Source organism: Cyprinus carpio, chromosome B3 (genome assembly GCF_018340385.1).
Source record: "Cyprinus carpio isolate SPL01 chromosome B3, ASM1834038v1, whole genome shotgun sequence".
Lineage (NCBI taxonomy): Eukaryota > Metazoa > Chordata > Actinopteri > Cypriniformes > Cyprinidae > Cyprinus > Cyprinus carpio.
The window spans coordinates 13900839-14045017 of NC_056599.1; the positions used below are offsets into that span (position 1 = coordinate 13900839).

General features: G+C 35.8%; 8 protein-coding genes across 12 annotated transcripts in view; all 8 read left to right on the forward strand.

Moving 5' to 3' along the window:
- The first annotated feature begins 3123 nt into the window (after positions 1-3123).
- Positions 3124-7213, forward strand: si:dkey-120c6.5 (GTPase IMAP family member 7). 2 transcript variants are annotated; one of them, XM_019113028.2, is made up of 4 exons: positions 3124-3256; positions 3954-4002; positions 4932-5036; positions 5121-7213. In XM_019113028.2, the coding sequence occupies exons 3-4, from the start codon at positions 4979-4981 to the stop codon at positions 6095-6097; spliced, it is 1035 nt and encodes a 344-aa protein (XP_018968573.1). In that variant the 5' UTR covers positions 3124-3256; positions 3954-4002; positions 4932-4978; the 3' UTR covers positions 6098-7213. The 2 variants fall into 2 exon arrangements, with proteins under 2 accessions (XP_018968573.1, XP_042575736.1); XM_042719802.1 differs by having other exon boundaries at positions 3954-3985.
- Positions 7214-7250: 37 nt separating this feature from the next.
- btr02 (bloodthirsty-related gene family, member 2) lies at positions 7251-14132 on the forward strand. The gene is made up of 7 exons (XM_042719803.1): positions 7251-8510; positions 9637-9931; positions 10408-10491; positions 10600-10824; positions 11474-11615; positions 12848-12874; positions 12968-14132. Exons 2-7 carry the CDS (start codon positions 9638-9640, stop codon positions 13510-13512), a joined length of 1317 nt encoding a protein of 438 aa, XP_042575737.1. The 5' UTR covers positions 7251-8510; position 9637; the 3' UTR covers positions 13513-14132.
- Positions 14133-14336: 204 nt separating this feature from the next.
- On the forward strand, positions 14337-18098 carry LOC109099517 (claudin-9-like). The gene is made up of 2 exons (XM_019113036.2): positions 14337-15243; positions 17067-18098. Exon 2 carries the CDS (start codon positions 17212-17214, stop codon positions 17860-17862), a length of 651 nt encoding a protein of 216 aa, XP_018968581.1. The 5' UTR covers positions 14337-15243; positions 17067-17211; the 3' UTR covers positions 17863-18098.
- Positions 18099-19826: 1728 nt separating this feature from the next.
- On the forward strand, positions 19827-34241 carry LOC109078172 (hepatocyte growth factor-regulated tyrosine kinase substrate-like). 4 transcript variants are annotated; one of them, XM_042719805.1, is made up of 21 exons: positions 19827-19980; positions 22378-22462; positions 22575-22650; positions 23148-23240; positions 23641-23764; positions 23996-24048; positions 24137-24205; positions 24306-24430; positions 25103-25205; positions 26336-26434; positions 26514-26609; positions 26696-26734; positions 27572-27769; positions 27852-28065; positions 28989-29161; positions 29232-29372; positions 29551-29737; positions 29834-29967; positions 30365-30460; positions 31181-31267; positions 32049-34241. In XM_042719805.1, exons 1-21 carry the CDS (start codon positions 19944-19946, stop codon positions 32142-32144), a joined length of 2325 nt encoding a protein of 774 aa, XP_042575739.1. In that variant the 5' UTR covers positions 19827-19943; the 3' UTR covers positions 32145-34241. The 4 variants fall into 4 exon arrangements, with proteins under 4 accessions (XP_042575739.1, XP_042575740.1, XP_042575741.1 ...); XM_042719806.1 differs by having other exon boundaries at positions 27855-28065; XM_042719807.1 differs by having other exon boundaries at positions 25103-25187.
- A 1560-nt stretch (positions 34242-35801) lies between these two features.
- Positions 35802-48277, forward strand: LOC109078174 (39S ribosomal protein L12, mitochondrial-like). The gene is made up of 5 exons (XM_042719809.1): positions 35802-36037; positions 39512-39704; positions 40203-40280; positions 47440-47577; positions 47826-48277. Exons 1-5 carry the CDS (start codon positions 35976-35978, stop codon positions 47940-47942), a joined length of 588 nt encoding a protein of 195 aa, XP_042575743.1. The 5' UTR covers positions 35802-35975; the 3' UTR covers positions 47943-48277.
- Positions 48278-49559: 1282 nt separating this feature from the next.
- Positions 49560-56505, forward strand: LOC109078175 (E3 ubiquitin/ISG15 ligase TRIM25-like). Its single transcript, XM_042719810.1, has 6 exons — positions 49560-50949; positions 54190-54285; positions 54380-54613; positions 55321-55480; positions 55605-55652; positions 55879-56505. The coding sequence occupies exons 1-6, from the start codon at positions 50380-50382 to the stop codon at positions 56397-56399; spliced, it is 1629 nt and encodes a 542-aa protein (XP_042575744.1). The 5' UTR covers positions 49560-50379; the 3' UTR covers positions 56400-56505.
- Positions 56506-57385: 880 nt separating this feature from the next.
- slc25a10a (solute carrier family 25 member 10a) lies at positions 57386-63631 on the forward strand. Its single transcript, XM_042719811.1, has 11 exons — positions 57386-57806; positions 58601-58720; positions 58844-58958; positions 59539-59587; positions 60748-60789; positions 60867-60910; positions 61264-61334; positions 61465-61557; positions 62588-62665; positions 63269-63325; positions 63430-63631. The coding sequence occupies exons 1-11, from the start codon at positions 57717-57719 to the stop codon at positions 63535-63537; spliced, it is 867 nt and encodes a 288-aa protein (XP_042575745.1). The 5' UTR covers positions 57386-57716; the 3' UTR covers positions 63538-63631.
- Positions 63632-94557: 30926 nt separating this feature from the next.
- LOC109113702 (glucagon receptor-like) overlaps positions 94558-144179 on the forward strand; it is a 53725-nt gene continuing 4103 nt past the window's right edge. Inside the window, exons 1-12 of the mRNA XM_042719812.1 lie at positions 94558-94814; positions 125289-125449; positions 129501-129597; positions 129840-129947; positions 132524-132627; positions 134211-134317; positions 134491-134659; positions 136138-136297; positions 136436-136496; positions 139398-139467; positions 141461-141549; positions 142419-142566. Coding sequence (XP_042575746.1) covers positions 125396-125449; positions 129501-129597; positions 129840-129947; positions 132524-132627; positions 134211-134317; positions 134491-134659; positions 136138-136297; positions 136436-136496; positions 139398-139467; positions 141461-141549; positions 142419-142566 — 1167 coding nt within the window. The 5' untranslated portion in view covers positions 94558-94814; positions 125289-125395. The remainder of the gene's footprint in view (positions 94815-125288; positions 125450-129500; positions 129598-129839; positions 129948-132523; positions 132628-134210; positions 134318-134490; positions 134660-136137; positions 136298-136435; positions 136497-139397; positions 139468-141460; positions 141550-142418; positions 142567-144179) is intronic.

Here is a 144179-nt window from a genome sequence, read left to right on the forward strand (position 1 = left end):
ATCAAAAAAAAAAAAAAAAATTGAAATAAAAAAGAGCAATACAAATGCATATACGGATCAAAATAAATGAACTGAACTAAAATAGCGTAGATACCCGCACGGTGGCGTGCTTTCACCACCATACTCTTAAACTGCACCACTTTGCTCGGCAGAAATTGTTTCAAGACACCATTTACAGACCGAATTAATTAATGCCTAAAACAGAATTTGTTAGTTTGTTTGTCTTTTATTTATTATTTGTATTATTTATTCAGGAGCTGACTTCCACTGCATGGACAGAAATAAATTTATCCAGGTTTTGAACGACATAAGGGTAAGTAAGTGATGAGGTAGTTTTCATTTGTGGGTGAATTATGCTTTTAAGGGGCCTACTATATGCAAGTATTACATAATTGTTAAAGGTACAAGCTTAAATAGCTGAGAAAGTGTCCCTAAAGGTTGAGGATTTACAGAAAAGAAACAAAAGACGCATTATTGTTTCTGACAGGCAGCTCCAAATACAAGATAACTCTATAATGGAGAGCTCATGTGAGACTAATATCAGTGCTTGATGTCAGTTCTTTCCCAAGCAGAGATATATTTTTAAGGCAAACTAAATTTACATTTATGTAATTTGTTGTAATTAATGTCCTGTATAATCTATTGTTTGTGTTCATGTTTATTAACAGATACTACGTCGTTTTGCACTGGTGTCATTTGAAACGTTTTTCCTAGCTCAAAAAAGGATTAAAAAGTGTGCTTGCTTTTCAAGGATTGTGACACAGAACTGTTATTGTTCAGGTTTATAAGAGACATGCATTTTCATACCACACTCAACCTTATCATAAAAACACACAAAACAATATTACTATTATCTTCTGTTGTTTGAGTATCGTAATACTGTAACCAATATCAATAATAAACAAAACACATTTTTTATCAATCAGAACTGAGATTCATATTCCATATTAATGCAGTCAAAATCAAAGTCATGTGTTCGAATAAATTCAGTCCCCCTTAATTGTCTCCAGGGCATATTCCATCCAGTATTAGAGCTTGTCCATTATCAGCAGGGATGAGGGTTGAGATGAGAAAACTAATGTAACTATTATGTTTAATACTGAGAAAGAAGCTCTTCACATTAAGGACAAAAAAAACCTACCAACAACAATAATAAAACAAAGCAGCCTTTGAAAACATGCCTAAAAGAGCAGGTATTTATTTTTATTGATTTATTTAATTAACTTTCTTAAGTTTTTTGTATGTTACTGTATTTGGTGGAAAAATATATGTGTCATGTTTCTGCAGAGAATTTCCACCAATCTAAATCAATATTTCATCATCATGTTTAATCTGATTATGTCATTCACAGTGCTTCATGATTCATTATAGTTCTTTCCTTCACTAAAGCCACTATGTTTTTTATTTGTTAACACTATCGGGTAGGTTTATGGTTGGGTTTGGTGTAGGGGATATTTCCAACACGACAAAGCATTAACTTTTAGCGACATCCCCGGATATTTTAACTATGAACCACCGCAATAAGTACCTGAAGCAATGTAATAAAAACAGCAATACGTACCTATATCAACGTAAACAAAAAAATAAATAAATAAATAAACGTGCCAGGGTCACATATTGAACCCACTTTTCAGCGCCACTCACTCATTTCACTTTGAAACTGCTTCAGAACATGCAGTAAGGTAATAACGGGGTTGCAGAAATGTATTTAGAGGCACATATTTTCAATAAGCCTGGGTTGCAAAAACCCCTAGAAGGAGTGGTTTTGATAGCCAATTATACCAAGGATAGCAATTGTGCTAGTTTTAAGCAAGATTAGGCTATAGTACCAATAGGGCTGTTTTTGTTACACAACCCTGGTAATCCCTGCAAAAACATATGCACGGATTAATTGTTCACAAATACCTATAACATGCATTTAGAAAACAAATAGGGTGCATTTTGATTACAGAGAAAACTCTTTTGCCACCTCTGAAAAAAAAATGTTTAGGTACAGTATTTCTTGCTTATGAGCATCTGCATTAATCAGTGAAAAAATAAATACATTTAAAAAAAAATGAAAAACACATATGGTTCTGTATTAATCGCTAGATGTAGTTTTTAGAGTACATTTCAAATATTGGGCTACTCTCCAGGGAATTTCAAAGAAGAGAAAAAGAACTTCTCTTGCAAAAAAGAAAAACACACCCCTGGACACACAGTAACTTTTATGACAGTATATAACTACTTTAGAGGTCATTTAACTTGTATTACATTATGTGATTTATATGGGGTCCAAAAGTCTCAGAGCACAAGACAACATTTAGAATTTTTCTAATTTTAAATTTTTTTAAATTACACATTATAACAGTTTACTGAAATGTCTGATTGCTTAATTGTATTGAATTGTACATGTATGTAGTATGGTTTGTCCTATATTTTTGCTTAATTATTATTATTTTTTTTCTGATGATGTTATCAGGCACCTTTCTGTTTTAAATAAAAATATATCTTGCATTTATAGCTGCCATGTCCCAGTGTTTTTCAAGTGTGACGGTAGCAGATATATATAAGGTAGTATTTTGAATTAATATTTTGAACCACATTAGGGCTGTGCACAGACATTTTGAGGAGCAGTGGTCCAAACCAAGAAAAAGGGAACCAAACCCCCACCCACCGCTGACCTATTGCAAATATACCCTCTCCAACTTAAAGCCATCATATTATCCCATACACTGCATACTAGTCCTCTAAAATTATTTGCTGATGGTGTCAAACAAGTAACTGGGTGCCCATCTTGAAAGTTCCCCTGTTAAAAATAGGTTATAGTAAAACAACATGCATAGTCTTTTTACAGTATACACTTTTTACTATATAACTGTGTTATGCTAGACAAATGGCACACATTTTGAAGACTATTGTGCTCAGTTTGAAGGAAATTTGTTATGTAACTGAATGTGAAAATCTTAAAAATGTCTGTATGTGTATTTGCAGAATTTTGTTTCTGATGTCACTGCGCTGCACTGATAGCCCCAAACACTAGTTTTAATCAAATAAAATGTCTCAAAACTATATTTAGAAGAGGTAGAAACAAATTGAGCTATTTTACTCAAAGTACAGTAAGTGATGCTACACTTTAAAGGCAGCAGGCGGCAGTCATGAGAAATACAAGAAGGTCTGTACTACTTTCATTTTCGCATTCTGCTACGTATTTTTTCCAGACAGCTTTTGTCGCACTTTCATAAACCTATACTTTGGTGAAAACCACATGAAATAGGTATGTACACATTCGAGCTTTGTTATGTGTTGAATATGTAAAATAAATTAGGCTATTTGAGAACGCGTCCGTCATGCAAGTGCACTCTGTGACAGTTGTTTAATACAAGAAGACATATTTTGGATCAGTAAATAGGCCTAATTGTTATGGATATTGGTTGCGAATGAATTAACGCACATGATGCACTTTTTAGTGCGCGTCGTGACAGATAGGCTGTGTCTTTGTCAAAAATGAAGCTTTTGAAAGTGCCTTTTACTGGAAAATACATATTTAAACTAATGCAGTCGAGAAAGACAAGCGGTCCAACCAATCATGCTAGAAAACAATCATGTCAGAAAGAGGGTGGAAGCCCTGCTTTAGGTAGTGACTTTTCTGTTGCTAGAATGTGTTGCTTGTTTCCAATTAAAAACCTCCAAATGTACTTTTATGAGAAACACGTAAGTGGCCTAAAAAAAACTACAACCACAACAACGCTCTTTTCAGTTTCTAGTAAATATATTGTAATGATTTCTTATTAATGCTCTCTTTTTTATAGACCAAAATGTGCACACAGTGTCTCATAATGATAGAGTGATTTATTTGTAAGATATTTAATTTGTGATTAATTACACAATATGTGTAAAGTAGGTAGTACAACATTACCATTAATAAATAAAACTGAATCAGTGTGCTTAACTGTTTGCTTCATTATTTTTAGTGGGATGCTGCTGGATTGGTGTGACCTCTGAAGTTCATGACCTTCAGAGGTAAGTTTCATTTTTGTTTTGTTTTGATTTGTTTTAAATAAAAGTACTATACTTAGTTAATTTTAATGGTTTTTATATTGCTACTTTTATGTCCTGTGTTGTTGTAATGGTACAGTAAAAATAAAACTGAAAATGAAAAATAAAAAGTCTAAAAAAATGCATAATGTTTCACTCCTGTGAAAGTGACGTGACATACAGCCAAGTATGGTGACCCATACTCGGAATTCGTGTTCTGCTTTAACCCATCCAAAGTGCACACACAGCAGTGAACACACACACACCCGGAGCAGTGGGCAGCCATTTATGCTGCGGCGCCCGGGGAGCAGTTGGGGGTTCGGTGCCTTGCTCAAGGGCACCTCAGTCGTGGTATTGATGGTGGAGAGAGCTCCCCCCACCTACAATTACTGCCGGCCCAAGACTCAAACTCACAACCCTTGGATTGTGAGTCTGACTCTCTAACCATTAGGCCAAGACTTCCCTGTTCTGTCTTCATTTACTCACATGTTTAAGTTCTGCAAAACCTAAATGAAGATACTATTTTTTTTTTCATGAATATTTTGAATTAGTTCTAATTTTTGTTTTTCTATTTTCATTATTAGTCTTTTTTTATTTATTTATTTTTTTACTTTTTTTGTCATTTTTACTAGTCTTAGTTCTTTTTTGAAGTCTGTGTAATTTTTATTAATAACTATTCCAGTTTTAGTTATTTTACTACATCAGTAACTGAAAATGAGAAATCCTGGCATTAGCTAAAATAAAATGTTTACTTTTTTAATATTTTATTTTATTTCAGTTAGTTAATTTATTTCAAGTAACAAAAATTTTTAATGGTAAAATATATGGTTATTTTTTATTATTTAATTATTTTTTAGTTATTTGATCTATATATAGATGTTACTTGTTTCTAAACATTTATTTGTCTTTAATAGGGTAGCATATCCTGAATCCTTCAACCCCTGTGAGTGTTATATTTAAGATGGCATCAGTCCAAGGGAAACCACGGAGAAGACTGAGCTTAGACAGTCCACCTCATAGTGAGCTGACAAACCATTCAGAACATTTAAGAAATTACGGTTAATTTGATGAACAATGAAAGATGTTCTAACTTCATCTCACAGTGAGCAGAGAAACACCACTGAGGATTCTGGTCTTTGGCGACTCAAGTCAGAGTCAGATCTCTCTGACACGGTCTGTGCTGGGACAAGACGTCTTTACCAGAGATGAAGTCAATATTTCAGCTACCAAGAAAAGTTCAAGGGTTGTTCAGGGGAGAAACACAACCCTAGTCAATGCACCAAATCTTCAGGATAATGACTTACCGGACAATATACTTCATAAGGAGCTCAGGAAGGCAGTTTGTTTCTCATGTCCAGGTCCTCATGCTGTGGTGTTCGTTGTAGACCCATTTAACTTGACCCCTGACACTATGAACATACTGAAGCCTATGGTGCACTTCTTTGGGGAATGTGTCTTGAAGCACACATTGATTGTTTTATACTATGAGCAAGGCATGAGAACGCTCTCCTTAGAAGACGAGGTAAAAAAGAATAAGAGCTTTAGAGAGCTTGCTGAGAAATGTAGCCAGAACTACCTCTTCTTCAATGGAGAAGTAAACTTGCTTGAGGGTAGCCAGACACAAGCATTGCTCAGCCAGGTGTATGAGATGGACTCAGAGCATAAAATGTTTTCAAACATGGAATTTATAGATGCCGAAAAAAGAATTCAGATAGAAGAGCGTTTCATCAAAAAATCAAAGGAGAAAGAGATCAGGGAGACATTGAAGGCGCTGGAGAACCAACATTCAGGAGAAGTGCTTGCCAGTGAGAAACTGAAGTATAAAGAAAAGATACAGTTAGAGTGCCGAGAGAAAGCAGAGCTGGTTGTTGCAGACAAGCTTGGCTTCACAGTTAGATTTGTTGATTATGCTGTTGCAGTAGGAAAAGGTGCGTTTGTTGGTGGACTCCTGGGATTTGCAGTGGGATATGAAGGAATGGCAGTGGGAGCTGCTGTTGGTGCTGGTCTAGGTGCTGTGCTTGGAGGTGCAGCTAATGCAGCATGGAGCTACATTTACAAATCCTTCACAGATGCCCACTAAGGGGTAGGGGTGCAACGATAAATCAGTTCCGTGGACTGATTCTGCGATTTTCTGAATGCATGGCGATTCTCTCTGGAATCGACTCTGAGCTTAGTTTTTAAAATAATAATTTTTCAGTTTCTTAAATAATCATTCATAAAGTTCTTAAAAGTTGAAGCGAATTACACGAATGTTCACAGTGGACTGTGTTTACATTAATCTTGCATCATAAAAACATAAAAGCCGAGGTGCAAGTAGATTTAACCACTACATTACTCAGCCGAACGCACGAGCACCCTTCTTCGTGAGCATTTGAGTGTGCGATGGCCTGGAGCACCATCTGCTGTTGAAAACTAAGCTCAGAATCGATTCCTGAGAATCGCGATGCATGTATCGATTTATCGTCCCACTCCTACTTAAGGACTACTTTGTGCATAGTGTCGGCTTCTGACATCCTTGGACCTCCCATAGATGTGTGCATTGGGTTACTGACAAGAAATTATATCTCAATATTTTTTGTGATTTGTCAATAACTATAATTAAGCAATATTATAATTAGTGTGATTTTGTGCTGGTAGCTTTGCTGGTTTGGGCCTGGTATGAATAAATATACATGACACTAAAACCGCCAGTAGGTGGTGATAAATCACTTAATGACTGATTCACTGAATCATTCATTCAAACAATTTGTTGAAAATGGCTGGTTTATTTAGAAATGAGCTGCCTGTCTTAAAGGAACACTCCACTTTTTTTGAAAATAGGCTAATTTTTCAACTCCCCTAGAGATTTACTGTTTTTGGATCCATTCAGTCAATCTCCGGGTCTGGCGGTAGCACTTTTAGCTTAGATTAGCATGGATCATTAAATCTGGTTAGACCATTAGCATCTCGCTCAAAAATGACCGAAGAGTTTCTATTTTTCCTATTTAAAACTTGACTCTTCTGTAGTTACATCGTGCACTTAGACCGATGAAAAATGAAAAGTTGTGATTTTCTAGGCTGATATGGCTAGGAACTATACTCTCATATTTTTACATTACATTCTCAACTTTGGATGAACTTTTTTCTCAACTTTTGGAATGGATTCGAAAACAGTAAAACTCAACTGTTTAACTCTAGGGGAGTTGGAAAATGAGATGAGTTTTTTTTAAAAGTGGGTTGTTTGTTTATTTAATTTTTTGTGTTGTTGCTATGAGAAACACAAATGTTCTGCTCCGGCTTTGTTTGGAAATAGTTGTGTTGGTGAAACAGTGGATAAAAATACAATATTGTGTCTAAAATTTCACTCAGTGGAAAGCTTCTTGTTTTTGTGAACTGTTGTATAAAGTTAATAGGAACTTTTGTGATCACACTCGAGCACTAATATTCATGAAAATGTCACTCTTGCTCATGTGATTTTTCATCATATCTTATAAATATAAATAACATAATATTATATATAAATAATATATAAATATTTTTTTGCTCTCATAACTTATAGGGGCATTTTTTACATTGTAATAGACTAGATCATGTAGTGAATGCTTTTGGCCTTTCAAACTTTCTTTAAACATTGTCTGGAAGTAAAGAAAGTAAGTTTTTTTTATTATTATTATTATCCACAATGATACAATGAGGATTTCTGAGGATGAAGTAGACTAGTCACTGCATTTGCCAGTGTTTGTCTTTGTGGGCAGCTACTGAGTTCCAGTCCTAACTCAAGGTCCTTTCCTTATTCTTTTCCAATTAAAAAAAAAAAAAAAGAAATCCCATTTTTTGCCATTCATTAGCAAAGCACAAACTATAAAAACATATTTTAACTTTATTTGAATTCAAAACATATAAAGATTGTAAAGCTGTTTATAAATCATGATGTGTAATCGCCAATCAATCTGTAATGCTATAAAAGTGTTCTGACTCAATAATCTTTACAGCTGCCACATCTGACTGTGACGTCTATATATAGCCATTATTTTGTAATCAAAACGGAAATCATTATTGCTGGTCTTGGACAATAACTGCAAGTAATTTTAATGCATCAACGTCAAAAAAAATAAGGATTTAGGGCATATCTAAACTTTTGAAAGGCACTGTGTGAATGTATTTTTAATACATTTTAAACTGTAAATATGTGTGTACAAGAGATTTTATATGAGATGTTATTTATATGTAAATAAATAAAATACGTAAACTATTTAGTTGTATGAAATTTGTTGTATAATGCTGTACATTTGATATTTTGTCTAAATTAGTAATTAAATCAACTTCAACACTTTAAAGCTATTTGATTCTATTTATGATCTGGTAAGGTGTGTGACACAGTGTAAAGTACAAGCTCGGCATTGTCTGGCCCCTCCCCTTGCTGAAAACACACCTATGTACTTTATGGTCTAGTTCACTTTCTGAAACTCACCATAGGAGAAGTGAATGACTCTCTTCATCTGCTGAAGTACAGGTAAGATCCAATGAGATTTCCATTAACTATTGTCCTGTAACTTTAACTGTTAGCTCACAGAGTAAAGGGTAACCGGCACAATACAGCTTTTTAAAAAGATGATACAAATAAGTGGTCAATTTGAATGATGTAATTGTATAATACCATTACATTTAGAAATAGACAGTTCATTTTTAAGTTAGACCTATTACTAAATGTTTATAGCTGCTATTTCAAAAACATGTCTGAAAATCAGTCCCGAAACCTGCTAGATAAATATTTAGATATGTCCTGATGACGACATGAGGTTTCTGGTTGAACCCGTTCTTCTCCATACCACACGCTCGGCAGAGGCCTCTGAAGATCCCCATTACACTCAGTGGAATTCTACACAAACTCATTATATAAAGCATTTGTAAATATTTACATAGACACAATAGCTCAAGCTTTCCTCTATAAATGGCAGTTGCTGCAGAAAGTCAAGTTAGCTTATAAAGAGCACAGCATAAGGTTTATTTTTTATTTATTTTTTTTAAACTCTGGAATGTTGTGTTAAATAAGTCTGACAAGAATTTTCCGGTCTCTTATCTTAGTTAATGTGTTTCTGTCCAACACCAGACCATCACTAGTAACTTATTCAAAGTTACTGGGAGAAAACAGGCTATGCAAATAGTCATATTATGTGCACCACATTTATTAAATTACTTGAAGTTATGAATTTAACTTATACACTGAACTTTTACAAGGTTTTTGCATGTTTTAAAAAGTCTTAATTTGCAGATGAAGGCCTTAAAAGGATATAAATTCATGGAGTCATGCTAAAAAAATAATATCTTCCACAGTATTTTTGTCTTGTTTTCTATTACAAATATCTAAACATTCTTAAAATTCTTAAAAAATAAGATGCATTTATACTTCAACTGCAAATATACTGTATCTTGTCATGTTTTCTCAGAAATTGAGTCAATTGACTGCAAATGAATAAAACAAGAACAAATTCTGTCAGGTGAGTATAAAACATTTTCTTTCTGAAATGTTGATCTTTTAACATAATTATATCTTCCCGTTTTTAAAATAAGATGCATTTATACTTCAACTGCAAATATACTGTATCTTGTCATGTTTTCTCAGAAATTTAATATATTTGTAATGGAATCTACAATGAGTCTCCTGTCTGAGAAGCACTTCCTGTGCTCTCTGTGTGAGGAGATCTTCAGCAACCCCGTGACAACGCCCTGTGGACACAGCTTTTGTAAAGCATGTCTCCGTGTTTACTGGAGCCGCAGCGGGTCAGACGAGTGTCCGCTCTGTAGGAGGGCCTTTGGCTCCAGACCCCATATCAGCGTGAACCGCATACTGGCGGACGTCACTGAAAACTACAGGAAGACACGTTTGGCTGCTAAATCCAAGTTCTTCAGTATGGATGAACTTCAGGATGAACCTGTGAGTACTTTCATTAAAAAACAACGAAACAACAAAAAACTCCCATTTATTATACTACATATTTTTTATGTTTTTGAAGGAACTTATGCTCACCAAGGCTATATTTATTAAATCAAATTAAGATTAAACATTTTCTATTTGAATATATTTTACATTTTTAATTTATTCCTGTGATGCAAACCTGAATTTTCAGCATCATTACTCCAGTTTTCAGTGTCACATGATCCTTCAGAAATCATTCTAAAATACTGATTTGCTGCTCAGTAAACATTTCTTGTTATTATCTATGTTGAAATCAGTTGTGCTGCTTAATATTTTTGTAAAAATAATAATATATGATACATTTATTTTTCTCAGGATTCACTACACAATGTAAATTAAGTAGATTTAATGATCAACCCAACATTTCCAAAAAGAAAATAAAAAAACACTTAACAGTTCTGTGGTTTTGTTCTTCACTCATGTACTGCAAACAGAAGAATGCAGGAGAGGTGCAGCAAATGATTCAGGAAAGATTTCAGAAGATTGAGAATCTTCAGAATTCCTTAAAGGTCCTAAAGGTATGTGACTGATTGCCACACGGTGAATAAAACCATGACCACAAATAATATTTCAATACATTTGATTTTTTTTTTTTTTCTTTTTAAACCTGTTCTTTCTCCAAACAGAGCACGTGTCTTCGGGAGGTTCAGGAAAGTCAAAGGGTGTTTTCTTTTCTGTTGAGCACCTTAGAGAAGAGCCATAAACTGGTAGTGGCTGCTGTTGAGCAGAAACAAAAAGAGGCGGAGAAAAGAGTTGAAAGACTTGTAAAAGACCTGGAGAAAGAAATGCTTGAACTGGAAAATGGACGCACCAACCCTGAGCACTTGGATGACAAGGAGCGTCTTAAAAAGGTAACCACGTTTAATTTCTCTTTTGAAAAGACATTATTTTTAATGTTTCTTTATGATGTTTGACATGCTGAATACAAAAATCACATTACTTTTTGTGTATCATTAACAGTTGTATTGATAGGAGATATGAAATGTTTTTTAATTTATTTTTTGTTTTTATTTATTTTTTGTTTTGTTATTAATTTTGAGCAACAACAGTTTAACATAAACAACATGAGTTTTTATTTATTATTAAGTATTGTAAAGTAGTATTCTTCTCAAAAGTAAAAATCTAGTAATCATTTACTCACCTTCATGTTGTTCCAAAGCTGTATGTTCCTTTTTTTTCCAGTACATGAAGAATGTTTGATGAATCTTTACACAGCTCACACAACTAGTGATGTCTGTTCCAAAAAGGCTCAGAAAGAACCAAAGAAAACATTAAAAGTAGTCAATATGACTTGTGTTTAATATTCAAAGTCTTCTGAAATCATGTAATAAGTGAAGAACATATTGAAATTGATGTTGTTCACAAAAAATAACAGCACAGTCATACAGATGTGCAATGACATGAGGGCAAGCAAATAATGACATAATATTACCTTTTGTGAAGTTTTCCTTTTAGCGAGTATTGCATAGTATATAATAATTGCTGTGTTTTCATGTACAGAGCTTCAGTGATATACCGCGAGCGATGAGAGACTGGTCTAAAGTCACGCTGGAGACTGATCCTTGTGTTGGCTTCACCAGGCAGGCTGTGGTGGACTTCATGGATACAGTCACGATGGAAGCTAGAAGACTTTCTAAAGCTGGTACGACTGCATGATTCAAATAATGCTACTGTATATGCTTCAGAATTCATACTGTCCTCATAGCTTGTCCTCCTGCTTTTGCCTGTTAGTACTTAACATACTTCTCACAGCTTCTTCTGTTAATCATGGTTTTGCTTTTTTAGCATTTAAAACATTAATGTTTCCATGTTCTGGGATTAAAAGCTGTACAATTTTAGTGTATGATCACATTTTGCTTCTTAAAAAGCTGATTACATAACTGTTGACAATACATCCACGCCAGTAGGTGGCAGAATAAGGTCCAAGACCGTTGTGGAATTGGACAGTGAAACTATCTAAATCTACAGTATAGAACAAATATGTTCATGTTTAAAAAATAAACAAATTTACTATATATATACAGTACTGGGTGTTAACTGAGCACATGTTAGCTGGATTACATAATCAGATTGAAAATGAAATAAAGTACTTGTAATTAGATTATATTACGTTTTAAAATCTTCATAATCAGATTATAGTTACTAGTCATTCCTCAGTTCTTTTTATTTCTTTTTTTGTCTTTGAAATTCTTTCTAAATGAACCTTATATATACACTTTAAAGTTACCAAACCGTGCTGATGCATAGCTGTGAAATAGTGTGTCTTATCCAGTGACCTCCACTAATTATTAATATTGGAAGCCTGGACAAAAAAATATTTCAAGCCTGAAAGACTTTGGCCATGTAATGTCATGTTTTCGTGTTTATTAATGGTTGTTCATGTAATGTAAGGATCCCCAAGGTTTTGACATTTTTATGATTTTATTAATTATTAGCTTGGTACATGATAATCGCATTCAAGTCTATGTGATAAACAAGTTTGGTAAAAAGTAATGTTATCTAAAAGTAATCAAAAAGAAGATTACATTACCTAACATGTGCAATTCAGATTATGTCACTGACTACAATTTTCGTCATGTAAATTTGTAATCAGTAATGGACTATAGTAATCAACCCAGCACGGTAGATATAGATACTGTATATATATATTTTCGTCATGTTACATTTTTAATCAATAATGGACTATTGTATTTATATATATATATATACTTTTAAATGCATGCCAACTGAGATAAGTGTGGGGTAATTAGCAGAAGATAACTGAATAGGTTAACTCACCAAACTCTCAATCCTTTGAGAGCAGTTTAAATGTGAATAGTAAAGAAAGTAATTTTTCTGCCATTTATGTTTCATCTGCAATTTGTTATTTTTCAGAACTGAAGAGACTGCAGAAGTACTCAGGTGTGTTTTCATTAACATTTATAAATGTTTTTATAGAATTAGTTTTCTGTCACTGTCTACTCTGCAAAGCTAATCGTCCGTCTTTCTTTTCAGTTGATGTAAATCTGAATCCTCGGACAGCTCACGCTTACCTCTACATCTCTGAGGACAGGAAGGAGGTCAGACATGCGAATAAGCGACAAGAAGTCCCAGAAAACCCCAAAAGGTTTGACCGGGTGGCTAACGTAATGTCCAAGGAAGCCTTCAGCCATGGAAAGCACCTTTGGGAAGTGGAGGTTGGAGACAAGACTGACTGGGATCTGGGAGTAGCCAAACAATCTGTCAACAGAAAGGGAAAGTTTACAATCTGTCCAGCCAATGGCTTCTGGATGCTTAGCTTAAAGAATGGCACCCAATACATCGCTAACACATTCCCTCCAACTTTCTTCAGCCTCAGTCACAAACCTAAAAGACTGTCTATTTACCTGGACTTTGGGGAGGGACGTGTGTCTTTCTATTGTTTGGATACCGGGACCCATATCTACACTTTCAAAGATACTTTCACAGATAAGCTCCACCCCATCTTCAGCCCGGGACGACCCCACGGGGAAAAGAACACTGCTCCCCTTATCATCAGCAGCAGCTGCTGCAGCATCTGAAACAATATGCTAGCTCTTACTGCCCCTGCCTCTCTTTCTTTACCATTGCCATCATAGGATGCACTTCATTTATTATTATTATTATTATTATTTCAAATATTACTTTTTATTTATTACTGGTGCTTGCTAAAACCTTATGTGTTATTTTTTTATTGCTACACTACAAACATGAATGATACCTCAAACTGTCCGATATTTTTCAGGAGAGGTAGACTGTTTTTTAAGCGATTAGACACTGAGCTGATAAATAATAATAATAATTAATCCTGTCAAAGCCCTGTGAAAAAGAAGTACACTTAGTCTTCTTCAAATCTTAAAAGTATATATTTTCTGAAAAACTTATCTTGCAAATAATATAATATTACTGAAAAAAGGCAACTTGTAGTATGTACTTACAGAGAGTACAGTTTCATGATTATATTTCTTAGAACACTTTTTTTAAAAGAAAGTTTTGTAATCATGTCAAATGAAATGCTTGACTTTAAAGTACATTTTAAATCATTATGTTTATCATTGTTTTATCTTTTCATAATCTTTTGTCAAGCTTTAAAGAAGTGCACTTGTTTTGATGTGTTGACTAAATACTAAAGCACTTAATTATAATTAAAATTTTTGTGTTATTTAATATTTTAAAGTTAATATATTTTAAATGTACTAAATTTAAGCTTGATGATTTCAAATGTTTACTTGTGTTAAATATTTTTTTATGCATGTTTTTAAATGCATGATTTTAATAGAAATGACATTAATGTTTACATTATAATCAATAGTTAAACTATGATCATTGATAGTCACTATGCTCAGCCAGTATAAAGCTGTGTCAGCTAAATGCATTTAATATTAATTTAAACTATAATAAACGGTCATTTAATTGTATAAGTAACAATAATTGTTAAAATCGTTTTAAGTATGCTAAAGTGTACTTCTTTCTAACAAGGGACCACAAAGCAACATGCTCAGAAATACTCAGATCATTTTAGCAACCCACAACATTGCAGCATCATGGTGGTGAAATTTTGTTATTATTACAATTTCTATAGGTTATGATAATCAAATTATTCCATTTGTAATTTAAATGAGCAAAATGGTCTTATCCAATCCAGTCTTATCCAAAAATTTTGAAGTTTCTAATACAAAATGTACATTATTTTACTTATTTATTCCTTAAATGTTATTTATAACTTTACACATATGCCATTGTCATGGGACATGAAAGTAAGACGTAACTCGTATTCGCCCCTTGAACTTTTATGAAAGCAAAGTGAATGAAAGGTAGTAAGAAACGACAGAATTCACTTCAAGGAACAAGAAGGCAAAGGATGAAAAAGAGGACTAGATGTATGGCTTGGGTTGGAGATGGAGGAACGCGAGGGCGAGAGAACAGCGAGTCATTGTGCTGGTACACCAGGCACTGGGAGACACACTCAAGACACATTAACGCATTCACACACTGACACGAACGCGCACAAAAGCGCGTGCTTCTGCCCACCGCTGCACAGACCCGAGCTGGCATCCCAGAGGGCAGCACTTCACTCCTGTCCTTGCCTCTGAAACTTACAACCAAAGTTGCATTCACTCAAGCTGAGCCTCTTCTAAATCTATAGGTTTCACCTCCATCACATTTTTATGGCATTTTGGGTCAAGCTCTGCATCCAGATCGAAGGTGGAGGATTAGCAGATGAGTGACTGTGGAAGGAGTTAAACTTCAGAGACCTCATTGACGTCCATCAGGTAAAAACAATTTCAGTAATTTATAATGGAAATCAGAAGTTTGGTTCAGTAAATAACTTACTAAAAGAACTAACAATTTTGTCAGGCTATTTTTAAATGTGTGTTTTTGAGGTTTATGAATGCTTATGAAGCACTGTCACAACAGCATTCAGAATCTACATAAACAGACTCAAGCCTGCTTGGCCCACTCTGAATGTTTCAAAGAAAGCTTCTTGTGTCCAGAGGCTCCTCATGTTTTTCTGAGATAATCCACTCACCCCACAGGCGTAGCTCTACACCCACCGCAGTGTGAAAAGAGCCCATTCTCTCGGATGTATAGTCAATCCAGTAATGCTCACTGTACATAACAGTGCCCAAATATTTATGTATAAAACCACATGAATATTTAAAGGAATGTTTTGGGTTACAAGTTAAACTGCATAAACAGCATTTTTTGGCATAATGTCAATTACCATATAAATGCATTGAAAACATCATGGTGGGATACAATAGAACCACATAGGACCAGGTAGTAAACAATAAAATAAAACGTTTTAGTAATATTGCCACAAGGCATACGGTGGGTTTATACTACAAGATTTAAGTCTTGATTTTCACAAGATAACAGAGATCAGTGGCAAAAGCCTGAAGTCGAAAGCAAATACATGCTTGTTCACATGACTATCTGAAAAATTTACATTGCAGACGCCCGAGAGATACATCTGTCTCCAAGTGAAATCATCTTTCTGTAATCTAATCTTTCATCTTCAACGTCATAACCACGTAACACCACTAAACCAGACAAACGACACATGTGTTCATACCAGAAAGTGGCTTTTTACCTGGACCAGAAAGATATTCAAATGGCAGGGATGATCTCCAAAACAAATAACCAGACGTTCATCCGCCTAAAAAGAAGTTCCACCACAAAGTCAACTTAGGCAACTGTCAGTTCAAATAAAAAACATGTTTACTGAGTAACACATAAGTATGTTAACAAAAACATGAGCTTCTCGTTAAACTCTTTTTAACACTGGTGGTTGTAACCACAGGTTTTGTCCATTTTAAAACAAACTGAATTATAAAATAGAATTTTACCTTTAGCTTGTCACTGGGATAGTACCCTGAAAGGGACATCTTAGTACCTTATCTACCCCTAAACAGTTCATAGTAGTAGGCTACCTTACAGGTACTCTAAATGCATCTTTTATGAGTAGATAAGAACCAAAGTTGTCCCTTTGAGGGTCCTATGTGATATGCAATTTTTGCAATTTTTCTTGCAGCGTATGCCACAAATGCTGTCAATAGAGCTAAACCAAGGGGTGTCCTGAGCTCCTGTAGGGCAACCTTCAAACAAACCTTACTTCCAACCCCAGTTAAACACACCTGTACCAACTACTCAAGGTCTTATATATTAATAGAAACTTCTCGGCTGGTGTGATTTAGCAGGTAGGAACTAAATTCTACAGGACATCAGCCCTCCAGGTGCAGGACTGGAAATACCTGGCTTAACTTGAGCCCAGAACTTCTCTTTAAGACAGGTTTGTCCAATCCTGCTCCTGATGGCCAATCTCTAACACACCTGCTTGGACGTTTACAGTGATCCTGAAGACCTTGATTAGCAGGTTCAAGTGTGTTTGATTAAGTATAGAGCTAAACTTTGCTTGGCAGTGGCCCTCCAGGAGCAAGATTCTACATGACTGCTTTAAAGCCATTAATAACTTAGGAACATTTTAAAGAGTCAAGAATGCAAGACCTGTCAGGATGTGTTTTAGGAGTGTATACTGTAACAACATGCAGTAACTTTATCTAACTTATACACATTCATTTGTTCCAATCTTTAGGTCCACTTGTCAGTCTACGCTCTTCCTTCATTGGAACTCACTTTGGAAGTTTCACATTTCTCGCCGACGTTGAAGCGTATCGAAGGTTTCTGTCTCTGCCATCCATCGGACGCTTCCAAGTGATCGTTCTTGGAAAAGATTCACCATGGCAACTACCGGCATGCAGCTGCTCGGCCTGGTCCTGTCCATCATAGGCTGGGTGGGCGGGTTCCTGGTGTGCACCCTGCCCATGTGGAGGGTCACGGCCTTCATCGGAAACAACATTGTAACGGCGCAGATCACATGGGAGGGCCTGTGGATGAATTGCATCTGGCAGAGCACAGGGGAGATTCAGTGCAAGGTCTATGACAGCCTGCTGGCTCTTCCTAGTGACATGAAGGCCGCCCGGGGTTTGACGGTTTTCGCTTTGCTCATCTGCACCCTGGCACTTACGCTGGGTGTTCTGGGTATCAAGTGCACCGAGTGCGTGGGCCTCCCAAGCCTCAAGGCGCGCTTGGCACGAGTGTCCGGCGTGCTCTTTGTCATTGCGGGGTTCCTCATTCTCATTCCTGTCTGCTGGACGGCCCATTCCATCATCAGGGATTTCTATGACCCCTATGTGGCGGCTCCTCACAAACGTGAGCTCGGCCCCGCGCTCTACCTGGGCTGGGGGGGTTCGGCTTTGTTGTTGATCGGTGGATCGCTCCTCTATGCAGGGTCCAATCCCCCTGGGATTCCCTCTTCTCCTACATTTAGCAGCGGCGAGAGCAGTCCACGTCGAGCGGGTGGAGCAGCCCAGGTCAAGGGTTATGTTTAATGACCATGAGCGACACGCCAGTCCCCGAAAGCCTTCTCTGCTAGAGTTTCCCATTGTGATAGATTCAAGTTAATTTTAATCTATTTTTTATCATTCAGAATATTTCTGTAGTCTGATGGAGGTAGTGAATAGAAATGTGAAATCAAGTTTCCTTGCCACCTCTAATGTCCACTTATAAGTCTGTCTTTCTCTGTATTTGTCTGTTATGTTATTCAATAATAAAACCTTAAATCCTTTATAGTGTCATTTCTGATTTTTATTTTTCTTTAGGTCTGTCAGTTTATGCAGATGACTGATGATGTCACTCATATTACTTAAAGGAATAGTTCACCAAAAATGAATATTCTGTCATTATTTTATGTTCATCTAAACCTTCTGTTTGTCTTTGAAACACAACTGAAGTTTATTTTTAAATAAAACCTTAGACATATCTATCCGTCCACTGAAGGGCATTACACAAAAATGTCGACACTTCTAAAAGTTTCTAAGACATTGAAGAAATTGCTGTTTTTGCAAAAGCTTTCACGTGTTTATGTGACACAAGAACAAACAAGTATGGTTTACCATATTTGGTGTGCTCTGTGTATCTGCATTGATCAATGTTTATATGTGTAAATAAAAGGCTTAATTAAATGTCTTCAAGTGATCTTTTTTTCCCCCCAGAAGATTGGATTTATTCATTCATATGGATTACTTTTAAAAAGTTTTTTATGATATTTTAAATTGTCAAAGTTTTGGTGGCATGGACGTTTTAATGGAAGGACAGAAATCTCTCATGTCTTTCATTTTTAAATATCTTCATTTGTTTTTAGAAAATAAATATGGTCTTATGGTATTGGAACGATGTGATGCTGATAAAAGTTATGACAGAATCTTTTTTAGGTGAACTATCCCTTTAAGATGCTAACATGAACATAAAATGTTTAAACTATCTGAAAGGTATAACTTAAAATAATTATTCACCCCAAAATCCAAACCGCTGATTACATTTCCTCACCCTCATGCCTCTCTACATCTGTATGACTTTCTTCACAAAACAGGTATCTGAGCAACAGTGACATTTCTCAAAATATCTGCTTTTGTATATATTCATATAGGATTGGAACGTCATGGACATAAATAGATAATACAAAATTATGGTCTAATGACATTATTATTATTATTATTATTATTATTTTGGCTGGTACCAATATCTAGGACCAGGGTAACCAATGACCAATACTTATGAAAATACAACAAATCAATCCTAATGTTTTAAAGGTCATTAAGGTAAAGGTCATTCACAAAGTTTGGATGTACAGAATATCTGATACACATATAATTTCAGAGAAACTCTACCCTCTATCTCATGCGAACAGTTCAGGCAGTTGAAGCCATTCTTGGCTCGTGTTGTCTTGACTCTCTGAGCATCGCTGGCTGTTGTTATGGGGGCTGCTTCTATAGACAGCAGTACAATACAACTGTATGCTCTACCACAGCACAGCATTTACAATAGCTGCATTGTCTACTGCGCCAGGTAGTGACTCATACATGACCTAATGCTACGAGTGAAAATCTGGGGTTGTAAATTATAGAAAAGTGGTTATTGTTGTCTTGACTGCTGGAGAATAAGGGATACAGGAACCTGAGGGGAGTGTGGTTGGCACCAAGGCTTATTTTTATATATGGGACAAGTGTTACATTCAGGTAGCTCTTTCACAGTACTTACTGTGGAGTAAAGAGAGTTGAAGATACAGCATTGTTTGCAACAAATACACAGCATAAATAATGCAATGACTGGTACACTCATTTTCTTCTTATTCTCAATAAACCACTATGATAGCATTCATTCACTGTGTTGTTTTCATAACACTTAAATGGCCAATAATGCAGGTAATAATAAAATAACCTGCACTGCCTACTTTGTATACATGAAAACAAATGAGAACATGTCTAAAGATGAGTAATGTTACTGTCACTTGGACTTTTATTTGTCACGTCGTCCGCGCATGCGCGTGTCACCCGGCAGTGAAACCCGTTTTTTTCACACAGGTGAACAACAGCAAAACAGACACCGAGAGTCCCGATAACAGAGAGCAGAAATGGGCAAAGGCGGCGGAACGTTTGATAGACTGTTGGGTATGTGTTATATTTCATGTTTTTAGTGTTTACTTCGACTGACACATAGATGAAGTGTGCTAATGCTAACGCTAGCACAGTTTGAACAGTCTCGGTAACGTTAGCATTTAACGTCCATTGTCTTTATTTTCCCACCGGAGCTTCAACACACCAGGGACATGAACTTAAACCTGATATTGCGAGCTTTTTTCCTCTCCAGTTAAACCGTGTGGTAGTTGACAAATCGATTATTTTGCATAAGCTAGTTAGTGGCACATCTGCGCTGAAGCTGTTCTCGGGCCTCTTTTCACAAGCTACAAAAAGCATAAGCAGCATTATTTTGTGTAACGTTACTTTGTTTTATGTGTCTGTTAGTCGTTTACAAGCACGTTATGTTTGTTTTTGCCGAATCTCGCGGTTAAGCAGGCGATTATACCGCACATTTAATGAGACACACGCTGTATAATCAGTTGTCGTGGCGCTTCACATGAATATTTAGGTTTACAGTTGCTCACACCTTTAAGAAAAATGTAATTTGAAGATTGGGAAAGTATTCCCATTAGTCACGGGTGGTTCTTCCTGTTTGCTGCTGTATACAGAGATAGGATGGTTTGGCACATTTGCATTAAGGCTTGCCACATAACAGTATCTTCCCGTTAAACACACCGACTCCATTTACAAGACTTCACTAAGTGAACTTTGTGTGTATATATATGTGTATGTATATATATACAGTACAGGTCAAAAGTTTGGAAACATTACTATTTTTAATGTTTTTAAAAGAAGTTTCTTCTGCTCATCAAGCCTGCATTTATTTGATCAAAAATACAGAAAAAACAGTAATATTGTGAAATATTGTTACAACTTAAAATAATAGTTTTTCTATTTGAACATACTTTAAAAAAAAATAATTTATTCCTGTGATGCAAAGCTGAATTTTCAGCATCATTACTCCAGCCTTCAGCGTCACATGTAACATCCAGTCTATCACATGATCATTTAGAAATAATTCTAATATTCTGATTTATTATGAGTGTTGGAAACAGTTCTGCTGTCTAATATATTTGATGAATAAAAGGTTAAAAAGAACTGCATTTATTCAAAAAAAAAAAAAAAAATTCTAATAATATGTATTCTAATAATATATTTCTTTACTATCACTTTTTTATCAATTTAACACATCCTGCTGAATAAAAGTATTGATTTTATTTAAAAAAAAGAAAGAAAAAAAAAATACTGACCCCAAATTACTGACCAGTAGTGTATATTGTTATTGCAAAATATTTATATTTTAAAAACATAGCTTTTTTTGTTGTTGTTGTTGTTTACTTTTTATTCATCAAAGTATCCTAAAAAAGTATCACATGTTCAGAAAAAATATTAAGCAGCAGAAATGTTTCCAACTTTGATAATGAATCATCATATTAGAATGATTTCTAAAGGATCATGTGATAATGATCCTAAAAAATTCAGCTTTGCATCACAGAAATAAATGATAATTTAAAGTATAATAAATTTAAAAACAATTATTTTAAATTGTAATAATATATCACAATATTATTTTTTTTCTCTGTATTTTTGATCAAATAAATGCAGGCTTGATGAGCAGAAGAAACTTCTTTCAAAAACATAAAAAATAGTAATGTTTCCAAACTTTTGACCTGTACTGTAATGTGTATTTTTGTTTATATATATGTAGGCTTGATGATGTATATATATATATAATTTCTATTCTTGATTTTTTGGGATTGTGTGGTTTACTGGACAATATGTAAAATATTCATTATTTATTCATTATTATAGTTTATTAAATTATGTAACATTGAGAATATTGTGTTAAATTTAGCATGAGTTATTGGACATTGGAATTAATTAATAATATGAGTTTTCTGCATTTTGTAATTTTTTTTTTTATGAATATTGTGTAAAGTGTATTGTAATATAGGTTGGTGCATGTTGTTTATTTATTGCTCTGTATTATATTGGTCCCTGTAAACATGTCCTGATTATTTTGATTGATTTTTATTTATTCATTTTTAAACCATGTTACTTTTTGAAGTAAAACATAAATATTAAGATATGAATTGTCAAATGCACAATTTATTTTGTGTTATTTACTTAATTTTTAATCTAATTCACCCAGTCCTAAACCAAACATTACTAAATGCTTAAATTACTTGGGAGACACTATACATATATAAATATAGTATATATATATATATATATATATATATATATATATTTTTTTTTGAATTTATCATGTTGTTTGGTGTGAGTGAGATTTTTTTATTATGTCATGTCTGACATGATGTTTTTTTTTTTTCACCTCATTTTCGAATGTTTTCAGGAAACGGACCTTTAGCAAACTGCTTCTGATAACACTTGATGATAAAAGTGTGCTCTTCCAATCCTTCACAGATAAGGCTACCAGTCAGCTGCTGCTGGAGACAGACTGGGAGTCCATTCTGCAGATATGTGACCTCATTCGGCAAGGCGATACGCAGTAAGATAAACCATTTTCTAATGTGACTGCATGTCAGTGCATCTCAATCATGTGTTGTGATAAAAATGGCCTTGACTTCCTTATATACTGTTTTATTATTTCCCGCCACCAGGGCAAAATATGCAGTTGGTGCCATCAAGAAAAAACTCAATGATAAAAATCCACATGTGGCGCTCTATGGTCTCGAGGTAAGTGTAGTTCATCTACATATATAGAGCACTGTAGACCAGGGGCTTTCAAGCAACAACAACAAAAAGTCAAAATAAGATTGTTTTATTATTAAAATAATGAAATAAATTATAAAAATGATAAAAATTTATTACAATTAATAAATAATACAAAATAGATTTAAATAATTAAAAATAATACAGATTAAAAAATGAAATAGTACTGTAAAAAACAAAGTAAAGACTTGAATTCTGACTGGCTGTCATTGTTTGTATCAGTTATCAGCTGGAAAAGTTTGTTCTTAAAGTGATTCCAGTGGTATTGTTCCTCTGTGTTGTTGTTGTTATAGTTGTGGTGTGGACTTCTTATATAATCATTATAGTTTCTGTCCTTCCTTGGTATGAACAGGCCTTAACTTGTATACCTAATTACTTAATGTTGAGTTTATACAAAGTTTTTGTATTATGCCTCAATCAGTCAAGGTCATGTGTGCTAGTTAGCATTTGCTTGTCACCAGGTCCTGGAGTCAGTGGTGAAGAACTGTGGCCAGACGGTTCATGATGAAGTGGCCAGTAAGCAGACAATGGAAGAGCTGAAGGAGCTGTTCAAGGTGACTCCTGCTAAACTCAATCTATAATCTGTGACTGTTGCTTTAAGGGTTGTCTTTGGCCCTGCCTTTATGGTCTTTCCAAGTGGGTCAGACCCAGTGACTCAGCTGCGCTGTACTTCCTGATTTTGTCATCGTCACATGTTTATTTGGCTGAGGGGAAGTTCAGAAACAACACGCTGTTCTTGGAGTTCTTTTGCTTTCTAACATTTAAAAATCTCGTGGAAGGTTTTGAGGTGGTTAAAGAGGGACTAGATATTTTTCAGTTCTCTCTCTCTCTCTCTCTTTTTTGTTTTTGTTTGTTTGTTTACTAACCGGTTAGGCGACTCCTGAGTTCTGACTTCACAGCTTAGATATTGTTTTTTAAGTCATCACTGAAAGAATGTGACTCTTTTGTGTTTAGAAACAACCCGAACCGAACGTGAAGAATAAGATCCTTTATCTGATCCAGGCCTGGTCCCACGCCTTCCGCAACGAGCCCAAGTACAAAGTCATCCAGGACACCTATCAGATCATGAAGGTGGAAGGTAAGGCTTTACGCAGATTCGTAAACATGAAATGCTTTTCTAAAGGGGGTTTACACATACAGTGATTTGCAGAAGCAGAATGGTATACATTATGCACTGCTGCAAGTTATATACAAATACTTTCCAATGTACAGTTTAATAGCAAAACTACTTCATTTTCAAATGTCAGTAAAAAGAAGATTTCAGTCTGTGACACTTTTAAAAGAAAAACAATCTCTTCTACTCGCTCAGGTCATGTCTTCCCAGAATTCAAGGAGAGTGATGCCATGTTTGCAGCAGAAAGGGTGAGAATAACGCTTGAGTAAATAAAGCACATGTTTGCACACTCTGAGATGTTTGGTTTGTCATAGGTTTGTCGTGTTTCCCTTCTAGGCTCCTGATTGGGTGGATGCAGAGGAGTGTCACAGATGTAGGGTTCAGTTTGGTGTTATGACCCGGAAGGTATATGCTTCTCTTTTATAATCTATCTATATCATGTTTGTGAAGTACCACATATAAGGTCATTTTTCTGATGCATAACTGCTGGTGGCTCTTCATTCAGCACCACTGCAGGGCATGTGGGCAGATTTTCTGTGGGAAGTGCTCTTCTAAGTACTCTACCATTCCCAAATTTGGCATTGAGAAGGAGGTGCGTGTGTGTGAGCCCTGCTTCGAAATTCTCAACAAGTGAGTATGTGTGAAAAAGAAAAATACCTACCATTGTGCTGCTTTTTTGTTCTTTGAGAAGGGTATTCATCTTACAAAGGAATAGTTCACACGTCTCTCTCATCATTTATTCACCCGAACCCATCTGACTTTCTTCTGTGTACCACAAAACGAGATTCTGTTTTTTGAAAGAATCTCCACACAGCTGGAATGGAAATAAATTACATTTTAAAATACACTAAAATAAAATAATTATTTTAAATTGTAATAATATTTCACATTTGACAGTATTACTGTTTTGCTATGTTCTTTCGATCAACTTAAAGGGTTAGTTCACCCAAAAATGAAAATTAGCCCGTGTTTTACTAATTTTTGATGTCACACACGTCATCTTGAAGTCAAAAAAGAAAGAATGTTGTCTGGTATTTTTTCACTGCAAAACAAAACAAAAAAGATCAAACATTGCTGCAATTTTTTTTTTTTTTGATGTAAAAAACAAATCAGTCACACATAAAGATCAAACATTGCTGCAAATTTTGAGAAAAGCCTCCCCCCCCATCCTTTGTCAGAAATTTCTTTATATCAGTGTTTTTTATTTTTGTAGTTGTGCTTTGGGTTTGTGATTTTCGTGAGCCTGTGTGTCTCCTAACCCCTCCTCCTCACCAGCCACCCCTCCCTCTCTCCCCCTCCTAGGAAAGCCGAAGGGAAGGCCGCCAGCACTGGGCAGTCCGAGCTTCCCCCTGAGTACCTGACCAGCCCTCTGTCCCAGCAGTCTCAGGTAGTGCCCACCGAATCAGTAAGTAGTTGCATTTCATAGAGGGCTCACTCTCATGGGCGTCACAATTATGAGGCATACCACCAAATTTAATGAAACGGACAATAAACCAATAGTTTAATCATTCACACACAAGTTTATTTGGACCCTAAATGCAAAGCAATTTTGAGGCTCATGAGTTAGAGCACATATTAATGTCTAGTTTGTGTGCTTACCATCAATCCCACTCCAAACGCGGTATTTAAAGGTGAAGTGTATCATTTCTGTGCCACTAGTATGGGCAAATAGAATTACCAAAAATATAAAAAAACAAACAGCTGGCTGTTGTAGGAGTCGTTAATTTAATTTAATTATAATATGACAAGAACTCTTTGTTCATCAAGGCTGCATTTATTTGATTGAAAATACAGTAAAAAAAAAAAAAAACAGTAACATTTTTACAATTTTACAGTTTACAACCGTTTTATATTTTAGTTTATTTTAAAATGCAAAACTGAATTTTCAGCATCATTACTCCATCATTACTTCAGTGTCACGATCCTTCAGAAAGCATTCTAATATGCTGATTTGATGCACATTAATTATATCTTACTATTAGCAATGTTAATATTAAAATAAAATGTCATATTTGATCAAATTATTGAATCCTTGCTGAACAAAATATTATTTCTTAAAAAATAAGAAATAATTATTTTCTGGCCACTAAAAAATCTTACTGACTCCAGACTTTTGAACATGTATAATCATAACAATTAATCAGAATCACACCAATGATAGAGACAATGTGATGTCAGGCAAACAGACAAATTGCAGTTTCGTTTGGTGCGGTTAATAGTGTAGAAATTACGCTCTTCACCTTTAATATAGATGCACAAAATTTCAGTGATCATATCAGTGTTGGTGTGTTTTAATTTATCAGTGGAAGCCAATGATTTGACCCCTTACTAATTATTCATTATTAATTATTATTTTATAAAATCCAATATTAACCAATATTGTTTTTTTTTAAACATAATACAAAAATTGTGTTCTATATTTGTGCACTGGGAATATATAAATGAAAACGAAATGTAATCAAAACGTGTGCAGCTCCCTCTCCTCATCTTCCTGTTGTTTTCTTCTTGACCTCCTCTTGCTGCTCTGCTCCTCAGATGCCTCCTAAGAGAGATGAGGCTGCGCTGCAGGAGGAAGAGGAGCTGCAGCTGGCCATCGCGCTGTCTCAGAGTGAGGCCGAGGAGAAGGAGAGGAAGGTACGATGTCTAACGTCTGTAAGCCAGCCGTTCTGTCGGCATAAACAAGGGGACACATGATGATTGTGTTTGTTTACAGAAACAGAAGAACACTTACTCTGCGTACCCCAAAGTTGATCCCACCCCTGTGACTTCCTCTGCCCCTCCTGCCAGCACTCTCTACTCCTCTCACATGGTAAGAAACGCTCATCTTATTTATTAATTGAAACACCTTGTCTAAATGTATCTTTAGTGGGTAAATCGTTTCTCTTAACCTTTCAGAACTCATCAGCTCCATCGGCTGAAGACGTGGATCCAGAGGTGAAAAACCAATTATTTCAAAGGAAGAGTTCCTTCAAAAATAGTTAATTTAATTTAGATGTTTTATAAGTACAGTAAATATGCCAATAAATACATTTTAAAATACATAAATACTTTTTTTTTTTAAATGCTTTTGAAAATTTCTTCAAAAGGCTGCACTTCTTTGACTGAAAATACTGTAAAACAACAGTAATAATATGAAATCATTACAATGTAAAATGACTGTTTCTGTTTGAATAAGTTTTTAAATGTAATTTATTCCTGCAATCCAATTTTTAGCATCATTACTCCAGTCTTTAGTTTTAAATGATCCTTCAGAAATCATTATAATATGCTTAAAGAAACATTTTTTTTATTATAATTATTATTATCAATGTTGTTACCCAATTATATATTGTGTATTATCAATTGTGTTGCTCAATATTTTTGCTGGAACTGTTACCCATTTTTTCAGGATTCTTTCATAATGAAGAAAGATCAAAAGCAGCATTTATTTGAAATAGAAATCTTTTGTAACATTATGTCTTTACTGTCACTTTTGAAAAAGTATTTAAGTATTTTTAATTTGAAAAAAAAAAAAAAATAGTATTATTTAAAAGGTATATTAAATGGACCCAAAAAACTTTTCTTTTTTTTTTATTATTTAAAAGGTATATTAAATTTTTTTTTGTCTAAGTTAGTGATATTATATTGTTGAATGCTTAATCTGTATCTGCCATGTAATAGCATAGATTTAGATATAAATACAACCAACAGTCATAAAATAAAGACCCAAAACTATTGTATTGTATGAAAAACCCAATCAGTGTATTCAAATAATATTTTCAATATTTTCAGCTGGCCCGTTACCTAAACAGAACTTACTGGGAGAAGAAACAGGAAGAGGTTCGCAAGAGTCCCACCCCCTCTGCTCCTGCTCCTGCCTCAGCCTCTGCTCCTGCCTCTGCTCCTGCTCCAGTTTCACTGGCTGAGCCCGTGCCAATCAGCCAACCAGTGGAAAGCCTCGCTCCGGTCCAACCCATCAACATAGTGGAGGTACCTGCAGCACTGAAAATGGAGAATCAAGAAAAAAGCTGAATCATGTTCTGCACTGAACGTCTTGCATCTGTCTCTTCAGCAGCAGTATCAGAATGGAGAATCTGAGGAGAACCACGAGCAGTTCCTGAAGGTCTTGCAGAACGCCGTCACCACCTTCCTTAACCGCATGAAGAGCAACCACATGCGCGGCCGCAGCATCACCAACGACAGCGCTGTGCTCTCTCTCTTCCAGTCCATCAACAACATGCACCCACAGCTGCTGGAAATACTCAACCAGCTGGATGAGAAGAGACGTGAGTCGCGTGTGCATGTTTGTGTCTCAAGCCCGTGTCTCACACAGTGCTAAATATAGGTGTAAATGGGGTCCAAAACAAGTTGTGATCTGATCTAGAGCTGCACCAACTATTCAATAAAAGCGTTAATTATTGCGAAGAAAAATAATCAAAACATCATTTCATTATCAGTTATAGAGGTCTTACCTGTGTGCATAGAAAACCTCCGTTATTAATTCATTAATGCCAAACAGTGAAAAACACCACATTTGATTTTTGCTATTAAATACTTAGAATTTAATTGACATTTTGCAAAACAATCATTTGGATCAAAACAGTACACACTGCTAAAGGTTTTAAATGAACCATGATTGTTGTTCAGTTCACGATACATAATGCACTAACTAAAGTTAAATTGTACCATTTTTATAATATTTTTTATAATAAATTAGGTTTTGCATATTTATTGAAATAATTAGAAATAAATGTAAAATTAATTGATTTTTATCAAAATAAATTAGATGTTTGTTTTTTCCACTAAATAATTAAAAATATAGTAACTATATATTATTTGTATTATATAATTATAGTATTTATTAGAAATAAATAATTTGAAAATAAATACGTTTATTTTAAGACAGTAAATAACATGTGCAGAACAACTGCTTAATATATTTACTAAAATAATTTGAAATAAATAATTTGAAAATGAATCAGTTTGAATGTAAATATCAAAATGAATTAAACTGTGTCTTGATTTTAATTTCAAACTTTCTAAATATATTTAGAAACTGCTGCCTTCAAGCTGTTACCTTGATCTCTTTGTTAGTAACTTTCCAGCTCTTTCCAAATGACACAAAATGTATGAATATATTGATGCTGGTTGGGTTGCAGTTTCAAAGTATCGTCCCTAACACCTGAATGCTGTCTCCTCTGTCGCTCAGTGTACTATGAGGGTCTTCAGGACAAACTGGCACAGGTGCGTGATGCGTGGGCGGCACTGAACGCTCTGAGAGAGGAGCACAGGGAGAAACTGAGACGGACCGCTGAGGAGGCAGAGAGACAGAGACAAATCCAGCTCGCCCAGAAACTGGGGATCATGAGGCAGAAGAAACAGGCAAGTTGCTTTTCTTTTGAGTCTGTGAATCATGTGACAAGGGAACGCTGACTGTGATTGGTTACTGCAGGAGTACCTGGAGATGCAAAGACAGATCGCAATCCAGCGTCTGCAGGAGCAGGAGAAGGAGAGACAGATGCGTCTGGAGCAGCAGAAACACACCATTCAGATGAGAGCACAGATGCCCACGTTCTCTCTGCCTTACGCACAGGTGTGCACGGCTACATACACACATTTGACACATTCAGCGAGTCATTATAAATATTACACACATTATGTATTTATATTTATATTATAATTGTTATCTTTATAAATACTTAAAAGTTTGCTTTTACTGAGATTTGTAAGTTAATTGTAGGGCTAGATGATATAATTTTTGGTGCTTGTAGATGCAGTCACTGCCTCCTAACATGGCAGTGGGGGTGGGGTATCCCCCCGCCGGCCCTCCCAGCTATCCTGGCACGTTCAGTCCCAATGGCTCAGTGGAAGGGTCGCCCATGCATGGAGTCTACATGAACCAGCCCGGACAGACAGCTGCTGGTGGCCCGTACCAGGCCATGCCTGTGTCAGCTACAGGTCAACCAATCATCCTCTGTCTTTATCACTCTTTAAAAATGTCTGTTTTGTGTGTAGTCTACAGATTTAATAGAGTCTCTGCTCACTCTCTTTTAGATCCCAACATGGTGAACGCTTACATGTATCAGACTGCAGGCTCCAGTGGGCAGCCAGCCGCCCCTGGACAAGCCCCTCCCACAACCACCCCTGCCTACACTAACTACCAGCCCACACCTACACAAGGCTACCAGGTCAGGAGATGTGATCAATTTACGGCTTCACGTTTACCTAAATGTTCATATGCTTTTATTTATGGAAGCCCATTTCCGCCACTAAATAAAAAAAGATAATTGTGACTTTTTATTACGCAGTTAATTTTTTTTTCTCGCAGTTGCAAATTACATCTCGGAATTCTGACTTTTTTCTCAGAATTGTGTGATATAAACTCAATTGCGTGTTTATATCTTAATTCTTCCTTTTTTTTTCTTTTCTATTTCTCAAAAGTGTGGTAAACTTGCAGTTGCGAGTTATAAAGTCCAATTCGTCCACAGTTATTTCCTTCAGCAAGAGTCTACTCTCAAGGCTACTTAATGAGTTATACAGTTAGTTTGAAGGTTTGGCATGAATGTTTGCATGTTCTTTTTGTAGAACGTGGTCTCTCAAGCTCAGAGTTTGCCCCCGATGTCCCAGGCTGCCCACACCAACGGTATTACCTACATGGGCTACCAGCCATACAGCATGCAGGTACGTTTACTGTATTTACAATATTTATGTTTTACTGTATCAGATCAGTTTGTGTCTTAAGTTTGTGTCTTGTTCACACCGGGACGAATATCAGTTATACTTTATTGTGTTAGGTTTGTTTTTTTTTTAATTTTGTGTCTTGTTCACACCGGGACGAATATCACGTGCGATATGAGATTTGCACTTTTGTTCACGTGCCTTGTGCTGCTGAAGTTACATTAAAACACTACTTGGTGGCGCTCAAGCACAAAACGGTCTTGCCGAGCACATTTTATACCTAACTGTGAAGAGTAAGTAAGTGGACCAAGAAGATCAAGGCAAGATGAATGTAGAGCTGCTGGTCTCACTGGTGTCTGAACACAAAGGGCTTTATGACAAACGCGACAGCGACTACAAAAATCTTGATAAGAGAGAGTTGTTATGGAGAGGAATTGCAGATCAAATAGGATTCGATGTGTACCGGGGTATGTCTGTTTTTCATTAAGCGCCATCTAATGTCAGAGAACACCGGGACGAATATCACGTGCGATTATCACCGACGTGAATTTGCACGTTCGCTCGGCTACACCGGGACGAATATCACGTGCGATTATCACCGACGTGAATTTGCACGTATTACAACCTATACGTCTCAGATCTGATGTTCTTCCCTGCTTTCAAAACCCATATGGAATGGAAAGTTTGGAGACTGTCACTGATTGCTGTTAACTTCTTTTGCAGAATATGATGACCGCTCTTCCAGGACAAGACCCCAACATGCCTCCCCAACAGCCCTACATGCCTGGGCAACAGCCTATGTACCAGCAGGTCAGCATTTTTACAATAAAGTGTTATTTTTTTTTTTTTTTACAATAAAGTGTTATTTTTTTTTTTTTTAATCTCTACTGGAAAATTAATGGGAAACTACTTTCAGATTCAATAGGACCTTAGGCACCGCAGGAACCTTTTCATAGTACCAGAACTAATTGTGGAACTACTCGCTTTTTGGCGTTTTCGCACCACCAGAACTGGGTACGATTTTAATACCGGACTGCCTTTTTCAAGAACAAAATTAGCTCCTACTCCAGAGTAGGGTCTAACCAGCACGACTGGTACTACCGGTGACGTAAGTAGACATTGATTGGCCAGACGCGTACAAAAACGCCCTCACCCGCCATGATTTAAAAAGCCGTGTAAACATTGTGTCAACTTATTTCACAAGTTTGATGAACAGCGATAGATGGACGCTGAAGTGCAGGCACTTGTAGCAAATGTATCACTGCTAGTTGTCGTTGGAGATTCTTACTCCTCCTTTCGCCATCTTTACGTATACATCAACATTCCATGTCCCTTTATTGTGAAACCCGCGAGACGACACACAAAAAACACAGCTTCTTCTTTGTTCACAGCGTCCTCCATATGACCTCCTGTTGTTAACGTTGTTCTTAGTTTTGGAAACAGTTCGCGCAAAATCATCCCAGTACTTTAGTGCTGTACATTTAGTTCTGGAACTAAAGCAGTGCGAAAGGCCCTATAGCCTCTGACAAAGTGCTGGCACTGTAGCTCTTTGTTAATCTGAATCATGTTGTTTCCTTGTGTTTTTGAACAGATGGCTCCCCCCGGTGGGCCGCAGCAGCAGTCACAACAGCAGCCGGCTCAGGCTCCTCCGGGCAGTGCAGAGGCTCAGCTCATTTCATTTGACTGATCATAGCTCATCATATGCCTTTACCCACCAAGTCCAGCACACTACATTAAATTTATCACCCTGCACCTGCTCGCGCTTCACTATGCTCCACAGATACTGAAGGTGTACAGATATTGTAAAAGCATTAGGCTGTCTGCGTCCCCCTACTCGCACCCTCTCTTTCAGTGACGGAGGAGAGATTACAGATGGAGCTGGGGGGGAACCTTTGTCTCTTAACTGGATGAATCTCACAAAACTCGGTCTAGATCATATTTTACCCCAAAACAAAAAAAGAAACCCTTTTTTTGGTGATTTAAAAAAATAAATCTATTTTAGACCATTACATTTTTTTTTTTTGTATTGTGACATCAGTTATGACAATTAAATGTTTCCTTTCTCCGTTCTCATTATTGTAAAGCAGAAAATTGGTATTTCATTTAAACTGTAAAGTAGTTAGATGGTAATATTTGTTGTACTGCCTTTATCCTGATATCATGATTTAAAAATGACTGTATATTAGAATGAGATTCACCATAGACAATTATGAGAATTACCAAAAAACAAACAAATAAACTGTCAAGTTGCCTTGACACATTAAACATATGAGAGTTTTGGTGGAAATATGATTCATGAGGATGCAAAAAATCTTAATGGTCCTAGAATGAAATGGCCTTTTTTTGTGTGTGTGTAAGGAAATGTAAAAAGCCCATTTCTGCAACATAAGATAGTAATACTTTGGTAAATCATAATTATGACATAAGTTGAAATGTAATGTCAAAATGATACAATACGAAGTCATAATTGACACAGTATGTTATCTTATAATTAATGTCAAAAGTTCAACTTATTTCAAATTCAAAGTTGACATGGTAAGTCATTATGAGATAAAAAGATTTGTCATAAGTCTTTTTATCTCAGAAATATGACTTTAGTATCTCATACAGTCAAAAATGTGATACTAAGTCATCGTGTCAAGGTTCTACTTTGTCATAATTGTGTTTTGTCAATCTGAATTATGACTGTATATCATAATTTAGTTTTTTCTTTATTACACTAAGTCATAGTTCTGACAGTCAAAATTATGAGATACTAAGTCATATTTGAGATAAAAAGTCAAAATTATGACAAACTCATCTACTTTATCGTAATTTGGACTTAATATCTCATAATGTTGATGTGTTATCAAAGAAGTTTCACTAAAGCTTCGGTGGCAGAAATGAGATTCTGTTAAAAATATGACCTGGACATGTTGTGAGATTCACCCTAACTCTAACTTCCATCGCTCTAGATTTTCACAAATGCAGTTTTTCCTTCTAAAACGAAGCTGATGCGAAGTTAGCCATTCGTACCACAGAGAACCATCAGTACTATTCAAAAAGACATAACCATCCCTTGTCTCATATTTTTCTCAGATGTGTTAGCATGAGTGAATATGTAACCGGTTAAGAGACTTGGTGACTTTAGCAGAGGTCACTGCGGCATCATAGCAGTTTTTCAGTTATGAAATGCTGTGAGATCATGTGACATTCCAGTGCTGGTTTCCATGTATGCGATCCTAGAGATGCTTCAGAAGCTCTGTGCGTTATGGAATCCTCGCTAATGATTTATGCGGTAGATGGCGCAAACATGGCTTCTGTCGTATAATTAACAGCCAGTGGGATGTCAACTTTACTGCCATTTGCATATCACCAATCTATTCAAAATAAACAGATACTGCGTGTAAGTTTGCCAGATGTCACATTTATTTGTCTTTGCTCTTTGTGGATCTTCACAGAGTGGGTTCAGACCTGACTGTGCAGAACTAGACCAATCAATCCATCTCAAAGATGCGGTTTCATTACCAAGTTGTAAAAACTGTTGACAGCCTGTGGATGGTTTTGATGGATGATGTGAACGCTGCATGTTTGTTACACACACACACACACACACAGAGAACCAGTGACGTCTGTAACCCCATTAATATCATCTTTATTCCATACTGATCTGACTCATGATAAAAAGAAGTCATTTTAAGATCATATTTAATATCTTGTTCTTTTATTGGTCATGCATTAGTGGAAATGTTTCTTTTCTTGTCTCTGAAGGTTTGTGCACAATAAAACAATGCCACTCTGTTCATTTGTGTGTTTGAAGCGCAGGCAGAATGAGAAAATGACTAAAAGAAAGTGAAACAGTGTTAATATTTTATCCTGGAAACTGGATCCATGTTCTCTGAATGGACAGATTGCCTACAGTTTTCTGAAGACGAGGCGTTTACTCACACACCAGACAGAGGTTATCAATGCTGGTTTCAAACATGAAACTTAAGAATGTCCTGTCACATTTCATCTCGAAATCATAAGATAGACATTAGGCATTATATTTTGCTTAAAGAAAATGAAGCCTGTATTTAGGACTATTAAGATTTAGTGCTTTGTGAATGTTTTATGATAATTAAGCAATTAAAACCTCCCAAATCCTCATTACTGATACACAAAAACCTGGATTGCAGTGTGAATTCAGTGAATTAATACAGTGTGAATTATAATTTGTTTTCAGGTTGCTCAAGACCAAACAGCTCACGGTGAGACTGATCCTCCAGTAGCTCCCGCCCTGACTGCGCTCAGCTGCAGGAGAAAGGAACATTTGGTGGACTCTTGCGAAATGCTGAACATGTTTATTTCTGTAGCCAGGACCATGCATGTTATAAATGTTGCTGATACTTGCGCTGGGCTTTTGTTGTCGTTCAGTGATGGGTGAAGGAGCAATCTCGATGGATCAGGAGATGGATAAGAGACTTCTGTCTGCTCCTTCCCTTCAAGTTCTGGACAACCAAAGAACCAAAGAGAGCATGCAAATTACCTTGGTATCTTGGAAATTTTGTGAATTATGATAATATTTGATTTTATACAGCACTCTGAAATTTCTGATTCTGATTAAACCGTTGTTTCATTCAGCCATAAAGCACATCAGTATAGCACATTAAACACATTTTGAGCTATATTAGCCACACAAGTGAACTAAACTGTATCAGAAAATCAAAAAATTACATTATTCATGGAAAGCGTCTGTGGGTTAATCATTTCTGAGGGTTAATTTATCTCAAATATGGTCCAGCATTGGTTTTTTATTAAGTTACCAAGTGAGTATTATTATTGCATAACCACTCTAGTATTTTGTTTTAATTATTAATTAAATTTTATTTGGTTTAAGCACAGTAGCCATTTAAGGGTCTGTTTATAATAGAAAGGATTTGAGAGACTGTCCTCATTTTTACGGACCACCTATTGTATGCATGCAGATTCAGAACATTTTTTTTATTTTAGCCGACAATTTTCACAGATATTCCTAAATGGTAAATACGTAAATAAATAAATTTAAATAAGTAAATTTTAAATATAGCGAGATTCGAATTTCTGTCAGTGGCATTATTTTGAATTGCCTACGAATTCTTTAGCCTACTAATATTTATAATAGCTCGATATTTCTAGGATTCGTTTTAGAGACTTTTATGTAATTTATGTAATGCGTCTCATTCATTCAGAGACTTTTATTTTATATTTTACCCCGTGTATGTAGGCTTTTATTTCTGTACGTTTTTTTATATTTTTGCACTAATTTATTTATCTTTAAATTAAGACATTTATTTAAGAGAAGAGGTTTTGTAAAACAACGTGACAGGAATATTTTAAATTAAGTTGTGTCCCTCCGGCGCGGTGCACTGTGGGTAGGTCAGGAAGAGCCAGTGGAGGACGCCATGTGCTTCTGCTAGAGGAGGTCCGACAGTCAGTCTCGCGCTGAGAGAGCTGTGTTTTGGGAACTGGCCTGTCGTTTTGTAGCGTTCACTGAACGGTTAGTCGTGCTTTCTGGGTCATGATGCACTGCAGCAGATACTGCGTCCGGATCGCGCTGCGGACCGCGGCGAACACACACCGGTAAGAACCTGATAAAACCCCTGCGTCTGCCAGCGCTCAAGGACACAGAATTCACCAACAATATTTCACATACTAGAGGTGTCAATGAAACACGCATACAGATGTTATTAAGATCTAAAGTGCACCAATCTGAAGTTTAATGTGCTCAGATAAGATTCTGACATGAGATGCATCTTTATCCTGCAGCAGATCTGAATCTTTCAACGTCAGAAGTCAGGGAATATGCATGTAATAGCATAGCTCATATACTGTTTTAATGTTTACCTGATACTTACTTTATAATGCAACTTAACGAGAATGACCGTGTATGGAAGGGCACGTGACTTCTGTGAATGAATAATAAATGTATAATTTCCTCTAGCTCTATATTTCTAATGGTGTTCAGGCTGAGACCACTGAAAACCTGGGATCTGTTTTCTCCTTTGCACCTGGAAACTGTTTTTAAATGGTTGAAATTAAAAAGCTCTGATATAATCTTCATTAGCATGTAATATTATCTATTGTTGAGTCACTAATTAAATGTGAGCACATCTGTGACATTGACCATGTGAACTCCTTTGTACTAAAGGTCAGTAGTGGATACGCTAACCTCCTCAAGTAAAGAAACCCTAACCCTAAAGTATCATGCTGACGGTATATTGTGCAACAAAAAAGTGCAAAATGGATCCATTTTCACTAGCGGTCTCGACTTTTAGACTCCACTGTATATTTATAATGCAATTTAATAGAAACAAACCGTTCAACGTTGGCTTTCTCAAGATTTTTGGTAAGATTTTTATTTATTTATTATTATTATTTATTTTATTTTTTTTTATTGCCACCGACAAATTAAGATATATTTGATGAAATCCAAGAGCTTTTTGACTCTGCATGATACGTTCAAGTCCCAGAAACGTAGTACGAACATTGGTAAAACAGTCCTTGTGACATCAGTGGTTCAACCGTGATTTAATGAGTTAAACAAGCAGCACATGACATGTCCCACCAGAGACAGTAATATACTGGATCACTGTTACACAGCAATAAAGGATGCATATCACTCTGTATCTTATACCGACCTGCCGGCAGAAACTGAAATCAGCTAAACCTGTTAAAAGATGGACTAATGAAGCAGAGTGGGATTTCCAAGCTTGTTTTGAAATTCCAAGAGGGTCTGGCTGCAGACTTGCACTTGCACTCTCAGACTTGCACTCTCAGACACTTGTGCTTCCGCTAGTGACATCACTTGCAGTATTTATTTTTTATTTTGTTGAATTTTTTATTACTTTTTGTTTGAATCTCCCAACATTTTATAACAGTAGCCAGGTGGCGAAGATAAGAAAATAGAAACTAAATTACAAAGTCACTTGCAATCGCTACTTGCACTCTCCGCTACCTGTGACATCACTTGCAATCAACACAAATCGTGCATGTTGCCAATGGAGACAAGACGCTGTGGTGGAGATTAAACGATTAAAACTAATTTAGTAATATAACGTACAGGGTCCTGCAAGAAAAACACAAGACCGGCAAATCCGCGGCCACAGAACAGCAGAATATGAACGCAATGCAAAAAGTCTTTCGTTAAGTGTTTTCCTTCTGTAGAAAAAACAAACACTTAACATGGCTTAATGTATTAAGATGCTATTAAAATATCAAATTAAATATACAGTTCATTAATATAATGAATATGTATATAATATTTTCCTCACATACCGCAAAATGTGGCATAATGGGCTAAGATGATAAAGGCCAAACTCAATATGCTTCTCTACATTATTAAAATACATAACTAATATGTACAGGCAAGCAGGTGAGCCCAGAATAAACGCAACACGCGAAGTTTCGCGTTAAGCATTTTTCCATATAGAATAAACAGTCTACAACTCGTTTATATCACTGTCTTTGTCCATTAAGCTACATTATGTGTTTTATATATAATGATTTTCTATTGGAGGAAAACGTTTAATGTACAATTTAACGCACTGCGTTCTGTACTCGTCTGCTTGCCTGTACGGAGTTGATCCTTTTAAAATCACTTAATGCATTTCATAATGCACATTCATATTTGCTGGTCTGTATATACGATGAGTCAACAACAAGACATATAGGCTAGGCCTACTGAATTGTCTTTATCATCTTAGTCTGTTATTAGGCCACATTAAGCGTTTTGCTGTATGGGAGGACAAAGTTTGCACATTGTGTTCATGTAGTACATTAAATAATAACTATATATCGAATTTGGTCTTTTAATTGAACTTAATGTATCTTAATACATTATGCCATATTAAGTGTTTGTTTTTTGTGTTTTGGTGTATGGGTTAACGAAAGACTTTTTGCATTGCGTTCATATTCTGCTGTTCTGTGGCCACGGATTTGCGGGTCTTGTGTTTTTCTTGCAGGACCCTGTACGTTATAGTACTAAATTAATTTTAATCGTTTAATCACCACCACAGCGTCTTGTCTCCATTGGCAACATGCACGATTTGTGTTGATTGCAAGTGACGTCACAGGTAGCGGAGAGTGCAAGTAGCGATTGCAAGTGACTTTGTAATTTAGTTTCTTTTTTCTTGTCTTCATCACCTGGCTACTGTTGTAAAATGTTGAGAGATTCAAACAAAAAGTTATCAATAAATAGAAAAAAATTAAAAAAACAAAGACTGCAAGTGACGTCGCTAGCGGAAGCACAAGTGTCTGAGAGTGCAAGTCTGAGAATGCAAGTGCAAGTCTGCAGCCAGACCCTTCTCGGAAATTCAGTCTGCCACAGGAGCTGCTGAAACAGTTCTACTCTGCTCTGTGCCCTATCGGTGCCCCTCTGCCCAGCCTCCAAGTTCTGGGCAGATTTATACACAGACTCCAAAATTTGTAAAGTTGAAAACTGCACATTTTGTAAATAACATATCTGCGCACACATAACATATGTCACCCTGGACCACAAAACCAGTCTTAAGTGTAAATTTTTCAAAATTGAGATTTATACATCATCTGAAAGCTGAATAAATAAGCTTTCCATTGGTGTATGGTTTGGCATGATAGGACAATATTTGGCCGAGATGCAACTATTTGAAAATCTGGAATCGACTTAAGACTGGTTTTGTGGTCCAGGGTCACATACAGTTGTACATTTATCTAAACAATTAAATTTTTTTTCCTATACGTCTATTTCTGTATATAGCACATTATTTAATTTCTGTTTGGTTTTATTTTTTGTTTGTTAGTTTTTTTGTTTTTTTGTTATATTAGTGTTATATTCTACCCCTACTGTGTTATTCCTATGTATGTCTGCACTATGTCTGTATTTTCTTCTGCACTAAAAGCTCCTGTCCTCAAGTCAGATTCCTTGTGTGTGTAAACATACTTGGTAATAAAGCTCTTCTGATTCTGAAATCGTTCTAATATCCTGATTTGCTGCTCATTTGCTAACAGAGAGTAAATGCACTATATGATATTTGTTGCTGCTTTATGTGCTCATTGTTATCTGAATGGATTTCACAGACAAAACCTACAGACGGCAGCACTGTGTGCCCTGCGAACACTCAAGACCAGCCCTGTCAGTCCGTCTGATGCCATTGCAACACCTCCTCTTGATGGGATGCCTAAGCAGTACTCTCCCAAAATCCAACAGCTGGTCAATGACATCGCCAACCTCACACTCATAGAAGTGTCTGACCTCAATGAATTACTGAAGGTGCAGCACAAAACACCAGCCAAATAACACTGTTTAATGCAAGACACAAAATACAGCAGAAATCCAGTTAAAAATAATCAAGACATGATGTTTGTCTCTAAATGAACACAAAGAAGAATGATGTTTAATCATTTTAATTCAAATACACCAGTGTCACAATTATGACATACACAATACAAATTGTTTACCTGCATATTTTAATTGGGTCTTCTGTAATTTTTTTTTTAATAATAACACAAGAAGTGCACTTGCATTGAATGTGCACTTCAAATCTTATTTTTGAAAAAAAAAAAAACTAGCAGTAAATCTAATATTAATGAAATAAGTAGACACTTAAGTGTATAATCTTTTGAGAACTTAATGGTCAAACATAGTTCTTCACTACATATGATGTTGCTGAATTTGAAATTGTGAATATTCACTACATCGCCCTGCTCTAATAGTGTGTGATCATCTTTACTGAAAACACTGATATAAATCTTTATTTGTCCCTGTCAGAAAACTCTGAACATTCAGGATGTTGGAATGATGCCCATGGGCTCAATGGCAGCAATAGCAGCTGCTCCTGCTGCTGAGGTAAAGCTTTACTGGTCATACAAGACTAGTATGTGGCACTATACATATGATGCACTTTGTTGTTATTTTTAGTTACTTTGAGTAGGGCTGTGAAAATGGCTAAAAAACAAAATTTGAATTTTGTATTTAAATATGATCATTATTCAAATTATATTCTTGTTTAAAAGGCATAATCTCAGTTGGGGGGAAAAAAGCTTTTGGCTTCACTCCTGAGGCCACAAGAGGGCGCATCGAGCAAAATAGTAATAATGCACATTTATTCAAAGCAATAAAATAATAAGACTACAGTAGGTAGAGTTTGGAAACGTTACTTCTTAGTGTTTTAGTGTCGCTGTCGCTGCGTCTGCAAAGTGCATTTGCAGCTTTTGACCGCTGAGTGGCGCTTTAATCACAAGTTTTCAAACAAGCGCATCAAAACACATTTTCGCAAATAGACGTCAATTTTGCCTCTCTGATGTGTTACATTTGACGGCTGCAGTCATGGAAAATGAAAGAAAAACACTATAGTTAAAAATATTTAATATTCACAGATGAAAGTTTGGTAATTATGAAGTTATGTGCATTTCTTAGAACGAATTCAAGCAGGATAAATGTCAAGCCTGTGCCTGAGCCTGTGCTTATATTTTCTCTAAGCTACACAGTATTACACCATATTTTAGATTTGACACATTTAATAGGTGTGCAGTATTATTTATATAATATGAATTGTGTGTTATATTATTCAAAATAAATTGTGGTTTACTTTGCATCAGAGCATTAAAAGTGGTAGCCTATTTTAGTGAGCTAGGCTACATGGATTTATATGCAAAATGTCAATATTCTCATATATTAGGCCTATATTTTAATTTATATTTTAAAATTCCTTTAATAAAACAACATGCATTTTTGTTATTCGTTAACTGTCCTTTATTTTGACGGACAACTTCTTGGGAAAATATATTTGTCTGTAAGAAATTGTTGCTTGTTTTATAAATTATTTTCTTTTAGTAAAACGTGAGGCACTGTATAATTTCGTTCCCATTATTTAGGCCTGACTAAAACAAGAAACGAATAAATTAAACCTGCACGATTTAGCTAAATCATTGAAATTCTAAAGAATGGACGGATTAATAAAACGTCCTCACGATTAAACTCAAGTTCTCTCATTATAATCACCAAACTGCAAATGATGTAAAAAAAAAAAAAAAAAAGAGCTTCATTAATAGACAACTTCAGTGATTTTAAAGGGAGCCGCCGTTACTTGCTTACATAGAATTTTAGTTAAAAAATAAAAAAATTGCAGCCGCATTTAAATGCAGGTGTGTAAAATGGTCTGCGTGCAAGATTTGCGCGGCGCGAGTGATGCTGAGTGCATGCGCAGCATTTATTCTTATTTGTTTTATCTTCACTACAAATCTTGTTTGGTTTTATTTTGGATAATTGCATGTAAAAAATAATTTACGTTGTAATGCATATGCAAAATGTGAATAACTATTCATATTTAAGTGTTTGTGCGAAAATTATTAATGCGCATGCAGGACAGGGAGGCGCCCTCTAGATCACTTGAATTTTTTCCTGATAATGAATTAACTTAAAATTGTGGTGTCTCCCATACATGAGAAATATATCTACAGAAAGCTTGAAATGTCTTTTAAACGAATCAATTCATAACGAAAGCATTGTGTAATCTGTGAAGGTTGTATGTCTCTTTAAAAGCGCGTTCATGTGGAGAGAGGCAGCACTGTGAATTTAATCTTGCAGCCGACAAGAAAACATTTGTTTATTAATAAATAATTAAAATGTCTCCTTTTTTTACAATTATTGGGCTACTTCTGCCTGTGCTTTGGGGCAAACTTAATGCATGTGCTTGAGCGCGAAATATATTAAGGCTTATTATGGATTATATATGTAAATGTAATATAATCCTGCGATTAGTTGAATAATGACAAATGAACGACTAGTAACTAGAAAAATCTTACATGGGAGGCAGACCTATTAAATAGCCTCTAGACATCTCTGTTAAAGTTTTTAAAGCATTTTATACGCGTTTGCATAAATTCTTATTTCAGAACGGTCTGTAATGGAGAGATGCCTTAACACTGATTTTTCCTCTGAAACACAAAAACGAAAATTGAAATAAAACTGATTTTTTTTTTTTTTTTGAGAATGGCCAACCCTTCTCTGCAGATATTGTTGCTTCTGGTTTGTGCATTGTAAATAGGCTAAAAAAAAATAAAAAAAAAAATAAATAAAATTAATTAATTAATAATAATAATAATGTCACCAAAAAGTTTTTTTGTCATGTCTGTAACGCATGTTCCCAAATCTAAAAAAGCCTATAAAACATCATAGACGGATCATACTGATGTCTGGACTGGTCTGGATGTCGTTTGTGAATTTATTTATTTCTTTTATTGAGTTAAGGCAACTTCCTCTGAAGTTATAATAACTAATAAACTATATTGCTATACATTAGTCAACATTTGAAGTGGATCAAAACCTTTCTTCAAAGTTGCCCTAAAACCAAAATGACGAGTCCTATCTAAACCTGTTCTGCAAGTTTGATACCCTCATAAGACACTGTCCATATGAAAGACCAAGAGATTCACACCTTTATCTCGACCCCCACAAGCTATACATAACTACCCCAACCCCCTCCAGCTGAACTGAATTCGGTCTGTTTTTTGGCTGTGAGGAACAGTGTGTTCTCATGTTACTGTGTTGAAACATGCCTGCACTCACAGCAGCCTTACTCTTTTTATTCATTATTTTCCCGCAGCCCATATTGTTGTTTTCACAAGACCATAATGATAACAAATTATCAATTGATAATTAATCATTATTTTACGAAAATCATTGTTATTTGTGAACGTAGCGTTTGCGCAAGGCTTTAAGACCAAGCGGAGTCCTCCATCAGCTGCTCCCGCTTCACAGCGCGCGTGACTCGCGCTAACTGCGCCCAGCTTCAAAGTCCGCAAATTTTGATTTAACTAAATCAGTTTGAGCGAATACAACTTACTGATCTTGAGCCCAACATTTAGCAAGACAGAAAAACATTCAGTCTACCTGAAGGAAGATGTATTTCATTGTAAGTTAATGCTGTTAATTAAATAGAGAGTAAAAAGAGAGAGAGAGAGAGAGAGAGAGAGAGAGAGAGAGAGAGAGAGAGAGAGAGAGAGAAATATAAAAAAAAAACCGTGTTGGCTATTCCTAAACTTGGAGCTCATTATTGAAGTACAAATCCAAACACCAGAAGCAAACTCTGTGTTCTTTCATTGAAAAGTATGCATTTTGTTTATTCACAGGCTATATGGTTGAAATAATATTTTAGTTCAAAACTTTAAGTGCCATTGTTTAAAAAAATGCTTTATTGGCTAACGCAGCGGTTCTCAACCCGCGGCCCGCGGGCCGCATGCGGCCCGTCACGAATTCAAATGCGGCCCACCATGCTGAACACAATTAAAAAAAATAATTTTCAGTTTTACAATTCATTTTAGTTTTTACATTAATTTAAAAATGTACTAAAAAAATATAAGCTATAGCCTAATGTTTATATGTAAAATTCTTTTGTTTTTCATATATTATTTTCAGACATGAGCAGAACTACGTTCCGCATTTTTATGAACACATACAAGCGCGCACTTTGGCAGAATTCAATTCAAATAGTCATCAACAGCCATTAGTTCGGTAAAATTGAGCATCAGAATTGACAAATTTGTTTTTAAGGGAGTAAAAAGAAGTGTGGAAATGCCAGCAAATGAACACATACAAACAAGAATAGTCACAGTATCAGCAGTGAAGGAGAGTGCTGGATTTTCGGTTTGCGCCGTTACTCACTTGAAGAAGTTCAGGCAAATAGAAACACCCATACTACGCAGCAATCATCCTTAATTGCAGAAATGTGGCAAAACATCTCTGGAGAGAACCTCATATTATTAAATTCGAAAGTGCTTTCCATATTTGGATCAACATAGGCTACATTTGTGAACGCACATTTTCTGCAATGTCGCGCGTCAAGTCATGCTTCCGTCATTTGTGCGCGTCTTACAGACTGCAACTTACAATCGCAACTTCATTGTGCTGTTACTCCTTTCGAGCCGAATTTCACAAAATTGGTCAGCTCCCGACAGCATCAGGTGTTTTATTTATGGGAAGTAGAATTATTAATTTATTTCAATGAATGTAATCGATTAAATATCATAATATTTAGGCTATAATATTATAAATCAGGTTGGTTTGTATTGATAACGTAATATGTAAATGATATGCGTGCGGCCGCGAGACTTGCACTTGCACCATAGTGTGGCCCGTTGGAAAAAAAGGTTGAGAACCACTGGGCTAACGTTTCATATCCCTTCAGTTGTTATGCTTTAAAATCCCATAACATTTGTAATTTCACAGTATTTTTCACCTCCTAAATCACTAACCTTTAAAGTCACAATTCTATAATGGTCAAATTTACTCAGGCCGATGGCACTTTTAATTACATTATGTTTTTTTTTTTTTTTTGTTTTTTTTGTTTTTTAGAATAATTGTAGCTTACATAAATAGGTGAAGCAAAACAAATATGAATAATATTTGGATCGTCCCTTATTCTTTTTCCCTTATTTTCTACAAGAATAAACATGATAACGTATTATTAATTCATAGAAATAATTTAAGCAATTAAAACCTGATAACATATTATTAATTCATAGAAATAATTTAAGCATTTAAAACCTTTTTTTAAAAACTTGAACTTCAATACTATTAAACTGACTTTAAAATCTCAAGGAGTTTATAAGTTAAAAAGGGTAAAATGTCACAGTGCATGTTAAATAGCCTAAATGAACTTGTGTTAACAATATAATTAGAACTAACAATATAATTTGATTTTTTTTTTTTTAAATGAACAATTCCTGTATAAAATGGGACAGCAACCTTTATATCAAACATTTTTAAATCGTCCGCTGAGCAACGCGCGAGGCAGGTTGAGCGTGAATGTGCTGCACAAAGTCATTTTCAGATGCAATGAAAATTAAAAAATAAATAAAAAACCCTGGATAGCCTTGATTAGGCCCGGACTCTGTTCCTAAGTATATAATAATTATAATTACCCCACAGTAACAAATTTTAACCGATTAATCACCTATTTTCGTTTGCTGCATGTTATTTTATTTATTTATTTATTTATTTTTTAAAACAGGCTAAAAAATAAATTAAGTTTGTGAGAGGAAAAAAATATATAAGTATATATATAAGAATATATAAGTTATGTATAAGTTGCATTTTATTACATTCAGAAATAATAACGGCTGGCCTAATAATGTTATAATGTGCCAACAGGATATTTTTAGTTCTCTTCACTTAACAACAAATCCTTTAAATTTAACAAATTTATCAGAACAGAACAATAATTACAAATATATAATTCTAATGGATAAATAAAATTGCAGTATATAATAATATAGGCTTAGCTATAAACAAACAAAAAAAATAAATAAATGAATAATAATATAAAGCGAACCATAAGGTAAGGTTGGGCTCTCATTCGGGAGAAATCCAAACGTTTCCATATTCGTTATGTTGCCTATTTCAAGCTTAACTATTATTCATTAGGAAAAATAGGCTTTGTAGTTCACGCGTGTTTCAGTATCGACTGGGAAAAAAATAAAAATCATAATTAACAAAAATATGCCAAAGTGGACCGCTGCTCGCGCCAAATGGCACGGTGAACGGATACTGTTTCCAATGAATGTGCGCGAGGCACCAGAAACAGCTGAAAACAGAAAATACAAAATTTTTGGTCACACAGTAAAGGCATAATTAAAAATGCAAAGTGTTAGCAGTTTGAAAAATCAAGAATAATAACAGAATGAATCATAATTATTGCTAAATGCTGGACCGTTCTCATTTCTATCTGCAAATGGAACCTGAAGGATTTTTTTTTTTTTAAACCAAGAATGAACCGAAATGAAAACATTTAGCTTTTTATCCGTATATATAGGCCTTATATTTAATGACTGTTTAATAACAATAGCAAGCATAAGATCCTTTGTGTAAAGGTCTTCTTTTAATTTTTGATGAGTAGACTGTAGCCTAAGACTATCCTACATTTTGAAATTAACTCACTGTACATTTTTTAATGGTTTTTTAAAGATGGTACAATGTTATATCATAATGTTATTGTTGTTTTACCTCCTCCTTTTATCTCATTTTACAATTACATTCAGTTCGCAATCCGTCCCTTTGCGCCAGCTGGTGGTAGTTTCGCGAAGGATTTTAACACTTGACTGACTTGAAGTTAACGCCGCGGCCCTGCGGCGGCGGTACGCGCGGCGGTATTACTCATTTTGGTTGTCTACCATCTGTATCTTTGAGAAAAGTGCATAATGTTTAAAATAATGTTTAGAAACCATATATAATTAAGTTGCTTAAACAATTAGAAACAAAACAGCATCATGTGTGTATAGTTAATACAAAGGAATGAAAACCAATGTCAAAGAGTACTTTTTTCATTAAAAAGCATGAGATGCAGTGGGATGGGGAAAAACTGCCATAAAGTCTCGAGACATGTTTTTACTTGAAAGGTTGAAGTTAACATTGCTTTCTAAACATGCGGCTCTCTTGTGCGTGATGCGAGTGCAGCAGTGATAGATGTCCCTATAGAAAATGCGATAAATGTGCATTCTATGTGAAAAGCTTGGTTTCAATTTTGACAACTTCATCTCCGCATTGATGTTCTCTTTTTCCGCAATATTTTGAATGATTGAAATGAAAGCTGCCTGACGCCCACCTAAAATTCTAATGCAACGTTTTGGCATTCGAATGTGGATTTTTATTTTAAATTTGACGAATATTCAAAAGTTGAAATTTTTTTGACAGCCCTAACTATGAGTTTATCAGTAACCAGAAACTAACATTTGGTGTCAAACCAGTGCTCCCCTAGTGACGTACAGCTCAATTTTCACACATTTTGGTGTAGTTTTAAAAGTTCTTACCTGTTTTTAAATGATGCATGTATTATGTAATTGTAACAATTACTGCAGTTGTTAGTAAACTAAACTGGTTTTTACTGACCATTTGTTGAGAAAGGGAAAAAAAATTAATTTTAAGAGCTTGACATATTTTGTATATTTTTGTGCAAATGTAATGGCTGTGTTTGTGAAGCTTTTGCTGTAATGTTTAACTGAATTTGCAGGCAGGAGAGGAAGAGGCGGCACCTGCAAAGAAAGAGAAAACCCATTTTACAGTCAAACTAACAGAATTCAAAGCGGCTGACAAAGTCAAACTGATTAAAGAAGTGAAGAATTGCATGGAGGGTCTGAATCTTGTACAGGTAAGATGTTTTTAAGTATTATGAAGTTATGAGGACTTTTTTAAAGGCCACAGTGGCATGAAGGCTAATCTAAATATATTTCAGTCTCTTATCAGCACATATCAGTTAGTTGCTCTCTGTGTAGTTTGTTTCCAATGTGTCAAAAGGCTGCAGAGAGCAATGCAGCTCACTAGATTTTGTTACCCATGAATGCTGCTGATTTTCATTTCTAAAGGACTCGGTTTCTGATGTTTTTTTCTCATTTACAGGCCAAGAAGCTTGTAGAGTCTCTACCTCAGGAGATCCGGGTGAATGTGTTTAAAGACGAAGCAGAAAAACTGAAAGCAGCACTAGAAACAGCAGGAGGCACTGTGGTGCTGGAGTGAATATCTGCGCTGTGATCACTTGTTACCTGTCAGTCATCGTTTTGTTATTTTTTTTACAAAAATTAGGAATTTGAAGAAATCAAATAATGCCTTTAAAATGAGCACTTGGTCCACAGGAGGTGGTCTGGGTGTTGAACTTACAGACTGAACTCTAACAGGCTCTGAGCCTGCAAACACACCACCCATCACTGACTCCTCCATCTGTCCTTTAGCTACACACGTGCTGTCCTGGGCAGGAAGGACGGAACTGGTCTGTCTCTTTAATACTGAGGCTGTCCTGACAGAGGGATGTGATGCTATGGCTTGTGGTTAAATAAACGTTATTCCATACTGTGTATTGTAATGCATCATCATGACTTATTGAGCAATAATCAATACATTATAAAATACCGTTTTTCCCAGAGGTGAATAATTGCTGATCACTGCATTTTGACTGAACTGACTGATCTCAGTTACCTGTAAAGAGATATTTCTACTTTTCCATTGTTTTCTAGTTTAACGTGCCCTAGACATGACGATTGCACTCACGCTTTGCGTCGTCTCTCACACATGACTTTTCTAAAATGTGGCACTCAAATAAGTTTAACTTTCAAATAACGTGTCTCCAGATGCATTTTTTTTTCACTGCTCACATCTAATTTTTTTTTTCAACTCTAAAATACCTGTTCTGTGTGAATGACTCCTAAGCATGCTGCTAAACATCTCCTGTGTTCAACAGGTTAGAGACAACATGACAATGAATGAATGAAGCGAGTTTTTATTTATGAGTGAACTATCTAGTTAAGCATAACATGTCAAGCATTTATTTCAACTTGTCAGTCTGAGATCAATCTGAATTTCAATTCAGTATTAACTCTGCTGCCTAAATCAGAGAATTAAATCACCATTTTTGCTACCCTTTTGCTGCACCTTTGGCTCAGAATTAATTTTGCTACAATAATCACGAGGAAGAAAGATGCAAATGCAATCTGAAGTGTCAACCCGAAAGTCTAAATGTATTTAGGAAAAATGGCATTAAAAAATGAAAGTTTTTTTTTATTTATTTCTTGTTTTTTTTGTTTTGTTAAACATCTAATCAATTTGGGTAATACATTTTCATTTTCATTTTGCAACTTTATAAATTAAAGTTAATTTACATATTAAAACTATTGTAGGAAATGGCAAATGTAAATTATATAATTACATTTTTATTTTTTTCACTAAACGTTGCACATATGTATGGGAACATGTACATTTAAATAAAGAAATGCATTGCCATTTTGCAAATTGCATTTCAAAATGATTATTGCTGCCATATGCTTCCATACAGAGTAAGTCACTGACAATAATATCCTTCCAGCTGTAAACTATATACCAAGAGTCTTCACCCAATTGTTAAATTTAGATATTCACATTTCTTATTAATAAAAAAAAGAAGTGAAAATATAGGTTAGACCTATCTCCAAGAAACGGCTAATATACATCTCTTCCATCTACACTTGACCCTCTAACACTAGCACCCTCTATTCTATTTAGTTTTTATTTAAAAACAGAAACATAACCCCGTGATACTTGCACTTTCTATTTCTGTTCTGTAAAGGGATACTCCACCCCAAAATGAAAATTTTGATCATTAATCACTTTCCCCCCATATTGTTCCAAACCCGTAAAAGCTTTGTTTGTCTTCGGAACACAATTGAAGATATTTTGGATGAAAACCGGGAGGCTTGTGACTGTCCCATAGACTGCCAAGTAAAATACACTGACAAGGTTCATAAAACTATGAAAAGCATCGCCAGAATAGTCCATCTGCCATCTGTGGTTCAACCGTAACGTTATGAAGCGATGAGAATACTTTTTGTACACAGAAAACAAAAATAACAACTTTATTCAACAATTCCTCTCCTCTGTCTTTCCAAATCAGCGCAGCGCCATTTTAGAGAATCTGAGCAGTACGCAGGCAGCGTACGCTCTTCTGTGTCATCCGCTCTGCGCTGATGTGCTGTGTTCTTTCAAACCAAAGCATAAATATACGTAGAAAACGTATCCTTGTGGCCTTGTGGAGGCTGTATATCCTTGAGGAGAATATCCTTGTATTCTCCTCACTTCATAACGAACAAAGCTTTCACGGGTTTGGAACGACATGGGGGTAAGTGATTAATGACAAAATATTCTTTTTGGGGTGGAGTAACCCTGATTTTGCAGCAAACCGCATATGATGGACAAGAGACTTTAATTTATTAGCTTCAAACTACGACTTCATCCAGTCGAATGGTTTTTGAGTAGATTTTAGAAATGTTTGTCATGTATCTTAGCAACTCATCAGGAGACAAACCTGTTTACACACGTCACCCAAACAGAGAAGCAGGCAATTATTTCAATTCATCAGTTAAGGGAAAAAGAAACCGAAGTACTGTTAAGCAGTTCTGTTTCTCTCTCTCTCTCTTCATGCAGTAAAATGGCAGAAGCCAGAATTTCTGAGAATGAGTTCATGTGTACAGTGTGTCTGGATCTCCTGAAGGAACCAGTGGCCATTCACTGTGGACACAGTTACTGTAAGAGCTGTATTACAGACTACTGGGATCAGGAGGATGATAAAAATCTCAGATGTCCTCAGTGCAGACATACCTTCAGCCCAAGACCTGCTTTAGATAAAAACATCATGCTGGCTGAAGTGGTGGAGAAACTGAGGAAGGCTAAAATTTCTGCTGACTGTTACGCTGGAGCTGGGGATGTGCAGTGTGATGCCTGTACTGGAAGAAAATACAAAGCTGTCAAGTCCTGTCTGGTGTGTCAGGAATCCTACTGTCAAACTCACTTTGACCGGCATGAGGAGTTTCACTCCAGTAAACCACACAGAGTGATTGATGCCACTGGACGACTGCAGGATATGATCTGCCATAAACATGATAAACAGCTGGAAATGTATTGTATCACTGACCAACAATGCATTTGTGTGCTGTGTAAGGAGTATGAACATAAAAACCATAAAATTGTTTCAAGTGCTGCTCAGTGGACAGAAGACCAGGTATGAACTTAAGAGAGTTATTCGCTCAAAAATTAAAATTGTCTTCATTTACTCACGCTCATGTCATTACAGTCCGTTTTCTTTTTTTTTTTTACTTGAAAATACAATGGGGTACAACATTTTCAAGCTTCAAAAAGGACATAAATGTAAAAGCAATCTAAACAACTGGTTTAAGATCTCAGTGTTGCATTTAACAGGAGATATGTTAAATCTATACACTACGAATGACAAACCATTAATTAAAATATATTGTGATAAATTGACTATAGCCCTATTCGCACGGGATCAGTATTACCTGGTGACCTCCAGTCATTCGTAATAATTGCGTAGGTTGTCTGTGAATCTGCCATGTCTGTAATTTGTAAGGTAAAAATTCCCCCGCAAAATACCTACCATATTTCCAAGGTCCTGTGATAATATTAGTCCCGTGCGGATCATAGGCCTATATAATTTTTTGAGGTTTTTATTTCCTGTGCGCCTTTTTATCCATCTTTTGCGATGAATGGATCTGCGTTGGAGTGTTTAATAGTATTTTGGGTGCTGCTACAACATACAATTTAAAGAAAGCTGAAAAGGTTTTGAGGTAAATGTGTTACAAATAAAGCTTGATATATTATTTTAACCTAGTGAAAGGTAAATGACAGCGCAAGAAACTATATTAATTTCCTTTTTTTAAAATCCATCTGGACCATAGAACGGGACTCTCAGGGTGCTTTTACACTAGCTCTTTTGGTGTGCACCCAGGTTCGATTGACGTCGGAGTTCGGTTCGTTTGGATGATGTGAACGCTGTCTTCCTACTCGGGTGCGCACCCGCGGACCGTACCTGAGTCTGCTTAAAAAAGGTAGTCTGGGGTACGGTTCATGTGAACTCCGGTATGGTTCGCTGCTGATGAACCGCTGTTAATGATGTATTGTTTGATAAAAATGTGTGTTTCACTCACTTTCCTTACAAGCGAGACTGATGCGCTGCAAACAGAGAGTTATATATCTCCTTTCTGGGGGTATTTTCAGAATCACACAAGGTCCCCAGATAATATTAATCCTGTGCGAATAGGGCTTATGTCACCCCTTTTTTTTAAAAAAGTAGGAAAAAAACAGGGAAATAAGGCACACAGTTACGATACCATGAAAAGCAGATAAAAAATTAGATAAAACACTCAAATGATATAAGGGTTTAAAACACGGCTCAGTACACCAATACACAGACAAATAACTTAAACAGCTAATTGGCTTACCTGTAGGAAAGTAGGCTAGCTGCAAGGTTATTATTAGCATGTAGGGGTGTGGTTAAGCTGGTTTTATGTTGTACATTATGTTCCAGAGTTTAGTTCCAACCCTGCTGCAACACACACACACCATCTTGTTTTCAAATAAGCCTGAAGGACTTGATTAGCTGGATAAGGTGTGTTTAGTTAGGGTTGGAGCTATACTCTGCAGGGCCCTCCAGGAACTGAGTTTGACAGCCCTGAGTTAGGGAGTGTCTCAAAAGTGCAAAATCCACAACAAATACAGGAGAGGTGATTCGTCAACTTCTAATGACAACAGCCTTGTGAAAACGAAGTGTACTTGGGTCATTCCTGGGATTCGGTAAGATTTCAACTTGTAATTTACATGTTTTCAACTACGTGTGATTCATCTTCTAAATACCCCACATCAGGCACATATCAAACCTCTGAGAATTCATATTTTCCCACCTCATACATTAAAGACCTTTTATTATTTTAATTTTAGCTTTAGACGCCTTTTTTCTCAACCCTGTAAAGGAGGGAGGCAGGAGCCATGGAGCCGACAGGTCAAGGCGGAGTCCAGAGCCCAGAGGCGGAGTCAAGGGATACAACAACCACTGTGGCGCTGGAGGATGGCCATCTCACGGAGCTCACACTGTATGGATGGTGGGCTGAGAGCGAGCAGAGGGGCTGCCAGACGACAGCGGAGGAGGAGGAGGCAGGAGTGGGTGGGAGGGCGGTCATTTGTGAGCCTCCGGGCTTTCAAGCCAGAACTTAGGAACGGGAGCCCTCTCCTCTTTGGTGTGGCACAGTCAACGCTCCATACACAGCTCACCCTCAGCCGTGGTGCAGGGGGTGGAGCTGCTCTCCGAGCTCACACCGTCCACAGCTTTCTCCCTTGTGGCGTGCATTGTTGCCGACTCACACACCTTGACTGACGTCATCAGCAGCTCTGGCTCCACGGCGATCCTCAGCTCTGTCACTCCGTGCAGCGATGGCTCCGGCTCTCCGTCAGCGGTGGGCTCAAGCATGCGCTCCGTGCAACGGGGAGATGTTGTTATCAGCACTCAGTTCAGAAGCCTGCATCTCTGATGGTATGGGGTTGCATGAGTGCAGGTGGCATGGGCAGCTTACACATCTGGAAAGGCACCATCAATGCTGAAAGGTATATCCAAGTTCTAGAACAACATATGCTCCCATCCAGACGTCGTCTCTTTCAGGGAAGACCTTGCATTTTCCAACATGACAATGCCAGACCACATACTGCATCAATTACAACATCATGGCTGCGTAGAAGAAGGATCCAGGTACTGAAATGGCCAGCCTGCAGTCCAGATCTTTCACCCATAGAAAACATTTGGCGCATCATAAAGAGGAAGATGCGACAGAGAAGACCTAAGACAGTTGAGCAACTAGAAGCCTGTATTAGACAAGAATGGGAGAACATTCCTATTCCTAAACTTGAGCAACTTGTCTCCTCAGTCCCCAGATGTTTGCAGACTGTTATAAAAAGAAGAAGGGATGCCACACAGTGGTAAACATTGCCTTGACCCAACTTTTTTGAGATGTGTTGATGCCATGAAATTTAAAATGAACTTATTTTTCCCTTAAAATGATACATTTTCTCAGTTTAAACATTTGACATGTCATCTTTGTTGTATTCTGAATAAAATATTTAAATTTGAAACTTCCACATCATTGCATTCTGTTTTTATTCACAAATTGTACAGTGTCCCAACTTTTTTGGAATCGGGTTTGTACATTTATGTTTTTATTTAATTTCCTTTGACATTTGGTTAAGTTGTTCCAAACCTGCATGAGTTTCTTTGTTCTACTGAACACAAAAGAAGATATTCGGAAGAATGTTGTCAACCAAACAGGTGCCAGTATAGCCAATGATCCCAATAGTATGGAAAAATTTATTTTCATTTTTTGGTGAACTATCCCTTTGATGTTTTTTTTTTTTTTTTTTTTTAGTAGTCTTATGTGACATTTATTGGTTTGTCCTTCAGAAACAGCTGAAGGAGACGGAGATGAAGTTCCAACACAGAATCCAACAGAGACAGAAAGATCTCCAGCAGCTGAGAGAGGCTGTGGCGTCTCATAAGGTGAGTCTGGAGAAGAAGAGAAATCTCAGTCTGCACTCTTCTACAGTGCTGGAGCTCTTTCGCTCACTGTGTGATTGTGTTGTGTGTCTAACAGCGCTCTGCACAGACAGCAGTGGAGGACACTGAGAGGATCTTTACTGAGTTCATCCGCTTCATTGAGAGAAGCCGCTTTAAGGTCACGCAGATGATCAGAGATCAGGAAAAGATTGTAGAGAGTCAAGCTGAAGAACTCATTAAGCAGATGGAGCAAGAGATTGATGGTCTGAAGAGGAGAGACGCTGAGCTGAAGCAACTTGCACACATACGCAACCACATCTATTCCCTGCTGGTAACAAAGATCTAGGAAAACAGGAGTAAAGTCAAGACAAGTCATATTTATTTATATAGTGCTTTATACAGGTAGTTTATTGTTTCAAAACAGCTTCACTGTAATAAACAGGAAAATATGATCCACACTTAATTAAATATTACACAAATTAAAATTCAGCCGTAAAGCAGTTATAGCAAGTCAGCTGTATCACTATTCAGCTCTAGTCAGTTCAGTTGTGACAAGTGAGATTTTGACCATTCTAACTAAAGACAGTAGTGTTGTTTTTCAGCTTGAATCATTTTAATGTTGATTCAGTTTATTTTAATATCAGTGTTGATGTTGCAAAATGAAACAAATTCCGTTCAGCTATACAGCAGCTCTGCAGAAGGCAGATGTGCCATTATTTAACTCCATTTATTTAAAGTTTTATTTACATCCAATATTGTCAGTGTAGTTGAATCATAATGTTACTGAATATTAAGTGACTTTTAGACCTCAGCAAGCCAAAGTTGACAGTGGCAAAGTACCCAAACTTCGGCTGGTGACAGAAATGGAGAGAAAAAAAACCTCGGGAGAAACCAGGCTCAGTCAGGGACCCAGTTTTTCTCTGGCTAAATAAACTACAACAGTGTGATTTATGATTTAAGGCTGCACCACAAGTCAACAAGAGCCACACTTTTTGTGTGAAAGTGGAGGTGATGAGTTTTGATTTCTGTTTTCTGTAGAGTTTCCAGTCTCTCTCAGCAGCTCCTGGATCTTCAGACATTCCCATTGTTCCCTTCAGCTCTCTCCCCTCTTTTGATGCCGTGAGAGAATCCGTCCATCAGCTGAGAGACAAACTGAAGGATTTCTGCAAAGAGGAGATCAAGAAGATCTGTGACATAGGTAAAGTCCCGCAGGTTCATCTGCTCTCAGAGTCCATCATCATCATCTGATATCATGTACAACATTATATTAGAAATGTCTTGCTCTCTTGACAATTACACTGTTCATGTTTGTTGATTTCCAGTCACGTGCCCCAACATCGTTCCCAAGACCAGGAACGACTTACTACAATGTAAGTCACTAACAAAACAAGCAAAGCTCACAGAGAGTGTTTGTGTATTTCCTGTAGAAGGTCCAAAAAACAAAACAAAACAACAACAACATGATAAACAAGTTTTATAATCATGTAAACAGAGATACCTTGCACATGATATCTGATCAGCTGTAAAGAGACACTTCTGATACATTATTCAAACAGATTAGTAATTGTTAATACTGATGTGTTGTCTCTCCATCAGATTCCCATCAGTTCACTCTGGATGCAAACACAGTGAATAAATGCCTCCAGCTCTCTAAGAGGAACAGAGTGATTAAATACACTGACAAAATCCAGTCATATCCTGATCATCCAGACAGATTTGATTATTGGTACCAGGTGTTGTGTACACAGAGCGTTTGTGGACGCTCTTACTGGGAGATTGAGTGGAGTGGGCAATATGTGTGTATATCAGTGTCATATAAGAGCATCAGCAGGAAGGGAAATGGTTATGAATGTTTGTTTGGACATAATGATCAGTCCTGGAGTTTGTTCTGTTTTCCCTCCAGTTACTCATTATGGCACAATAACAAACAGACTGATCTCCCTGCAGTGTCCATCGGCTCTAGAATAGGAGTGTATGTGGATCACAGTGCAGGAACTCTGTCCTTCTACAGCATCTCTGACATGATGAACCTCATCCACACGGTCCAGACCACATTCACTCAGCCGCTCTATCCTGGGTTTTATGTTTGGTCTGGCTCATCAGTGAAACTGTGTTGATCAGTTAGAATAGATTTGAGAGAGATTTTAGCCATAATACTTTAAGCTGCATAATGAATCATTAACAGCAAGATGTTATAGATTATTTATTATCTCTTCATTACAATACTTCACTAGAATAATATGAATAGAATATAGAATATAATAAATGTGTGTAATAAATCCTTATATAAACAGTAATATCAGTGTGTGTGAGAGTCATCGTGAGTGAAGATGTATATCTGTACTTTCCTCAACGATATATGTGTTGATGGAAATCATGGTCATTTAGTTTTTATTATTTTTACAATCAAAAGTACCTTTCAGTTGAGCTGCTCACAACAAAGGGTTCATTAAAACAGTTATCCTATATCTGTTGAATGCTTCAGATGGAGTGAAAGATTTTTTCCGTCACTGTGGTCTCTAGCGTCCTCTGCAGGTCTGATTCACTGATGTCACTACCAAATTACAAATATTTAGAATTATAAACAAGCAATTTTTCTGTAAAGCTGCGAAAAGCGCTATACAAAACTGAAAAAGCGTACATTTGCATACTTCACTGTACTGAATAAACTGAACAAGTCTCATACAAATTAATTTAAAAGTCTAGAAGCAACCACAAGGTGGACTTTATTGACGCACAAACCCTACGGAGGTCAAACATTTCTTGCTTCTATTTATATGTGTCACGTACACACTTCTCACTGAAAGCAGCTGAAAGCACGCTCGAGGAGATCCCTGTGAAACTTTCTCAGCGGAAAAGCGAAACGATATTTCATTGGCTTCAAGAAGTGACAGGCTAAATAACAGGGCTCAATAATGCTTTCAGGCATTTAAAAGCCATCAGAAGCTTACATTTTGAACAATTAAAATGCAAATAAAAAGTAATTTCAGAATGAACACACACCGTGCTGTGTGAGTTATGTCAACTGCATGTCCCCTTAAAGCAACAATGTTGCCTTGGCACATGATACTTTCTTCGGACAGATGCTCGGTCTTGTAAGGTCGCCTGAGAGTCCGAGTTGGCAGCATGACGCGCGGATATACCGAGCGGCTCACTTCTCCTTAATCCACGCGTTTGTCGCTATAGGCCTGACTGTAAACTTTATTATTACTAGCCTATCTGCGCGTTTGTAATCCCAGATATAGCGGATGAAATAAACTATTTGACAGTGCAGGTCTTCCGGCAGCACTAAATCAATCAACTGCAGTGTAGATAGATGTAGGATCATCACTGGGACTTTTATCACAGAACCGAGCGGTTAATGTCGCGTGTGAGTCGCGTTATTCCACTTTTTTCATTCATCGTGTCGTCACGGAATAAACCGAGATTCAGTCATGACAGAGACGCGCATTTCGCGCTGGTACTTCGGAGGAATTGCCTCGTGCGCGGCCGCCTGTTGCACGCATCCACTGGACTTAATAAAGGTGCGAGCTAGCAATCTTAATTTATTAGCCTTTAAAGTGTAACAGCTGTACAGCAAATGTGTTTTAGTAAAGTATATTATAGCACAGACTAGTAAAGTATAGCTAGTGTAGCAGAGGTTAAAACTTTTTGACTCCAAGCCCCCCAACCCCGAACATTTCCCGAATATTTGTATTGTGTAAAATGTATTTTCATTTATAAAAACATTGACTTTTCCAGTTCTAGATATACCACTTTTAAAACGAGGCTACATCATAATTGCAGGTTTTTCAAGATAGTTATTGGTGGGTGAATATGTTATGTTTTAATGATTGTTTTGTCATATTTTAAATAATTTTGAGTCTTCTTCTGGCCTAATTTTCTAATTCTGTTTTGGTATAGTAATGTACAGTATTCTACAGGGGGCTCAGCACACTTCCAAGGGGGCTACAAGATAACTTAAAATTATTTAATTATATTATATTGACAAATCTAACTAAGCTAAGGGAAATGTTCTTTATTGTCATCTATGGTTCCATTCAGAACCTTTAATATTCGTGGAATCTTTTTTAGACTATTAAAATGTACTTTTACTCTTTGGGGAACCAAAAATGGTTATTCTATGGCATCGCTGCAAAAAAAAAAAAAAAAAAAAAAAAAAAAAAATAATAATTTTTGAACCTTTATTTATAGAAGTGTAGTATTTTATAGTAGTTCCACGATGTCTTAATACAGTAGATACAGAAGTTTAGTATTAGATAGTCCAGTTTAGTATAGTCTATACTGGTTTTGCCTTAGTTCTTTCCTCCACCTTCAGGTTCATCTGCAAACCCAGCAGGAGGTGAAGATGAGGATGACTGGCATGGCAATGCAGGTGGTGCGCAGTGATGGGGTGCTAGCGCTCTACAATGGGCTCAGTGCTTCACTCTGCAGGCAGGTTAGTGCCTCTGCAGAGGATTGGGCTTATTTATGCGTTTGTGCTCACTTTAAGGTCTTACAACAAGGCGTCCTAAATGGTAAAGGTTCTTTTGACAGTGTGGTGCCATGTTCACTCTTCTAGATGACATACTCAATGACCCGCTTTGCCATTTATGAAACTGTGAGAGACAAGATATCTAGTCAAAACCAGGGGCCCATGCCCTTCTACCAGAAGATCTTGCTGGCTGCTTTTGGAGGTAAAAACATAAGCCTGTAACTCTGTTAATTTACCTGAAGCATATAATGAAGATGGATCTCTCTGTTTGGCATCTTTTAAATCAGTGATTGTCAAACCTTTTGACTCCAGACTCCCACTGTCCACACTTTTATGATCTAGTTTTAATAGCAGAATGTTCTTCAGTTATCTCGCTCTATCATTTACATGATTTGTCCAGTAATTTGTTATTTACAGAAAAAGGATTTTATTTTAATTTTATTTTTTTACTCACAATTTCATAATTTATTTAATAAAATATTTTAGGGCTTGAGATAGCTAGAAAAAATATTTATAAAAAATATTTTAAATAATTGAAATAATTTTAAGTAATATTAAGGCCCCCTTGGAAGTTTGCTGAAGTCTCCTGGTTGAGAACCACTTTTTTAAAAGGACAGTTCACACCAAAATTAAAATTCAAAATTAAAACACAATTTTTAACCCGTGTTGTAATTTCATTCTATAAAACACAAAATGAGATGACAAAATGTCTGAGTGGCTCTGTTTTCATGCAACAAAATAGAAGAAAGAAAAACCTGTTCCTTTAATTTCTTAATCTGTAGGTCTTACTGGTGGGTTTATTGGGACACCAGCTGACATGGTTAATGTCAGGTGAGTGACACTGATTTACAGAAGGGAGTCTCATGAAAATGAAAGTGAAACTCGTGACATCTGCCAAGTATGGTAACCCATACTCGGAATTGGTGCTCTGCATTTAACCCATCCAAGTGCACACACACACAGCAGTGAGAAGTGAACACACTGTGAACACACACCCGGAGCAGTGGGCAGTATATATCCAGCGCCCGGGGAGCAACTGGGGGTTCAGTGCCTTGCTCAAGGGTACTTCAGCCACGGGTATTGAAGGGTGGAAGAGAGCGCTGTTCATTCAGTCCCTTCCACCTACAACTCCTGCCACCACTGAGAGTCGAACCTGCGACCTTCGGGTTACAAGTCCAATTCTCTAACCATTAGGCCACAGCTGCACCTAATAAAACAGCAGCAGAGTTGTGAGTGTTGTTATGGTGAAGCAACTGTAGATCTGTTTGGGTAATCTTTTTTATGTACATAAAAACTGCTATGTGTCATGTCGTTTCATGTGTCAGTTCAGTTTCATCCCCCACTCTCAGAAATAAAGGTACAAAAGTTGTCACTGGCGCAGTACCTTTCCACAAGGTACACTTTTGTAATTCTTAATATGTTACTTTTAAGGTACCAATATGGACACTTTAGGTATATTTTGAAAAGGTACCACACCAGTGACAGCATTTGTACCTTTTTTTCTGAGAGTGCCTGTGATTAGTGTTGTTTTCATTATTTTGTTCATATGGTTATTGATTTGTTAACTGATCAGTCCCACCTGTTCCTTGTTTTCTGCCTTATTTAGCCTATGTATAAATTCCAGTTTGGTTGGGCTCTTTGCAAGGTTCTCATCAATATAATGTTGGCTTTTCTCCTCAGTTTATCTTGTGCTCCCAAGTTCCAGAGTGGTTATTGTTTTTGTTGTTAAATTGACTGATTTGCAAATGTCAAGAACAGACCCTTATAAAAATGGATCTAATAGCGGTATGAACCCTCCTCCTCATCCAGGTTTGCTCTGCTCCTCTGTTTATCCTGTGCTTCTGAGGTGCAGAGTGTTTTGGTTTTGTTTTTCATTAATAAATTTACTTCACAATTAGATCCATGCTTTAACCCTCTCCTTGACCTACACAGGGAGATTTTGAGATGCAAGTAATTTTGTGCCTTTTCCTCTACCCTGTGCTTTATAACAGAATGCAGAATGATGTGAAGTTGCCACCTGAGTTAAGAAGAAAGTGAGTCTCAAAAAATATGAAGTACACACCTAACTAAAACAAAATAATCTGTCATGACAACATATGGTGTTTTGCAGCTATGCACATGCTCTTGATGGATTGTTACGTGTCTGGAAAGAAGGTGAGGATAAGAAAATCTGTTTACAAAAAAAAAAGAGACACATTTTGGCTTAGGACTAAAAGAAATCAGATGAACTGCCTGAAAAGATACTGTCACATAATACAGTATAGAATTAATTACAGCATTGTTTTGTTGCTGAAGAGGTATGCATGCCAATGTCTGCACTTAAAGTCACAGATTAAAACCATCCCACAGCAATCTGGAAATGTGTAATGACAGAATGTGGGCCTGTGCTACTTACTCATCCATCAGGAAAGAGAGAACAGACAAGGGTTGGGGTTATTTGAATTATTCATAGAGCTGTGTTTGTAAGTTCTGCTGCCTTAAGACCGGCTTTTTTTTTTTTTTTACAGAGGGAATAAGGAAGCTGTTCTCTGGAGCCTCAATGGCAGCTGGTAGAGGGGCCATGGTCACTGTGGGGCAGGTAAAGAAAAAACTGAATAGTTGTTATAGCCCCACTTGCAGACAGTCATAGAATAGGCCGTGAGTGGTCTGTCATTTTGGCATGACCAGGGTAGTCTCAGTTCCTCACTAGTCTTCTGTTGTTCTTCTAGCTGTCCTGTTACGACCAGGCCAAGCAGCTGGTTCTGGGAACTGGTTTGATGACTGATAACATTTTCACTCACTTTGTTGCTAGCTTCATTGCGGTGAGTTGGCCTCCTCCTCATGAATGCATTATAAATTAACCTTTACTTTAAAGGATTATTTTTTTTTTATTATTTTATTTTATTTTTCCCTAAAGTCCACTTATAATGTTGGTCAAGTAGTAATGTTCAAGATTCAAGATTCAAGATTTTTATTCATCACATACACAATTATATAGAGCATATATAAGCAGCAGTGAAATGTGAGTCAGGTCCGCTTCATGGACAGTGCAATTATTAAAGAATACAACACAGATGAAAATAGAGCATAAATAGAGCTATGAAAGAATGAAATAAAAGTAAACAATAAAAATATAAGAATAAAATATATAAAAAAGATGTATACTATAGAATTAAATATAGAATGGAAAATAATGTGCATGGAAGTAAACTGTAGTCTTAAATATTAAGATACACTGGAATATACAAGAGGCAAATGTGCAAACAGGTTGACACTGCCAGTATGTCAATGTGAGGTAGTGTATGATGAATATCTTACTGATAACGTGAATATTAAGTGGAGACATGAAGATGTTAGGAGGCTGGTTTTGAGTTTAGGAGCCTGATGGCATGGGGGAAGAAACTCCTCCTAAGTCTCTCGGTTTTTGCCATCAGGCTACGGAAGCGCTTACCAGATGGCAGCAAAGTGAAAAGATGGTTACTGGGGTGAATGGAGTCCTTGATTATTTTAACAGCTCTGCTTTTGCAGCGTTTGAGGTAGATGTCCTGCAGAGAGGGGAGAGCAGACCCTGAGATGCGCTCAGCTAAGCGCACAACTCTCTGCAGGGCTTTGCAGTCATGACTGGAGCTGTTCCCATACCACACTGATATACACTGAGTCAATACACTTTCTATGGCCCCTGAATAGAAAGTTTTCAATATTGCTGGTGAAACCCTGAAATTCCTCAGCTGTCGCAGATGTTACAGTCTTTGCCTGGCTTTATGAACCTATGTTTGAATGTGGGTAGACCAAGTCAGATCCTCAGAGATGTTTACACAATATTACAGTAATATTTTACTGTTTTCTTCACAGGGGGGTTGTGCTACTGTTCTCTGTCAGCCTATGGACGTGGTAAAAACCAGACTGATGAATTCAAAGGGGGAATACAGGGTAAGATTTTGCTTGAATTTTCAGTTTTTTTTATTTTATTTTGTTTTCAATTTTTTTATTTCTTACATCTACATTGCATCTTGAATTTCCTTGTTTTTTTTTTTTTTTTAAATTCACTATAAACTACTGTTCAAAAGTTTGATTTTCTTAGATTTTTTTCTTTATTCAACAAGAACAGATTTGATCAAAAATGACAGTAGAGACATTTATCAAGTTACAAAACATTAATATAATTTAGAAAATACTTTTCTGTTCACATTTATAATCAAAGTATCCTGAAAAACGCATGTTTCTACAAATATATTAAGCAGCACAACTGTTGTCATTGATAACAGTAAGGAATGTCTCTTGTGCAGCAAATCAGTATATTAGAATGATTTCTGAAAAAAGACTGGAGTAATGATGCTGAAAATTCAGCTTTTTTATTAAAATGGAAAACAGTCATTTTAAATCGTAATATTTTACAGTATAATTGTTTTACTGCATTTTTGATCAAATAAATGCAGACTTGGTGAGCACAAGAGACTTCTTTCAAAAACATTAAAAAAAAATAGTTTGAAGGGTGGTGTATATTCAGTTGTGACGCTATAATTTCTGTGGTAGGGGGTGATTCATTGTCTGTCTGATACCGGAAAACTCGGACCTAAAGCTTTCTACAAGGTGAAAACCATTTTTTATTATTATTATTATTTTTTTTTTTATGCCAATAAAAAGTGTGTGAGTGTGTGGTAAACTGGTAGTAAATATGTGTTTTGTCTCCGCAGGGCCTTGTCCCAGCTGGAATCCGTCTGATTCCTCACACTGTACTTACTTTCATCTTTCTGGAGCAGCTCCGATTGTACTTTGGCATTAGAGTCGTCACCTCTACATAAATTCTGACAAAAAAGCTCCTGGTATTAACATCAGTTTCAGGTGATCCCTTCACAAGTAGACAGTAATAAAATCCTGTGTAAATGGGGTCCAAAACATTCTGTGATCGAATCACTGAAACCAAATAAGGTGGACAGAAACACAATTCGAACCACGAAGGACCACCTACAGTACTCACCTGTCAGTCATTCTTTGTGCTAAAGCAATGATCTCAAACAACGTATTCAATCATATATGCCTTTAAAAGAAAATTACCTAATCAAAATATTGGGAAAGTCCTGTAATTACATGCACAAGACTTAATGGAAACTCAGTGGCAGTTTTGAAGTTCACTTCATAAATGAATATGCCTCAAAATGTCACATTTGTGGTGAGATTAAAATTTGAAGCTTATTTGGAAGCAACAATGTTCTCAACCTTTTCTTGTGGGTGACCACTTGTGACTAAATTAACCAAGATGAATGTTAATACCATGTGTAAACAGCTCCAGAATGCATCTGACTGCTACAGTGTAGAGCAATGGACTGTATTTCCTGAGAAGCACTGGCCAAGGAACCTGACTGAGAAGGAGAAAAGTGCTGTTGACAACAGTAGTACCTTTCTTTAGCTGTCTCTTTTTTACTATTAATCATTTTGCAGTGCCATTATTATTATCATTCAAGTTGCCTGCATGTGATAATGTTTTATTTATATATATATATATATATATATATATATATATATATATATATATATATTTATATATATATATATATACTCAATTTGTCATTTATGTTCTGTTGGTTGTGTGATGTAGACCTTGGCATGTTTTCTTTGTGATAATTTCTTTTTTCATGTACCTGAAATGATCTCAAACTGGAACTGACATAAAAGATCATTTCACAGTCACAATATTTAAATGTACGACCTTCTGTGTGTTCTATTGATTAAGTGTTTATTTAAAGAGAACCCATCTTAAACCATAAAAACCTACTGGTGTCATTACACTGAATAATGCAATACATGTAATGTCCTACAGGTGGCAGTGCTGTATCGTCACTAACTCAATGTTGAGAGGGCAAACTCATGCTTTCATGGGGCGGGAAACTGTCAGCATATAAAATACCAATACCACTGAGATATGAGGACATAATTACAGTAATCAGCATTTTATCTGTATTTATTCTTTACTTGTGATATAAGGTTAAGTTCTTGTGAAGATGTTTGGAAGAGGGTGATTTGACAGTTCAAGGAGTCAAACTATGTGGTTTCTGATAAATATTGCATATAAAATCAATATTTCCTCTCTTTTTTTATCCACCCAGCCCATCCAGATCAGGTGACAGCAGCACACTTTCATCATGGTGTTGATCTCCAGTGTGTCAGGACATGGCTCTAATTAGCATTCAGGATCTAGATTAGCATTTTGGCACTTTTGGTTTCATCGTCCTGAAGCCAATGGTTTTTGTGAATGGGTTTTTAGTTCAACATCTGAAGTGAGGTCTGCGGTTAACACAAAATTTTTATGTTTTATTCTAGAACATAAATGAGCGTTAACAAAATCCCATATCCTGTTTCATAAGACAGTATTTGGGCTACAAATTTCATAAAAGTTCATTCAAAAAGATTTTCATGATTTACATGACTTTTTATTTTATTTTTAACATGATTTTCATGATGACAAAGCGTGTAAGAATCATAAATGTTCATTGGCCACAGAGTTTATTTCCTGCAATAATCCAAAACCAATTTAAAAAAAAAATTGTCATTAGCTACAGACAGTTTCATAAAACAGCACTTTAACATGAAAGAATTACTCTGAAAAGACCAAGACAGCAGTGCTTTTCACAATATTATCTCATTGAAAAGAACAATAGAAAATATTTGAAGCTATAAGGGCCATAAAAATACATTCACGACTGGCCTCTTTGCAAACAGCAGTCAATAAACCCTGTAAAACATGTGTTCATTATATGTGGTGACATGACCCCAAGAGCCCTATTAATGTGTTTATTTGCATTGTCCATTCCCAGATCTTTGCCAAAGTGTGGGAATTATATCGCTTCCCTTTAGAGTGACATCTGTGGGATCTTTCTCTGTTTCGACATTTGAGACAATCGTGTGGAACGCTGAGATGTACAATGAGAGAGATGCTGGGAGAGATATATGATACTGTGAAGAACGGGCTAATCTCCCTTCCAATCTGTCTGGCTTTTTCCATCCATCGATTTTTTTTTTCTGCAAAAAGCCTTACATAACTTGGCTGAAAAACAACATACATATAATCTGTATGTCACAGATGTCACTGTAATCTCAGTGTTTATGATCAGTTTCTATAGGAGCCCAAAGCTTTTGAAGTCTACACGATCTCTCACAAATGAGCCTCAATTCTGCTAAGCTAATTATATTTGCTGTATTTGCTACCTACTGTACTGCTAAACCCATCCTCCCCGCAAGAGTGCAGTAAGATATAAATTGGCTGCGTTTAGATTGTTTAGCCAATGGACCTTTTTCTCATTTCCGGGTTTCTCACACAGACTGTATAAAAACACGGACGTAGTGTCCGTGATGTCACCCGTAGTTTTCTGAAGAGCGTTTTTGAAGCTCAAAGTGGGTGGAGCGGGCCGTTGCCATCTTGGCAGCGCGTCACTCCCGGATCATCGAAATGGGCAAAAAGGCGGAGCTGAAGCCACGGATAATTTAAACGGATGAGTTATAAAAAAAATGTTGTCATGAAGGGCAAAATTAGCTATAGACCAAAATCATTTTCTGAACCAGGCTGTAAACGTTTTTTTTTTCTGCTGTGAAGTTGGGCATTTTAACATGGGGAGTCTATGGGATTACTCTCTTTTGCAGCCAGCCTCTAGCGGCCAGTGGACGAATTACAGTTTACGTCACTTCCGTGTTGGTTTCACGAGAGAGAGCGGGAGGTTGCCGCTTGGTTTCTCAGCAGGGTAGTCATCCTAATTGGGTTAACTTGAAGAGCAGTCAATGGTAGAGTAGGCTACCACAAATATATTTTTTGCATTCCCATTTGCTCAAATAGCAAAAGAAAAACTCCACGATAGTGTTTTCATGACTTTCAATAAAACGAAAAAAAAATTGAGAGAGACTGATAACGGCAGTCAGAAGAGAGAACCGTGTCAAATTTACCATTGCTCCCATAGACGCTGCATTAGAAACACTCTCGCATGAGCGTTAACTGTTGTTTTTTTTTGTGTGTGTGTGTGTGTGTAATCTGAAGCAAAGTTATTATAATACAATGAATAGTGTTATAAATGTACATGTTTGTAAAAATACAGATATGAAAGACTTTTGAGGATTTACCATGCTGATGACCGTTAAACACATCATCACAGTCCTGTGAAAAGGGTTCATCAGAACACTTTTGAAGCGCTTTCTACCAGCCAGTAATTTGGCGTGTTTACAGCAGGAAGTCCATATTTGGGATGCCGGAAGCTGAGAGCTGGTAGATGAACTTGGAGCGGTTTTTACAAGTTTTGGGAGAGAATGTTGACAGTTTCTCATCTGCCATACAGCCAAGCGTCTTAAAGAATACAAAGACTAATAACATAAGTAAAGAGACCAGAAAGCGAGGGAACCAAAAACAAGGCGAGAATGAACATCGGTAAAGGATATCATCGCTGGAAGAAGCACGTGCGTTTGCGTCACTTCTGACTGAAAGGTAAATATTCACTTTAGGTTTTCTAGGTTCACTTTATTTACACAATCAAATAATTTCATACTTTTCCACAATTTTTTCATATTATTATTTAGCTCATATTATTTCAGCAGTGTTCTGCCCAAAATAGGCTTGAGAATATAAAATGTTCAAATCTTGACGGTTTGAGAGTTTAAAAGATATGTAAAACAATAATAGGCCTATTAGGCTATTGTAACACTGTAAATGAATAAAATATGTAATCTTTTATTAGTGTTTTATGTTCACTTTATCTGTTTTTGTTTCTGTATTATTGTTATTATTATTATTTAATAATATTTAATTATAGTTATAATTATTATTTTAATGTCTAATTCTAATAATTTCATGAATAATTATAGGCTAATTATACTTTTATTTACTTAATGTAATGTGACCATTAATTAATCAACCAAGTAGTTAACCAATAATTAGATAAATGTGAATATGTTCTTAAATTATTGAATTATCAAAATAAAATCTCAGGGGATGCTAAGTTATTTCACATGTTTTGTGAAGAAAGAATCATACTCATGAAAGAATCATTCTTTTGAGTCTAAGCTTTTTAACTAATCAGTTGAACAGGTTACAGATCATTTACAAATGTTGAATGATTAATTCCTGAATCAAGATTATAGTGTTTTCGAGTTAAACTCACTCAAAAATCTTGTTCCTCAGCCTTGACGTTATCCTTTTTGAAGTTTGAAAGCTCCTGTTAATTGTAATTGCACTGAAAATTGTTTGACCCTCTAACTCTAGCACTCTCTATTCTATTATATATATATATATATATATATATATATATATATATATATATATATATATATATATATATATATATATATATATATAAATAAATATTATTATTATTATATAGTCAACAAGAACAAACAAAGGTAATGTGTGTAATGTGTTAATTATAGCAACTTGCGACTTGTTATAGCACTTGTATATCATTACGAGTCTGACTCTCTAACCATTAGGCCACGACTTAACCAAGATTCTTAACCAGCAAAATGTCCTGCCAACCATAGATGAATTTTTCTGGTCCAGCAAGGTCAGTAGACTTAATTTAAGTATTAACTTTGGATTTTTCCTCCTAAAATTCCCTTGGACAAATAAAATGTATACAAATGAGATAATAGTTGACATATAGGTGTGTAGAGCTGTGAAGTGAATATGGCAAGTATAGGCAAAATAAACACCCGTGACATCAGTTCTCAGTGTCTCTGGCTTCTGTGTCTGACTGTGTTCCAGAGGAACTCTGGCAACACTTCACAGCTCTGCTGAAAGATGACTCTACAGCAGACATGGAAAACTGTTTGAGTCAGAGGAGCGAATAGAGGCCTGGATGTTGCTCCGCACGCATTTCTGCTTTGTCCCTGTCTGTCTCTGACCCATTTCAGCTGGCCAAATGACCCTTACACCCCATCTGGTGAAGCTGCCAGAGGAAACATGAGAAGCCTGTTAGCTCACTGGTGATAAGCACTCCTGTGAATTACCTTTGATTGGCCCGTTTAATCTGAGGGACAGTGTACTGTGGGGTCTAAAAGTCAGAGACCACTTTGGAAAAAACTATGCTCTATTTGTTAAACCTAGAAATAAAATAGAAAATTTTAGGATAGTGAGACATTTTGTGCAACTGACCACTTATTTGTATAGAAACGGCATTCTGACATTTTAATGAATTTTTAATGTCAGATGTTATGCTTCCAATATAATTAAATATAAATCCACCCAGCAATACAATGCAAACACATCAATGTAGATCTCTCTCTCTCTCTCTCTCTCTCTCTCTCTCACACACACACACACACTGCAGCTTTCAAGTGATAAAAGACACCTTAAATATGGTGTGTTTTGATGTATATTCATCTTCTTAGAAGTCCAAACAAAGCATTTCTTACAAGTAAAAAATGCTTACCATTCTTTGAAAAATAGATGGAAACTTTATGGATGATCAAGCAGCAAAACTCTGCACATCAGCTGAATTCAGTGACTTGCACGCCTCCAAAGATATATGGCTTTGAATGCTGCTATACCTCAGTCTTTGTGAGTCTAATCCTCAAGTGTCAATGGAAATCAGTTAGTACAGAAATAGTGGTGCTATCAGCATGCGCTCAAACTTGCATGAAGTCCAAGTGGCAGACACCCAGAACACGCTATAGCATTGTTGTGTTAAGGTTTGCGTGGAAAAGCACCGCTTGCGTTTTGTGAAAATGTAAAAGTCTTGTTTTGTCTCCCTTTTGGCCAATGTATTTTTAAAATCGAGGAGTAAACATCGACTGAGGTGGCTAAATCACCTTGGCTGTGTAGAGCTGGAACAAGATGTGTTTTTATAATAGGTCCAAGTTATATAAGAGGAATAAAAGAAGACTGGCCAGAAGCAGTTACCGTCTAGGCAAATATTCTCTGACTTTTTACAAAGTTTCTCACATAAATTACCATAATCCCTATTAAATATTTCAGATCATTTGGATGGTTAGCAATGCAACTCTATCCTATTAGTTTTGTCAAGGTCTGCTGATTCAGCTGGGAATCACAGGAGTTCAGCTGCGCACATTGGAAGCAAAATAAGTGCTGCTCTTACAATTGTAAGACTACATCCTTACATTGTTCTTTTTTTTTTCTTCTTAAATTGTAATCCTATATCCCAACAGCAGCTAATTTTATAAATTAGCATCTGATCACATCCATTTTTGTGAGCTTTGAAAAGTGCAAATAATTATTACTGTTGAACAAACAACTCCTATATATTAAATTTGGCTGCATAACATTTCCAGTATTATTTGTGCTGTAGATATGAATTATGCATTAAACCATCAACTTTTCTGTGTGATCAGAGCTAATTTCAGTATGGAAGACAGTAAAATGGATGACAAAGTGTATACACTATAACTTTCAAAAGCTTGGCTGTAAGATCTTTTAAATGTTTTTGACAGTAACCTTACAGCATGTTCACCCAGGCTGTATTTATTTGATCAAAAATACAGTAAAACGGTAATATCGTGAAGTATTGTTACAATTTACAATGACTGTCACATTATTCTTCAGAAATCATTCTAATATGTTGATTTCAAGACATTTCTTATCAGTTTTGAAAACAGTTGTGCTATGTTATATTTTTCATTGGAAATCATGAAATATTTTCTCAGGATTCCTCATTGAATGAAAGCTCTGCATTTATTTAAAATGGAATATTTTCGAATCTTTTTCATTCGCATTAATTTTGTTCACAAAATGTCAAAATGTAGTTATTTAAACTGTTATTTAAACTGCAGTTCTGTTTAATGAAAGAAGCAATGGACAATAATAAGCGTTTAAATGCAATGACAAGTGCTAATCTCAAATGTGACATTTTAAATATTAAGTGTGAACTCTTGACCTGCCATCATCCAACGGCCAAATTGACATTTCTGTTAATCGGATTAATTCCACACTAATTTGATTCTGCCTGTGATGAAAGTGTGAGAAATAGATTAACCGATCACTGGATCTGAATCTTTTCATGTTGCATCAGACACAGGAGTTTAGAGGGTTAAAGGCCAGAAATTGAGGAAATCCAGATTCTGCGTAATAACCTTTAGAGTCAAACTGCCTGCTAATCTGAGTCCAGATATTTACATGAGACCCCTAAGGAGAATGCAGAAAGACTGGGAAAATGATTCTATGCCAGGTCCTTAAAGATGTACAGCAATTTGTCAACAATGTTTGTCTGAATGGATTTCACATAGACTTATACAGTTTCTATATATAACTGATCACATTTGCCTGTTTATTTGTCTTTTTTTCTTTTAATAGACAAACTGGAAAATCAGATTTTACCGGCAAAATTATTAAACACAGACAGCTTTAAAAGACAGACAGAAAATGTTTTGATCAAAAATATATAAAAAATTATATTTTGAAATAATACTATTTTAAAATAGTGGAAAATGCTATTATTTCTGCAATATAAAGCAATTTTTTCAGCATTATTACTCCAGACGTCAGGCTCACATGATGCTTCAGAAATCATTCTATCATGATGATTTGAAACATTTCTTATTATCAGTGTTAAACTGTTTATTGTTTATTTTTTGTAGGAACTGTGATTCTTTAGGGAGTTTTTGATGAATAGACAGTTTAAGAGATCTTCAGAAAATCTTTTGTAACATTATAAATGTCTTTACTCTGATCAATTTAATGCATCTTTGCAGAATAAAAGTATTAATTCATAAAAACATTTTTTTACTGACCTCCAACTTTTTTATGTAGTATATGAAAAGCTATATTTTGAAATATGAAATATTACAAACAAAGAACAATTTTTCCTCCTTGGAATAGCATATAACAATCAGTCATTTACAATAAGAAAGGAAAGTGCATTAAGAAAGTAAACAGTGTTCAGTTAGATTTCATTTTGAGAAAAAAAACAAAATCTCTAACTGGTGTTTTTGCTCAAATGTGTCTTCTGTCATTACTTTTAAAATATATGTTTCTCACTGAATTATATACTCTATGCTCCTTCTGCTTTATACATTGGCCTCATTCTCACAGCGCTCCACTCTCTTTTGTAACTTGTCCAGACCATAGAAATCTGTTGTACAATTTTAGGTTATGCCTAATTTGGTAACAGCATGTTGTTTGTTATTTTTATTTATTTATTTTTTCTTATTTTGCTGTCCATCCATTTCTTATCTCCCTAAAGGTTACTGATGATGCGCTTCCAGTTTTAGAGTCAATGCTTTCATTTTTCTGCTACTACAGTTTTAGAGCTAAGCAATCAAACATAAATCTTTTTTTACACACACACACACACACACACACACACACACACACACACACACCTTTAGTGCTGATTTTAAAAGTACATTATTTCATTTGTTGTTGCTTATACCGTTGCATGTATATTTAATGTTGGACCAGTTAGGGTTTAATTTGTATTTATGTAAGTACTCTCTCAAGGCAGGCTCATTTTCATCAAGTCATTTAAACCCTGTGTCATTTTTGTAGTAAGTACTTCAGCAGCGGTGAATGTGTGTTTATATTTAAAGGGTTTTATTTTAATTTAAAATAAATAGGCAACAGAAATTGCATTTCTTATTGGTCTTTGCATCCAATGCCACTCTCAAGAAATGCTCTCATGGAGCAGGTGGCCAGTTTTATGCATGCATATGTGTGGGTGAAAGGCAGAGAATGCTCTTCGGAAATGTATTTTCCAGTCTTCTGGCTCAGCATCCCGTGGGTCGAGGCAGGACAGTTTTTCTCAAAGCAATGAAAAATATCTAGTGTGCCTGGGGGAGTATATGGTCTGTCTTATTACATAATGCTGTAAAAGCCTTTGGGGAACAACCAGTCGTCCCTTTAGCTGGTGGTAACAGGCCTTATCAACCACACTGTGGTTAGTGAACCTTGACAGAGACTCTTTCCCCACAGGATAAACACAATACACACCAGCCATTTTGGTACTTGACTTTTGGAACTTGTTAAAGAAGACCATTTCCTGCTGAACTAACACGCTAGTCTCTCCCACCATGACTAGACCAGTCTAAACACAACGTAACAAGCATCCAGTGATCAAAATGAACCACCCAGCACTGGTGAGAAATGAACTTTTTCTTTTTAATACATAAGCAATATGAACCCCTCTCCCTCTGTACCTCACCCCCAATTTCTTTCAACATGGGATAGGAGAGGTGAATAGTGAATAAATGGGAAATAAAAGTTAATTGCATTTCTTATTTGAAAATGCAATTCAGATACTTTGTTGCAAATTTAAAGTATTGCATTACTAGTAGAAAACTACTACTTTAAAAACTATTTTACTAGTAGAAAAAAGTGATCTGATTACGTAACTCGCGTTACTTGTAATGCCTTTCCCCTTAAACACTGGATATAATCATTTTTGTGTCTGTTAGTATTGGCCCATAATGAATGATAGACAAGTAAACACATTTTGTGAGAAAGTGAAAACAGCTGACACTTTACTTTTCAGGGTTTTAATGTAGTTTGTCTTATGTTATTATCTTATGGTTGATTGGCCAGTGCTTTCATTACAAAATTACAAATTCATTAATATACGATTCCTCTGTATATTACGTTTTATAACTTAATATACAATTATAAAAGTTAAGTATATGAACTTTTATAACTTCATATATAACTGGTTTTTCTTTTTAGTTTCAGCAGATATTTTTTTTTCAGTTTTTTTTTTTTTTTTGTAATTTAAATATATAAAAAACACACTAAGTTTGGGGACTTTTGTTGCATTTGTTTCAGGAATCTTTGATTAATAATACAAAAAATGTGTCATCCATTTCTTTGAAAAATCTCATTGCTATCTTCAACACGATGTCCCTACTGCTGTTACAGCTGTGGCAGAGCCATCTGTCACTCTGGTGTACCTCAGAGCTCTGGAGAGACGTGCCTGCAGAGTGACCTGTGCCTATTAAAACATTCGGTGACTGTGTGATGTTTGTATTCAGGCACATTAGGGGGTCATTTCTTTCATATCGGTTGTGTTCAGGGGCCAATTCCTGCTGCCACCTGGGAGGGGGAAATTAATATGTTGCATGGGCAGGAGAACATTGCATTCATATATATGAATGCATAGGTTGGTTGATTGTAATAGCTGTGGAGACCGAACCATCCCCAATAAAGTCTGTTGTGCCAAAATGGCCCTACTGGTTGAGATTGTTTAGGTTGGTTGATTGTTATAGCTGTTGTGGGCAATCATGGCTGCAGTTAGCATTAGTCATTGCCCGAATAGCAGCATGGGGACGGCTTGCCTCCTCATTACTATAAGAACAGGTCAGGAGGTCACTTCCCTCTCCGAACTGAAACAGGGATGCGCACATAATCCCTTCATATTTCCATTATGCTCTTAATTCATCCGCTCCACTCGGCAAAAGCGTCAAGAATTCAATTAGCAATATCTAGCATGATTAGAGGCTTGTGTCCTGCTTAGGTTTTAAATGTTTTCTCAAAACAACAAGCTGGAGAGAATGACACTATGCTCATCAGGGTAGTAAGCCTCATTGGTTCAAATGACTTCTTTTTTTTTTCACTACCTGGCTTAAAAAAAAAAAAAGTCTGCGTCTGGATTTAAATAAGCAAATAAGATTTTAGGATTGAATCATTGCACCGATTAATATAATTCTGGCAGTTCTTTTAACCCTAACTGATGCAGTGCACACAGCGGGTAAAATAAGTATTGAACACATCACCATTTTATCAGTAAATATATTTCTAAAGGTGCAGTTGACATGGAATTTTCACCAGATGTCTTTAACAACCCAAGTAATCCATACATACAAAGAAAACAAAACAAATAAATTCAGAAATGGAGTTGTGTGTAATAAAATGGAATGACACAGGGAAAAAGTATTGAACACATTAAGAAAGGGAGGTGCAAAAAGGCATGGCAAGCCAAGACACTAGCTGAAATCTATCAGTAATTAGAAAGCAATCCTGCCCCTTGCCAGTGGAAATTAATATTAGCTGCTTCAGTCCAGGATGATGAAGATAAAACAAGGATGGACATTTCAGCAAGACAATGATCCCAAACACAGCCAAAGAAACTCACGACTGCTTTCAGAAAAAGAAAATAAAGCCGCTAGACTTGAATCCAATAGAAAATAAGAACTAAAGATCAGAGTTCAAAGAAGAGGTCCACAGAACCTTCAATATTTGAAGACTCTGTGGAAGAGTGGACCAAAATCACACCTGAGCAACGCATATGACTTTCTCCATACAGGAGGTGTCTTGAAGCTGTCATTACCAACAAAGGCTTTTGTATGAAGTATTAAATTAATTTCAGTAGTTCAACACTGTCGTTCCATTGTATTAAACATTACTTAATTTCTGAACTTATTTGTTTTGTTTTCTTTGTATGTATGGATTACTTGGGTTGTTACCAACATTTGGTGAAAATTTCATGTCAACAGCACCTTTAGAAATATATTTACTTGGAAAAAGGGTTCAATACTTATTTTACTTGCTGTAACTGTTTTATTTCTTATACAGTAATTTTGGAAGACTTTCTCATGTACATATTCCGGGATGACAATGTCAAGATTCATCAGCTGCAAATTGTGAAAGACTGGCCACCACAAAGTCCTGACCTTAACCCCATTGAAAGGCTGTAGGATGTGCTGGCATTGCCTGGCCAAAAAATCACACTCTAATATTTCATCACTTTAGCTTTGATTATATTGTGCCTTCATTGTGGCATTGTTTCGACAACATTATTCAACATCACAACAATCATTTGTGATTGCACATCCTCAAGACTTTCAATAGGGTTAACCTCAAGACACTGCGGCAGCCAGTTCATACAAGAAAATGATTCCCCATGTTTACTGAACCACTATTTCACAATTTGGGTCCAATAAATCTCAACATTGTCATCCTGGAATATGTAAAAGGTTCTTTCTGGTGAATCAAACACACAGCGCAACCAGTGTAGACCAATTCATGAACAAATGGAGTGTTTTTCTGTTTGTTTGTGAATAGGAAAATTACTACTTCTCTGCTACCTCAGAGGTCTTCTGAGAAGTCCAGTTCATCCAGACGTTTGGGACTGCTGTATTATTTACCACAACACTTCTACTTGTTTATTTTGACTTTTGTTTAGTACAGTAACTATTTTCTTGTGGTGTGTGGGTTCTCTGACTGCCTGCTTCCCCTTCATCATCAATATAGACCAAATTCATACAAAATCACCACCTCTTAAAATTGTTTTACCTTGAGATTTGATGGGTTGGATTCCATAACGTCCACATACAGACATTTTAATACGATGTTCTAGCTCGTTGTACTTTTTTTTTTTTTTTTTTTTTTTTTTTTTGGAAGACTCATGGAAAGTGTGAAATAGACCTGAAAATGAAGCAAGATGGCATCCAGATTGTGTACTTTCAAGCAGGCTGTGTACTTTCTTGTAGACTGAATTTTAATGGCAAACATGAGGAAGCAGGCACAAAGGCACTATAAAAAGACAAAATATGTAACTGACATTAATAAAAAGTGCTGGCTAGTACATGATTACTGTCAGACTCTGTTCCATGTTTTGTGTGTGTTTTGCTCCCTGTGTGTTTCCATGCCCTTGTTTGGTCTTCCGTTTCCTGGTCCCTGGTTGTTTATTATTTGATTCCAGGTGTTGCCCGTTTATTTCTATTGATCCCAGGTGTGTCTCGCCATCCCCTCCTCCTGTCATGTCTTTAAATAGTGTTCCCTGTTTTGAGTTCCTTTGTCGGTATTGTGAATATCTACTCGTACTATATGTATTTTCCTGGTTCCCTTATGCGATTAAAGTCTCCTGTGTTGATGTACTCCTGATCTCCTTGTTCCTCGTTCACAGATGCGTGACAATTACGTCACCTGGACCATAAACTCATATTAAAAATATTACTTTATAATTTATATTTAATTATAATTAATTACTTTATACTTTAATTTTAGATTGTTATATTTTCAAAAGGTCATAAGGAAATGAATTTTAATGGCAAACATTATCACAAACGCTTGATTGCAGTTGTTGTTGCAAAGGGTTGAACAACCAGTTATTAGATTTAGGGTGCAATTACTTTTTCACATAGTGCCAGGCAGATTAGATTTAGGGTGCAATTACTTTTTCACATAGTGCCAGGCAGGTGTGGGCTTTGTCTTTGTGTAATATTAAAATTTGTTTGATGATCTCAATCTTTTAAGTGTGACATTATACAAAAAAAAATAAAAAAAAACAGGAAGGGGGCAAAAACTTTTTCACACCACTGTACTACTTAACTTGGAAACTGTTAAAGGACATGTGATATTACACTGGATAAAAAGCCACAAAGAAAGAGGGCACTTGCGAGTGGGGACTGATATATTCCCAAATTACATTTCCAAAGATTATTTTTATTCAACAAATATTTCAATAACATTAATGGGAAAACACTACTTGCATTTCGAAGCATGCACCAGTACTTAGTATAAAAGAGTTGTAATTTAATACAACCTGAACTTCTATCAGACAGTAATTACTCTAATGGAGAAGGTTCGGGTCAGCGTGTGCTGAAGCACAATGGGAATCATGATACTTCAGGACTTTTTAAGTTGGATAGAAGATGACATTGCTGAAGCAAATCCATTAGATTACTTTTTCCTGTCACATGGCACTGCGGATCCTCCAGTTCGCCAATTCCAAATTTTGTGAAAAGCACATTTTTCTCCTCGCTGCTCTGATGTGAAACAGCGGTGTGGGTTTCCACTCAGCCGAACTTCATCATTCACTTTATCCTGGACGGGCAGAAAGTAGCGCGCCCACATACAGCACATACCAAACCCACATATATCACCACTGATATTCAGACACTGGAGTCAAAGGCTTTTATCCAGTTACGGGAAACTACTTGTACCATGTTGCTAGAGCCTGATGGATATGTTTTCATTATGCATAGATTTTTCAACGTACAGTATTTTGACAGATAACTTGTGAAATGTGAGTGATGCTGCCAGTACACTCTTAAAAATAAAGGTTCTTTATTTATTGGAATCTATGGTTCCATGGAAAACCTTTAACATCCATGGAACCTTTAGATTGGATAAAAAGATTCATTTAGTGGGAAGATATTATTAAAATGCTCTTCACAGTAAGAATTCTTTAAGAACTTTTCATTGAAAGGTTCTTTGAGGAACCAAATATGGTTCTTCTGTTGCTTTGCTGTGAGACCCCGCTTTTGAAACATTTTAAAAAAAAATCACAAAAAGTTGAATGTGTGAATAGTTTACATCTATGTTGTGTACTATTGATGAAACTGATGAAAAAAGCTTGCTACAACAAGAATATAGACTTGGGTGATTGCACTTTTCCATCTTTTTTTTTTTTTTTTGGCCGCAGAACAAGAATGATAAGATACATTGATCTTTTTACATCCATTAATTGCTCTTCAGTTTGCTTCCTTTTTGCCATCTAGTGGAAAAAAAACAAACAAACAAAACCTAAAATGAATGGATTCATCTGGACACTTGAATGCACATCACGTCGTAAGTACATCTGTCAAATTAGTAACTTTCCAGGAATCAGAAAAAAACTAAATCCAGTGATTTGTGTATCCTCAAACATCTCTTTTATGCTACATAACATTACTCAACAGACATTAACATATGAATACAAATAAGCTTGTTGGTGAAACATTTTCTTATAGGTTCTGAATAATATCTAAAATTAATCATCCCTGTGTAGTTCAATTTCACCTTTCTCTGGTGCTTGGTAATTGCTTTCTCTGCAGTCCTGTATCTCACGGCTGCTGGTTAATTGTGATGCAGGGTGAATATATGCATTATGCACATCATGCTAATATGACCTATAGCATAATTAAATTTAACAAGTCAAAGGTCTGAGTGAAAGGTAAAAACTCAGAGAACAAATAATCTGAAAACAGTCCACATAAGAGACACAAGAGATGTGTTATTGTGATATTACCATGGCAAAATTAGTAAAATGGCTACATAGTGCTTCTCAGAAGAGTCTGGAAAGCAACTGTGACCGCATACATTCAGGGTTCATGATGTAGTACTAAAAGTATAATGTTTTGATTTTGTTTTTTCCCCACAATGTCCTTAAGCTACCTTTAGCTAAATTTATAACACTAGGCAAAATGGGCGAGAGCAGAAAATATGTGCTTTTGCTTCTGGCTAAATTGACTTCGGAGAAAGCAACATTTATTTATTTGTATATGGTAAAGCAGTTCAGTCTGCAAGAGAAGAAAAAAAATGAACTGCTTACAAGTTTCATAATATTGAAAATTTATTGCAATTATAAATGGAGCAGTTAATCCTGGAATGCATTGCCTGGTTTAATAATTACTTTCGAATAATGACAAACATCATTTGTATTCTTCTAAATATTACAGTTATGGAATAGATTGTAGAACTCCTTCCTCGCTTTGCTACATGTTTACAATATTGTTTGTGTTCATTGTTTTTACTGTTTGGCATTCATATGTGTTGGTTTCATCAAGATCATGTAACTAGAGGAAATTTAGGTGACTTAATTAAGTCTCCCTCAGTCTTTCTGGTGGAGTTGAGGGGGTGTAGTGAATTAAATCTATTTGTTTGCATATCTGAATTATCAAATGCATTTTTGTTAAATTATGGTGTGAGTACCATAACTTTGGGTTGCTATTTACATTTTACTAAACATAAATCTGAACCCAAAGGTGATATTTATCTGTGAGTGCCTATATGTAATTAAATATATAGATGACAGATGTAAAATGGGAGGGAAAAAAAAAAGATATTTTTAGATTAGGGGTATTAATTAACTTTCTTTAATATAAAAAGATATAAAAGTTAAATCCAAAAAGTTCATATGGTTAATTTTGATTAATTTGACTTATTTTGGAATGTCGTGTGGTGTCATTTTGTCATGTGAAAATATACAAACTTACATGCACTCTATAACTTTTAAATCTAAACATAACAAAATATGGAAATGCATATCAGAAGTAAGGATGTTATTCAAATAAAAATGGTAATCAAAGTAAACCATGGCATGCTTATTAATCAGCATATTTTACAATGACCTGCTTTTTGTGAGAAAAGCTTTCAAATGAAGATATTGTATCTTAAGATTACATTATTGTGGCAGAATAGTACTGAATAGATGAAACATGTCTTCAAGTCAGTATATTGTTTGTTTTATATCATCCTACAGTCCACCGTGATTTATTTTAGTAATCAAGTTTTTAGTTGATCAGAGGCAATACTACAGTACTTTTTCAGCACAGTCATGAGTGCTGTTTTTAAAACTCTGTTTCTAAATGAAAGTCTTGGGACCCTTGCACGATTTCTCATTGAGCTGCACTCCATGTAACTGTTTTTGCATGCAAGACTGTGTCCAGTGTGAATGACTCACTCATTCAGTGCGGACTGCTCTTGAGGCATGCGGTTTGGTGAGGCATGATGCCTGCAGAAGAAGCGGAACTCTGCTGATTGTGCACTTGAAGAAACATGAAGGTGCACCAGGCTACTTCAAGTTTGAATTACTCAGGAAAATCTCTTATTGGTTTACTGGCCAGAAAGCATGATCGATGTGTTTTCTTAATTTATCGTGGCTAAAAAGTCTTATTTTAGTGTCATTAATATACTATTATATTTTTTGTTAGTAGTATGATGTATGAGTAGTAGTAGTAGATTTTATGTTTATATTTTGTTTTCACTTTAATTTAAAAGTTTTAGTAATTGTGTTGTTTTGTCATTTTTATTAGTTTTAAAATATCTATAGTATCTATTGCATTTTATTTAATATATTTTTTTTTTTCTGAGATGACTGAAACTATTACATGCCAATACAAAAAAAATATTTGTTTTCAAAATACATAGGCGAGAGGCTTACAGAACATGCATTTATTTTTACAGGGATGAAGTGCATTACCGTAGAGCTGTAAAAACAAGTGAAGTATGGCGGCTGGGAATAAGTTGTGTGATAATGGAAAAGGCAGGGAATGTGGGCATACGAGTATGTGTGAGAGAGGGCTCTTGTCAGTCTAGTGTGTTGTGGCAGATGACAGTAGACGTGCACTGGAGCCGTGGGTTATTTTTACTTCCAGGCATGTGGACCGGGGCCAAGACCGCAACCACTGGCCAAGATGGGATAGCATTGTCTCTCAGCTGTCTCTTAACATAAACACCTGCCCAGGCTCTCAAAATGATTATACACTACACTGTTTGAGAGCTTCCTGTCAGAGAGAACACAAGTTCTTTTCCTCTGTTACTAGTGCAGGTTTCAGAATGAAACTGGCTCTTTATCTGTACGGTAATCTTAAACATTAATAACGCTGTGTTGTTGGACAAACACTTCAACACGCCTGTGACCTTCAGCTCATGGAGGGTTTTGTTTGTGCATGTTTATTTTAACTCCAACGTCACCATTGGCAGTAGGATAAGAATTGGAAAATTGTAGCCTTTTCTCACCTGAATGCATTTGTTGAACATTAGAATTGTTGTTTTCATGTTTGTGAGAATCACTGGATCTCATTCAGTAATAATTGAGTGAAAGATTTAGACACGCATGTGAACTTCTTTTGATAAATTTACGTCTCATTCAGAAAGGTGCATACACATTTGAATTTCTAATGTTAATGAATTTGGAATTTTCTGAATAAGCTTTGTAACTTGCATAAACAAGCCATATGTTTTGTTGTTGTTTTTCAGAAAAACTATCACTTTCAGAAAACATGTGATGCATATAATGCAAGTATAATGTAAGTGTGCTAAATTGTATTATATAATAGGTGTGTAACGGTACACAGAAGTCAAAGTTCAGTACGTACCTCGGTTTTGGGGTCATGGTTCGATACAAGTTCTGCACAGTTATTTATTTTGAAACGAAAGTAGTGCTGCATAAATGTAGCATGAGCAGTTGTTTTTGGTTTGAATTAGATTGTATGATTTCAAGATTAAAAGCAAAAACAGAATGGTCTGACTTTAGATTTGTGAAATCATGCTACATAAGACACCTGCACAAAACGAAAACAGCAGACGGACAGAATGAAAATGCAGATTCATTGTCTGACAGCAGGTGGCGCTTATGGAACAGCAGTGATATACAGTAGAGTTACCTTGGTTACCACTGTAAACAAAGCAGCTGCACTTACAGTAAAAACACTACTTTAATATGCTTTATATGGAGGTAAGAGGAAAAGAAAATGCCATTTAAACATTTCTGAAGACGTTCAGCTCCTCCCAGAGATACATTTATATAAACTCCCACATATTTGTCTTTTTTATATTTTGAGCATTGTGAACAGTGAGATTGATCTGCCTGGTACAGTATTTTCTCCTCTTTACAGACTTTATAAAAATTCCACACAATTCACGTTTTGGCAAATGATTGCAATGCAGCATTTCTAGAACCTAAAACATTCCTACGCTGCTGATTCAAAACAAGGAGGCGGTTCTTCGAGCCCTTGTGTGCGAATTCAAACTCGCCATTCTTGTTTTGGGTTTGCTCCTAGATCATCTCTTCTTCTGCTCTTTTCTTTTGTGAAAATTATTAGCTATGTTTCCATCACCCTGTTTTTATGCACATTTTGAAGTATCGCATCAGAAACGAGTAAAGGAAAAGGCAAATATAAAAAAAAAACAATCCCTTATTCGTAAAAAACAAACAAAAAGCATTTTACGCTCACTTGAGGTGCTTTTTTAGTTGTGCAAAAAGGGTTAATGTGAATAATGAGAGATGGAAATGCATTTTGCGAATAAATTCCTCCATGCGCGTCAAAAGAGTCATGTGACTTTGCACTCTTGGAAGGGATAACTTGACTAACCAGTAGACCGATCTCATTGCAAAGTATCTGATATGTTGTTATGGTCATTCTTAAATGCCCGAGCAAAGTCTGCCATCAAAGTATTTCTGTTTAATCTGTACAGAACTCACTTACATGACTGTATTCCCAAACAGCAGGCATCTACCTCCGAATGCAATGAGCGCATTTATTGTGTTTCGTCTGCTTGCTCTGAGGCATAATTATTTTAATATATAAGAATTATATATTCAATGGCTTCTACTTTTCTTAGTGATATTTAGTGCCAGTTTAGCAGAAAGAGTAGTTTTGTTCTCTTCAACCCGTTGGATGAAAACAGTGCTAATTTGCAAATGTTTTATGTGATATGCCAATTTTGCGCATAAGTTAAAGTCGCAACTTTGGATGGAAACCTGGCAAGTGTTGCATTTAACGCAAATGCCCTCTTCTGGATTGATCACCTAGTACTGACTGTATTCATCGTCTGACTGCATGAACCGCACCGTGATGTCCGTTATGACCACCCCCAGTCTAGAGCATCTGGCAACCAAATGGTGATGCAGGTGCAGTTCACAGAGCAGTATATATACCACCCAAGGACCGGCTTTTGGATAGTAGAGTGTTCGGTGTCAGAATTGGGAAACTGCTGATTTATCAGAGTTTGATAAAGGACAATTTGTGATGGCACGGCACCTTGAAACTTTGATCTCGTAAATGGCGCTCCATGTGGGTTGTTCATGTGCTTTGTAGTATGTATGAAAAGTGGTGCACATATGGCCAAATGCGCAACGTGTATGCAAATCGTTGATGCCAACGGGGAGCGGAGACTGTCACACATTGTTCACAGCGACTGCAGGGGCACAGTGCAACAAATGACCAGCAGCTGCAACAGTGGTGACCAGGGCAATGCGTCACAGTACACTTTTCATTGCAGCCTTCTGTGTATATGGCAACAATGCGTGAAATGTGCCCAAGATCATCCAGATTGCACCGTGGATGATTAGAGAAAGTGGCCTTTTCGGACGAATAAAGATTCCTTGATTCGGATACACTAATTACAAACAGAGGTTATAGCACCTGGATGCACTGTTGGGTGTACGCAGGCTGGTTATGCTGTGGGCAATGTTTTCTTGAGACTTTTTAGGCCCCATTATCCCAGTATTATTATTTTTTATTTATTTATTTATTTATTTTTGTCTGAGTGGGCATATCTTGACCAGAATAAGTATGTTTTTTTCCAGTATTATTATTTTTTATTTATTTATTTATTTATTTTTGTCTTTTTTTTTTTTTTTTTTTTTTTTTTTTTTTTTTTTTTTTTTTTGTTTTTTTTTTTTTTTTTTTTTTTTTTTTTTTTTTTTTTTTTTTTTTTTTTGTTTTTTGGTTTTTTGTTTTTTTTTTTTTTTTTTTTTTTTTTTTTTTTTTTTTTTTTTTTTTTTTTTTTTTATAGTATGTATTCATATATATTTAATTTAAAAGTTATAACGAGGAGGGAGAAGAAAGCATGAAGAAACAGTAGAAGATAAAATGGGTCAGAAGACACATTTCCTCATTTCTCTGTGTCTCGTGATGAAAGACTGAAATAAATGGGGGTATGAGTGACACTGCATTGTACCTCTTTGCTTTTTGATGCCATGGTGCGTGTGATGGATTTGTCTAGTTTGGTAAAACAATGGTAGCTGTCTAGACTGAGTTCAGGAGCACAGAAGTGTGAATAACATGAGCATTGAATGATTCATAAGAACCCTGGTGGTCTCATGCCATTACACAGGTTCTGATGGGCAAGAAATTCATCAGCAGCTCGCACTTTTTGTAAATAGAGCACAGAGTATAGGGCCTGAAACTCTTAAAATTAGATTAATATTTTTCAACAAAAGGTCAGTGCATGGAGGTGCTTATTATGAGTTTTCATTATTCTGTGTATTTTATATGAGTTTCGAATAAAAGTCGAGGGGAATATATGATGTCAGCATGGGTAAAAAGGTTGCAAGTAACAGTGTTGAAGATTTAGCCTAAATTAAGTTGTCACTCACTAGAACAAATATTGATTTGTAGACTTATAAAAATCTATATTTCTCATGAATTATAGAAAGAGATTAGCTGATATTTTTCATCTTACAATAACGTGGGTAACATGAGTTAGCTTGATGAATGCACAGCTGAATATTAGTTTCTTACACTTAAAATTAGTTTTTAGTTTTTACTATAATACATTAGATATGAATTTACAGGTTTTTGTCAAAATTATAATAATGCATCACAAGGTGGGATAGGCTTAAATCATGATTTATTCTGACACTTTATGTATTAGCTTTAATAATTGATAGTTACTATATATAAATCTACCATATCTTGTTCTTATACTGCTGTAGTAAGGGCACTTTACACTATTCATGTAAAGTGCCGGTGCCTGTGTTATAAAAGCTATTTTTAGCTTTTAATTTTTATTATTTATTGCATTGCATGTGTTATTTATTGAGCAAACATTCATACAAAAAACCACATGCACTTTTTCAATACATCTTATCTTATCTTATCTTATATATTTATTTACAAATGAATTGCTAAAATTGGCAAAATGGTAAATGGCCTGCATACACTGATGTGACACCACAGGGTGAAATATGATGCGCTTAAACATTTTAAAGGTAAGAGGATTCAGTGCAACTGATTATTGCTCAATAGTATAACATTAATGATGCCCTGAAGAATCAGTCTGGCATTGATCCGTGTAAAGTAGTCTGTGGATCTTTTTCAATAGTGAGCTGCCTTGCTGTCCACTGCCTTCCCAAGGCACTTAACACTGATAGTGATTTACAGTGACAAACATGACATTGTTCTTTTTTAATGAGAGTTGGTAATTTCTGTTGACTTTTACATTTTTGATCACTAAGTTAATCAAGCAATAAGCTTAAAAAATACACAGCATATACAAACTGTGTGTGTGTGTGTGCTTGTGCTTATTCTCAAATCTCATAGATGGAAACAAATGGAAATTTTCTCTGTCTTCATAAACAACTAGCTATTTTGGTTATGATTTTCCCATCCTCCTCCCAAAAGATATATGCCAAAAACCCACTGATCTAATAAATGAAACCATCCATCTAGAAACAGCTCTTTATGCATCCTTGTACTGACTAATGTTACAGACCGCAAGGGGTCTGCATTATGAATATCAACACAATGGAACTCTTTAGATTAACTAATTGTTCCCTTTAGATTGTATGACAGGTTGCGTTGAGGCTTGCAGAGTACACTGAAACTAGGAGGCAGAGAAATCACTTAGATATGCAGTGCTGTGAAAACATAATAATTAGAGCAAAAAGCCCTCATGCCCCTCTACTAACCAAGCCATCCAGAACACTCAGTGTTTATCCCTCATATTTAGAAATCATGTTGATATGATGTTTATGAATGCACATTATTCTGACATGACCTTAGTTCAGGATTTGTTTGGCCTGGAAAAAAAACAAACAAAAAACTTGCATTTAATATGTTTAAATTTGTTTATTTAATAGCTGTGATTAGAGTTTTTAATGTAATTATGTAAATGAGAAAAAAACATTTGACTTACATTTGAAAAAAAAAAAAAATATATATATAAAAAACATTTGACTTACATTTGAAAAAAATATATTTATATATATATATATATATATATATATATGTTTATGGCAACAAAAACATTATTTCATAGCCTGTTTGGCTTCATTAAAAGCCATCAAATATTCATAGATGTGCTCACTGTGCAATGCTTTGGATTGTTTTTTAACAATAATTCTGAAATCAAAATAAGTACTGCTTTTATTAATAACATGTCTGGCCTGAAGTCCTAAAGCTTTATTTATATGTGTGTGTGTGTGTGTGTGTGTGTGTGTGTGTGTGTGTGTGTGTGTGTGTGTGTGTGTGTGTGTGTGTGTGTGTGTGTGTGTATGAGAGAGATGAGTCCTCTTTCTTTTAAGTGTGTAAGTTGAGCTCTGTTGTTGGGCTGCTCATCCGCCAATGTTTTAAATAAAAGACACATTCCTTGGCCAGGATACGGAGTGGAGAATAATTATTTCCAGAGAATGTGCTGTGAGACAAATGTATTAGTAAACGATGTGTTACAATCTGGTAAAGTTTGTTTAGTAAATGCATTATTTGGCCTTTGATACAGATTCATCTTAATACTATCCTTTTCTGCCAGGGCTCCTTTTTTATTAACTTTCAGTTGGCATTGATAAAACTATTCAGGCTTCCTTGAGGTATTAAAAAACTGATGTCTGGCCAACACTTGGCTTTTGTGCTGTTCTCTTTATTGGCATTCTCAAGGCAACAAGCAGGAAAATGAAGAGGCATATTTTTACTGCCTACAAGGTGCTTTAATTCTTTTTTTTCCTAATGTAATCCCCACTACCAGATAGATATCACTGAAATGTGTGTCCCAAGAACTCAAACCTGGACAGAAACGGACAGTTTTCTGTCTGTCAGGTTGGTTGACGTCACTGCAGGAAAGGGTTTTGAAGAGAGCGCGTGTTAAGAAAACGTCTGAAATCACTTACAGCTTGCCTTCATTTTGTAACTCTTTGGCCCAATGCACAAAAAATTGCGTAGTTTCCAAACAAAGAATAAATATAATGTGTTTTTAGTCACTTTTCGAGACCTGCTTGGATGGCATTTGCATTGGCTCTGTATAGTAGCTCCCCCTGTCAACACCTTTCAGAATTGCAGTTATAATGAAGACCATTATATCCTGTTATCTTTCTCACCACAGGAGGTGAATTTCTCAGGGGAACTTGGTATATGCTTTATAAATACAACTCTAGAGTCACTGAGTTTCAGCACTTAGTCACTTAACAGAATTCACTTATTTTTCATTCCTCCAGCGATCTCTTATCTGTGTATTTTACCATCTGTTTGGACAATCTGAACCACTTACACTTCCGTTAGAGTGCCAGAACTAAAAAGATCATTGTGACTATGCATCTTTTCAATTTAAATTTCCATACAGTTTTGAAATTCTGAAGGCTCTGTTGATTTGAGGTTTCCAATGAACTCCACGACACGATGTGGTGAACTTATGAATGATGGGATGTGCTGGAACAGGTAGTTTTTGATTTCTTTGCTGTGGAGACAAATGAGGACAGTGTTCTGTGAAGTATAGAAACTACTTAAAAAAAAAAAAAATACAAAAATCTGCCCATGGATGAGACTGCAGAATGTCAGAAAGACCGCAAATGACAGGAATCAAAGAGTAAATGTATGTATGACAAATTCAATTTACTTCATGCTGTGCTGGTTTGAACCTGCCTTTAAACAGATTTATATTAACTTATCTCACACACCTCAGTACTCTAATGCATTTTACAGATACTATTCATGCATTCGACAGGATAACACTTTGTCTTTGAAATGCAGACATTCTGGTATATGAAAGCAAAATGGAAAAGTTTACATCCACCCCATAACATTTGAAAAATAAAAGTTCTTTATTGGCATTATTGGATCCATGAAGAACTTTCATCATCCATGGAATTTTTCCATTCCACAGAAGGTTCTTTACAGTGAAAAGGTTCTTTAAAATGTTCTTCACTTTATGAAAGAATGGTTCTTTTAAGAACTGTTCACTGAAAGGTTATTTGGGGAACCCAAAATGGTTCTTCTAAAGCATCATTGTGAAAACCCCTCTTTGTATTTAATAGTGCAGCTTTGTTTTTCAAGTGGCACTTGAGCTTTGTACTACATGTCTTATGTGTACAACAAAGTTGGACATGAGCAATGATAATGTCTTCATTACCAATGTCTCTGAAAATTGCATTTATATAATTTACCTGGCTCCTATTGCAACACACTTTCCTTAGAAACGAGAGAGCCTTTTTCAAAGAAAATTGTAGATTAATCTGCCTATGACTGAAAAGCCCTGAGCAATTTGATACATCTCTGGAAGACTTTGGAAGAAGTGTTCATCCATTTCAAAAAGCTTTTCTTTCAGAACTGAGCATAATATCCTTAATGGCTCAGAACTGATGATGGATTTTCAGAGAAAACTGGCGCAGTTCTGGACCTTTAGCTCAGACTCTGAAACTACTCAGCACCATTTATGAGGATTCTCCTATTTTAACACCCGCTGTCAGTTCAAAGAACTCTGTAATCCTTTAAAAAAAAACAGAAGACATTCATTTACTGACACCTCAGTCCGAGAGTGGCTTGCCAGTTGTAGTCGGTCAATGTCACGTTCAGTTTTACGGCTCCAGTAGCTTTTTATCAGGCCTGAGAGTAGTCACATTTTTTCACAGTTCACTGCTGGCTTTGGTGTGCATGGGAGTCTGGACAGCTGGACCTGCCAGAAAATGCACCTCAGGGAATAGCCAGTTCCCACTCAACTACTGTTCACGTTGGCTGAAGTTCAGAGTTTATCCAAAATATTGGACGAGAGAGAAATATTATTGACTTTTCGTAGTGAGTAATAGGTTCATTTGCCAGTAATAGTTTGCCTGCTTGATTAGCACAAGTGCCTTGTTAAACATATCCTGTTCAATTTATGGTAAATCAGCAGCTGTGGTAGCCAGAAATTCAGGTATTACAGGATGGCACATTGATACCTGTATATTTTACAACTTCTAACCATATATTTTAGTATTTTATCATTCTAATCTACTTAAACTACCAAAATCTTTTTTAACCTTAAAATGTGTTACAACTGAAATATATGTGGTACAACAGAAAGCTATGATGAATGGTTCATACACACAAAGACAAATCACCACATATGACACGGTATCGTTCACATCAATACTTTCAGAAAATAAGGTACAAAGGCTGCCACTGGGGCGGTACCCTTCCAAAGGATATTAATATGTACCATAGGTACCTTTAAAATATTAATATTCACCCATTAGGTACAAAAGTGTACCTAAAGAGTGCATTGTGTACATGAAGTAACACTCTAATGCGCATTACTGATAACAGAAATAAGAAACAAAGCTATTTACAGTACATAAAATATAATCATATGTGATGTCAGATGGAGACTTATGGGAATGTACTTTTACTGTTTTTCACTGTAAATTATATGGCAATTCATAGTTTTTACTTGCTAAAGCTATACGTTTGACAGTATTATTCTGTGCAATTATGTGTAACGTGATGTTGGCAGCACTTGTTACAGTCCTCATGGTAATACTATTTACTTTTTATAGGAATTCAGTAACTGGGTAATAAGTACAGTAGCTACTAACCCTGGATCTAACCTTAACCCATAGTTGCCTTATATTACCCAGTACTTTCTTAGATGAGTACACTGTAAATACACAAAGTGCAGGTACTGTAAAAAAATGTTAAACCATTTACAGTTTTCACTATATATGGTAAGGTTACTTTAGTGTTAACCAATTAGCAATTAGCATTTGCATATTGTTTTTCTGTAAAAAATAAAATAAATAGTTTTTACAATCTGCCTAGTGCCAGTGTAATGTTTTTATTAGTGTTTGCATAAATTCAGAAATTTGTAGATTGCATTACTAGCCAGTTTGCAATTAAATTATATTATACAAGGGAGACTGGCTGTCAGTCTGTTTCTTGGGGTATGTATATTTTTGAAAACTTGACTGCACCTTACTATAAAAAGCTATTGAACATTTAATTAAACACACTTTGACCTTTTGTGACAACATACCCCTACTGGCCATGAAACCAAATCCACCGCTAGTGAAAAACAAACATTTGTGTTATTGGACTTTTGACAAGAAACTTTTTAGATGCCGAAATGTTGAAAGCTTCCTAATATATATAATTTGGGGGGGAAATAAATTATATATGGACAATTTACATTTTCGGGTGGTCTAGCCATTCTTCCTCTTTAAAGTTTGATCAAAACTGCCTTCATAGTTTCTTAAAGTGTGAAACACTGAATGAATAAACAGTGACCTGTGTTGTTCAGAAAGAGAAGTTTGCCTCACTAATGCTTATCTTCAAAGTGGGGCAATGAACTTTGTATTAGGACAGAGTTCACAGTGAACAGGAGCATGTATTCTGGGGAAGAAAAAAATATGCTTTTTGAAGGTTTGCCAATCTTGTTTTTTTAATCCTTCAGTGCATTTGAGTCAATGTGTTTTGAGAAGTGTAGCCAGCCAATGTCACAGCAATGCAAAAGCATTAGCTCATGAATATTAATTAGGTTAAGTTGCATGGTAACTTTCCATTGTGAAGCAATTTCAGAAACTTCAAAATATGACATAATTGAACAAGTTTGGATAAGCTGTCATGTGATGTTTTTGTTTTTTGTTATTGGTCTGAAGGTCAAGCTTTAGCAGAACATGAATGTCAACAAAATAAATAATGCAAATGAATTGTGGTTGTCCTAATTTCGATGATTCAATGAATCTGCATAAAAATATGCTTAAACAGTGAATTTTGTGTGCCATAATTCTATTTGTTCAATTCAAGAGCTCAAACATGTGTTTTATTTGATAACATCATACTTACATCTGTCTCAGTATTTCGTGGGTCAGTGGATAAATGCTTGGATCAAATGAGCGAAAGAAAAATGGATGTGTGTGTCTGCGAGAGAATGTCGCTGCTTTATAAAATCCGCTGCTGATGACAACAACAGCCAACACTCAGAAAAACAATAAAAAATACAAATTTCAATACTTCGCCGAGCATGCAGTAGTACAAAAAACGGTAGACTTTATTATCTACTGCATTTCCCCCCTTTTAAACAGAAGTGCCACCATATGCTTCAACATAATCTCTGAACATAATAAAGAATATGAGTATTTCAGCCTCTAAAGCTGCAGTCTTCCCCAAACCAAGATCTTTAATCATGATGAACTCAAGTGTAAATCCATTGTTTGAATTTAATCACTTGAACTGAGACACAGCCTCTCCTCTCAAATTAACATGCTTGCTTGCTAATTATTAATACTTCCCTAGTAGGCTAGTCACTCATCATGGGGTCAATAACCCATGCCAGCGGTATTTATTTATGCTTGGCATTTCAGTGGCACTCACTAACAGATGCATCCGTGGGCCTGATGACTCCCACACAGAGACAATTACTGCGGTGTCACTGTAAGCAGGGGATCACGATTTTACACGTGAGTGGATTGAAGCTGAAGGATGGCGTTAAGGTTGAGTGGAGACTGGGGAGCGTTATGAAGAGGCTGTTAGTCAGGCCAGTGGGGTTAAAGGAAGAACTGTTGGAGGGAAGTGTCTGGTCGAGTTATTCCTTCTATAACCATTACTTTAAAGGGATATGTCACCCAGAAATAAAACTTATGTCCTTATTTATCCTTCTTTTGTTGCAGACCTGTGTGCTGTTAGTTTTCCATGGAAAGCAAAAGGAGAACAGTTGAAGAATCATAAAGGGATAGTTCACACAGAAATGGAAATTATAACACTAATTACTCACCCTCAAGTCATTCCAAACCTGTAAGAACTCCTTTCATTTTCAGAACACAAATTAAGATATTTTGATGAAATGTTTTGATATAAGAACAACATGCGTATGCAGCATGTCAGCAGCATCACATGCATGTGTTGTTTACGTGCAGGAAAAGGACTCGCATGTATCGTGATGCTTTCCAAAATGGTGCCCTATAGGGTGACGTGGAGGAGAAGAGTTGTTGAATAAATTATTATTTCAGTTTTCTTCGCGCACAAAAAGTATTCTGGTGGTTTTATAAAATTACAGATAAACCACTGATGCTACATGGACCATTTTTTATGATGTTCTTACTACCTTTCTGCACCTTGACCATGGTAGTACCCTTGCTGTCTATGGGGGATCAGAGAGCTCTCGGATTTCATCAAAAATATCTTAATTTGTGTTCTAAAGAGATGAATGAAGGTTTTACGGATTTGGAACGACATGAGGGTGAATAATTAATGACAGAATTTCCATTTTTGGGTGAACTATCCCTTTAATTAAGCTCTTTTTCCATGTTATGTAGTTTCTATGTAACTAGCACCGCCAAATTTTTTATTTTTTATTTAAACTTTTTTCCATCTGCCATTGGTCAAACAAATAGATAGCCCCACCCCTAATGCATGTCATTGGTTAAAGTTGAGTCTCTAACTGTAAAGATTCTTCAAATATTCTCCTTTTGTGTTTCTAGGGAGTAAAATGTGAAATATTACTGAAAATGTATAAATATTGTGAACATTTAAAATAAGATTTTATTTGAATATGTTTAAATAAATGTGAATAGATAGGTAAAAATATTTATAGGTAAAAATATTGATAGTAAAAATTGATAGTCTGAATGCACTGTATAAGTCGCTTTGGATAAAAGCGTCTGCTAAATGCATAAATTTAATTTAATTTAAGAAATATTACTGAAAATGTATAAATATTGTGAACATTTAAAATAAGATTTTATTTGAATATGAGTTTATCATGGTCCTTCATAAATCAATCTGATATGTTGATTTGCTGCTCAAGAAACATTTCTTATCATTATCAATGTTGAAAACAGTTGTGCTACTTTTTTCAGGATAAAAAATATTTTAATATCGTTTTTACTAATAGTTTGAATTTTTTAATTATTATTTTCTGTTTTGATTTTGATTTTAGTTCATTTGTGTTTTGTATTTTAATAGGTCTATGTAGTTATTTTAGTAGGATACATCAAGTTAAACTTAAAGAAAACCCTTATAGAAAGCTGAACAGCATTTTGATATAGAAACCTTTCTATGAATGTCTTTACTGTCACTTTTGATCAAATTTTTGTCTTTGCTAAATAAAGGTATTAATTTCTTACTTTTTTTTTTTTAAAATACAGACCCCAAACTAAAGTGCACACACACACACACACACAATGTACAAATGTACAAACTATTCATTTAAAGGCTCCTGTCATTTAGCTTTTGTGCAGAAAAAACATTGTATTTAGCTCTAAGTGTCCTGTTGTGCTACTTGAACAACCTTTGAAGAAACAACACTGCTAATGGGATCTCAACATTTCATTGTGATTGAGCGTACACATTGCAGTTCCTCTGTGTGAGGTGTTGAGTGTAATGATGGACCTCCCAGCAGTCCTTCACACACAAAAATAAATCACACAGCAGAGGGGAGCAGATTTCCACAGACGCAGCACAGCAGTGGATCTCATTCAAGGCGTGCTCGTCGCATGATGACTTTGTGATGGTGCATTTTCTAATCTTTAGGTCGAAGAACATGATGTTTACATGCAGAAGACATTATAGGATTATGCATGTGCCATCACATTGTATAGATGGCGACTGAGTTACAGCACTGCCTGCGTTTTCTTTATGTCCCTAAATGGAGAGTTTCTTTGTATGTATCAGTCATACACATTTTCATATTTTAAAATGGAGACCAATCAGTTTCATTAAAGTGTTAGTGTTACAGAACAAGGATTAAATCTCAGTAATATAAAGTTTGAATCAAAAGTCTAATTACATAAGCATGTTTTCTCTGCAAAAAATAAAAAAATTCTAGTATCTTAGTACTGTATGTCTGATAAAGCTTCTGGATAAACCCACACTGACATTTAAATAAGCTGTATCCTTTACAAACTTTGAGTTCTCAGTACAAGGGTATTTTCGTAAATGTCATGAGGTTACATACATGTTTTAACATTCATGCTCTTTCTTCAACTGTGTTGTTTCAGAATTGTTTAATGTTGCTGAAAAATAAATGCTGTTTAATGGCAGGTTCCACTGTGACAACTTACCCCATATAATGTGACAACATGCACCGTTGTTATTGGGGCACGTTGTCACAAAAGGTTAATGTGTGTTCAGGGAACTGTATCAGGGAATATTGGTGCAAATGTTCAATATCTTGTATGTAGTAGAGAAATAATAGTAAAATAATCATGGGTAAAAATCTAGCCTCATTCTTCTCTATGCAGATGTTACAATGGATACTGGCTGAAGTAATATAAATAAAAGTAATGTAATTTTCAGTGCTGTATTAGCAGAGGTTTGGGCGTTGCTTTTACATAAAACTTGCATTAATCTTGCGTTAGTCTCACTCTATTGACTGTAATTAACGCTGTCATTCAGTTAATTATATAATGCAGTTAGCAGTGGTCACTGGGCTGATTGTTGACGTCAGGCTGATGATGCAGACGCGCTCCGCAGCTTCACTTTGAGCACTTCATTATGTTCGTGCAATGAAACTCATGTGTGTCCCTCACCACAGACCAGTAACGCCAAATCTGAAGCGCAGATTGATAGTCGCAGAAGGATTCATCTCGCATCAATCCATGCTGGATTGGATTACGTGTTAAATCCTCTGCGCTGGGATTCAGTTTTGTTCCTCTGAAGATGCCCGCTTGTGGATCGCAGATTGGGGACTTTCGCGGAATTAAACGAGCTAAAGGTAAAACAATTTTGATTTATTTCTGAAGTGTAATTTTGCGACAAGTTTAAGTTTTCCCCCCTCCCTTTTGAATAGTGAAACTAAACAACGTTGCATCTTTTTTTTTTCGTGTTTAAGTGCAAAAGGGAAGTTAAGTTAAAGCGACATTTATTCTGAGGATCATAATAGGTTATCCATACGGATTTTGGCGTACATTAAACACTTTATTTTGTTAGAGAAAATAAGCAACAAAGTAAATCTTTTGGTTTATACAGGTTACTCTTGCGAAAGACAACTCTTAAAAACTAGTTGTCCGATTGCTTAACCTCAATCAATGCAGAAGTTCGTGAGGACAAAAACAGGACGCTATGTAAACATATACTACAGAAAAAGCTATAAAATAATATTTCCTTTTTTTTATGCGTCATATATATGCTTACAAAGACAAATAGTAGCAAGTCAATTTTGTGTTCTGCGTTTAAATTTACGCCAAATGAAAGTCGTGACATTTTATTTTATATTTGTTTGTAGAAAGAGCATAGTTTAAACACTACATTACAAACATTTAAACTCTACATTATCTTGTAGAGATTTCCACAGTTTAAACTGAGTCCTGTCATTCTGTTTTCTCTCCCCGCGCGCGTGGCACGAGAACTGACAGGACTCGCTGACAAGCCAGTTGTTGACATTTTATGTATCCATAAATTGAATCAGATGATAACATATTTGCTTATTATAACATTTAGGGAATAGTGTAACGTTTCTTTTAACGCTGGGCAGTATTTCTAGATTTTAGGAAATAATCAGCAAAGAAGTGAAGCGCGGGCTGGAAAACCCGAGGGATCTCTTTGTCTTTCAAATGTATCTATAGGTTTTAGCTGATCATTTACTCGCATATGCTTGCTTATTTTAACCTTTATTCTAGCTGTTCGGAATCTACTCGGAAACGGTAGGTTGTCAGTCAACACAGAAGTTTTCACAGTTGTGTTTATAATTGGTTATGTTGGTGTTGTTGATGATTTCTCCCGTCACTTGTTGGTCAAGCTGACTTCCCACAACTGGATTTTTTTATTTATTTCTTTATATGAACTGTCTAAAACATACGTATTTGTCACTCCTTCATATGTTTGATTGCAACAAATTAAATAATGCACCATTATTTAGACAAAATATATAGCCTATGGTTCAGTGTCAGGAAATCCCAAAGACAGTTCTTTTAACAAGACAATGAATAAATTACATTTAAGACAGTTTTGACTTTAATATAATTTTTTTCTCTGTGAATGAAAATAGTTCCAAAAGAAGTCAAAGGCTCAAGCTTTACGTGTCACCCATCAAAGCACAAGCCTTCAGATTTTTACCCTTAAATATGAATGAGCTTTTTAGAATGTTATAAACAGTGTAAAATTGTCTGAAGGACAGTTCAAATCTGACAATTCAAAACCTTTGTTTCCTGTGTACACACTGCCGCTCAGTGTCTGTTAGCAGTGCGCAACTACAGCTTTGGAAGCCTATTCAAATATCAGCATCCAGTTTGAGTTTTTCTTGGCTGCATGTGCCAACCAAGCAACTGCCATTGAGATGACTGGGAATGATAATAGATAGCTCTCTCCAGGTATTATAGACTTTTCTTGATCAAAATCAGCTTAATTGAGCAGATAACCAGCCAAGCTGGCAACACTTGTTGCTTCTACGTCAGAGATGTGTATCTGGACTCAACATCTGCTTTGTCCTGGTACCTAAAAAAAACTCAAACCTAAAAGAACATGTTTACTTTGTTTGCAGTGCAAACATAAACCCATCCAGATTGTTTTAATGCTTGAGGAGAGCTGAAGTGGCTGTCAACCATCTGATGCATTCAGACATTTACAGGTTCTTCAGTTGGCTACAGCATCACATAGAAGCTGTTACAAGACAAGATAGTATTTCATAACAAGCAATTAAGTACTAGAGAAAAGGTCTTCTCTCGGTTCACAGGGTATAAACCTCAAGGCATACTATACTAGAATAAATTACAAGTAATTTACATCTTATTTAAATTCACATGCTGGGATAGTGACAGTATGTGACACAACTATTTCATGTTGTTTCACTTGTTTTCCCTTCTCATTTAAATCCAGACCTCAACATAGCCCTAAGGCACACAGGCCCCGTCTGTCGGGGATTTTGCTTATTATAGACCTTCAAGACAAGTTATATCTTGCATTTGCATCACTTTTTGTCAGCTGAACATGAAGGCTGAGTTTCCAGTGTTGTATAATGATGGTAATGTGTGTAACTGGGGCCTTTCAGTCATCCTTTATATGGTCATAAACTTCTCCACATGCCCTTATGGCTTCATCCTTTTTCATGGAAATAGAAGCCATTTATATTGTCTTGACTTTGCCTAATTTAGAGAACATTCATGTTTGAAGAGAACACGCACACAAAAATTAACAAACGTGTTTTATCTTATCACGTCCAAACAAGTTCCAAAGGCCAAATGTAAACCAAGACTTCAGATTAACACATGTGAGCATTGGCACTAGTGCAACCAAGACCTACAGACAGTAGCAGGAGACAAAACACAAGTAAACATACCCACCATGCACATAAATTTAAGAGTCATGTATTTGGATTGCATATTGCATTTCCATCCATTTGGATTTCACAGTTTTAACATAAATTAATAAACTTGTAATGCATATTCTCAGTCACATATAAATGAAATGTAAGAATGCATATTCTCAGTCGTATGTTTATGAAAAGGCATATTTTATTATTATTATTATTATTATTATATTAACTATTTGATATTAACTGTTAACTGATAGCTTCTGATAGAATCAGCATTTTCGTACAGTTGTTCAAACATTTACATTTATTCAGCTAAAAAGTATGAACATAGTTAAAATATGGCTAGGTTTATAGCCAGCAATATACAGTTAGTTAAAATGTATGAGACTAAAAGAAATGGTATTTATATTTGTTGTTTGTGTGTTGATTGTGTATTTATTGTTTTTTTATTTGTTTTATATCTGATAATATTGCATTTTTTTGTTTGATTTTTTAGTGTTAAAAGCGTTTCATTTTGTTTTTGTTTTTTAAATATATTTTTAAAGGCCTTTATGGTTTTTAGACTTTGCTTGACTGCTTTGCTGTATTCAGCCTTTATTCAGACTCTTAAGTAGGGACTTAACAGTCTGCATGGATGTGAACAAGAATCATTTATTTATAAGATTTGTTCACTACCAGTCTGAAGGAATGGATGCAAAGTGTTGAAACCACACTGCTTGGGGGAACTATAAGAATAGTTCATGCTTTAATCAATATCCGTGCCTCTGTTCTTGGAGTTAAGATGCCATGGGCTGATATATCACATTGTGAGGCGGGAAGCATCACATTAAATCTGTAATGTGAGTGTTTTTAGCACAGTGTTGTTGTTTTTCACCCTTGTGAATTCAGTTTTCTCATTGCTCCCAGTCTGTGCCTAATATCAATGATATATTTAACAGTTTACTCAGCTTCATGTGCTACTGTATTAAAAATGGAATAAGTTCTTCTATTTAAGGCAGCAAAGAGGATGTTTTAAAAACATCTTTCCCTGTCTGCTGAATCATAGGACCAAATCAGGTGACAGAGCAAAGGGTACGTGTAGAGGGGAAGATTGCATCCTTTGTCCAGACTCTGCACATTTTCCGTTACAGTATGTCAAACAGAAAGAACATTTGAGGCAAAGAAAAATGTCATAGTTGTAAGTGCTTTGTTCATATTGTTTTTCAAATCTGATCTTTTGGGATGACTGTCCAAAATAAAATCATATCTGTTTCTTCAGACAGTGTAGTCAGTATGTGTATTATGCTGACTTGTACATCAGTACAATGCCAAGAGACATGAGAGAGTAGCTGTCTGTGTGGAAAGAGAACAAAAGTCCATCACGAGATCTTGCTGTGGTGCTGAAGTGTATAAAATCATTTACTTTTCTGATCTGACCTTTATAATGGAACCTATTCTACACACCAATTTTAATAAGATTTCAATTCACATACTAGTTTGGATTTGTTTCTAAAAATGTGTGTGTGTGTGTGTGTGTGTGTGTGTGTGTGTGTTTTGGAGTGTGTGTGTGGTATATATATATATATATATATATATATATATATATATATATATATATATATATATATTATAATAATGTGAAAAACCCCAGATAAGACAGTTATTTGCATTTTAGCTTGTTTTTACGATTCTTTGTAAAAACTCATTTATTGTGACTTGTGTTTTTTTTTTTTATGGACTCGTACCTGAGTTATAAGTGCAGTGCTGTACCAGGTGAGCTACTGAGCAAGTTTACTATAAAAAGTTCAAAATGCAAAGCAAACATCAAAATGTACTTGTTTACAAATAATGTACTATGATAAAAGTGTTACAAGGTGAAAACGTATTGTGCAAGGGACCAGATGGTGTGCAAGGAAGAGGGATAGAGATTTTAGGTGTTTAACTGCCAATGGTGTTCATTGAAGCTGGAAACTGCAGTGAATTGTACTGTATGTATAGGCACTTTTTTTTTTTTTTTTTACTTCGCACAAATGTAGGTAGAGGTATGTTTTTCCTATGTGCCTACATTTTGCAGATTCTAGTCCTCATTGCAGTTTATTCTGGCCAAGAACTAATCAAGAGAACATTTCACTGACATTTGATTAAGAAATGATTAAAATAGCGGTGTCAGAACACAAAAATGCAGAAAACACAAAAACGCTGAAATGTGATTAAACTTCTGTTTGCACCTTTAAACAGTGCTGTTGAATTCACAAGCCTAATTTAGAAAACACAAACGAAACATCTGTTCGTTCCTATCTTGTTAACTGCTACGGAGTGCCTCAAAGAAAACTCTGATTAAGTTTGACAATTCCATTGATTAGTTTTTGCTTGAAAGTGCTCATTACAGTAACATGGCTCGCGTAAGCTGCGTAAAGCCAGCCAATCAGATTAAAGCTTTCCACATCGAAAAAGAGCTTACCATTTTTGCTTGCAGTATGTCTGTGGATTTGAGACAGTGTTACTAGTAAGGGTCGACCTCACTGTTGTTAGACCTATAATGTAATGTGGAGTTGTGTGAGGTTGTTAGCACCAGCTGTCTATGGGGTCTATGACGTGGGGTTACACAGGGGTCCACGAGTTCACCGAGAGTTTCATTACACATTGAGTGACCACACGTGCTGCGGTACACATACCCGGAGATAATTAGAGCCTCATGTATCCCAGTGTTCATGTGTGCTGTATGTGCACTTACAGGTGTTCAACAAGTACAAACAGTGCCTGAGAGCTGAAGGAAACAATAAGCCTTCACTTACCGAATTAGCATTGACTTCTCTGTATTTTAACCAGCTCAGATTTTATTGCTAATCATTACCGCTTTCCTTCTCGTGGTGTGTTAAACGGATCAGCTCTGAGTTTATTAAATCTGTCCAAGTACATGAAACACTGCGCATGAAGCTGGATGCTGGTCAGGGCTCATTTAATAAAACGTTCTCAAACACACATGCTCTATATCTCTCTGTGAAATCACATTACCACTGTAATTTGTCCTGTAGAGAGACAGACACACATGACGTGAGCACAATCTGCCTCTGTCATCTGTAGCTTAATCAGTCTCAACCAGGTGTGACGTGACAAGTGTCCAGCGACAAGTGATTCGTCTGTATAAACCGAAAGTGAATATGCAGTGCAATGACACAATCATAGCTAAACAGAGTATGTTACACGGTTATGTGGAGCTGGATTTTAAATGTAGTAATAACAATGATAATATTTAGCACATACTTCTCCAAATGTCTATTTCTATGTTGTTTTATATGGATATTCTATACCTCTATGGATGTGCAGATTAAAAATGTATGCATGTATGGAAAAATCTAGAAAAATATAATGAAACAAAATCACGGTGTCTTCAAATTTTCTCTCTTTTTCACTCTTATTTTCTATAAATTAAATTTCAAAAGCTCTTCCAAAAAATTAAAGTAAATAAATCAATTAAAATGAAATAAAAATAATAAATTAATAAATAAATACAATTTATTATACATATATATATATATATATAATATATATATATATATATATATATATTTATAGTTAAAATGCTGCTAAGCTACAGCTATGAAATTATATAAATATATACATTTTCTGTCCCCATATCTTGAAATTGTGATCATTCTAAATGTATTTTAATAGACAGGCTCATGCAGTGAAAGAACACGCACTAGTCTAGACTTCACGAAATGTAAGTGTGCACTCTTTAAGGGTGTTCTGAATGATTTTGCAAAATACTCTGTCAAATCACTCATTGTTAAAAAAGACGATATATATTGCGCACAACTAATGCATCTATTTTTGGTGGAACTCAAGATCTTTTAAGGAACCTTCATGTGGCACTTTCCTTTCAATGTCAGTTCACATGCTGTCAAGTACAAGAAGTACAAAAATCACCATTATAATTTCATAAGATTTCATATGACCCATATGACTTCAGAACATCCCAAGTCATACGATAGACTGAGATTTAAAATCTGTCATTATTACTGCCTTCTTGTCATTCTGTATTGTCACACTGTATTTCTTTTGAAGAAAAAGAATGTTGGAAACTAAAAACCATTTCAGGTCCCACTGGAAGTCAAATGGACCCAACACTGTCAACACAAAACATTTTTGTAAAATATCTTCGTTTTTGTTCCAGAGAAGAAAGAAACTCATACAGGTTTGGAATGACATGAGGGTGACTAAATGATAACAGATTTTTCTTTTCTTTTTTGGGGGGTGGAATAATTAAAATAATTTTTATTTAATTTTGGGTAAAACATTACATTAAGCATTACTCAATCTTGACTCCATTTCATTTCTTTTTGAAATTTCAAATGTTTAAAACATTCATCCAAATTAATTGGACATGTTGGAGCTGAGCTCTTGTAGTGAGTGCATGTACTCTGATAGACAAAAAAAAAAAGGCACTTTTCCGAAATGCCAAAATACTTGATAAATTGTATGCCATTGTTATTTTTTTATGGAATAATTGAACCCATTATTCAGGAACAGCTTGATGGATAATAGTCATCACGTCTTTGAATCAAATTAATTACTTCTGCATTCGATTGTGAAAACCGGTCAATGCACCGGAGCTCTTGCACAAACTGAAGTGTTTCTGTCACTGTGCGTGGCATTAATTCAGTTGAATTGGACTTCCATGAGTGGCACTCTGTGAGAGGCTGAAAAACATCACGGTGACTTACGTCATCAGAGTGGGCTCCTGATGTCCATGTCCGTGTGTTTAGTGTGGCCTGTTTTGTGTAAGCAAACAGAAAGAGCTGACCTTAAACTGTGACCTATGTGCTGACGGCTGAACCTTGATCTACTGGGCACAAACACACTCTTTATATGAAGACACAACTTCTGGCCTCTGATAGGTTCATGTTAAGAGATTTAAATGTGCCGTAGAACTGTACACAGACTGTAAAGGCATTTTAAAAGGTGACAAGTTAGAGGAACAAGACCCTTTAATTATTCTCATTGTCATGTCAAGTGCTGTAAGTTGTCATGTGGAGATCCACATGATGTTTTGCACTTGATTAGCAGTTTACTTTTGTTATCTTTTTCTCTTTTTTTAACCTCTTATGATTTTGTGATTACATTAGCAAGCCAGTCGCCTATATCAGCTCAAACATGTTTATATAGCACACTGACAATCAAGATGTTGATTGTTAATTAGGTTCAGATTATCACACAGCAACAGCTATCAGTCAACAATGAAAGAATGTGTTACTACGTGCAAAAAGCCATATACAGGTGCATCTCAATAAATTGGAATGTCATGGAAAAGTTCATTTATTTCAGTAATTCAACTCAAATTTTGAAACTTGTGTATTAAATGAATTCAGTGAACACAGACTGAAGTAGTTTAAGTCTTTGGTTCTTTTAATTGTGATGATTTTGGCTCACATTTAACAAAAACCCACCAACAATCTCAACAAAAACCACCATCTCAACAAATTAGAATACTTTTATAAGACCAATAAAAAAAATATTTTTAGTGAATTGTTGGCCTTCTGGAAAGCATGTTCATTTACTGTACATGCATTCAATACTTGGCAGGAGCTCATTTAGCTTTAATAACTGCCTCAATTCGGAGTGGCATGGAGGTGATCAGTTTGTGGCACTGCTGAGGTGGTATGGAAGCCCAGGTTTCTTTGACAGTGGCCTTTCAGCTCATCTGCATTTTTTGTTCTCTTGTTTATTATTTTCCTCTTAAGAATACCCTACAGATTCTCTATGGGGTTCAGGTCTGGTGAGTTTGCTGGCCAGTCAAGCACACCAACACCATGGTCATTTAACCAACTTTTGGTGCTTTTGGCAGTGTGGGCAGGTGCCAAATCCGCATCTTCAAAAAGCTGGTCAGCAGAAGGAAGCATGAAGTGCTCCAAAATGTCTTGGTAAACGGGTGCAGTGACTTTGGTTTTCAAAAAACACAATGGAGAAACACCAGCAGATGACCTTGCACCCCAATTCATCACAGACTGTGGAAACTTAACACTGGACTTTAAGCAGCTTAGACTATGAGCTTCTCCACCCTTTCTCCAGACTCTAGGACCTTGGTTTCCAAATGAAATACAAAATTTGCTCTCATCTGAAAAGAGGACATTGGACAGCTGGGCAACAGTCCAGGTCTTCTTCAGCAAATTCCTTGACACGTCTGTGTGTGGTGGCTGTTGATGCCTTGACCCCAGCCTCAGTCCATTCCTTGTGAAGTTTACTCAAATTCTTGAATCGATTTTGCTTGACAATCCTAATAAGGCTGCGGTTCTCTCGGTTCTCTCACACTTTTTCCTTCCACTCAACTTTCTGTTAACATGCTTGGATACAGCACTCTGTGAACAGCCCAGCTTCTTTGGCAATGAATGTTTGTGGCTTACCCTCCTTGTGAAGGGTGTCAATGACTGTCTTCTGGACAACTGTCAGATCAGCAGTCTTCCCCATGATTGTGTAGCCTAGTGAACCAAACTGAGAGACCATTTTGAAGGCTCAGGAAACCTTTGCAGGTGTTTTGAGTTGATTAGCTGATTGGAGTGTCACCATATTCTAATTTTCTGAGATAGTGAATTGGTGGGTTTTTGTTAAATGTGAGCCAAAATCATCACAATTTAAAGAACCAAAGACTTAAACTACTTAAGTCTGTGTGCACTGAATTTATTTAATACACGAATTTCACAATTTGAGTTGAAATACTGAAATAAATGAACTTTTTCATGACATTCTAATTTATTGAGATGCACCTATATATGGAGATGAGATGCAGATGTAAAAATGTGTTAGTTTACAAATCATGCACTATGGAGAAAGTGTTTTGAGGTCATAAACTTTTCTCAAGGATATTTTTTTTCTAATAAAAATCCACCTTCTTTACAGTTTTAAAACTTGTTTATTTGGGTGAGTCTGATTCTTTTATATTATATAATTGTTTGATTTTTAAAAGGCATCATATGTAAAATAATACATCTATACATCTGTGTTAATAATGCATTACTTCACAGTTTCTTTCAGTTTGTCAGACACAAAAGAGAGCAATAACAGGTCCTGAGCAGGGGTGTTTTTCAATATAGTCCCATTAGGTGTAGCTTTTTTAGATACTGAATTCTTGGTATTGTATCTATAGCTTTTTTGAAGCTATATCCATTGCAATATTTTGTAAAAGAATCAACCCAGGCTCACAGGTAAAATGTGCTTATGGTGACATTTCTGAAAAATAATATTACAGTACATTGCTTCTTCCACATTTCACTGCAATTTTAAAAGGAGTGCTAAAGGTTAATGCTTTATTACGTTTGAAAATAACATACCACCTATAATAAACTCTACCCTAAACCTAACCAATAGTGTTGTTAAAAACAAACGTTAGGTAAAAATGCATTGAATGTGTTATAATCTGATAGCACAGTGTTGTGCAAGGAGTCACACAAAAATAAGTATTGAATATTTGATCATCTCCACCTGTAATCATAATTTTTATAAAAAAGGAATAGAAGTTGTTGTTTTACTGACACTAGTGTTCATTTCAGCTGGAAACTGCAGTGAATTGTTTGTATAGACACTTTTATTAAAGTGTAGGTAGAGGAACTTTTTCCCCTATGAGCCTAAGTAGAAAAGAACTATTTCAAACAGCTCTGTTTACTTAAAATAATGAGCTACATTTCCCATCTTTTTTTCTGTTTACCACACATACCGACTTAAATTAGAGAATAATTTTGTTATGGTCCATTTGATTCACCTGTTCTTTCTGCTTTCTCGTTCTTACTCTGTGTGTCTCCATCTGTCATATTCTTCCAAATTTGCTCTGGAATATATCCCAGCTAATTAACATTAATGAATGCAGACGCCTTTCACTGTCACTCGCACTAGCTTGCGCCCTTCACATTTCATGTCATACGGGCATCTATGGTCTGTCACCCCTAGCAGAAGCATGCTCATCCATCCATGTGAAGGATGGCCAGCTCACCTTTTCATGAGTTTTGCCAACAGCAATCTTTCTTGTTGCAGTGAAATGTAATCGCAGTTGTCTTTGAGAAAGCAACATCCTCACAAGCAACATTTAAAAAAAAAGTATATCACGGTTTCCACAAAAATTTTGAGCAGCGCAACTGTTTCCAACATTGACAATAAGAAGAAATGTTTCTTGAACAGCAAATCATAATTTTCAGAATGATTCCTGAAGGATACTGAAGACTGGAGTTATGATGCTGAAAATTCAGTTTTGCATCACAGGAATAAATTACATTTTAAAATGCATTACAATAGAATTCAGTTATTTTAAATGTAAGATTATAAAAAAAAAAAAAAACTGTTTAGCTGTATTTTTTTTTTTTTTGATCAAATAAATGCAGCCATGGTGAGTATAAGAGACTATATTTCAAAAACATAAAATATCCAACCTCAAATTTTTGAAGGTAGTGTATGTGTGTGCATGGAGTTGAACTCAACCTTGGTGTTGCTAGCACCATTCTTTTACCAGTGGAGTGATAGGAAGACACTTCAACACTCAGTGTAAACAATCAAGTGAGACATTTACAGTAAATTAACAATTAATGCAAGATAAACGGGTAAGGAGCTAACCTGACATGACCTGATATCACCTTTTGTCCACTGTTTTATCAGATCATTCAGATTCAAACTCAGTGGAGCTTTCAAGCTTGAAGATATAGGTGCAGTGAAAAAGAAATACTAGTGGACTGTTTTGGCAAAGTGATGCCGTATAGTCCCAGTAAAGTACACCAGATTGCAGTAGTCTGCCAAATCTTGCACAAACTAGAGGTGTCCAATGCATAATTATACTGATAGATGCATCTTATTATTTGAATATAGCACTGTTTTTCCTTGCTCTCCGTGACCCTATTAGAAAAGAACTCAGTTTTTGGGTCACAACCCCTTGAGAACAATTAGGTTAAAAGAGGATAAAAGTTGCTCTGCCTTAGTCTTTTACCTTTATTAAAGGAACATTCCATTCAGAAATGCTTTTAGCATTGGTTTGTGGTTAGGGGAAATAAATGATATGGTAGCCGGCGAGATAACGTTGCTAAGTATATACAGCTGCATGGCTGGATGCTTAACTTGATAAATCCATTATTTATGTTCTGAGGCGCTTGCATGCCAACTTCTGAAAACTTCATTGAAGAGACACAGCACAGTGTCACCCTAAACTATGCTTCTCTTTAAAACATTTGGGAACAAATGAGACCTTCTTTACTGCCCAAAATAAGAATGGAAGTTCAAGAGCCCCCAGGCAATTTGATGTGGTTTACATAACTGTGTGTGAGAGCATCTGGCAGGGCATATGGGAGCATGTCTCTAAAAAAAGTGGAAGTGTGATTTAGGGAAACAAGAACAAGAAAGACATTGGGAGAGGAGAAAACCATTTTAATAGAAAGACAAAATGAAATTAAAAGCAGAGAGATTGCACAGATGTGGAAGTGAGAGATTCACACAGGTAAATATAAAACTGGAATAATTTAGATATTTCAGCTGATGCTACAGTAGCACAGATAATGTCATTTAATTGCATGTTAAATTGCAATTAAATGATTAGGCATTATAATTCCACCATTGGTCTGTCAGGGTGATTTCTTTGGGTCCTTGTCCCTTATACTTGCTGTCAACTTGAAGTATTTTATCCTTGATCTTTGTCTGACATTGTTCCATAAATGATGTATATGGAGTAACAGTAAAAGCTATTTCTTGTTCCCAACATAGAGTATATAGCATACTTTAAATAAAAAAGATGGAGCTTTATTCATTGATCATTTCCAGATCTTTTGTTATAGCAATGCATGTTATTAATTACTAAGTTAATGTATTAATAATAAATACATACAGATGAATCCCCTGGAAACATACCTCTCTCTCTCTGTCTCTCTCTAAATATATATATATATATATCAGTTATATTAAACCCTAATTAATAAATAAGAATATAAGACTGTACAGTACAATTTTACAAGTAAATACAACAAGTGACTGACACATTGAGCAATCTGAATAAAGTGACCATTTATAGTATTGCACGTTGGCCTTCACATTGATATGCACAGTAAGTTTATACAAAAGTACAATTTAAATGGAATAAGTAACTGAAGTGATTTAGTGACTAGGTATAGGATTGCACATTGACCTATAGTGCATGTTATTGCACGTATGTTATTGCACCTTTACTGCAGATATGTTTCACATTTAGTAACCAGATCTGGTATTTCACCCTGACATACTATTTAATGCATTTGTTTCAAGTTCTGATAAATACTGTAAAGTGTCCAGACAGAGGTACTGCAGATTGACATACTGCATATTGTATAATACTGTATATATTGTGTATTGCATGTTGTATAGACAGAAGAGATTTGAATGAAATAAGTGACTGTAGTTAAAAGAATAACTTGGTTGGAATAGTATTTTAACATCAGTGCATTTAGAATTTTAAAGTCCTGATAGCAACTGGGAAGAAACTGTTCTGTAAGCGAGTGGTTTTTGCTCTTAAGGATCTGTGCCGTCTGCCTGAGGGCAGAAGATTAAACAGGTGGTGTCCTGGATGGGATGTGTCCTTGATGATGTTTTTCATCAACTACATAAAAGCTGTACCTGTCTACTGCCTAGATAGAAGATAGTTGCACAGGGAACCGACTTTCCTTTAAGGGACTTTGTTCCTTCTCAGCACAGTCACAGTCTGGGCAAGTTGCTCATTGTTTGATGAAGACCAGTATCACCAGACACTGGAACATGGGACTACTATGGTATTTTGTTTGAAACAAGCACTGTTTAAAAAAATGATGTGTCATTTGACACAAACACAGGCTGCTGGCAGCTCAGAAGCTTCGCTGTTAAATAACAGTGAGATAAGTGATGTTTTACTCTCTATACAGACAGAGGTAATAAGCAAGAGCATGGCACTATCAACACTAACAGTTCATTGAATACACTGTCACTGCGTCCGAATCTGCCTATTTTCATACTATGTAATAGACGAAAAACAGTATGCCACAAGAGTCTTTAAAATTCATAGTATATGTAAAACAGTATGAAAGGTAGTAGCAGTAGTAGTAGTAGTACTACTTCTGGTGAGATTGTGAAGTTGGCATTTGATGGACACTTTGCTATCCAATAAGATCATCAGAGAGGATTTGTGAAGTAAAGTGATGCAACTGAGGTTGCATGACAGTGACCACATGACAAATGTAGTATGTCCAAATTTCGTTCATACTGCACACCTTCATACTATATGTATAGAGTATACATTTTGACAGTGGCAAAATGAGTTTGAAACTACCCAGGCTCATTGGAAAAGCGTGCCTCTACTTACACTCCTGCAAACTCAAAAAACATACCTGTACGTACAAATCGCTGCAGTTTGAACAATAGGTAGTGAAACTCTGACAACTTTTGTTCCATTTCACACAAATTAAAATGATTTACAAGAGCAGAGTTTTGATTAGGAAAGCCCAATTTTCGCACAGTTCCTTGCACAATATTATGATATGACCTCAAAACAAATTAAACATGCTGTGAGATTTGAAAACGCATTTACAGCTTCATATATATGGGTTTTCTAACACAGTCGGTAGCTCACGTGATAGAGTTGAACACACACACACACACACACACACACACACACACACACACACACATATATATATATATATATATATATAATATTCTTGGCATTGTACTATAAATTTTAAATACATTTTAAATTAATCTAAATCGACAACCACTGTTCCCATGTGAACTTATTCTATTGTGTTGTTGTTGTTTTTTTTATGCCTCTTCATTTTAGAGGCCTATTGCATGAAACACTGTTCAATAAAATTTCCCGGGGGAGGTGAAACCTTCCACCCTGCAAATTTTAATCTCTTTTCCTGATAGTCTACCCAGTAAATGCTAGAAAGCATGTCTGTGAGTGTGTTTCTCTCGTTGTGCTTTCAGTGTCCTGAAATCCTCTCTTCCTGGCACATTCCTGGTGTGATTGGAAAGATTTGATAGTGCTTTAGTAGTGTGATACTCTCACCACATTCTGTATTGTTGTTTCTGTGTGAAATTTAAAGCTGAAATGTGTCATTTTTTAATGTTAAAGTGCTAAATACTATATCTTAGTAGACTGTATCATATCATCATTACAGTTGGCCCATTGTAGCAAATTAAAAAGATCAACAGATTTAAGTTAGGGCTGCTGGTTTAAAATATAATAAGGATTACATTGCTCAAATTATTATCACAGTTATTAATCATGATCGGTGTGATTTGACTTTTTATGTGTCTAACAAACATTTATGATTCTTACACGTTTTGTTCGTTATGATTGATCTTTACAAATGAACACAACCTTTGTGAAATGTGTGGCCTAAATACAATCAACAGGTAAAAGTTATACGTACTGTAGGCTATAAATGTCAATGTCACCACCATTAAACATCAGACAACTCTTTCAGTCTTTATTTAAATATAATAATTGTAATAATAATAATAATAATAATAATAAATCTGATTATGCTTGCATAAAAAAGACTCTCTGTCATAGTATCCTGCTAATTTCCTCCTTTATTTTAATATTCTTCAAACATTCAAGTTTTGATACATTCTAAACAGCTCTGAAATTAAACTTCTGCAGTTAATTCAGCCCCAGACCTATTTTCTGGAATAAGCCAGCAAAGCAGTCAGGCGCTTCAAAAGAGAGAGACTTCAGTGAATGAAAAGGTTGAATTAGTGCATGGAAGTGAACATGAAAGATTTGTTCGAAAAACACTGATTAATTCACAGTCAAAACACCACCACAAAGTGGTTCTGATACGGCATAACATTTACACATGACCAAAGTCTAAAAACCTAAACTTATCTACAGTACAACTTCAACACTAAGCATGCACTGGTACAATATTTCCCTCATGTAATGCAAATCTAGTTTATCCTGCAATTATTAGGAAAAGAGCAAATAAGGATGGATTAATTTAGTTACACAATCCCCAGACCTTTGAAATGTACACACAATCTCAGCGGCCCCATGGCTCACCTTTAACACTGCAGCCAATCTGCTCTTTTAAGACCATAAGCTTGTGCAATATGTTTTTGTAGCTTCTCCTCTTGGTAACCCCATAGGGCATCTGAGCTCACCCTTATAATCCTCGCAGATTTGTCTGCTGGATACAGAACAACCTAAAGACGGCATGCTGTGTGCTTGGTAATCTGCTATTTTTGTCATACGGTGGTTCACTAAAAGGAAGCACCCTGTCTTGTCTTATATCAGGTAAGTAAATGTCACAACATGCATGGAATGACAGAGTGACCTGACGGAAGTGACAGAAGTGCTCGCTGGTCAGAGATGCAGGTGTAAACAGGTGCACTCTGTATATTCAACAATCTCAGAGCCAGCAGTCATTTGATGTTTTTGTGATGAGTAATCAGCAGGTGAAGAATAACTCCTCCTTTTCAGTGAAGAAACGAGAGCGCCTGGGAGTCTGAGCTGAGCTCAAAAGGTCACAAGAGCCGGCGGGCTGCGGGTCGTGTTCCTTATGTTTTCATTACCAGACCGACTGCTGAAGGCCTTTCTGGCACTCTGTCCAGGGCACGACTGAATAAAAGTCACTAAATCCAAGCAGACCAGAGGGGAATTTTTTTTTTTTTTTTTTTTTTTTGTGGACGTTGAAAAAAAAGATTTTTTTGCACATTTTAGATCATTCCTCTCAGCTGTACTGCCATCACACATTTGTTTTCTGTCTTATACACTACTGTTTAAAATAATTAAAGTTTTTAAAGTGTTTTTTTTTTTTAAGTTACATTTTTGGAGGACGTCTCTTATGCTCACCAATGTTGCATTTATTTGATCAAAAATACAGCAATTGCTGTATTATAACTGTAATATTGTGTTTTCTAACAGTTTTCTATTAGAATATATTTTTAAAAATTATTTTATTCCTGTGATGGTAAAGCAGAATTTTAGTAGCCATTACTCCAGTACTCCAAAACATATTATTATTATTATTATTATTATTATTATTATTATTATTATTATTATTATTATTATTATTATCAATGTTGAAAACAGTTGTGCTGCTTCATATTTTTGTTAAAACAATTCAAAGGGGTAAGTTTGGTGTCAGTAATATTTTTTATTTAGATATTTTATTTATTTTTTATATTTATACAAAAAAGTGATAGTATACAGTAGATATATAGATACTTATGATGTTACAAAAGATTTCTATTTCAAATAAATGCTGTTCTTTTGAACTTTCCATTCCTCAAATATACTCATACTCAAATCCTGAAAAAAGTTTGACGGCTTCAACAAACATTAAGTAGCAAAAACTATTTTTAATAATGATAATGATAAGAATAATTATTGATAATAACTGAGCAGCAAATCAGCATATTAGAATGATTTCTGAAGGATCATGTGACACTGAAGACTGAAGTAATGATGCTGAAAATTCAGCTTTGCATCATAGGAATAAATGGATGAAGATTTTTTTTTTTAATTGCAAAAATATTTAACAATAATACTGTTTTTGATCAAATAAAAATGCAGTCTTGATAAGCATACGTTAATTTAAAGAAAATGTATGTGGCATGTGCTCTGCACTATGACAATAAAGTTATATCTAGTCTAATGGAAAATTATTCATGGCTAATCTCTTTAGGTCTTTTGAGGTGAAGGTTACAGAATGGATTTGGCCTGCGGCTGAAATGTCAGTACTTTAGTGCATTGCTGAGTTTACAGCTCTACTGGAAATGTATGCATGCTTAACATAGTTAGATCTCTAGTAATGTGATCACAGTTGTGACCAGAGAGTAGAGTGAATCATTACTTGCTCAATAACCTGAGATAATGCAACTAAAGCGATAATACACCCCAGAATTACAATGCTGTCATCATTTAATCAGCCTCATGTTCTTCCAAACCCATATGACCTTATTTTTTACTTGGAACAGAAAGGCTGCTCATTCCCATGCAATGAACACTTATATTAACTAAAGACAGACACTCTTGGAAAGCACCAGACAAACAGGTCAGGTGGGAATTTGTAAGATCAGATTTGACAAAATATAAAGAGATTCAACCTATGTGCCAAAAGCCAAAAAGTCTATCTGAAGTACAAATCTTGTCAGTATCTCTGTAAAGATGAGTAAGTATGCTACCCTTTCCTGTGGCTCTGGAAAAATCTTCCTGGCATTTGACAGGGGATCTGTAACCTTTGAGTAAATCCAGGCCTCCTCGATCTCAATGTTGAGTGTAACTGTGTGCTTGTACAGTGAACTTTGGTCCCCAAATGATTAAACCCCTGCTGTGGAGTTGTTCTGCTGATGTGTTATACATGAACATGTATCTTACAATCAGTATGCCATTTTCTTCTGAAGAACTGTGAGTTAACTGTCACATCACACACTAAAGTACCTCTCCATTTAACAAATGAATTACCATTAATACAATACACTTTCACTCTCTCACTCTTCCCATCTGTTCTCCTTGCTCTTCTTTAATGCACATTTTATGCATCCATAATTTACTTAATTGTGCGCATAAATTACCAGAGTCTGTTAAATGAGGCTAATGGCAGCTATGTTAAATATTGATGGCTTGGGCTTAATAGAGCCATAAGCAAAGCCTCTGTGTGTTTGCCTGTAGGTAATGCAGTTGCATTGTTAAAATATAGAAATATCAAATAATCAATGCTCTTTTTATCATATAGCATTCATTCAAGGCATTAGCAAACACATCAGCACTATTATCACACAGAACTATGACAGGAACTACTTGTGATTCTCAACAAGACGCTTTGATGGTTCAATAATGGTGTCTGTGTATCCTGTAGAACAACAGTGAATCACATTGATTTGTCATAATATTTCATAACATTCTCGCTGATTTTAAACTTAATGTCTGTATGTATTTCTAATGAAGAGATGAATCCAAGTTAACGCTTTACAAACATACAAGTCTAAAATTCCAGATAATCAGCTTATGGGTCAGTGTGAAAAGTAATACCATGTGAAGCATCTGCTGGCAGAAATCACTGCAAATGACTGTTAATGGATTCTTGCAGACGAATGACAGAGCGCTCCAAATCTCAAGAACCTACCTCCATTTCAAACCATTTATCACATGTAGCTATGCTGTCTGACGTCAGGCCTTTTGTACATTTCTTGACATCTTTGGAACTTTATAATTGCAGCATTTTTCATGTTATAATTTATGAACAAAGAGGAAGTTTTGTAGAAAGTTTTACCTGTTTTTGCCCATGCAATGAAAGTCCGTGAGGTCCAAAACAACTGACTCTCATCACATGGACAAAACCCCTCAGGTCATACCAGATGTAGGTGAGTTTGTTTCATTGGAACAGATTTAGAGAAATTTAGCATTACATCACTTGTGCACCAATGGATCTTCTGCAGTGAATGGGTGCCGTTAGAATGAGTGTCCAAAAGCCATCAAAATCCACACAACTCAGTCCAGTCTAAAGTCTAAGAAACAAATTCCCCATTTAACTTCAAACCATTGCTCCTGGATCCATAATATTTACACACTTTCAGTGTGTTTGTCTCCAGTGACAGCACTGCAGTGGAAAAAGAAACCATAACTAATTGCTTTCACAACAAGAACCGTTTGAACACAATGGTGGAAAAGCAGCTATTATTCAGTCTGCATAATGTGTGTACACAGTGTGTAAACTACAGAAATATTGATGACTCATGTCAGCACAGAAAAGCAGTTTCATGGGGTTTCTAATGGTGTTTCCTCTGCCCTCTAAAGCCCACATTCAAGTCATGCCTTCAGACTGTATTGAGACAATGCATGTTGTCAGTGAGTTGACAGGGCTGTCAATGCGGATTATAGTGTTGATAGTACTATTTTAGGATATGCAAGAATGATGCCTTATAGGTAGGTGTTTTGAGGTTAAGGCTAACCAACCAGTCACAATAATCCTCCAGTCCGCTCATTCCACCGTGGCAAATACACACGTTTGTTTTTCTGTCATGGTGAGAAGTTTACACTAAACCCTCACAGTGGCTTTTTGCATTGTACATTTTCATTATTTGAAAACGGAATAAATAGATTTTTACATTTTCTGCATAAGTAACATAAATGGTGTTTGCTTGTGCAAAACTTGCTACTCTAGTGCCAGGGTGGAGGATTTAGCATACAGTGTTCTTGGGTTTATTAAATAAAAAGTTAAGAGTTCTCCACCAAGTCTCTATGAAATTCATAGATTTTCAAAAATGATCAGTCATACCATTTATAAAAGTAACATCACCTCTTCTCAACAACCTGCATGATTTTAGGCATCATACTTGTTTGTAGCACAATCGCTCCAGGATGAGTTTAATACTTAGCGCTAGTGGTTTTGAAAACCCCTTTATTTTTACAACAGAAATCGACATTGTAATCCGCCTCCACAACTGCTTTAGCCTGAGCTTTGTTTTCAAGTTAAAGCAGTTGTGTAGGCGTATTACAGTGTTAACTTCTATTGTAAATATGTTCGCAAATGATGCTCAAGCTTACAAAAGCAATGAATCATACGAACATTCATTTCCATTTTTTGTGTTTTCTGGGCAAGGCATGCTTTTCATAGCTGAAATTGTTTCAGCATGGGGCAATCATACATGTGCCTGCTTGTCCACTAAATAGTCAGAGATCTGTAAAGATGCAGCATGACATACAGTAGTAAAATAAAGTGGATGAATGAGGATTATAAATCAATCTCTTTTCCAAAACGTAGTGTGCTGCCTACATAGGAATCATTTTAGGCACCATAACTGCACTTATGAAGCAAAAGGCTTTCCCAAAAGTACAATACCTTCTTTTGTTCTTTTGGCCAAAAGTTTGTCAATAAAACCCTGTGAACACTCAGTAATGTTTTTTTTTTTTTTTTTTTTTTTTTTTTTTAATTGAACTTAAGGGTATTATAAATAAAGTAAACAAAAGTGGTCCCAGTATAGAACCTTGTTGGATGCCACTTTTAAAATTTGCAGATGTTGATGTAAAACACATTTCTTACTGAGAATGTTTTTCATGTAAAACTGAGATAAACCACCTTAAGAACACACCATGAATACCACACTGACCAGTAAGTAAGGCATGATCAATTTTCTCCAAAGCTGAACGAAGATCCAATAAAATCAGACCTACACAGCTACTAGAATAAACATTAAATAAAATTGTCTTTAAAACGTTTAGATTTATCCTAAATTGTATCTCAACAGGTTAATCAAAAATTATGTTGACCATGCGTCCTCTTTTCCCTGGGAAAAAAAGAGGGTGTATTGTCACCCTATCCAATATGGTGGGTGAAGTCCAACTCATCCAGTAACATCAATGCAAATTGTTCAATTCTATGACAAATGTACTGTTTTACTCAATATTTATTTGAAATAAAGGGATACTTTTGTGACAAACAGAATTGCTACCCTATAGAGTCCAAATCATTTACTTTATGTAGGATGTTGCCTTTGTAGACAGTAGACAATGTCAACTCAGTTGGTTTTGGAACAAAGCCAATGAGTCGCATCTGTGACATATCAGACTTAGTGTTGATAGAAATGGCATGGTAGAGTAGATGGAGTCAGCATAGTCCATGAGTATTGCTGCTGACACAGGCAAAGATGCAGTGACATTAATCTGAACCTCTATGAAGTGACAGCATGTGGGGTGCAATGTGACAGGGGTATGTGGCACTGGCACTCTCAGACATTTCCTACCGCATTCCTCACTGGCATACAACTGCGCCAACATGCTGGTTCATGACACCAGTATCTCTGAGCCCTCTGTGAGCTTCTAATCAGATCATAGGTCCCTAACTGTCACGTCTCAGTGGGAAAGAGGTGCTCTGGGAGCTGCACTTGTTCTCTTACCCCAGTTAAATGGTGTAAAAGAGCATAGTGGGACAGCGTTTTGGGGTCACGCTGTCTGTCTGGTTATTGTCTGCATGGTAATATACTTATTGAACTACAATATTACATTATACATTTACAATGTTTACAACATGTTAAAGGCATTGCATCTGTATTTGTATTGAAAAGTGCATACATTTTTCACAGTATGTGTTATACTTATTTTTCACAATCTAATAAATTCTGATATTTAAAATCTCATTTTAAAGTACCACCCTTTGTCCTGTTATTTTACTCAGAAATATTTCACATTATCAGTGTTCATGTTGAGCCATGTTTACAAAAAAAATTTAATTAAAAGGTTTGTGTGCAGGTTACTGTATGTACTGTAGTTATATCTTGTATTGAAGCCAGTTCCTGTTACAGAATTTAAAAAAAAAAATTCACTGGGAAAGAGCACCTGTATCAGCGCACCTGTAAATCTTACTGCGTATTTTTCCGTGTATAAATGTCTGATCTCAGTATGTTTGACTGCTGCTGTGGTATTAAACATTCCACTAATTAATTTGTTCAAGTTTGGGTCACTAAGCCCAGAACTCACCAAAATGGCATGGCTGTAATTACATATGTGTGTCTATTCACTCTCACTGGGCTCTTCAGAGGGGAATGAGTGCAGCCCTGTATTGTGCGCTTTAGTCAGAGAGGTTTGTTTGCTCTTTCATGACAGTCAGTGTTCCCATTTTGCAAAATGCCAGAATAAAAGCGAGCCGTTAAATACAAATAGTCAATGGTTGTTTTGTGGCACTTGTAAATTATGAGTGAATGCTCAATGCGTTGTCGTTTTTTTGCTTAAGAGACAATCATAGTCACCTCTGTAATTACATTCTCTATTGAATTTAAAAAGTATTGAACAATGAAAACCTCTGGGAATAAAAATCATCACTAAAATGGCAATATTGGATGATTATTGGAGCACAGTTACTGAGACCACTTCATATCATTGGTTATGCTTCATATTATTGTGTTTTTACTTTACATTACTATTATTATACTATAATACAGGCCTACTACTGTTCAGACACTTGGGTCAGTCACTGTTTTAAGAAATTAATAATTGTATTCAGCAAGGACACTGATTGATTATAATTGACAATAAAGACTTTTATTAAATTGGTTAAATGCTTGTTACTAAACTATTATTATTTCTTAAACTAACGTTACACTTGCTTGACTAGCCACTGCTACTTAACAAATTAGCTTAACCAACAGACTAGAAATTGAATCAACAGAAATTTAGATTTAAATGCTAGCTTAACTTCAGGGCTTACAGAGATGTGCATGCTGACAGATGTGTGAATGAGCAGCTGAAGTGGAAATAAAGCCCTGTGGGCTGCTAGTATAAAGCTAACTGTGTGTTTTGTGTGTTCTTTTTACAGTATCTCATTACCTACAGCCTCTGAGCCACTAGTCATTATTTTGCACTTTTCACACTAAATTTTATGTGTGGCCTTTGGGTTTGTTTAATAAGCTCAAACCTCATTTGTGCCAGTTACTTTTTCTTAGCCATTGCTGGCAGAGATTGGTTTAAAGATATGATTTGAGAGTTGGCTAAAGTTGCAGCTTTAGGTAGGCTCGTAGATATTTCTTTGTCAGTTTTTTCTTGTTAAGCGAGATTAGCCTAATAGGACTCAAGTGCTATTCCTGGGCAATATTCCCCAACTTCCTTCTAACAGCATTCCAGCATGTGCTTGAGGCGAGGTCTCAGGTGTTGAAACTGTCACACAGTGTTAGCGCTGTCTGAGGCAACAGTGGGGGGAATGAATTTTTAAAGTGGCTCTGGTGCACGTAAACTTTCCTGACCTATGGCTGAATTTTAATTTGCTTAAACAGCTCATAACAAAATGGATTTGTGTTTTGTTGCTTCACACATCAAACAGCTAAACTGCTAACAGCTAAACCTTTTTGAACAGCTAAATTGACCTTTTTCCCCTCAAATTATACTTAATATTAATCCCATATTTATTTTCCTAAAGACAAGCATTAAAAGGATACTTCACCCAAAAATGAAAATTCTGTCATTAATTACTCATCCTCATTTCGTTCCAAACCCATAAGACCTTTGTTCATCTTCAGAACACAAATTAAGATGAAAATTCTATCGTCGTTAATAGGATAGTAGAATTTTCTAATTCTGATTTTTAAATCTAATAATATTCTGTTAGTGTTGAACTAGTGTTTGATTTAGTTTACTTACTATAAATGATAAGAATATTATATTTGAAAGACCTTAATGCTATTTGACTTCTTTTAAAATATGCATAATCTATACTAAAAACAAGCCAGAAAAATTATATAAAACGTATAATAATTTCTGCATTCAATAAAGCAAGCCAGTTTGTGTTCTGTGCTTAAACAATTGAAAATACTATATAAATTGTTTCTTTTTTTTTTTTTTTTTTTTTTTTTAGACAAAATGAACAAACCAGGTTTAAATAATGGTTTTCAGTTAGACAAATATAAAAATATTTTATACTTAATACTTATACTCTAAATAATTTACGTGGTCGTTTTTTTTTTTTTTTTTTTTTTTCTTCAGTGTACCTAAGTTTGACATTCTTAGCCAGTTGGTTTGGTTAATGAAAATACTGGCAGCACAACCTACTGTCCATATGGTAATTCTCTGTCTGTGTGTTTGGGTTTATCAGTTGACCTCCTCTCACTGGAAGAGTTTTGACTGAGCCACACATACCTAACTAATCATTCTGATGGATTTCTGCAGGACGACAAGAACTTTAGATTTAAGCTGAAGTGCTGCATAATGCCTTTCTGTGATCTATTGGAGGCTTTAGTATGCGGTGAGCATGGTGTGTGGTGGCCAGTATGATGGGTGGGGGGGACAAAAAAAAATTAAGTATACATATTAATTTGCTGAAAGTATTTAAATATTGAACATTGTGGATACAATTTTATTTAGGTAAAATTAACTAATTAAATGACTGCTCATCCCTCAAGTTTTATAGCATGGTTTGTGGGTTTAAGACTTTCTCCAAATGTAAGGTCATCCGGAAGATTGAAATAAAGTAAATTATGACGTAACAGAATGTTTTTGTTTTTGTTCTATGCATTGGTCCGGGGGTTTTGCAGTAAGTTTTGCGATTCTTAAACATGATTACTGTATACCTCTTTGTGCTTGTGTCCTGGAGATTGATGGAAGTGATTTCAGATTTGGATGAGAGATACTAATCCAGTTCTCCAATTCAGTTTCATAATTGTAGCATTTAAAGTAAATAGATGTAAAAAAGGAAAACACCACATGAGTGTGACCTGAACATGAGATGAAACCAAATAATAATTCCTACTGACCCTCCAGAGAGAAATGCAAAAGAAGTAAAAGATTTGTGACAGTAAGTCTGACTGCAGGGATCAACAGTGAGACTTTTTTGTGGCACGCCAGCCTGTATATTTTACTTGCCCTGCAAACATTTTCACTGATCCAACCACAAAACCAAATAAACAAATAAAGAAACACAAAATCTCTATGTAAATTTTTAATTGTGTGTGTATATATATATATATATATATATATATATATATATATATATATATATATATATATATATATATATATATATATATATATATAATATATACAGTCGTGGCCAAAAGTTTTGAGAATTACATAAATATTGGAAATTGGAAAGGTTGCTGCTTAAGTTTTTGTAATAGCAATTTGCATATACTCCAGAATGTTATGAAGAGTGATCAGATGAATTGCATAGTCCTTCTTTGCCATGAAAATTAACTTAATCCCAAAAAAACCTTTCCACTGCATTTCATTGCTGTCATTAAAGGACCTGCTGAGATCATTTCAGTAATCATCTTGTTAACTCAGGTGAGAATGTTGACTAGCACAAGGCTGGAGATCATTATGTCAGGCTGATTGGGTTAGAATGGCAGACTTGACATGTTAAAAGGAGGGTGATGCTTGAAATCATTGTTCTTCCATTGTTAACCATGGTGACCTGCAAAGAAACGCGTGCAGCCATCATTGCGTTGCATAAAAATGGCTTCACAGGCAAGGATATTGTGGCTACTAAGATTGCACCTAAATCAACAATTTATAGGTTCATCAAGAACTTCAAGGAAAGAGGTTCAATTCTTGTAAAGTAGGCTTCAGGGCATCCAAGAAAGTCCAGCAAGTGCCAGGATCATCTCCTAAAGAGGATTCAGCTGCGGGATCGGAGTGCCACCAGTGCAGAGCTTGCTCAGGAATGGCAGCAGGCAGGTGTGAGCGCATCTGCACGCACAGTGAGGCGAAGACTTTTGGAAGATGGCCTGGTGTCAAGAAGGGCAGCAAAGAAGCCACTTCTCTCCAAAAAAAACATCAGGGACAGATTGATCTTCTGCAGAAAGTATAGTGAATGCACTGCTGAGGACTGGGGCAAAGTCATATTCTCCGATGAAGCCCCTTTCCGATTGTTTGGGGCATCTGGAAAAAGGCTTGTCCAGAGAAAAAAGGTGAGCGCTACCATCAGTCCTGTGTCATGCCAACAGTAAAGCATCCTGACACCATTCATGTGTGGGGTTGCTTCTCATCCAAGGGAGTGGGCTCACTCACAATTCTGCCCAAAAACACAGCCATGAATAAAGAATGGTACCAAAACACCCTCCAACAGCAACTTCTTCCAACAACAGTTTGGTGAAGAACAATGCATTTTCCAGCATGATGGAGCACCGTGCCATAAGGCAAAAGTGATAACTAAGTGGCTCGGGGACCAGAATGTTGAAATTTTGGGTCCATGGCCTGGAAACTCCCCAGATCTTAATCCCATTGAGAACTTGTGGTCAATCCTCAAGAGGCGGGTGGACAAACAAAAACCCACTAATTCTGACAAACTCCAAGAAGTTATTCGAATGGGTTGCTATCAGTCAGGATTTGGCCCAGAAGTTGATTGAGAGCATGCCCAGTCGAATTGCAGAGGTCCTGAAAAAGAAGGGCCAACACTCCAAATACTGACTCTTTGCATAAATGTCATGTAATTGTCGATAAAAGCCTTTGAAACGTATGAAGTGCTTGTAATTATATTTCAGTACATCACAGAAACAACTGAAACAAAGATCTAAAAGCAGTTTAGCAGCAAACTTTTTGAAAACTAATATTTATGTAATTCTCAAAACTTCTGGCCACGACTGTATATATATATATATTATTCCAAAAACCTCACCTGATCAAAATGACACCAAAAACTATTTGGTATAAATACAGTTTGTATTATTATTATTATTATTATTATTATTATTATTATTATTATTATTATTATTATTATTATTATTATTATTATTATTTTATTTATTGTTTTTGTTGTTTTTTTTTTTTTTTTCTTTTTTGACTACATCTCTCTTACGCCGAGCTCACACTACAGGAGTTTTAAAATCCTAAGCGATTATGAAATCTGGTTGCAGCACACACATAAGGAGAATCTTTGCAGATTATCTTCCCTCAGATCTTAAACATGCACACAATACAAGATTTGAAAATCGTGGCGCATCACACTAAAAGATATTATTAAGATTATCATGCCAGAGGGAGTGCCTCACATGATCTCACACAGCAGTTCGTCACTGATATTTCAGTAATGTTTACATATGTTAACTAACGTGCTAGCAGCTTTCTGCACTCACCCGGTAGGCTATGTTCAAAACTGAGGAGATGTCACCCCAGCGCTTCTCTTTCTTCTTATGTTTGTGATAAGTTTTTGAAACATTATAAAGACAGTTACTACAAAACCTCAAGAAGCAGTTTCCTCCATCTCCACTTATCCAATGGAGCCTTACAGCAGCTGTTTTGTGGTCGCGCATTGGCTATTGTGAAAGTACTGATGTAATCAAACATGCTTGATATTATTCAGGGTGGCCCCGATTTGTGTGCAAACAGATCGGGAGGTGCAAGTTTCGATCTATGAACGCCTCACATTACCAGATAATCTGCTCCAAACATCGGAGTCGATCGAGGTTCTGTAAAAGATTTTTTCTCTGATTCTCAGGAGCTTATTTTACTGATTGACCTTCCTTAGTGTCCAGCAGTGCATGGGTGGCAGGTGAACTGCTTTTTGGCACGTGTCACTCGTGTAATTCTTCTGTATCACCGTATGAACTGTCTAAACTGCTGTTACTTGTAAACAGAGCATTTTGGTAACACTTTATTTCGATAGTCCACTTTAGACATTCCACTAAACTTTGTAACTACATGTCAACTAACAGACATTGGAGTATTAGTATTAGATCACCATCCTGTAAGCCCACTCATCTGGCTTCAAGTCAAAATAAAACAGCATTTTACTTCCATAATTTTTAGTGATGATTTAAAAAATCTAAATAAAGGAAACTGTTGCAAAACATTCTGTGTGCACATTTAAATTGTGCATTTCTAGAGAGAATCAGGCAGTAGCATAGCATGAATGTGCATGCTAATGGTAACATTGTAATGAAAGATCACAAATCATTATTTTTAAATATTGTCAAATTGTTGTAATTTTTTTAATTTAATTTGTTTCCGGAGCAACCGGATTATTAGTCTTTTGAATTCACCACAAGCTGAATGAATCTGTAAAGTCATTTAAGTGACTGTCCCAGCTTGCACAGAGACTGGAACAGAATGGAATTTGAAACGTTTTAGCCAAAAATGTTTCCATGGTAAAGGTGTTTTTTGCAGAAACGTTTCAGATTTCGTTCTGTTCTCCGACTACAGCTGAAGTATGGGTGGGATGTGGATCGATAACCAGGTGAGTAACTGTCCCTACACTTTGGGATGCCAACACATGGATGCCAAGTGAGCTAACTTGCTGCTAACGTCATAGGCAGCATATTGCTTGAAACAGAACCTGCATGTATGCAATAATTTGGATCATGTGTTATTTGATAACCAATAACACATCACTGACTTCCTTTCAAATTTATGTGATAATAGTTGTGGTGGAAATGTCACAGAAATTAATAAGAAGTGTCATAAACCGAATGCTATACCTGTCCATGGCTTTTCTTATAAAACAACAATTTTTCTCTGTATACATTTTGAAAATAGATCAATCAAGGATTATTTTTTAATGACAAACATTAAGCTGTCGATTAGAGTTGTATGGTAGAATATTATTCTGAAATCCAAATTCATCCAGTTTTTAAACAGAGCTTGTTGCAATCCATTCTGGGATTGCATCCTACAAGTTATCTTGCCTATGATACATTCGAGGGTTAAAAAAAGGGAAATTATGTAATCATTTACTCACCCTCTTTTTCTGTGGAACATAAAAGATATTTTGAGAAGTGCCTCAATGTTTTTTATATCCATACATTGGAAGTCAATGGTCATCAAAACCGTTTGGCTACCAACATTGTTCAGAAAATCTTCTTTTATGTTCTGCAGAAGTAAGAAAGTAATTCAGGTTTAGAACAACATGAGGGTGAGTAAATGATGACGAAAAGTTCATTTTTGATATGCAACCTATGTAGGCCACCTTCTAGGATTTAGTCTGTATCTGTACTGTGATAATATCTGTTACCATCATGTTCTGTTCTAACATCTCTCTCTAAACCATGTGAGTAATTGAGCTGGATGTGTTGTAAGGGCTAGTGTATCCTGTCTGCTGCTATCTGCTTCATCACGTAAGCAAGAGCTCGGAGCAAAGACAGGAACATGGTCAACAGTCTGTGACCTTCCTTTGCCCAGAGGCTTCTGCAGAAAAGTGGGATAATGAGCATGTTGTTTTTATACTGTAGATCAGTAGTCCAGCTCTTAATTGCACTGCAAACATTCTTTGTTCTTGTATGCTATCCTGATTGCTCACATTCAGCAAACAGTGAAATTAGTTTAGGGAGCCAATGAGGCTCACACTGCTTACCTTATTACTCGACATGATGTTTGCAGCTTTAATAAGTGGAAAAAACCAACAGTAGCGGCTCGGTCTTGTTTTAGGAGTAGAGGTGGGGAACGTGACCAAAATACAGTCATGTTACAAGGTATTTTATATTATGCTTACTGCCTATATCCATTGCCTAAAATTCAGCCAAAAATATTTTGTGCATTGTATGCATGTAGTTTTGTGAATTTTGGGACTTTGGAGCCCCTACAGTAAAGTGAGTGGAACTGACTGTTGTAAATGTATCACTGTTGTAATTACAGAATAAAGACTTTAAAATAGCTTTTGATTTCTTAAAGTTTCAAGTTTTGACATTACTTGGCAACCATAAACAACTGTATAAACCAATGTAGTAACAATGTGTCAATATTAAATCGCTTTTATGAAGCTGTCTGCTGTCTTTTTGAAAGAAGTTAATAGGAACATTTTAACACATCTAGGAGCAGTTAAAGTTGACAGTAAAAACATTAATAGTCTTTTATTATTTATTTATTTATTTATTTATTGTATTTTTCTCCTAAATAAATAATGTTTGAGTTTGAAGTTTCTTTCATCAAAGAATCCTGGGGAGGGGGTGGGGAAGAATGATTATTATTTTTTTTAACATTAATTATAACAACAACAACAATAATGAATGTTTCTTGAGCAGCAAATTATTACTATACACAATGTGACTGTTTTTGCTAAATTTTTTATCAAATAAATGCAGTCTTGGTGAGCATGAGAAACAAAAATATGAAACATTCTTGAACATGAAAAAAATCTTAGTTACACTTTATTTTAAGGTGTCCTGGTTACAGTGTATTTATAAATTTAAGTACTGAGTAATATTAAGTAACTACACTTACTTTCTATATGGTTAGGATTAGGGCTTGTCTTAGGGTTATTTCCATGTAATTATGCATAATTTATTGTTATTATAATAGTAAGTACATGTAGCATTTAACAAGGAGAGTGTTACCAATCTTACTATCCCCAAACTTTTCAATGGTAGTGTATGAGTTAGTCTTCTGCTTTATGAGATATTTTTAAAATAGCAACTGGAATATACAATGATATAAATGACATTCTACCATGTATATCACCAATTACATGATACATAATTATCATAACACATCATAACGTTCAGCTTTAAGGGTGCATTTGCTGTTTGATAATGTGTTGAACTCTTTGACTCTTACCATCTGTGCTTTAGGCTGTGTGGTGATAGCTGAAGCCTTCCTATGAGGTGAGCATTTCGGTGTGGACCCCCGGCTCCCCTCCCAGTGCCAGCAGCAGCAGCAGCAGCAGCAGGACTAAGGGATGTCACAAGTATTCCTCCTCCTGACCCTGCTCAGTTTCTCCTCCTGCATCCAGGTCAGAGCTTATTCCCCTTCCTCTCTTTTTCTGTCACTCTCTCTTAAGGTGACCAGATGACTGTGAAAAAATCAGCACAGTTACACATGTGCTCATTTTTGTTACTTACCTCTCAATATTCTGAAGAAGAAGCAGTGATTGCACTTCTTTATATAATACTTACTGTTACCAATATCAGTTGCAATCATTTATTTATAGCAATCAGACCAAAGCCAAAAATGAATTATCTGGACAAATGGTGCTCTGTAACTCCATCAAGATTCGGGCCATGGCTCTTATAATCAGGACTGCCCTGATTTTATCTGGACATCTGCTCACCCTGCTGTCTCCCTAACAGGGGCTTCATAGGTCTTACTTTACAGTATGTACTTTATACTTTAGCATACTTTTAAGAAGAGTACATTTTATGGAAGTAATGTTCTTTAAAATAATGTACTTAAGTGTAAGCTAAATGTTATTTGCAATTAAATGAAAATGCATTATAGTTTAAATTTATTTTAAATGTAAGTTGAACTTTAGTGTGCTTTATTGACTCACTTAAGCAAGACTGAAGTACATCTTAAAATTCATTTCATAATTTTGTTGTATATATATATATATATATATATATATACCGTGTCACTGGCGGTAGTTGGTCCCATCACCACCGCGGTGGTAAAAATCTGCTTGGAGACCTCAACATCCACCTAGATAAACCTCATGCTGCAGACACACTCTGCTTGCCTCTTTTGATCTCAAGAGAGTGTTAACTATGGCTACTCACAAATCAGGCAACCAACTGGACCTTATTTACACACGACACTCCTCCACTGATCATGTACTGGTTACTGCACTGAACACCTCAGATCACTTCCTGCTCACTCTTAACCTCAACATGGTTCCTGATATAACAAATAACACATACGTTATCAACGTACAACGTGACCTACGCGCACTCTCACCCTCCCGGCTATCTGCTATGATTTCATCTTCGCTTCCTCCCCCTAAAAAGTTAGGACATGTCCACATGTACATAGGTATTTTGATAAGTTTCCCTTCTTCCGTTTTTAAAAAAATCTCAGTCTAGATGAAAATGCAAAGCACTGTCAAGAACCAAACCAACAGGTGGCAATATAATCTCAACCGTAAAGCCATTTTTTTCCAATCAGAAGCCTGAAAAAGTTTCCAGTGGGCAGAGATAACAATGCAGGCACCGACGTCACAAGCCAAAAACTCAGGTTTTGCTGTCTACACAATAACACTACAATAACCAGAATTTTTGAAAATCTACACCCTGGCAGGTGTTTTCAAAAATGTTCGGTTTCAGTGAACTGTTGCTGTGTTTGCGTGTGGACGAACGGCCTAAACGTGTAGAAATGCTGCGGTTTAAAAAATAACCGTGTTCGTGTGGACGGGGACTTAGCATCTCTTGATGCTAACAGTGCTACTGATACGTTCTGCTCCACTCTTACATCTTGTTTAGACACTGTCTGCCCCTTGTCTTCCAGTCCAGCTCGTACCACCTCTTCTGTCCCTTGGCTATCTGATGTTCTCTGCAAGCATCTTTCTAAGCTCAGGGCTGCTGAAAGGGTGTGGTGCAAATCAAAAAATACTACTGACCTTAATGTGTATCACTCACTCCTCTCTTTCTTCTCTGCTAATGTTTCCACTGCTAAAAGTACATACTATCATAACAAAATTCTCCAAAAAAAAAAAAAAAAAAAAAAAAAAATATATATATATATATATATATATATATATATATATATATATATATATATATATATATATATATATATACAGTATATATAAACTCTCACATGCTCTTTAAAACATTTTCCTCCCTCCTTTGTCCTCCTCCTCCCCCTCCTTCATCAGCTCTTCAGCTGACGACTTTGCCATGTCCTTCATTAATAAAATTAAAACCATCAGTGCACAATTTTCCACACCACAATCTATAAAGCACATCTTACCAGCAAACATATACTCGTTCACATCCTTCTCTTCACTCTCTGAGGAAGAAGTCTCCAAACTCATATTTTCTAATTATCCTACTTGTCCGCTTGATCCTATTCCATCTCATCTCCTTTAAGCCATTTCTCCAGCAGTTGTAGCTGCACTCACTCACATCATTAACACATCCCTTCACACTGGTGTTTTTCCCTCATCATTTAGACAGGCTCGTATAACCCATCTACTTAAGAAACCCACCCTTAACCCATCTCTTTTAGAGAACTACAGACTGGTTTCCTTTCTTCCTTTCATTGCAAAAACTCTTGAATGAGCGGTGTTCAACCAAGAACAACTCACACAGAACAAACTCCTCGACAGCAACCACTCTTGTTTCAGAAGTGGACAGAGAATGCCTTGCTCTCAGTTGTTGAAGCCCTAAGACTGGCAAAAGCAGATTCCAAATCTTCAATATTTATCTTGCTGGATTCCAAAACAGCCAGAAATCTTGGAGTTATGATTGATGATCAGCTGACTTTCTCAGACCACGCTGTTAAAACTGCTGGATCCTGCAGATTTGCTTTATTCAACATCAGGAAGATCAGCCCCTTTCTTTCGGAACATGCTGCACAACTCGTGGTTCAAGCTCTTGTTCTGTCAAGGCTAGACTATTGCAATGCTCTCTTGGCAGGTCTTCCTGCCAGTTCTATCAAACCTCTACAATTAATCCATAACGCGGCAGCAAGATTAATTTTTTACGAGATGAAAATAAAGCATGTCACACCTATGTTGATCAGTTTGCACTGGCTACCAATAGCTGCTCGCAAAAAATTCAAGGCATTAATGTTTGCCTACAAAACCACCACTGGCTCTGCACCCCTTTACCTAAATTTATTACTTCAGTTCAGACTTATGTCCCTTCCAGAAGCTTGTGTTCTGCAAGTGAACAGCGCTTTATTGTGCATCCCAAAGAGGCCCAAAATCACTTTCTCTGACTTTTAAATTAAATGTTCCCTCCTGGTGGAATGACCTGCCCAACTCAGTCCGAGCTTTAAGAATCGGCTAAAAACACATCTCTTCCATCTTTATTTGACCCTCTAACTCTAGCACTCTCTATTGTAATTCTATTCTTTAATTCTATTCTTTATATATATATATATATATATATATATATATATATATATATATATAAAATAATAATAATAAAAAAAACTTGCTTCTTTTAGAGTTGCACTCTATTTATTTGCTAATTGTTTTCTTAAAAAAAAACTAACACATCTTTTTTTTGCATTCTATATGTTTGTTTCTTTTTATTCATTATACAAGTATAATTCTGACTTTCTGACTTCTGATTAACAAAAGCAAAAAAATACCTCTAACACTAGCTTGCTCTTTTCTTTTTCTATTCTGTTTTCTTTTTATTTATTATATGATTTAAAAAAAAAAAAAAAAAAAAAAAGCCCTTGCTGCGTGTACTGCATTAAGCTAACTGAGACTTGTTACAGCACTTGCATATCATTGCTCTTTTGTTGATTTTGATTGCTTCCATTGTCCTCGTTTGTAAGTTGCTTTGGATAAAAGTGTCTGCTGAATGTCTAAATATACATGTAAAGTACAGTATGTAATGTATATTAACATCAAGCCAGATAAATATATAAATAAAGCTGAAGATTAGATTAGCCATTAATTCAGCATATTTATGTGAGAAAAAACAAACAAACAAAAAAACACGGACATCACAGAGGTTCATTAATAATGCCCAGCTTGCAGAAGTTCTTCAGTCACTGTATTTTATGGTTAGATTTCCATACTCCATCTACACCCAAGGTAAGTGACGCAACACACTGCTTTGTTGTTTGTAATGGGATGTTCACTAGAGTCCATACCCCAATCTGAACTGTTCTTATACAGTCACTAACTGATCTCATCCAGAGCTGTTTGTTATTTATGAATGCTGCGTGAATGCTGCTGTTATGATGCTTATATAATGTCTTTTAATCACTATTTGACAATGTCACCTTGACATTGTTCTAGCTAACTTATTTTGTGTTTTACAGAAAAAAAAGGAATTATAATATTTAATTCATGTAACCTTTGCGGTCTTTCTAATTGGCTCTTGCAGGTGTCATCTGCTGCATCCCTCAAAACGTTGATGGCAAGATGGATGATGTACCGAGATGAATGTTTTCGAAATATTAGCAGAGAACCACCGATGGCAGGTGAGTTGTTCAGCATCCTTCCATAAGTAATGGATGGAGTCGCAGTCACAGTCTTGTGTAAGTTCAGCAGGGGTCTTTCATAGACCCCGTCGACAGTCATGATGAAAGTGCACAGTGCTGTTAAGGGATGTATGTTAGAAAACACTGCTTAGACCTCTGATTAGGGGTCATGTCACATACTGATCCTGTCCAGCACTGCAAACAGAGCAGAGGAGACTTTAACATTAATGGTTGTTTTCCAGGTCTTGTGTGCAACAGAACATTTGATAAGTATGCCTGCTGGCCGGATGCACTGCCCAATACTACAGTGAGTGTGGCCTGCCCCTGGTACTTGCCCTGGCACAAGGAAGGTAAGACTACTGGAAATATAACATTCACATTGATAACATTTCTAGGTCATATTTAGGGTTGGGTACCGAAACCCGGTACCAATATGGCACCGGTACCTATGTAACCGGTATGTACTAGAACCGAATCAGAACGCAGATTTCGGTGCCTCATTTCGGTGCCATGCCTGAGCGATCGATTGAAATATTTGTCCTCTGGTTCTCAGAAACGGATGTAAGAAGCAGCATCACCGTCACCGCACGTGAAAAATAATTTCCCGACTGAGAAAATGCATGTGAACTCAGGGTGGAAAGCTTTAATAATACAAATCCAACAAATCTTTGTAGTAACGAGAGTGTCCATGTTGTTTTCACATTCCGACTTAAAAGCACAACTCGGGAAATGAGAGCATCCGAGGAGCGCGTGATGCTTTAAGCGTGATGCTTAAATTAAAATGCCTAAAGCTAAACTTCCCTTGTATTCACATTTCTAAACCTGTTGTCCAACAAAATATAAATATCTTATCCTTTTTACTCCACAACACCAGTCAAATGCTTTCCTTTGTGATCTGATGTGGCTTCTTGTCACAGAATGAGGCAGAAAATATGTTACATAGGCTACAATAAAAAGAATACATCAATTAGCAATGGATTATAAATACTCTTAATTATTATGATAATACCATATATTGCTTGAATAACAGAGATGAACTATATCGTCACAGTCAAGTGTTTATTGTCTTTGTTTTATCATTCAAAATGTTTATATGTTCTGTTTACTCAGTTACAGCTATAATAGCGATTCTTTTGTCCATATAAGGCAGGGATAGGCAACGTCTGTCCTGGAGTGCCGCTGTCCTGCAGAGTTTAGCTCTTACACTAATCAAACACATCTGAACAAGCTTATCAAGGATTACTAAGGCTACAGACAAGTGAGGTTTTTTTCAGGGTTTGAGCTTAACTCTGCAGGACATCGGCACTCCAGGACCGGTGTTGCCTATCCCTGATATAAGACATTTCCTGGAGGGTCATGAGTTCCGCTACTTCTGTGACTGGATATGTGGATTTTCTGTGTGAGGGGCACCCTGTGGTGTCCAGTATGAATGAAACAGACATCATTTGTTTACAGTGCTAATGGCCAAGCCATCATTTTTTGGGAACATTTTTATTAATTTTTTTTTTTTTTTCAATAAGTATCTGTTCAGGCACTGTTTTGGCACTGAAACCGTTTTAAAAGTATCGATTTGGCACCTGTATTGAAAAAAAAAACAGAAAACAATACACAACCCTAGTCGTATTTAATCCCGAAATCAAAAGAAAACTATTTTTAGACTTTTAAGTTTTATTTACATTGTGAGATTTACTGTAATCAAGGTTTAAAGGAATAGTTCAACCAAGATGAAATTTGCTAAAAAATGCAAAAGAAATTTAGGATCATATCACTTGCTCACAAATGGATCCTCTGCAGTGAATGGGTGCCGTCAGAATTAAAGTCCAAACAGCTGATAAAAACACCAAAGTAACATCTACAAGTAATCCATACCACTCCAATCTATCAATTAACATCTTGTGAACTGAAAAGCTGCATGTTTGTAAGAAAAAACAATCTGTGCATATTTCTCTCACAAATTAGACAAGATGACTTTTTCACTGGAGAAAATATATGGATAGAGGACAAAATGTCTAAATGATGGATTTGTTTATTACAAACACAGAGCTTTTCACTTTCACTTTTCACAAGTTTTTAACTGATGGAGTGTAGTTGTGTGGATTATTGTGATGTTTTTATCAGATGTTTGGACTCTCATTCTGACGGCACCCATTCTGTGGAGGGTATATTTTTGTGAGCAAGTGATGTAATAGTAAATCTCTCCAAATCTTTTCTAATGGAAAAACAAACTTAATATGCATCTTGTATGGGCTGAGGGTAAGTGAATTTTAAGCAAAATTTTTGGTTGAACTACTCATTTAAAATTTATTCACATTTACAGGCCAGTCTAGGCCATTTTCTACTAACAGTTTACTCTCTATTTGTCAGGATACAAAAACAAAAATTAAACTTAAAACTTATTTACGCTTGATTAAGCTTGAAATATGATTTTTGATGTTTCAACAGTCAAAAGACTCCAAACCCCTTCCTTCTAATTCAGAAAATTAATATTATTTGTGTTATGACAGTTATGTATGGCTCTAACATTTAAATAATCACAGGTGTACACATTGCCACCATCATTCACATTGTATAAAGTAGGTTTTATGTTCTTTATGAAAAAAATAAAATTTTATATTCTTTTCATTTTGGGGTGAAATGTTAGCTGAGCACGTATTGACAGGTTTTATGAGTATGAGTAAATTTTTATGAGTATGAGTAAATTTATGGCCATAATTGTGAGGGGGGAAAAATTATTATATGTGGCTGCACTTTAAATAATGCACTTCTTTTAGCTTAGCTAATTTAACACCACATGAAGTATATTCTCTAATGCACATATGACATTCTCTTATGCACCTTGTGTGACCAAACAATTGCTCTCTCTCTTTCTGTGTGTCTGTGTGTGTGTGTGTGTGTGTGTGTGTGTGTGTGTGTGTGTGTGTGTCAGTCCGACATGGGTTTGTGTATCTGGAGTGTGATGCAGATGGACAATATAGCAAACATAAGAATGCCAGCGAATGTCTATCACGTGACCCCACGCAAATCAACATGGTATGTGAGAAACACCGCTACTCTTTTGAAGCTTGCGGATATTAACAGATATTTAATATACCAATCATCTCTTAAACGTGTTAAAGATTAATTATGTTTATTTCTGCACCACTAAGAGCTGGAATACACTAAACGACTTTTAAAATCTGAAAAGAGATTCCCTTGAAAGTGAAAATATTAAACGTGTTTGTTTTTTTTGTTTTTTTTATTTTATTTTATTTTTTTCTTATTTTAAAATAATTTCTTTTTAAATATAGTCACTTTTTCATGGTTTGATATTTATTCAGATGTAATTTGGCCAGCAAAAAAATCACAAACCTGTGAAATAACAAAAATGTCTCAAACTGTAACAGACAATACTTGAAAAAAGTTGATTTGTTGTTTGAATGTTTATTAAACATACTGTAGAAAACATTTATCCATATAAATTTGAAACTGTTAGATCCTAATATAATAGCACAATAAGTAAACTGAAATATTAATAGAATTACAGTGTGTGGTCAATGGATTGTACTGTTGTTTAACTCCATACCGATTGTTCAGCTGACAAAACCAACCAGTCGCTTTTTTTTTTTCTCGATGCACAGGGGTATGCTTTTAGCATCAATTTTCGACATGCAGTGTCCTCCATTGTTTTCAGTTGTTTGTCTTAATATAATTGTTTGCATGCATTAGTAAAAAATATAAATAATTTTACATAAATTTATACTTTTATTGAAGCACGTAACTCCAACCCTTTCCTAAACCTACCCACTTCTGAACAAAATAAAAAACGTAACAGGCAAATATAAGTGCAGTCACAGGATTTTATTGCAAAAACCTACCATAAAATAAAAAAAAAGGATAAAAGTATTACAAATAAGTCGTGTTGCATTCCAAGTCTTCTGAAGCCATACAGTATCTTTATGTGAAGAAGAGAGTAAAACAAAGTTTAAATCGCTGAAAATAATCCCGCTTCCTCAAAGCGATCAGATCTCATTTAAAAAGATACTTCCATATTTTAGGATGACGCAATCAGTCGGGTTTAGGGGAAGTGGTTGGTTGGGTTACATGCTTATAAATGTGTAAATACTGTAATAAGAATAAAAATGTTGTGACTGTTCACATTGAAAAAATCACACCCCAACATATATGCAATAATGACATTATTGTTACCCAATATATTAATTAATCATGATAATAATATTCCCAGTGCCTTTTCCATCAGCATATTGACACCAAGGTTTTCTTATTTAAAGCAATGGACATTGAAAAATTACGCTTAAAGGGTACCCTGTGCATCAAAAAGTGACCCCAAGGGTTCCTGACCAACCGTCAATATGTGACGAGTTGGGAGTGAGAATGTGTTGACAAAATATCTTTCCAAAAACTTTTTCATTAGACAAAAACTCCATAAAACATTCTATAAAGTACTGAGTTTAAAAAAAAGACGTGATCTAGGACCTTTGTACAGTTCATGCCAATGTAAAGTCTGAAAGCCTATCCCTCACAATCTCATTTCTATCCACCCTAAATTCAATATGGTGTTCACCTGTGCATTTGTGTCATTGTCTGAGCAGATGTATTTGTATGTCTGTGTACAGCAACACTACGGACGGATCCTCAGTCAGTTCCGGACCATGTACACCATTGGATATTCCCTGTCTCTTGCGGCGCTGGTGCTGGCGTTGGGCATCCTGGTGGCCTTTAGGTAACATTCAAGCCAACTGGGTATTTATTCCTTATGCTTACATTTTGAATTGAAAACGTGTTTAGCATCAGTTCTTGGATCTTTGGTTGTGTCTGTGGTTAAGGAGTTGGGCTTCTTTGTGTGAACGGTGTAATGCTTTTTGACTTTTATTCATTGCACTCTGATCCCCGCAGGAAGCTGCACTGCATGAGAAACAACATTCACATGAACTTGTTTGCCTCCTTCATCCTGCGAGCCTCTTCTATTCTCATCAAAGATGCCATGTTGGAAAGGCCTGATGACTTCCATGTTGGTCAGGACATCACCACAGAACTGGAGGTGGAGTGGCTGGTTAAAAACGAGGTCCAATAACCTGCTGTCTTTCTTTGTTATTATTGTTATTAAAAGATGATAATATACTGTACTACCATTCAAAAGTTTGGGGCCAGTAAGATTTTTGCATCATTCTACTTTTAAAAGTTAGATTTAATGTAATTTGTAAGAATCAGTGTCCTCAATATAATTAATGATTTATTGCTAATATATTAGCTAGTTATGGTATATACAACTTTTATTCATGTTAAAAATGATAGTATATGTAAAAAAAAAAATATTTATAATTGCTGAAAAAATGTTAGCTTATGACAGCTATTTTGGTAACCAATGTCAATGTTTAGTTTGCTTATTTGTGTAGCTTATGATTTATTTAAAGGGGTCATCGGATGCCCATTTTCCACAAGTAGATATGATTCTTTAGGGTCTTAATGAAAAGTCTATAACATACTTTGGTTAAAATTTTTCAATGGTAGTGTAAAACAACACCATTTTTACCCTGTCACAAACAGCTCTGCTTACAGCATGCCGTTTTAGTGCATGTTCCTTTAAATGCTAATGAGTTCTGCTGACCCCGCCCCTCTCTTCTGTGGGGTGATGAGTCATTCTCATGATACTGTTTACTTTAACCGCAAAACTTGCTAACTAGCATATTATTAGGAAAGGCGATTTGCAAAGATTCATAAAAGAACCTTATACTCACTTCTTCTGGAGGTGAAGCTGTATCACAAATGATTTGCGCGATCATAAATGCATTTATGTAAATCGGGGGAGCATTCCTTTCAAAAACAAATGTAATCCAGTGCGTTTTCAGCGGCTCAGATGTCGGAAGTAAATTATGACTGCTATGTTCATTATTACATCCAAGAACAAAACACCTAATCACTTAGGAGACATTCTTGTCTCCATCTGCTCCAGCGGTGAAACAATGGTGGACTGATGACAGCTCACTCAGGGCGGGTCTTAGGTAAAACACCAGTGTCAATCAAACAATCGTGGGTGGAGCCTGGGTCTGTGTGAAGGTCACACAGCCAAGAAGCTTAGAACGTTTTGATTTGAGAAAGGGGATATTATTTATATACATGCATAGGCAACAAAGTTAGCCACAAAAATAACTGACCTTTTCATTGCTAATTTTTCACCATGTGTCTGTAATAAACCCTGACAGTATAGTTTGATGCCAAAAGAGGGTTTGCACTGGTGAAAGCTGTTAGTAAATCAGGCCTTTAATGCTGCAAACATTTTTATGGAAGTTTTCATTAAAAGTTATTTAATAACTACAAAAAATAACTTTCTTCTTCAAATTTTTATTTTAATATGCTGCCCATAAACCTTACAGTATGTTGTAAATGGCCAGGAATATTCCTAAAAATGCATGTTACAGTAGTATAGATTAAGTTAAGTACCTATTTACTTATTTAGACAATGCAAATAAATCTGAATGTAGGCGGTAGGTTAAAATTTAGCTGAAAGCTTTCAGTGACCCAAAAACAACATGTGGGTTTCAGACGGCGGTCGGCTGCAGGGTTGCAATGGTGATGATGCAGTACAGCATACTGGCCAACAACTACTGGCTGCTGGTGGAGGGCATCTACCTGCACAGCCTTCTGGTCGTCACAGTCTTGACGGAGAGGAATTACTTCGCCATCTACCAGTGTATCGGCTGGGGTGAGCGGTTCAGAGCTTTTACGCAGTGAACTCATTAACAGGGTTTAAGAGCTTCCTCATACATAGCATGTCCAAACAGAGCATGGCAGATGGTTTATGCTTCGTGTCACAAGGTCTCTCTTTCTCTTTCTCCCTCAGGTGCCCCTCTGACATTTGTGTTGCCGTGGGTGATCGTGAAGTACTTGTACGAGAATGAAGAGTAAGTTCTGGAGCCACGTGGGTTGAGTGTGTTTGCGACTGATGAAAGCCAGCACTCGTCAAACAGTCAGTGTGTTTTTTGCAGCTGGAGAGTTGGCCGACATCAGTACTCTGTCACTGTAGCTTTTGTTTTATAACAAATCAAATACATAAATTGTTGACACAAGCTACCCAGATACTATGTCAAATGCCGTGATGCTAGGCAGATTTTCAGTCTCTCTATGATTAACGAGTATTTAGCATTTTTATATATCTTCAACATCCACTCAAGCCTTTCGGTTTTGCTTGTAGCAGCCAACATATTGCATTATGCGTGTAAAATCTCATAAATCTTTCACTCAGTCACTGTTATTGTTGGAAGGGCTTTCAAGATGTAAATTTATTTTAATGACCCTTTGGGAGTGCTGAGGTTACATATTTAATAGGATCTATTTCATCCATATTTTAAAACCTGACTGCTGCACACAATTCCCATAAGTTAGTCTGCTATAATACATTGGATGTATTGTAAGTAGCACATTCTTAATAAGTTGTGTGAAGAGAAAAAAATTTGTATCTTAAATGTAAAATGGAGTTTCCATATGGTATTTATTAAACATGGCTTTTCAGCTGTACAGTATATATACTCTATTAGAGCCTGATGATAAATCTAAAGATAATATCTTTGTATTTTTCTGCTTCAGTCATACTTTCGGTAAAAATAACCATGTTTTTGTCAGCGTATTTATGTACTAACATATTTTAAAACATAAAAACTAACACTTGCACATTTCTTGTGTGATGAAGCTAAATGATTGTTGAATCTGTATTTTGAATCATTTCACTGAAACTAATTTCATGGTTCATGAAATGAATCAAATATGTTTATCTAAAAATTACAGTTGTAATGCTCTCAAACTTGGGTCACAAAACTAAAAAAAAAAAAAAAACTACACTCTAAAGTTGTCTAACTGTTTTAAATAGAACTTAAAACTATAATATATTTTCACTTAATTGCAATTGATATGCAGAGGAGTGTCCTGAAAACATTACATTCAATTCACACTTTAAAGGGATAGTTCACCCAAAAATTGTAATAAAAAACCTCTATGAGTTTCTTTCTTCTGTTGAACACAAAAGAAGATATTTTGAAGAATGTAGGTCACCTAACAGCTAACGGTATCCATTGACGTCCATAGTTTTTATTTATTTTTTTATTTTTTTCATACTATGAAAGTCAATGGCTACTATTTGGTCACCAACATTCTTCAAAATATCTTCTTTTATGTTCAACAGGAGAAAGAAACTAATACAGGGTTAGAACAACTTAAAGATAAGTAAATAATGACAAGATTTTAATTTTTGGGTGAACTATTTCTTTAAGTTTATTATTTCCATTATAAATTATTTCTCAAAAGGAATAGCCCAGCCCCATTTTTATAGTTTTTCAATAGCTCAGCAGCAGGCACAGAGACTGACATAAATCATGTTGTGTGTATATCTGTGGCCATACTTTAATGTGTCATGGCCTACGGCTTGAGCACAGGTTCATACTGTCCCACACTCATCACCCCGTCCATCCAGCTGAACTTACCCGTCCTGAGCAGATTAAAGAATCACTCCTTCCTGTTGATAAGCTGTGCATTATCCCCATTCAGACAGCATGTCATCTGTCATGTGTCTGTTAGGCTATTTGTTGCAGTGTCGCTGATTTTTTTTCCACACTGTCACTACAGATACTGAGATAATGCAGCATTTTCAGTGCACAGGTTCTCTGTATGCATTGAAATACTACTATAGTTGTCAAAATGCAAAATGTGCAGTATGCAACAAAATGGCACGCTGCAATGCACTTGATTTGACCTTCCATTTCTAGTGTGATGAATAAACCAGAAGTAATATCAGCCACAATTTTTAACATCTAGTTCTTTATGCATTATTGAATCGAACTGCCAAAAGACATTTTAAATACAAAATTGGAGTTAAAAATACATGTAACTGTTCTTACATTAAGATGATGGCTGGATGTTCTTCATGTTTTGGCTACTGAATTAAAACAAATAGGCATTATGAAGTCATGTGACAACAGATTGGCGTAGCACTATATACACAGTGTATGTAGAGTATTCATTAAAAACGTAAGCTAGTACTCCTTTCTGAACATTATTCAGAGCAGTATTACACTATTCTCCTAATTTCTCATTTTCTTCAGTGGTATTGAATGTGTTGTTATTCTGGCTATACAGTATACATGGTGCTTTACAAGTGTCCTTGTTACGTGTTGCATGTACTTACTAATAATAACACATTTGATGCATCAGCAGGTTTTTATGGCTCATGTAGTATTATATAGAGAGAATGGAGAAGGAGCTAAAAACTTGAGAAGGAAGAAACACCTCAAGTTTTATTCAGAGGCCCAAACAGTGAAAAAAACATGCAATTTGCTGCAGTTGCTGATATTTATTTGGTCAAAAAGTAAGATGAAATTCTGATAGCTTGTAATGTAAATCAATGAGATCTTTATAAGAGACTACTTGCAAAATAGTCAGTTGTCACACTATATCTCACATAGATTAATATGTCTAGTAGGACGATATTTAAATGTTTCATTTTATTAACAAAGCTCTGTATTTTTAATTGTCGGAGCCAAAAAAAAATAATAATTAATAATTATAAAAATAATAATGCAATGCATACAATGATGATTGAGAGACACAAAAATAAATGTTCCTCAAAAGCCTGTTCTATGATATTTGATACTCACATGTAACATCGTAAACTTTGGATAATCAAGTGAACCTACGGTGCGTCAGTAAACTTCGTTTAACTACATTTTGTCTGTATTGAGTATATTTAATGAACATAAGTAGGTCATATATTTGCTAATTTACAGTGATGTATTTGAACTCTTGTTGTTGATCAGATGCTGGGTGCAGAATATTAACATGGAGTACTGGTGGATTATTCGTTCGCCAATCCTGCTGGCCGTGTTGGTGAGTGAGAGTCTCGATCCTCGATCCCTCATCAGCCTCTCTCAGCTGTACTTATCTGCCCAAGTGTCCCATATTCAGAGCACTGCTAATGACACTTTACCTCCTGTAATGCCACTTTACCTCCACCCTTGAAGTCAACATGAATTCAAAATTACTTTTTAGCCTTGATTATCCTGGATACTGGTGGTTTGGTCAGTAAAGTGAAGGAAATAGCTCCATATACAGTATGTCATGTGCTGATATCACAATTCCCAATTAATCAATCAATTCACCATAAAACAAGGCCATCATATATTAACTCTTTCCCTGCCATTGACGAGTTATCTCGTCTTTTAGAAGACAACGTTTCCCCGCCAAAGACAAGTTTTTACGGCTTTTCGTGTTTTCACTGTTATACACTCTGGGGTGCTATTACACATTTTCTGAACGAGTACAAAACCTCCCGAACAAAAACACACGTGAACAGGACGGAGAAACTAGCGATTTCTTATGTAAACCGATGCATATTAAAAATGATGCAATCATCAGCAAGAGACAGCATATAAATGAAAACTGCATAATGTTATGGAGTAAAATGTTGATCCAGGAAGTGGTATATGTCTGTGCAAGCTTTGGAGGTGTTGATTGAAACAATTTACTGGATTTATGCTTTGATAATTGTACTGAATATTATCAAGATAAAAAATATGTGATTTTCTCACCTTTTTGCTCAAAACTATAAAAAATTTTTAAACCTACCTATATTCAAGTGTTGATAAAAAAGGAATGCTTTAAGCTAGATTAAAACAGAATTCTTTTTGTTTAAAAGTAGAGGCTCTGATCTTTATTTTGGTGTATTGCATAATCAAATATTCATACAGCAAAATATACTGGAGGCCATCAAATTTTAGTGAAAATCATCAAAATCGTTGGCGGTGGCTGGCAGCTTTTTTTTAAAAATGCTGGCGGGGAAAGAGTTAATGTGTTAGTAAATTTTGACATGAACAATACATATTGTTAATAAATGCTTTAGAAGTATGTTTCATTGCTAGTTCATGGTAACTTAACTAAGGCTAACAAATTAAACCTTATTGTAGTGTGTTATCAAAAATGCATTAATAAATAAATTGGCATGATTAGTCTACATTAAATGGAATATAATTACAAAACTAATGTAATTCAGTAATGAAATTTTCTTTTCTGCCATTCCAATTCAACAACCTGTGGCCATTTCAATTAAAATTCATATTCATGAAATTACAAAAAAAAAAAACAATTCTGCCTATTTTGCCCGATCTTTAAATCCACAACACACACATAGTAAGAATGTTGATGCTACTGATATTACAGTGACCTAGGCTTGACTATTTTCTGACATAATCGAAGGAATGTGAGGAACACAGTAAGGTTAAATGTTGTATGCCCTGCAGTTTCATCTGTGCTCACACCATCACACCCAATTGCATTGAATTTGGCTTAGCATTAACACAACATTCAAAATAGAAGTAATTTCCATTATGAACGAAGCACAGTGCCATATGATGTCGACTCTCAGTACATCAGGAAGCTACTACACAGAATATGTTTTAGGGTCTACAGCTATAATTTCAAAGAATTACTTTCCCCCTCCTCCAGTGTCTTATTTCCACATGAAAGCGTTGAAAGGCACAATACTGTGCAAAATTACCATACAGTACATTTCATAATGCTCGCATTGGCTATGAGGAGCAGACGAGCACTTAGCAATGTGCAGCGATGTTTCTGCGTATCTGTCAGCATCTCAAGTGTTCCTGTATTGGGCAGGAATTCCTATGTTTGAATTCTCCCAGGACTGGACTGTACGAATGCTGTTCCCAGACTCCACCAAGCATCGCTGACTTCCTTCCCACTACACTCCTCGCTGCCCCAGTCCCTCATTTGGAGTCATTTGTTGTGCTGTGAGGAAACTGTTGAGTCAGTTTTGTGACATAATGGTCTTAACCAGGGCATTATGATTTTTTTTTTCTCTGTCCAGATTAACTTTTTCATCTTCATACACATCATCAAGATCCTCGTGTCCAAACTGAGGGCGCACCAAATGAGATATTCTGACTACAAGCTCCGGTGGGTGTCCTACAGTTAGAGGGTTAGTTCACCCAAAAGTGAAATGCTTGGCATCATTTATTCCAAACCTCTTTGAGTTCCTTTTGCTTCAGTGGAACACAAAAGATGTTTGACTGAAACACACAGTGAGCTGTCAATAAATGCATTATAAAAGTAGCCCATACAAGGTTTTATGAAGTCAAACAATAGTTTTGAAAGAACATTTAAATGGTTTGCATCTCAATTGGTCATGAGACATGAAAACCAGTTGCATTTGTAACACTGACAGCAATGATGTTATACGGTAATGCACCATATCCACTATACTTTAATCATTTGCATGTATTCGTGAAAGAGATTTGAGACCTGCATTAAATTGGACAGATATTCTTTATATAACAACTTTTCACTTGTACTTTCTTGTAGTTCTTGTACTTTAAACTGTAAGTATAGAATAATATTATACCTAAACTACTCTAAAAAGAATGAAAGGTTAATAATGACAGAATTTTCTCTAACACTTTACTTTAAGGTCCAGTTCTCACTATTAACTAGTTGCTTATTGGCATATATATTACTGGCATATTGGCTGTATATTAGTACTTATAAAACACATATAATTGCCTTATTCTGTGTGACCATGTTTTAGATCCCTTAATTCTACCCCATACCTAAACTCAACAACTACCTTACTAACTATTAATAAGCAGCAAATTAGGAGTTTAATGAGGCAAAAGTCGTAGTTAATAGTTAGTCAATAGTGAGAATTGGTCCCCAAACTATACAGTGTGACCAAATTTGTATTTTGGGTGAACATTGAGCATTTACACAATGTTGTGCATTTGTTTCCAGATTAACTGTCTATCTTTGTGTTTTTCTTCCAATTTCAGGCTTGCTAAGTCAACCCTCACCCTGATTCCGTTACTGGGGATCCATTCAGTCCTGTTTTCATTTGTTACTGATGAGTCTACCTCACACGGAGCTCTATCCCTGCGCCTCACAAAGCTATTCATCGATCTATTCTTCAACTCCTTCCAGGTCAGCAAGTCTTAATAACCCCTCACTCTAACAAGGGTTGAGCAAAACTCAGAACTCAGAATTTTAGATTTGCTTTCCTTTCAATTAGTGAAGTTTTAGTTGAGTGATTGGACAAGGAATTTACTAAATTTCAGTCCATTAGTCTAAACCATTTTCAGAAACTGAATTGGAATCTAAAAGGCACTTTCATGTGAATTCAGTTTTGAATGCCACACAACTCTGACCCTCACTGACAGATGCAAAACAAGCTCTGGTATAATAAAAAATAAACAATTATGTTCTCGATATGCCACTCAGTCATGGATAAAACGGAGAAATCACCTCACCCTGCCAAAATCTCCTTAAAAGCCCCATATGCTGCAAATTAGCAATGCATTTTAAATGTCCCTTTATTGGGCAGCGGCTTTGAAAAAAAAAATTGACATTTTGTAGCTTATTTTACAGTGTCAAGACTAATTGCTTTAAGGACGCAGACGCTACAAATTGGCTGACTCACCCTTTGACAAACTGGTAATGACACTCGAGTGGAGCGCAGCTGCAATGTGTCGAATTTTTATCATCTGCCTGGAGGAATTTCCCTGATGAGACTTTTCACATGCGTAAAGATTCAGTGTAAGGGAGAGAACAAGTGAGGCCATAAGGCTTGACTGTTATGTTTCCATCTGTCGACACTTCATCCTTATTGGCTTTTGAATAACTTACTGCAGATTGCACTAAATTAACTCATTAAAAATATCAAGTTTAGCTCAGCTAAACTTAAATTGATTATTACTTTCATAGATTTCAGAAAGCACTTTATGAACAACCTGAAAAAAAAAGAGTTTAGCTCAGCTTTTGCAGTAAAATCAACTTTCATGCAAAGAAACTTACAGGACAGTCATAATAGACATTTGTGCTCCCTGGGAATCAAACCCATGAACTAGTCGAGCTACAGAAATTGTATGGTATTTCCTGCTGAAAAGAATTGGAATTTCTTGAATTTCAGATCCATGCCAAATTATGATGGTTAGTGCTAGTTGAATTTAAAAGTAGGGTCAGAGTTAAAACCTCAGTTATTACCTTGTGGTCAACTAAAGATGCTGACCAATGAACAAGACCTACTTGGGTAAATCACGTTGTGTGGTCTGACCTTCTGGTGAGGTTGATTGTCCAAGAAAGTCTTGCCAGCAAAGCCAGTTAAAAAGCCTGGTTGGAAAACAAGCATCCTATTGGGACCAGCATCCAAAACACAACATAAACCAGTGATCAGCTATAACTATGGTGTTTTTCCCAAAAGCATCGTTAGCCAGATATGATCACAAGTTCCACTGTTCCCAAAACTGTAGTTCAAACAAACATTCACAAACAGCATTGCAAAGTTGTGTGGTTAGTTTGTTGTTAGCATGACATGGACTGAAATAGATCATGCTCCTGAGCAAAATAAGCAGGATAACATGCATTACAATTTGTATCTGTCATATTCCATATCTTGTCTTGTCTTTTTGTTTTTCAAATGAACAAAAGCAGCATTTTGAAGAGTGTGCATATGTGTATGTACTCTAGTAAGACAATGGCATGAGAGGGAATCGTCATTGAATCAAACATCTGTAAATAAAGAAAAACATTGAAGAACG

Bases quoted from the DNA above. Each gene is read 5' to 3' on its own strand.
- LOC109078172 (XM_042719805.1), top strand. From the start codon at position 19,944: ATGGGCAAAGGCGGCGGAACGTTTGATAGACTGTTGG. The intron at 25,206-26,335 runs GTAAGTAGTTGC...TCTGCTCCTCAG, and splicing joins AGGTAGTGCCCACCGAATCA to ATGCCTCCTAAGAGAGATGA. The intron at 29,968-30,364 runs GTCAGGAGATGT...TTCTTTTTGTAG, and splicing joins CACCTACACAAGGCTACCAG to AACGTGGTCTCTCAAGCTCA.
- LOC109078174 (XM_042719809.1), top strand. From the start codon at position 35,976: ATGATGCACTGCAGCAGATACTGCGTCCGGATCGCGCTGCGGACCGCG. The intron at 36,038-39,511 runs GTAAGAACCTGA...TGGATTTCACAG, and splicing joins ACCGCGGCGAACACACACCG to ACAAAACCTACAGACGGCAG. The intron at 40,281-47,439 runs GTAAAGCTTTAC...CTGAATTTGCAG, and splicing joins CAGCTGCTCCTGCTGCTGAG to GCAGGAGAGGAAGAGGCGGC.
- slc25a10a (XM_042719811.1), top strand. From the start codon at position 57,717: ATGACAGAGACGCGCATTTCGCGCTGGTACTTCGGAGGAATTGCCTCG. The intron at 57,807-58,600 runs GTGCGAGCTAGC...CTCCACCTTCAG, and splicing joins ATCCACTGGACTTAATAAAG to GTTCATCTGCAAACCCAGCA. The intron at 61,335-61,464 runs GTAAAGAAAAAA...TTGTTCTTCTAG, and splicing joins CCATGGTCACTGTGGGGCAG to CTGTCCTGTTACGACCAGGC.
- btr02 (XM_042719803.1), top strand. From the start codon at position 9,638: ATGGAATCTACAATGAGTCTCCTGTCTGAGAAGCACTTCCTGTGCTCT. The intron at 10,492-10,599 runs GTATGTGACTGA...TTCTCCAAACAG, and splicing joins ATTCCTTAAAGGTCCTAAAG to AGCACGTGTCTTCGGGAGGT. The intron at 11,616-12,847 runs GTACGACTGCAT...GTTATTTTTCAG, and splicing joins TAGAAGACTTTCTAAAGCTG to AACTGAAGAGACTGCAGAAG.
- LOC109078175 (XM_042719810.1), top strand. From the start codon at position 50,380: ATGGCAGAAGCCAGAATTTCTGAGAATGAGTTCATGTGTACAGTGTGT. The intron at 55,481-55,604 runs GTAAAGTCCCGC...GTTGATTTCCAG, and splicing joins CAAGAAGATCTGTGACATAG to TCACGTGCCCCAACATCGTT. The intron at 55,653-55,878 runs GTAAGTCACTAA...TCTCTCCATCAG, and splicing joins CAGGAACGACTTACTACAAT to ATTCCCATCAGTTCACTCTG.
- si:dkey-120c6.5 (XM_019113028.2), top strand. From the start codon at position 4,979: ATGGCATCAGTCCAAGGGAAACCACGGAGAAGACTGAGCTTAGACAGT. The intron at 5,037-5,120 runs GTGAGCTGACAA...TTCATCTCACAG, and splicing joins CTTAGACAGTCCACCTCATA to TGAGCAGAGAAACACCACTG.
- LOC109099517 (XM_019113036.2), top strand. From the start codon at position 17,212: ATGGCAACTACCGGCATGCAGCTGCTCGGCCTGGTCCTGTCCATCATA.